Below are 144,179 nucleotides of genomic sequence, written 5' to 3'. Positions count from 1 at the left end.
TCCTTCTTTTTCTATTGATAGGAATAGTTTCAGAAGGAATGGTACCAGTTCCTCTTTGTACCTCTGGTAGAATTCAGCTGTGATTCTGTCTAGTCCTGGACTTTTTTTGGTTGGTAGGCTATTACTGATTGCCTCAATTTCAGGACCCGTTATTAGTCTATTCAGAGATTCAACTTCTTCCTGGTTTAGTCTTGGGAGGATGTATGTGTCCAGGAATTTATCCATTTCTTCTAGATTTTCTAATTTATTTGCCTAGAGGTGTTTATAGTATTCTCTGATGGTAGTTTGTATTTCTGTGGAATTGGTGGGGATATCCCCTTTATCATTTCTTATTGTGTCTATTTTATTCTCCTCTCTTTTCTTCTTTATTAGTCTTGCTAGCGATCTATCTATTTTGTTAATCTCTTCAAAAAAGTAGCTCCTGGATTCATTGATTTTTTGAAGAGTTTCTTTTGTCTCTATCTCCTTCAGTTCTGCTCTGATCTTAGTTATTTCTTGCCTTCTGCTAGCTTTTGAATGTGTTTGCTCTTGCTTCTCTAGTTCTTTTAATTGTGATGTTAGGGTGTTGACTTTAGATCTTTCCTGCTTTCTCTTGTGGGCATTTAGTGCTATAAATTTTCCTCTATACACTGCTAAATGTGTCCCAGAAATTCTGGTACGTTGTGTCTTTGTTCCATTGGTTTCAAAGAACATCTTTATTTCCGCCTTCATTTTATTATTTACCCAGTACTCATTCAGGAGCAGATTTTTCAGTTTTTATGTAGTTGTGTGGTTTTGAGTGAGTTTCTTAATCCTGAGTTTCAATTTGATTGCACTGTGGTCTGAGAGACAGTTTTTTGTAACTTCTGTTCTTTGAAACACTGAGGAGTGTTTTACTTCCAATTTTGTGGTCAATTTTAGAATAAGTGTGATGTGTTGCTGAGAAGAATGTATAATCTGTTGATTTGGGGTGGAGAGTTCTATAGATGTCTATTAAGTCTGCTTGGTGCAGAGCTGAGTTCAATTCCTGGATATCCCTGCCAACTTTCTGTCTGGTTGATCTGTCTAGTGTTGACAGTGGGGTGTTAAAGTCTCCCATTATTATTGTGTAGGAGTCTAAGTCTCTTTGTAGGTCTCTAAGGAATTGCTTTATGAATCTGGGTGCTCCTGTATTGGGTGCATATATATTTAGGATAGTTAGCTCTTCTTGTTGAATCCCCGTACCATTATGTAAGGCCTTCTTTGTCTCTTTTGATCTTTGTTGGCTTAAAGTCTGTTTTATCAGAGACTAGGATTGTAACCCCTGCTTTTTTTTGTTTTCCATTTGCTTGGTAGCTCTTCCTCCATCCCTTTATTTTGAGCCTATGTATGTCTCTGCACATGGGATGGGTCTCCTGAATACAGCACACTGATGGATCTTGACTCTATCCAATTTGCCAGTCTGTGTCTTTTAACTGGGGGCAATTAGCCATTTACATTAAGGTTAATATTGTTATGTGTGAATTTGATCCTGCACTTATGATGCTAGCTGGTTATTTAGACTGTTAATTGATGCAGTTTCTTCATAGCATCGATGGTCTTTACAATTTGGCATGTTTTTGCAGTGGCTGGTACCGGTTGTTCCTTTCCATGTTTAGTGCTTCCTTCGGGAGCTCTTGTAAAGCAGGCCTGGTGGTGACAAAATCTCTAAGCATTTGCTTGTCTGTAAAGGATTTTATTTCTCCTTCACTTAAAAAGCTTAGTTTGACTGGATATGAAATTCTGGATTGAAAATTCTTTTCTTTAAGGATGTTGAATATTGGCCCCCACTTTCTTCTGGCTTGTAGGGTTTCTGCTGAGAGATCTGCTGTTAGTCTGATTGGTTTCCCTTTATGGGTGACCCGACCTTTCTCTCTGGCTGCCATTAACATTTTTTCCTTCACTTCAACCTTGGTGAATCTGATAATTATGTGTCTTGGGATTGCTCTTCTCGAGGAATGTCTTTGTGGTGTTCTCTGTATTTTCTGAATTTGAATGTTGGCCTGTCTTGCCAGGTTGGGGAAATTCTCCTGGATAATATCCTGAAGAGTGTTTCCTAACTTGGTTCCATTCTTGCTGTCACTTTTGGGTACACCAGTCAAATGCAGATTTGGTCTTTTCACATAGTCCCATATTTGTTGGAGGCTTTGTTTGTTTCTTTTTACTGTTTTTTCTCTAATCTTGTCTTCTTGCTTTATTTTATTAATTTGATCTTTAATCACTGATATCCTTTTTTTCACATGATTGAATTGGCTATTGAAGCTTGTGCATGCATCATGAAGTTCTCGTGCTGTGGTTTTCAGCTCCATCAGGTCATTTAAGGTCTTCTTTACACTGTTTATTCTACTTAGCCATTTGTCTAATCTTTTTTCAAGGTTTTTAGCTTCCTTGCAATGGGTTAGAACATGCTCATTTAGCTTGGAGAAGTTTGTTATTACTGACCTTCTGACTTGTCAAACTCATTCTCCATCCAGTTTTGTTCTGTTGCTGGAGAGGAGCTGCAATCTTTGAGGGAGAAGAGGTGCTCTGGTTTTTGGAATTTTCAGCTTTTCTGCTCTGGTTTCTCCCCATCTTTGTGGTTTTATCTACCTTTGGTCTTTGATGTTGGTGACCTACAAGTGGGGTTTTGGTGTGGATGTCCTTTTTTGTTGTTGTTGATGTTGATGCTATTCCTTTCTGTTTGTTAGTTTTCCTTCTAACAATCAGGTCCCTCAGCTGCAGGTCTGTTGGAGTTTGCTAGAGGTCTATTCCAGACCCTGTTTGACTGGTTATCACCAGCAGAGGCTGCAGAACAGCAAATATTGCAGAACAGTAAACATTGCTGCCTGATCCTTCCTCTGGAAGGTTAGTCCGAGAAGGGCCTGTGTGAGGTGTCTGTCGGCCCCTACTGGGACATATCTCTTAGGCTACACAGGGGTCAGGGACCCACTTGAAGAGGCAGTCTGTCCATTCTCAGAGCTCGAATGCCATGCTGGGATAATCAATGCTCTCTTTAGACCTGTCAGACAGGGACCTTTAAGTCTGCAGAAGTTGTCTGCTGCCCTTTGTTCTGCTATGCCCTGCCCACAGAGGTGGAGTCTAGAGAGGCAGTGGGCCTTGCTGAGCTGCGGTGGGCTCCGCCCAGTTTGAGCTTCCTGAAAGCTTTGTTTACTACTGAAGTCTCAGCAATGGGGGATGCCTCTCCCCCTGCCAGGCTGCAACATTGCCTGTTGATCTCAGACTGCTGTGCTAGCAGTGAGCTAGGCTCTGTAGGTGTGGGACCCGCTGAGCCAGGCACAGGAGGGAAACCTCTGGTCTGCCGGTTGCTAAGACTGTGGGACAAGAGCAGTATTTTGGCAGGAGTGTACCATTCCTCCTGGTACAGTCTGTCATGGCTTCCCTTGGCTAGGAAAGGGAAATCCTCTGACCCCTTGTGCTTCCCTGGTGAGGCGTGATGCCCTGCTCCGCTTCAGCTTGCCCTCTGTGGGCTGCACCCACTGTCCAATGAGTCCCGATGAGATGAACCAGGTACCTCAGTTGGAAATGCAGAAATCACCCGTCTTCTGTGTCTATTTTGCTGGGAGCTGTGGACCAGAGCTGTTCTTATTTGGCCATCTTGGAGGCCTCTGACAATTTCCATCTTTGAACTGGAAATTTAATCCATTTATACTTATTGTAATTACTGATATATCTGTTTTTGTTGTTTTGGTCATTATTTCACTTTGTTCCAATTTTTGTGTTTTTTAAAACATGCTTTTTACTTAAGAAAATAGACATCTGTATCTTCCCCTAAACAAGGTAAGAATTCTACATACTCTTAGAATCATAAAACTCTCTTCCTGCTTTTCTCCATCTCAATTCTACCATGTCAATATTATCTAGAATTTTAAATATAAGTTATTTGGATAAAAGACATAGTGACACATTCTTAATGCTCAGGTTTTTGTTTTTGTTTTTAATCAGGATAGCAATAGTCAAAATAATTTTGTATTTTGTTTAATGCTCAGCTCATTTAACTTTTGTATCTAACAAACATTTGAAAACATATACAGTACTTTAAAGAATATTTTGTAACACACTTAAATCTACTAACGTATCAGCAACAGGGATTTAATTAGTTTTTGTTGTTGCTGTCATCCTGTTATTTCTTCCTTCTTGATTTTACATCTTCTGCAAACAAGCTTCTCTAACTCTACGTCTCCACCAAATGAGGTATTTCTGCATCTACTTCTGCTCAGAGAACTGCCTAGGTGGTCCACCAAGGTGAGAAGATTCCTACTATATCACCAGAGTATCTCTGGTTTTTGTGTTTAGACAATGGATAATTTAATTTGTTGATGTTATGGAGACATAGTGGATAAATGGGACAACATTTTAGAAGAGTTGGTCCAGAGCCTGAGCAGTTAAGCAGTGGCTCAACTGTCTATGCTTTAGAAGGGTTTATAAAGTTGAGAGGGAAAACGTTGCAGTAGATTACAAAGGATCTAACTGAAATGTAATATTTCCTTAAGTTATAAATATAGTGTATTAGCTGTTGCTGCACAAAAAATAATCACAAACATCTTAGTTGCATACAAAAAAGTCTTTCTTTCCTTCCTTCCTTCCTTCCTTCCTTCCTTCCTTCCTTTCTTCCTTCCTTCTTTGATGGAGCAATCTCAACTTACTGCAACCTCCGCCTTGCGAGTTCAAGCGATTCTCCTGCCTCAGCCTACTGGGTAGCTGATATTACAGGTGCCTCCACACCCATCCTTCTTTCTTATGCATCTATGTATAGGTCAGGTGGAATAGCTCTTCAGATCTCCAGTAGGCTTCCTCATGCATTGAAGAACTGTTTAACCTAGAGAGGGCTCAGCTGGTTGATTCTGTCTTTCACTGCAGTTTTGTAGGTTGGTTAGGCAGTTCTGTGTCAAGTATCTGTCATCCTCCTTAGACCAGTGGGCCAGTCTGGGCATGCTTTCCCTATGGTAAAGGAAAATACATTAAGAGCCGTGAAGAAACATGAGGCCTCTTAAGGCCTGGGCTCAGAACTGGCACGTGATCACTTTTGCCCGTATTTATTTGGCCAAATCAAGTCATATGGCTGAGTCCAAAGCCAGGGGTTGGAGGAATACATTCTACATTTGCAGGAGGAACTACCAAGTCACAAAGTAAAAAGTATGGATCCAAAGGCAAAACTGTGGAGACAGTAAACGAATCAATGGTTGCCGGTGGAGTGAAGGTGGTGGGGGGGAAAGATGAACAGGCAGAGCACAAGGGATTTTTAGGGCAGTAAAAATATACTCTCTATGATGCTATAATGGTGGATATATGTTGTTATACATTAGTTCAAACCCAGAGAACATACAACAGCAAGGGTGAACCCGAATGTAAACAATGAACTTGGGTGATTATGATGTGTCAATGTAGGTGCTTTGATTGTAACAAATGTACCTCTCTGGTGGGGGATGTTGATAATGTAAGAAGCTATTCATATGTGGGGCATAGATTATATGGAATATCTTCCTTTTGAGTTTGTGTGAACCCAAAACTGCTCTAAAAAAATAAAGCTTTCTGGCCCAACATGGTGGCTCACACCTATAATCCCAGCCTTTTGGGAGGCCAAGGAGGGTGAATCTCTTGAGCCTGGGAGTCCAAGACCAGTCTGGGAAACATGGCTAAACCCCGTCTCTCCAAAAAAAAAAAAAATTAGCTGAGCATGGTGGTACACACCTGTGGTCCTAGCTACTCAGGATGTTGAGGTGGGAGGATTGCCTGAGCACAGGAGGCTGAGGCTGCAGTGAACTGTCATCACACCACTATACTCTAGCCTGGGCAATAGTGAGACCCTGTCTCAAAAAATATAAATACATAAAATAAGATAAAGTCTTTTCAAAATCCAAAAAGTGTGAATCAAGAAGCAGTGAAAAACTGGGGATACTAATTGAGTTTGCCACAACAACAAACCATAGAAGTTCAGGCAGTATCAATGGCTTTGCCACCAATAGAAATCAAAGATATTGTGATATCACATTATAGTTGTTTCAGATGTCTCAAAATATTATTTTTGCTAATCACAACATTGATATTGGGATTGTTATTAATCCCAATGTGGTTAGACTGCCAAGGATCAAGGTTTGCCTGTCTGCAGATACTCAGTGATATAGTTGGTCAACAGTTGGGCATCTCTCTGCCTAGTGGTTATTTCAGCACCAAACACTGAGGTCAACCTAGACATCTATGTTGTTCTCTAGTATTATTTTTTTGGTATGTGAAGATTTGTTTATTACTATGTGGAAAGAGGTAAGATAAGGACCATCCCAAAGTTTAAAGTTCCTGTTCAAATGAAGACCAACATTTACAGTCTTCATTTACACTGCTGTCTTTAAAAATAAAAATTAACTTTAACTTGCCTATGCCTTTGTAATCTTTTATTTTACACATTTAAAAACATTATTCTGACAAGGCATTTCATAAGCTTCACGCTAGCGCCAAAGGGTCCCATGACACAAAGGGTTGAAAAAGCCTCTACTCTATATGCTTATTATCATCTAGCTCTTCTTAGAGACTCATTCTTTATACAAATCAACCTGCTACAGCTGTATTATGGGCTATTCAGCCAGAGTATTCAGTGGGCAGGAACATGGCCTGACTCCTTACTGGACACACAGTGTGAAACTAATTCCTAAGGGAAAATAAACCTGAAAAAAGAGTGAATAGTAGAGGCTGTGTGGTCTTCTGCCCCACCCTCACAGACAGATTCTCTTGCAGAGATAATCTTATAAGTTTCAGGCTTTTAAATTTTTTTCTTTTTTTTTTGTTTAAATATTTTCTTTTAACTGACTGGTGTCAGAAATGGGATCTGAGGTAGAACCTTAGTGACTCCCAGGAGGACTAAGTGACCAAATGAAGGTACCAACCATGCCCAACTGTGCCCATTGATCTCTTGTAGCAACTGAGATTGTGATTGAATTCTCTTTCAGATTTCAAGTTCCACAAATTTGTATTTTGAACTTTCTGAGTTTATTTGGACATTTTAAAATTTGGACTGGGCTTGGAAGTCATGACAGAAATAGGACTGGGTTCTGTAGGGAGACCTCAGGTGTCTGACTGGGTCAGACAGAAACTGAACTGGGTTCAGTAGGTAAGTGAGGTTACCAGAAGACAGAGAATCATAGGTTCCTCTGGATCCAAGGAGTCTAGAACTCCTGCATCTGGAACTCTAGCCAATTTAATGTTTAAGCACTCTGGACCCAGAACTGTACTTTTCCAAAAAAAAAAGATAAACCTTACCAAAGGTAACCTAGAATTACAGTGACCACAGTGGGAAAGTTTTAACCTGATGCGGGAAGTCAGGGACCCCTTACAGAGGGACCAGCTGGAGCCGTGGCAGAGGAACATATATTGTGAAGATTTCATGGACATTTATCACTTCCCTAATAATACTCTTATAATTTATTACGCCTGTCTTTACTTTAACCTCTTAATCCCATCATCTTCGTAAGCTGAGAATGTATGTCATCTCAGGACCACTATTGTACAAATTGATTGTAAAACATGTGTGTTTGAACAATATGAAATCAGTGCACCTTGAAAAAGAACAGAGTAACAGCAGTTTTCAGGGAAAAAGGGAAGATAACCATAAGGTCTGACTGCCTGTGGGGTTGGGCAGAATAGAGCCATATTTTTCTTCTTGCAGAGAGCCTATAAATGGACGTGCAAGTAAGAGAGAGATTGCTGAGTTCTATTCCCAGCAAGGAATACCCTGGTGAAGGAATGCATTCCTGAGGGGAGGTCTATAAATGGCTGCTCTGGGACTGTCTGTCTTAAGCGGTTGAGATAAGGACTGAAATACGTCCTGGTCTCCTGCAGTACCCTCAGGCTTACTAGGATTGGGAAATTCCAGCCTGGTAAATTTTGGTCAGACCAGTTCTCTGCTCTAGAACCCTGTTTTCTGTTAAGATGTTTATCAAGACAATATATGCACAGCAGGACATAGACCTTTATCAGTAATTCTAATTTTGCCTTTGCCTTGTGATCTTTATTCCCCTTTGAAGCATGTGATCTTTGTCACCTACTCCCTGTTTGTACACCCCCTCCCCTTTTAAAATCCCTAATAAAAACTTGCTGGTTTTGCGGCTCAGGGGGCATCATGGACCTACCAACATATGATGTCACCCCCGTCGACTCAGCTGTAAAATTCCTCTCTTTGTACTTTTTCTCTTTATTTCTCAGACCGGCCAACACTTAGGGAAAACAGAAAGAACCTACATTGAAATATTGGGGGTGGGTTCCCCCAATATTAACCTAGACAAAATTGTTCACTTGTGAGCTGCATTAGAAAAGAGGATCCAAAATGCTTCAGAAACAAAGGAATCCTTTTTCTTAAAACTGGTACTGAGAGCTTTCCAAAAGATTGAATGAATACAAAATTGTCACTCTAAAAGACTCTTTACAAAAGGTGAATAGGCACATGTCTTTATAGTAGTTACAACAGTTGTAGGGACCAAGAAGATCTCCTTGTATATATTTTAAACCAAAACCAAAGAATCCCAGATGAAAGAATCCTGTGCCCTAAGACATTTGCCTTTATTATAAACAGCCAGGCTGTTGGAAAAAAAAGTATCAATTTTTACACCAGGCATCTGACGGACCCATTCCTTTTGGCTTGGACTGATTCCCGACTAGAGGAAGCCTCCAAAGCCTTCACTCCTGGGACAGTAATCAACTAATCTTTCAGAAATTAAAAAAATATATATATTTCTTTGGTAGGGATTTAAAATCAAGTCTTAAAGATCCTCATGTCTAATTGACTATTTCCAGAAAAATACTTGTAAGAATTATTGGTCTCTATTTTTTTTCTATTTGATCTGATGGAAACCTCTCTCTCTGCTTGGAACTTCTCAGTTGATTAAAACCCCTATTCTCAAACCCCTGCAGACTGTATGATCTGCCAACTATGTCCGCCTTTTTCTTGTTGTCATGATCTTTGGTATGCCCCAAAACTCTTGGAAAAACAACAACAAGAACAACAACAAGACAACTGGTTTGTCATTCAATCTTGAAAACAAACAAACCAACAAGAAAAGAACAAACCAGTCTCTAACAATAAGGCAAGATTAGAAATATCCATGTTGAGTCCAGGTGTACAAAATGCTTGTCCTAGCCTTCCATAGGCTCCACCCACTCAATATGCTAGTGAAAAGACACAAACTTTGTTTTTGGGAAAGAATGGATAGGCCCTTGGAAGAATAGATGGTGGTTTGTGACAAAGTCAGTCTGTGGTGGACTTCTGGCCTCCTCTCCTGTGATTCTGGGATTTTCTACATGGACCCTGTGGATGTTTCCATCTGGAAACTTCTCCTTGCAGAGAGAGAGATATTAAACTAATTGGGCTTATTTTATGTATTAAATTATATGGGAAGCATTGTCAAATAAGTAATGCTAAACCTCCATTGAGTTATATTTGTATGATTATTTTATTAATATGTGCTTCAGAAATTCTATGAAATTCATAGAAATCTAATCATCCTGATATAACACTATCAGTTTTAATTCTAGTTATTATCTTAAAATGTTGTATGCAGCAATAACCAAATTTCCTTGTCAATTACATAATCATTGTAATTATCTCTCATTAGATCTTTAAAAATGGCCACTTAAATTATATGGTTTTGTCATTCGCAGAGGGATAATTGTTTACTCTGGTATCTTCCTAAGAAACTGTACACCTAAATTGTTTTGTCTTCAAGGAGATTCATAGAAAGGACTCTAACAAGTTTCTGATAACTTTAAGATCATACCATTAAACTAGGTAAGAATTCCCAGAACTCTAATGAAGAATCTGGTTCATAAAACTGCTAATCCAACATCAAGCAGAACAATAATTAATTAAATGCCAAGAAAATTCTTTGGCAGATTTTTATGCTAAATCAGCCAGTACTGAAATTGTTAAGATAGGCAATTTAAATGAACACCATAAGATTGATCCAAGTCAAATTATATCTATGATAATATTTACTTATTTGAGATGGAGTCTTGCTCTGTTGCCCAAGGCTAGAGTACAGTGGTGCCAATTTTTGCTCACTGCAACCTCTGCCTCGTGGGTTCAAGTGATCCTCCTGCCTCAGTCTCCTGAGTAGCTGGGATTATAGGCACATGCCACCACACCTGGCTAATTTTGTATTTTTAGTAGAGATGGTGTTTCACCATGTTGGCCAGGCTGGTCTTGAACTCCTGGCCTCAAGTGATCTGCCTGCCTCGGCCTCCCAAAGTGCTGGGATTACAGCCCTGAGTCACCACATCCAGCCTGATAATCTATTTAATAAACAGTGCTGTGTACCTGAATTGGTATTTAAGAGGATGTAAATCCGGTATTAAGCATAATCTATTGGAGAGCTTGGATGGCCATCTGGTCCTTCCTGAGTCCTTAAAGCTTTCATTATTAAAATGCTTGTCACTATTAGAAATGCTCTATAACTCATCATGGAGTAGAAAAAATGATCCAAATTATGGAAAACTATTGGTGTGGTGACTGTTCAAAAATTGCTAAAATGGTTTATAACCAATGTTTGGTCTGTCAAATCCATAATCCCAAGAAGACAATCAAAAATTCAGGTGGTAAATTTCTGCTACCTGATGGGCCATTTGAACATTTATAAAGGGATTTTGCCCAATTGTCACCTTCCATGGGATATGAATATGTTCTTGTAATGGTCTATGTTCTCTGGTCGCATAGAAGCTTTCCATACAGGAAGACCAATATTATAACAATAGCTAAAATATTATCAGAACTGTGTTTCCTTTATATTGCTGGAGAAATCTTCAGCAATAGAGGTACTCATTTTGCTAGAAAAGTTATAAAGCAAATAAGGTGTTATGAACACAATGGCATTATCATTGTCCCTATTACCCTTGGTCTTCTGGAAAGGTTGAAAGGAAAAATGGCATCTTAAAACTGAAATTGGGAACATTAACTAAATAGATTGGATTGCCTTAGCTACAGGTATTACTATTGGCCTTGATGGCAATCAGATCCACCCTCAGTGGAAAACATACATTGATCCCTTATGAAATAGTCAATGGAAGGTCTATGCCCCTAATAATAGGACCTCTCAGTCTCCTAAACTCTGATATGACTACATTCTTCAAGGTTTTAATTTTTAAAGCAAAGTATATTTTCGGCAGATAAAGGAAGATTTTCATGATTCACTGACTGAGGATAATCAAATCCTTCACAATCTAGAACCTAGACATTGGGTCTTTGGAAAGGACATCAGAGAAAGACTGCCATTAAGCTCCATTGGAAGAGACCATGTCAAGTTCTTTTCTGCAGCAAACGATCAGGGTCTCAAGTCTTGGACCTATGTCTCTCAACTCAAAAGAGCTCCTCCAGACTCCTGGAACTGTATACCTATTGGAGACTCTAAGGTAAAGCTGACCGGGGAAGATTTCCCCCAGAAGCAAATGGCAGCCTAGACATCGACAGCTTTCCTAAGATTGTGGATCAAGATTTCTCTGCCATCATGAAAGGCTTGTCTTTTCCCTTTCTTCCCAATTTCCTGCTGTCCCAGTCCCTTCCTTTTACTTACAGGAAAATCCATGGGACCATAATCTGTGGATGACTTTAGCTAAGTCTTATGCTCTAGTACAGAAACAGAGCAATTGTTGGGTTTATGAAGATAAGCTAGTTTCCACTGAGGAAAGATTCCAGTGGCATTCCTGGGGGTTCACTCTTGGTATTAGTGGGGTACTGGTAGTATGGAATTTGAAAGTAATCCATAAATTGAGAAAAAGCTTGGGTTTAACCAACCAGTCCCCCCAGGGGTTCAGGTAAGTAGAAGTCATCTTCTGAAAACACTTCATAAAACATCATGCAGTTTTAGATCCTGTTTATTTAAACACCGCCACCAAATACATAAAGGAAATTTCTCAGAGCAAAGAAACATATGACATGTTTATAGGAGCAGCAAACCACTGGTTTGCAGGCAAGCTTGGCTTTTCCAAGGTGTTCTAAACTTTATGCTCTTCTAATGGGTCTCCAGATTACTATGACTTGTGTTAACAAGATAATGACAACATTGGATACCTCTTTAAATCAGCTAACTGCAGTTCTTAATCATTATCACATCCTGAACAAAAACTATGACCAATTGTACTCAAATGCTTTCGAGCTGCCTATGTCTGAACTTTGATTTGGATCAAACTGATTTGGTTCAGAGGCTCCTGTTAGGGAGTACACCTCAGGCTTTTGGTATTTTTGGTATTGTCCTCATAATAGGTCCCCTGGTATACTGTCTCCTTTCAAGTCTTAAATATATGTATGCAGCCATCCACTGAGTATTGAATTGTCTCACTTTGACTAGATCATCAAGAACATAAAGAATTATTCAACTGATGTGATGTCATGACTTGTGAATTTCATGCTGAGACTAAATAAGTTTATTTATGATGGTGACAGAGAGTTTTCATCAATGCCCCAGGTTTTGAGAGGTGGCATCATTAAACTAAATTTGGGGAGATTGTTAAACTAAATTTGACCTGAGAATGCCTCCATACCTGAGTCCTTACTAATGAAATGCAATGTAACTTAGTACTTACACTAACTGAAAACCTAACTTAGGCATATACTTTTGTCACAAATCAGTCACAGCCAATCACAGCAGCTGAGCTTCAGTCAATCACAGGCAGCCAACTCATCAGACCGTGTTCACATAAGGCAATTGCTGAATAAGGCAAACACCAGCTGTAATCAATGGAGGTCTGTACTTCACTTCTGTTTTCTGTTCATAAATGCTATCTGACCACGTTGCAGGCTGAAGTTTCTCTGAAAACCTGTTCTATTTTGATGTCTGCCCGACTCGTGAATTGTTCTTTGTTCAATTAGACTCTGTTAAATTTAATTTGTCTGAAGTTTTCCTTTTAACAACTGAAGCATGCAGCAGGTCTGACATCATTAGGCAATTGAAATTCTCTTTCCTGCAGAGCTAAGACTCTGCCTCCTGCCTGATTCTCAACGCAGAGCTCCAGGGAGCAGCAACACTAATTGTATAGGGCTGGCATACTAGAGAAAACTGATTTGCTACCCCAGCTCTAGGGCTTTTTCTAACTTTCCTCCAAAAGGAAATATACTAGAGCCCTGCTCACTCCCTGAGATACTGTCGTCACTAAGGTATGATGCTTGTTCATGGATTAACGTGTTTTCCCTCCAGGTATATGTTTCTACTTAAAATGCAGAAGTGTTTTAATGTGGAGGAATGACCCTAATGATAGAAGTTTTAATAAGTCAAATGAGCGGAAAGGCAAGACAATATAACAAAAAGAGCACCAGTTTTGGCATAGTAGGCACTCAATAAATGTAAGTTCCACTTCTTTCCTTATGCTGAGTGTCTCCTGATTACCTAGCACTATGGTAAATGCCCAAGAAACTCTAAGATATAAATCTTTTGTTTGAGAAGGCTTTATTTGTACTGATGCGATGATATGGGAAAATACTTTCTTTTTCTCTAAATACTATTATCTTGTAGGCAGCAGACTGGCCAATACAAATAATTTAAACTTTAGAAAGAAAAGAAAAAGCCCATCATCTGCTGTGTAGTTTATGCAGTCTCAAAACAGCAGCTGAGGTTTTTGACGGAACTCTTCTGGGTATTGGAAGGCAGACTAAATACTTTACTTGCTGCCCAGCAACACGAAGATGGAAAACACATCTTCTGATTAATTAAAAGCAAAAGGTTAGACCTACTTACCTTTCCATTCTTTAATTAACAAAGCCCACAGGCCACATGAGGAAGTAATAACACTCATTATGTTGTGATGAAGGACTGTGATGATGAGTTAAGTCAGATGGGACTCCAGGCACGATTCCCTTCAAGGCTTCCCCAAGACGTGCCCCGAATGTAGACAGATCCTTACTTGTTGAAGAACTGTGTCTCACCAGTGCTGGCATATGCTTCTTCAGAGAGTGAATTCCCTTTTGCAAGGGAAAGAAAAGTCCTTAAAACAAAAGGTTGTATTTTAATTAAGCCAAGGCATCCTTTCTGCAATTTCCTTTATTGAAATGATACCTCTTTTGATTTGTATCTGTTGGTGTTAGTCTTTGGAACAAAAATGATTGATCCCTTCCAGGCAGAACTGTCCCATCTGAATGATCAAAAGCCTTGCTAGCTGACATACAAACCAACAAATTGTTTTCTTTTTGTCCTTTAAATCTCCCAGGAAGCACCTTTTAAAGATAGTCTTCATTCCCCAGGCTTTGCTCACCATCCTTCATGCCAGTGGGTGGTCTCAAGGAATTTGAGCAAATGGCAAACACTCATTCTACCTGCAGGTGGAAGACTGATCCCCCACCTCTCAAATTCCTCCAGACTCCTTGGAGGGTTTTTTCTTTCACCAAGGTACTGCTGAAATTTGTTAGTCAAATAGCTTTCTACCCATGAGGAAAGTGAGCTTTGATATGTATTTGCTTCTCATTCAACTATAGCAGCACCAGTTAAGATGCTGCCTTCACATGAATATAAATGAAAAATAAAACAGCAGGCTCAATTTTCATTCTAAAGTCCACTCCCTGATGGGAATAAGAAATAACTCAATAGCATTAGTATGGAACACTGGGTGTCAGGATTTTTGCCCTCATTTCCCTTTTTTTTTTTTTTGAAACTAAATTCAGTACCTCTATTATCTTTAAGAATCAGGGATACTGATGATATTTTCCCCCCAGTAAAGAAAATAAGGGCCTATAAAAATACTCTTTTTAATGCTCTCAAGGGGAAATCCTGAATTGAGAAGCAATTGGGTTTTCTAGAAGCCCAACAAATGTACAAAGTGGCTCTCTGATGGAATACCTAGAGAAAATCCTTGCTTCTTCATGTGAAGGTTTGCATTCACCAAGTCTGATTGTGTAACAGAGATTACCCTTTTTAAATTAAATGAATTCTAAACAAAATTTTACTTACATTTCCATTTTTGCTTTTTTTAAAAAAAATCGAGTGATTGAGTATTTTTGGGAAATTTGTACACTTTGTGACTAACTTTGCATGCCACATTGCAGCATGCTGTAAGTTTTATAGCTCTTGTTAGCAGTAGAAATTCTGACACTTCTATGATTACAGTGGTCCAACTACAATGCTATAATTTCTGTCACTGAAAAACCTCACGCTGCTAAAACCTTTAAGATGATCTGAATTGTAGATGGTTTTAAAACTGGTTGTAGGCAATCCCATTACTGGGCATATGCCCGAAGGAACATAAATCATTCTATTATAGAGATACATGTGCACATATGTTCATTGCGGCACTATTCACGATAGCAAAGACATGGAGTCAACCCAAATGCCCATCAGTGATAGACTGGATAAAGAAAATAGGGTACATGTACACCATGGAATACTATGCAGGCAAAAAAGGAATGAGACCATGCCGTTTACAGGAATGTGGATGGAGCTGGAAGCCATTATCCTCAGCAAACTCACAAAGGAACAGGAAACCAAATACTGTGTGTTGTCATTTATAAGTGGGAGCTGAACAATGAGAACATGTGGACACATGGGGGGAAACAACACGTACTGGGGCCTGCCAGGGGAGGGGTGTGTGGGGAGGGAAAGCATCGGGAAGAATGCTAATACATACTGGGCTTAATACCTGGGTGATGGTAAGGGAGGAGATCACCCCTCATATTGTCTTATGCCCAATTTCTGCCTCCAAAGAAAGAAGAAGTAAAAACTAAAAGGCAGAAATGGAATCCACAGGCAGATAGCCCAGCACTGTGCCCTGGGCCTGGTAGTCAAAAATCAGCCCCTGACCTAACTGCTTGTGTTACCTATAGATTCCAGACATTGTATGGAAAAGCATCATGAAAATCCCTGTCCTGTTCTGTTCCTTTCTGATTACCGGTTCACGCAGCCCCCAGTCACGTACTCCCTGCTTGCACAATCGATCACGACCCTCTCATGCAGACCCCCTTAGAGTTGTAAGCCCTTAAAAGGGACAGGAATTGCTCACTTGGGGAGCTCGGTTTTTGAGACGTGAGTCCACTGATGCTCCCAGCTGAATAAAGCCCTTCCTTCTTTAACTCGGTGTCTGAGGGGTTTTTTCTGTGGCTCGTCCTGCTACAATGGGATGACCTGTGCAGTGAACTGCTGTGGCACACATTTACTTATGTAACAAACCTGTACATCCTGCCCATGTACCCTGGAACTGAAAATAAAAGTTGATTAAAAAAAAAAAAAAAAAAAACTAGCTATAGGAAACCATCCCAAATTCAATGGTGTCAATGCCTACTTTCCCTAACTTGGTTTAGCTGCAGGTATGGAAAACTTCCAGATACACTTTCTGCTTCTTTTAGATCTTGAGACACTCTGGTAGGATGTGAGGAGCACTATCTCAGGCAAGAGGCAAATGGGATCTGAAACTTGAAATCCCTCATTAAATCCAGTATCTTTTGTGCATAATGTGAGACTGGGCTGACACACCCCAATACAAGTCACCACTAAGTCTTGCCTGGTTTATTGGTATTGCCTTCTATTAAATCTTCCCAAATTTACTCCAACACTCCTCCAATTCATTTTCACATAGCATGCAAAGTGATCTTTCCAAAATGGCGACCTGATTATGTCTTCTTGTGAGAAGCATATGCCAAGGCAGGATTAGATATGCAAGGAATTTGGTGGGGAGAGAGGAGAGGGAGCTGAAGGAGATGAGGAAAGACTTTACTCAGAGATGGTGGTCGGACCCCTGTGAGGGAGAGAGGGAAGGAAGGAAGATTGGATAGGAAGAGTCTCAAGCTGCAGTGTAGTTCTAAAAATGTTTCATGTTCCTAATTCTAGTTTCATCTCAAATCTCTCCATCAGCTTCTGAGATCCAGCTTTGTTGGTGATCTTTCAATTCTTGGAACTCTCCACACCCCATCTGACCTTAGGGTCTTTGCACATTTTTTTTTTTTTTTTCTGAGACAGAGTCTCGCTCTGTCACCTAGGCTGGAGTGCAGTGGCACAATCTCGGCTCACTGCAACCTCCACCTCCTGGGTTCGAGCAATTTTCCTGCCTCAGCCTCTGAGTAGCTGGGATTACAGGCATGTGCCACCACACCTGGCTAATTTTTGTATTTTTAGTAGAGATGGGGCTTCACCATGTTGGCCAGGCTGGTCTTGAACTCCTGACCTCAGGTGATCTGCCCTCAGCCTCCCAAAGTGCTGGGATTACAGGCGTGGGCTATCTTATTTTATTTGACTGGAATACTTTCCTCTTCAGCTCTCAAAGACAAATAATAACTAGTCCCTGCCTTCAGTGAGTTTTCAGTTTATACTGTGGGTTCTCAACCTTGGTTGCCTATTAGAATCACATGGGGAGCTTTAGAAAATTCTGATGTCTAGGCCACTGTCCAAATAAATTAAATCAGATACTCTGGGGGATAGCAGGCTTCAGTAGGTTTTAAAGCTCAACAGGAATGTTGCAAGAAGAAATATGATTAGGAGCCAAATGAATCATACCCCTATCATGTGGCTACAGGAATTTGGAGAACAGAGAGATTGGTTGATGCAGATTGTGATTGGAAAGCTTTTCCTGTGGTCTTGAAATCTGAGCTGAGGTAAAATAATTGACAGGTTTGGAAAAATCTGAGAAAACATGAAAAGTATATGTGGGAAGCATAAAGCGTGTTACCAGGCACTAGGTAAACTGGATAGGTGAGAGGGTCAGACTCTTAAGGTTCTTGGAAGGAATGGCTTGGGTTTGTGTAGGGGAGTATTTGGGAGAAAAGGATGGGAAATTGGATGGTAGCTCATGATGGGAAACCTTAAATTGAAAGTGTAGATTTGGGACTCCTGTAAGCTATGGAGAGACCTGGACAAGTTTTGAACTGATGAGGGTTTATTAGCCAAGATTTTTTGGTCATAAGTAACAGAAACCAATTCTTGTTAACCTAAAAAAAAAAAAAAAAAAAAGAAAAATCAAAAGTTTACAGGAGTGGTGAGCACTAGCTGTTGGAAAGTAGAAGAACCAGGTCTCAAAAGACTAATATGAGGGCCGTACTAGGGAGAGCTACAGGACAGAAGCCAGTGGACAGTCTTGTTAGGGAACCACCACTGAGAAGGTGACCTTTCAGATATTGCAGTAGAGCCAAGGCTCTTTGTAGACTAGGAGCTATAACAGAAAGCTATAATTGAAGAAGTAATCTATTAGCTGTGTGTCCTTGGTCAAGTTATTTAACCACTCTGTGCCTTAGCTTTCTCTTCTGCAAAATGGGAATAATGTGCCTGCCTCAGAAGAATGCTGTGAAGTTTGGAGGCATTAATATACATAGAGCATTTAGAAAACTATCTGGAAATCAGTGAGTGTTATAGAGTAATTAAATATTATCCCATGTGAAATATATCGTACCTTAATGTATTAAGCTTTTGCCAGCATTGTCCAATAGAAAACTATTGAACACTTAAAAAGTGGCCAGTGCAACACAGAAAATAAATATAAATTTTATTTCATTTAAATTTAAATAGCCAGACATGGCTAGTCACTGTAATATTGGACAGTATAGATCTAGATAAATCATTTTTATGGTACTGTTTTTTAAATTACCTTTAGTATATAGTATTTTGTTAGCAAATTCCTTGAAGATTCCATGTCTCTCTTGTTTGTTGCTGTATCCTTCATGTTTAGAGTTTGTGTTCAGTAAATACTTGTTTAATAAATGGTTGGATACTTCAATCTTACGTTGACTCTGAAATGTAGATCTGCAGTCTCCTTCTCTTTCACAGAAACCTGTCTTATTTCAAAGGAATACATAAGCATTTCTCTTCTGAGTAGCCAGCCTTACAGAGCGGTCGAAAGAAGTCTTATCAACAGGGACTTTGTTGTTTTGTTCACTGCTATATCTCTAGAAGTTAGACAAGGACCTATCTTATAGAAAGTTTCCAACAAATATTTATTGAATAAGAATGAATGAGCAGCCAATGTCCTATGTAGGAAAACCTCTCTCCTTGATTCCTGGTGAATTATTTCTTTAAAGGTGGTGATCAGTAGTTATAGCCAGCATATATTGATTGTTACTCTACCAGTTGGTTCCTCTGTGCTCTTTCCCAGTCTTCTCTCATTTAAACCTCACATCAACCCTTCAAGGTGAGGAAACTGAGGCACAAAGAGGCGAAGTAACTTGCTCAAGTCATCACAGCAGGTGAGAGCAGAGTCAAGGTTTGATTCAGGAAGCCTAACTTTCAAGCCCAGACCGAACTATCTCATGATGATGAATGACAATGCATTACATTGTCTGACCATGGTAAGCACTAAAAGTGCTTTCTTCCTTTTTTCTTCTTTTGCTCCTCCCTCTCATCTTTTCTCCTCTTTACCTTCCCAGAGTAGGGATCTACTCTGCACATTTCAGAATTGAGTGGTGTAGCCCATTTCCTGTACTTCTGCTGGTAAAGGCGTGTGATCTGATCCCCTTCCTCCTGTTCTCTCTGGCTGTATTATGAACACATGTTGCAAGGTCTCATGAAAAATGGTGCATTCCAGAGTCCCCACTTTAGATTAGACAGAGCAAACATTTACTAACCCCATTCTAAGTTGAAACGAAGCATATTGATCTTTCAATGATTCTTCTATCTCCTTTCATTTTCAAGCGTTTCCTGTGAATGTTAGAGGATGTCCTGCCACTCAGGAGCCATCATCTTTACCTTGCCAGATCTAAATTTGGAGGATGAGGAGTGAAATTGAGGGGTGGAAATAGCATAGAAAAAAAACTAAAAAGCTTAAATAGGTCACAAAATTTTGGCCCAGGAAATTTACAAATCTCAAACAAGTTACGTAAATCAAAAGAAAGGAAACATTGTGTCAGCACATAATGGACTGATTGAGAGAAAAGCCAAACAAATTGAGTGTCAAAGCATTTTATAAAACTTCTCTTCACTAAGGCCTCTTTAAAGGGAAAGCGTGTAGCTCCCTCACTCTCCAGGTAGTGAAGCTCTGCCAACAAGCAGTCGCTCTGTCCAAATCTCTGAGCCCAGTTCAGCTTCCTGCCACCTAACAACGACTGGATTTCACACTCTGTTGGAATGAAATCTAGAAAAGAGAGCCCATAAAATTCTGTATTCTCCAGTGAAATGGCAGTGTTTTGAGTCCACAGCAGTGAAATCATTGCTTTGGGTTATCTGTTAATTCCTTTGGCTAAACATTAAGCCTGGAAAGTCATCAATTACAGAAGAGAAGGGGTTTCAGTGAGACATAAAAATAAATAGTAACAGAGAAGTTGAACAGGCATGAGGCAAAGCTCTCCAGAGCCTAGGATGCTGCTTCTACGTAGTAGCCAACTCTGGCCTGTAAAATCCAGTAATCAATTGTATGAGATGTGGAGGAAATGTCAGGCCAAGGATTCATCAATGCCATATGTATAATGCCACGTAAGAGTCAACAGTTTGGGAAGTGGATGAAGCTGTTTTCTGGCTGGGCTGGTTTGTGGACAAAAACTTTTTGTTCAAGTTGGACTATTCAAGGAGGGAAAGATCACCTTTTAGACTTCCCCTCGTGATGATGGGCTCAGAGAGACTGTGAGTTGGTGGATTTGGCACATGAGAGGTTTATCCTTCATGCCTTCCCACTAGCTACCTCAAGATTAAAGCACTCCACAATTTGAGCAATAGAACCAAGGAGACACAAACACTTCCTGTCAGGAACTTCTAGGCTTTTTCAAGCTCTCCAGAGATCATGGGAGGAAGGGAACATGAGAGGGTCATACAAGAATGTGTTAAAGGGGCCTCAAAGTTCAGCATGAAAAAAATGTTAAGGGTGACAAATTAAGAGGAAAATGAATTCCAGAATCCATGAACTACTCATTGAATTAAAACTGGTTTGCCCTCTTGGAGCTAATGACTAGAGGATGATCTAGGAAGTCAGAACATATTATGATTCTAAATCTACTGCTGATAGAAATTATTACATAGAATTTGAGTTCAAATTCTCTTATATCATATTGCTTTCTATACAGTTAACTGATGCAGCTGTGATAGGGAACAATGAGGTAAGGATAAAAACGCAGCTTCTCTAGAAGCTGTTTTGCTTATTGAAGCCACAGAACATGTGCACTGGAAGGGTCATTAGAGATATTCTAGCATTCTGTTCTCATAACTGAGAGCCAAAGAGAACAAATGATTTTCCTGAAGTTACACATTAAAGAGTAATAAAACAGGACTTCTGGATTCTGCTTAGGGAGTAGGAAGCTGGAAAGAGAATCATTCTCACTCTAACAACAACAAAAAATGCCAACTTAAAATTCATAACTTTTCTTGAACCTGTCAGAGGACAGAGGTCACAGACAATCAACTTACCTTAAATCTGAACAAACACCCGGTGCCTCCTAGGAGAAATGAGTCTCAGGCACTGGCTACATGGGCAAATCCTATTGATAAGTAGAAGTTGGCTAAAATTTTGAACTAAAGGCTGAATATGGGCTAGCTAGAGTGTATAGAATGCCAGGGGGCCACAGGCACAATGGAAATTCATGGCCACTTAGACTCTTCTCCACAGACCCCATCAAGTGCTCACAAAAAGATTGGAGGCAGGATGAGAGTTCTGAGAAACGCTTCCTCACGGTACAGATCTGGGGAAGAGGAACAGCTGCCACTGTAGAAAAGGCACAAGTCCTTTTCCCTCTGTCTCTCATGTGGAGTAAGTTCTTAAGTAAGGTAAGTCACTACACTATTGCTTTTAGGGCACTGGAGAAACCCATTGCAACTGTGAAAAAGGAACTGCAAAAAACCTCTCCTTCTGGGGGAGGGGCAAAATGTAATCTGAGAGTTGGGTAGGATTATGTACCAGAAATCCAGGAATATAGTGCCTACATAAGACTAAGAATTAAGCAGAACAACTGAGAGTCCCTCCTTTCCCATTCCACTCCCACCCATCAAACCAGGCTAACAAATACCAATTAACCAATAATAGCACTGAGATGCAGTGAAAAGGGAAGACCTAAAGCTGAGTGTGAAACAGACATTCAGAAAACATTCAGCAAACCAGCAGCCACCCTAAACACCAGAGAATACTAGAGAAATTTAAAGCTCGTGCCACACTGAGGGTAACTGTAGCAACAAGTCACAAACTCAGCTCAAATTCCGACAGGATTGATTTAGCCCTCTCTCTCTCTCTTTTTTTTTTTTTTCCTGAGACGGAGTCTCGCTCTGTCACCCAGGCTGGAGTGCAGTGGCGCGATCTCGGCTCACTGCAAGCTCTGCCCCGCTGGGGTTCACGCCATTCTCCTGCCTCAGCCTCCTGAGTAGCTGGGACTACAGGCGCCCACCACCACGCCTGCCTAATTTTTTGTATTTTCAGTAGAGACGGGGTTTCACTGTGTTAACCAGGATGGTCTCAATCTCCTGACCTCATGATCCTCCGGCCTCGGCCTCCCAAAGTGCTGGGATTACAGGTGTGAGCCACCGCGCCCAGCGATTTAGCCCTCTCTTGCAGAAGAAAATGCATGCCCCTACACAGGCATAAAACCTGCAGAAGGAAAAGAAGGCACAAAAACAATAGGGACTAGTAGACTGGTAGCCTTTGTCTCTACCATCCTGTATAAGATGTCTAGCTTTCAGCAAAAAATTACAAGGCAAACAAAGAGAAAAAAAAAAATCCAACACTGTTAAGAGAAACAAAGTAATCAACAGCACCAGGCTCAGATATGACACAAATGTTGGAACTATTAGACAGAGATTTTTAAAAGGTGGACAATATGCATGAAAAGATGGCTAAATTCAGCATGGAGATAGACACAATAAGACAAAATCAGTGGAAATACATGAAAAGAAATGAAAAACAGCAAGAGAAGTGAAGTTTTTTGATGAGCTCATCCATAAACTTGAAACAGCTGAGGAAAGAATTAGTGAATTAGGTCAATATAAATGACTCAGATTGAAACACAGAGAGAAATAAGGGAATAAATAGAGTATTTAGGAGCTGTGGGGCAATATCAAATGGTCTTACCTAGGTAACAATGACCTGAACGTGGACTTTTGGCAGTATTTGACACAATTGGTTGCTCCTTTTTCTTGACAAACTTTCTTCACTTGGTTTTGAGCACCCAGCATTCTCTCCATTTTCTTTGTTCTTCACTGATTGCTTCATTTCAGTGTACTTTACAGATGCCTCCTTTTCTTGTAACCTCAAAAATTGGAGTGATCCAGAACTCAAACCTTGGTTTCTTCTCCCTTTTACAGCCACTCCTTCGCTGATCTCATCTAGTCCGATGGCTTTAAATGCCTCTTGTGTTCTGATGATTCTCATATTTATATCTCCAGCCCAGATCTCCTTCCTGAACTCCACACCCATATCCAGCAGCTTATTGGCATATCCTCTTGAATGTCTAGTAGGCATCTCAAAATTGATAAGCCTCAAATTAACTCTTATGTCTTAACCACAAAGCTTTTCCTCCTATAGCCTTCCCAAAGTCCATTTAGTGGATCCATTCTTCCAGTTGCTCAGGGTAAAATCTTTGGCATTATCCTTGATGCCATTCATCCTCTCATATCCCACATCCTAACTCTCAGGAAATCCCACTGACCTTGCTTTCTAAATATATCCTGAATTTGACTCTTACTATCACCTCAGCTGCTCCCATTCTGGACCTAGTCACCATCACTTTCTACCTGGATTATTGAAACATCCTCCTAACAATTTTCCCTGCTTTCACTCTCATCCTCATCCCACTTCAGTCTAAGCTCCACATAGCAGACACAGTGATCATTTAAAACATAAGTCAAAGTCTGCACTTCTCTGTTCAAAACTATCCAGTGGTTCCTCATATTCAAAGTAAAAGCCTGATATGGGCTGAATTATGCCCTCTCACCTCACATTCATATGTTGAAGTTCTAACCCCCAGAGCTTCAGAATCTGTCTGTATTTTAAAGAGGTAATTAAGATGAAATGAGTCCAGATGCGTGGACTGTAATCTAATGTAACTGGTGTTCTTACAAGAAGAGGAGATTAGGATGTAGTTAATATATGGACCTAGCAATGATCATGTGAACACACAGCGAGAAGGCAGACATCTGCAAGTCAAGGAGAGAGGTCTCGGTAGAAACCAAGTCTACTAACACCTTGATCTTGGATTGCTAGTCTCCAGGACTGTGAGAATATAACTTTCTGTGGTTTAAGCCATCCAGTCTGTGATACTTTGTTATAGCACCCCTAGAAAATGAATGCAAGGCCCAGATCCTTTCATTACAAAGCCTACTTGATTTGGCCCCCGGTTTCACCTCTCATCTCATTTTCTCTCCTCTTCCTCTCTTTCATGTGGCTCCAGCCATGCTATTTGATGGGCATGCCAGGCAGGCACACTCTTGCCTTAGGGCTTTTACCTAGGCTGTTTCTGCTGCCTGAACTGCTGTTCCCCCAAATATACAAGTCACTCTCTTCTTTGAAGTCTTTGCTCAAATGTGACTTTCTTAATAAAACCTATCATGAAAACCCATTTAAAACTTCCGTTTCGGGCTGGGCATGGTGGCTCACGCATGTAATCCCAGCATTTTGGGAGGCTGAGGTGGGCGGATCATGAGGTCAAGATGGTGAAGTCCTGTCTCTACTAAAAACACAAAAATTAGCTGGGCATGGTGGCTCACACTTGTAATCCCAGCTACTCATGAGGCTGAGGCAGGAGAATCTCTTGAACCCGGGAGGCGGAGGTTGCAGTGAGCAGAGATCATGCCACTGCATGCTGGCATGGTGACAGAGTAAGACTCCATCTCAAAAAAACAAAACACAAAAAAACCCAACAACTTCAATCTCCCCCCATTTCCTTCCCCAGTACTGACAATCCCACTTTCTCTCTTCTGTTACCTTGTAACTTATATATCATTTACTTATTATGTTTATTGTTGTGCTCAAAATTTCTTTCACTTCTTTAGATTCACTCTTCACCCCTATCCACTCTGCCCTGTGCCCTGGGAAGCTGGCATCTGTGGTGTATATCTTTGAAACAAGACAAGGATGCTGTTTATAAAGGAATAATCAGAGAACAAGAAAAAGCTTTTGGAAATAAAATATCTCACCTAGAAATAAAAAAATGTAACAGAGGAATTGAAAGGTAGAGATGAGAAAACCTTCCCAAAAAGTAGAACAAAAAGACAAAGAGATGAGATCATGGAAAAAAGTCAAGGGGCTAAAAATAGCATTCTATAACATCAAAATCTATTGAATTCACATTTTTATGGCTTAATATTAAAACTATTTCTGATCGTTTCAATTATCAACATTTCTTTCCGTGAACATCCTTGAAACTAAATTTTGGTCCATGCCATGGTTATTTCCTTGGGACAAAATTCCAGAATAGAATTACTAGATTAAATATATATACACATTGTAAAGCCTTTTGATATATATTGCCAACCAGAAAGATTGTCTCAGTTTGTAATGCCAGCATCTGGGAATAATTGTTTGTGAATTTTTCTTAAATTCAATCTTCCTTGTCTCAATCTATCTGGTAATGGGTTCCCATCATATCCATAATAGGAAATTGGCGGTTGTAATTTACCTTTATTTCCCAACAAGATTAAGCAAATTATCATTGTATGACACCTTGAATTGTTTGGGGACATTCCTCTGTGTTCTATAGATTAAAAGCCCTGAGCTGAGTGAGAATTCAGAGAAATCTGTATTACTTGGATTAAAAAAAACTCTGTGACATCCAGCTTGCTACTGTCATTGCTGGTTTGGTATTTATTGACTTTTATATTCCTCCAGACAGAACACATTGTGGACTTCTCTTCTTATCAGGTTCCTGTCACAAGTATCTCATTACCCATAAACTGAGTTCTTACTAGCCTAGGTTAGAAAAAATGAGTCTAGATTAGGCAAAAGCAAAAGGTGATGCAGTGAAGAGAAGCAAACTCCCAGGTATTTGGTTTCCTTGGTAACTTTCATGGGAAAAAAAAACAACAAAACAACAACTGAATGGATGTTGGTACAACTTACCAACAGAATCTGGTCTCAGTGACATCAAAGCAATCAGAAACTTTTAACCCAATAAATTTAACATAAGGTAAACCTAGAAGAACCAATATTAATGGCCTCGTCCAAGTAAGAAAACTGAGGCCCTCAGATAAAGTGACTTTGTTTGTGGTTTTGTAGAATCAGAGAAGAGTTTCTATATAAATTCTATATTAGTTACCATGTTTGAGCTCAAAAACAAATCTCTATGATATTAGATTAGTAGGTGATATTTTCCAGGACAGAGAAATAGGACACAGATTATATAAAAGGCTCAGTTGTTCACGGGACAAATCTGAAGATAACTTTTCATCACTATTAGACCAAATGGTGACTTTAGGGCACCCTAAACAAAACAAAGCACAAAATCCCTCAAACCCATACACATAAATAACAAAAAAGAAACAAAGGTCTTACCAACACAAAGCTTCAACATTGTTAAACGATCCTCCTTGATCTTGAAAATACCACTCGCTTGAAATGTCGTATTTGTAGGCACATACTGTTCCTCATTGCCATTCTTCTTTCAGCTTGCATCTTTCCAGCTTCCATTCTCACCATCTGCCAAAACTGCTCTCATCAAGATCATCACCAACTTCTATGTTGCCAGATCCTACATATTTCTTTCTCAACTTATTTTTGAACACTTAGGCTTATTTTTGTTAATTCTATTCTAATCTACAGCCCTTTAAAGATAGTATAGGTTAACTGTGCATACTAATGAATCTCTTAATTCAAGTTTGTGGGATTTAGTGTTGGTTGTTTATAAGTGATGAAATTTTACCCTCTTAGATGCAATAAATGATATAAAACTTTCCTTTTCTTCCTTCCTTCCCTTCCTGACTTCCTGCCTACCTTCTTCTTCATCCTCCCTCCCCTCTTCATTGCTTTCTTCCTTTTCTTCTTTCTCTAAATTTTCATAGAGCAGAAGATTTTATTAAATAGACTCCCACTATCACCTTTGTTATCCTTAGCACTGTTAAGGTATAGTCATAGTTGGGCTGGACCAAATGTAGGCTTTAAAATTGGAACAACTCCATCCTCATTAGATATGATCTCTTTTTGGTTGAGATTGTAACACATGTATGGAGCTGTAATGGAAAAGAACATTTTCATTTACTGCTGCAGTAAGCACCTTATATTCATATCTGGTTCACTCAGGTTAAGGCAAAACTGCTAAGTCAATTTAAAAAAATTAAAACTGATCTAAGACAGTTACATAATTAAAATTTTTTCCACTGTAGTATTGCAGAAAGTATATTGGATTTGAAATCAAGCCATCTGATTTGAGAAATAGTTCCATCCCATAATGGACATGTAATCTTCAGCAAGTTACTTGACTTCTTTAAAACTTGAATTTCTCTTCTTTAAATTGGGGCCATGTGACTTCAGAAATATGAATAGAACTGAAGCATTTGAGAGCTGGTACATAATTCTCCAGTCTCCTGCCATGTGACTGTTGATGTTCCAGGTGGCAGAGTCTCCATCAGCCTGTGTCCCTGAGTGATGGTACTACAATGGACATGTAAGACAATCCTGTGCACCATTAGGAAGAAGCTAGCTTTTTAATGTTAGATCACTGAATTTTGGGGGTTATGTGTTACTGTGACATAACCTATACGAGCTAATATAAAGAGAAGAAAAGAAATAAGGCACAAATTGGAAGAAAATGTAAGTCTTAAAGAGGATAATTTTTGGATGGAAGAAAGTTGAACCTACTTACAGGCTAAAAAGATGGAGCTAATGGAGAAGGACCCATTGAATCTATGGGAGAGAGGATGGGAGATCACTGAAGGATCAAGATCAAGAGGCAGGCTGGCTTTTAACAGGAGGTGAGAGACTTCACCTCTGAGGCTGGATGAAAAGAAGTAAGGATGAGTGGATGAAGATGCTTGTAGATTGTGGGGTGAGATGTTGAGGATACTCACCCTGATCACTCACTTTTTTGGTTAAGCATTAAGTAAGCTTATCTGCTAAGAGGTGGAAAGATGTGAGTCATAAAAAGAACTAGAGGAAGTTGGGCTGGTAAAGATTTGAAATGTTTGCTAATGAGAATGAGAAAGGTAGCTGACCAAGGACAAATAAAGATCCTATCCATCTCTTGCACTCAGTTGTGAGTTCCTAGGGCATAGGCTGTGTCTTTATCCCTCTGTATTCTCAATATCAAACACAGTATCTGACATACTGGGAATACTCAAGAAATTCTTGCCAAAATGTGACTGCCGGTCATTGTTATTTGATTCATAGTTTTGGCATTGAATGGCTGGGTTTTTTCCCTTTCTCTTAAAATATCAGCTTGCCCTAGGCCTACCCTTACTTGTTCCCTATAAAAGTTGTTATTAAAAGAAACAAAAACAAAATCCAGTTCCCACTTGGAACACTAAATTCCAAACACCCAGGAAGCAAATGCACAGACAGAGTAAGCCTCTGATTAGTTATGTTCCTGCCGCTGTATTTGAAACTCTTTCATTGGTGATGCCAACTTTTCAAAAGAAAATTTAACAGAGAAGCTTTCATCGTGTTAAGTTCTCATCCAAGGCAGTTAGCACTGGAATGCATTTGCCATGTGAATTACAGTTAACATTCTAAAGAGACGTGAATTTTTAGGATGCCTCATGTTGGCAATTAAACTTTGGAGGAGTTAACATCATGGCCCCATTTTTAATAAAGTGTGTGCGTTTAAAAAATCTTTAAAAAATTACCAAAATGATGTGTGCCTATTGTAACCATAAAACAATGTAAACACATATAAAGAATAAGTTACAAATGTTCACCTTCTTCATGCCTCTCCACTGGAGATGATGAGGACAGCTTGATGTGTATTCTTTTTATGCTTTTCTCTATGCTCATACAAATAGGTGGAGCTGTAAGCAGAACTTTGTGTTATTGTTTTATGTTTTACTAAAACTACATACATTGCTCTACAACTTCCATATATAATTGTAAAATATATCATGGATACTTCCCCCAGATTAATTACTATAGGTCTAATTGTATACCCTAATGTATTAAATTATGCCCCTATTCATGAAGACTCAGATTTACTAGTTTTCGGTTGCTTTAAATAAAGCTTCAATAAATGTCCTTGGATGTACCTCTTCAGGCTTATTTATTTCTTTTTCTATAGTATCCCCAGAAATGCACTTTTGAAGGCTTTAATGAGGAAGACCATTCAGGAGAAAAATCTTTCCAACAAAAGAGAAAGTGTGGAATAATGCATCAAGTGAGAAACAGAGCGATAGGAGATCTGATGTGGATTCAGTATCTTGTTCTGGATTTGCTGTATGTTGGGAAAACCTTTCTGATTTTATTCCTTTCCTTTAAATGGATTTTTTTTTCTCGGTCATCAAAATAGATTCTTATTATTTCTGGATAATGAGAAAGTTCACTGGATAAAGTGCTGCTTATTTATTATATATGCATGCACATGTATTACATGTATAATACAAACGACTTCTGGCTCAACAGGTCCCACTCTCATCTCCCTACAGTTACTTTGTGGAATTTTCAAAGGGATGCTTCCCTTCTGCTCAGAAAATCATTTGGAGAAGCATTATGCCCTCTCATTAATAGTCTTGCCAACAGGCTGACTCAAAATGCTCCATGCTTCCCATCCTCTTGGTCCCCAAGTGGTCCCAAGTTCTGCCGCCTACCACTGGGGACCCCAAATGACTCAGATTATTTACAGCCATGCGAGGTTCTTCTTGAACTGCCCCATCACTTTCTGGTCCTCTTCACTCTCTAACCACAGGGCTGCATGAGACTGGGTGGGAAGGAGACAATAAACCACCCGTTCCATCATCCACTTCTTCTTTTGGGGGCTGTAATTATTTGGGCAGACTTCTGATTACCTCATCCCAAACTCCTGTTCCAAGGCAAGTTTCAGAACAAAAGTTCACATGCATATGAAAGGAAGCAAATGGATATAGTTAGGAGATGTGACAGCCAATCCCAAATGCCCTGTTTCATCAGCACCTATGAGGTACAGCTATGTTCAATATTCTGAAACACAAGTATTCTGTTAATTACACGTGAGGGCTTTATGCGTGAAGGATAACGAAGGAAAGAGAATGAAAAGAAAAAAACTCAAAAGAAAAGTTATTATGTTACTTCCACTGCACTCACAAAGTGAAGGGGTTGTTCTCATCTTTGTTGGCATTTCATGTACAAACACACACATAGGAAAATGTAAAGGAAAAAGGACTGGCAAGGGGGAATTTTTTAAAAAAGAAAGTAATTTAAAAGATGAATCAGACTGTAGCAATTATTAATTGAAGGGAAAGGAACCTTATTTTCCAGGTTTGGTCTTAGGCCAAGTGTAAAGCACTTACATAATTAAAATAATTTTTCATGCCCATTTGAGCCCTGGGAAGAAGGGAAAATACACTTCTATGCAGAGAATGACTTTTCAAAAAGTTTAGCACAATTTTCAGTTGAACTCCTAAAACTTAGATATGTGGGGACCTGATTGTAAGATTCAAGCTTAAGTTTGAAAAACAAATACATGTGAAAGAAGCTGTCAACATTGCTCTTTGGGGACAGACCTATTTGGGAAGCACTCAACTTGCCAATAGGACAGTTCACCCTAGAAGCCCATCCCGTAGGCATCAGACCCGTGAACACCAACCCTGGGTGTCTGGAGGGGGCACTCCTAATACTCTGGATAGATGAGCTCTTCTCAGACTTCTCCCAGAATTATGTTGTGCTGGCTCAGAAGGAGGTTAAATGAAATCCAGTGTTCCCTTGACTCAACTTCCAACAGACATTTGGAATTGTTCATCAAGAAGGTCCTTGGAGGAACTTTGGGGTCACTGTGCTTATAGAATTGTAATTTTGTTAAATAATAATGCATGATGTCAATTCTTCTTTATAATGGGCAAGCAACAAGGGCATGGCTTTATTTATATCAAATCAAATTTTAGAAACAATACATCCCCCCTCCTCTAAATATGTTCGGTCAGAAGGAAATGTATGCTTAGACAGGTGGGCCCCTTCTCCAGGGTTGTACAAGAAACTTGTGTGGTGTTCAGAAAATGGAAAACATACCCCCAGTAGCCTGTCATTGCTACTAATAGTCTCACCATTACATTTTCACAGTCCCTTGAAGATGGGTAGTTTAGAGTAGGCTAGAGAAAACTATGATGACAATAAAATAGAAATTAGTGTCTCAATAAATGATCCAGCCACAAGAGGATGAAGACATGGTCTTGATGATTCCACTGTGCATACTGTTTCTGGCAGAGCAAGGCTTTGACTTCAGGCAGTTTGACTCTAGAGCCCATATGGAATGAATTTATTGATTCATTCATTAAGTCAACCACCTATCCCATCAATCAGTGGTATTTATCACCCACCACATTGCAGGCACTGTGTACAGCTATGAACTCCTAGCACAGGGGGCCTTTCTTAATGTGGTTCAAAGCCTAGCTGTAGAGGCAGACATAACCAGATGCAGCAGAGGAGGAGAGTTCACACCTTACTACTCAGATGTGCTAAAAATTAAGTTTCCTTTATTTCTTATGATAGGTCTCATTCCTGCTGATGGTAAGAAAAACCCTTAAAATTATCAATCAATAAAACTAATTTAATTCTTTTATTCTTTAAAATAACTACTTTTGGTCTACCTCAATCTCTTTTTGGGTACTTGCATTTAGTATTTCTCACCCCTTCTCTTTCTCCTTCTTTGGGCATGAGGAAGCCTGAGAAGCGTGTGGGTAGGGAGGGTTCTTTGCTTGTGCTGTACCCTGAGAATTGTGCTGGGATTTCCCTGCTAGAACTTCCTGGGGTTTCTACAGCCCCTGGTCCTCTTCTCTTAGGGAGTTTCAGCCCTGAGGGAGAACAGGGCCCTTCAGCCTGACCTCTTTGCTTTGCTCACTTTCATTCCTCTGCAGGAAAGAGGCACCTACCTCTTATGGATGAGAGCTTCTAAGAGATATTCTTCACTCTTCCATGATTGTCTTCGATGTGGCCTTCTGCTTCCTTGGGGAATTTGATTATGTATTCAACAAACATTTATGGAGCCCCTACCAGGTACTAGGGATATATCAGTGATCATAACAAAGGTTCCTGCCTTTGTGAAGTTTACATCCTAGTCGGGGGAAAATCAAAGAACCAATACCCGTAGTGAAGAAGTAAATTACTTAGTGTGTTAGATCATAAATGTTACCAAAAAAGAGAAAGAAGGGCAGGGTAAGTGCGAAGGAGACTGTGGGGCTAGAGGGTAGTTGCCCTTTCAAACAGAGTAGTCAGGGTGGGCCTCATTCCGAAGGTGAGCTCCAGGAAAGATCTGTAGGAGGTGGCCAACTGGACATCTGGGGAAAGAGCGTTCTGGGCAAAGTGAACAGCAATAGCTAAGGTGGGGTGTGACAGGCACACAGCAGGGAGACCGGCACCTCTGGAGTGGAGTGAGTCAGGGATCAGCAGGACTACAGGAAGAACGTTCATGAAAGTGGAGCAGGAGTGTGTAACAGTGTGAAACTTTTATATAGCTCATTTTTCCATCAAAGTTTTAGCTCCTTTAGCCAAGATGTATGCAATACTTCTTTTTGCTGGCATTGGAGGCACTTAATAATTACTAATTTTTTTAAATAAAAGATTTTGAGGGATTACTTGAATATGGTTCTACCTAGTGGCACAGTGATGAGCTATACTCTCTTTTGCTGTTTTAAATTCCTGATGATGATTGCACTTAGTCCGGAGTTATGGTGAAACATTTCTCATTTACATTCAGATCTATGCTTATTCTGTTGGCAGAGCCTCAATCAGTCAGATTGGAGTAGGAAGATACTCCTTTGGGATTGTGCCCTGATTCAGTAAGACATGGGGAGCACCACAGCACTTAGCTTGGAAGCACAGGAGCTCATGGGTCACAGATGTTTTTGCCTAGAGGAATGGCATTTTTATTTAATATTTAGTTAAAGGGGGCAGCTGTACATGGTCATCCTGGAAATTCATCTGATATGCCCTGCACAGATATTTGTCTGATATGCCCTGCACAGATATTTCAATTCAGTGACATATATTTTATATCTTTGAAATTGAAGTTTTTATAGCAAATCTATCAAGGAGAAACTGAACAGGTGTCATTCTTGCCCAATCAATTAATTTGATCTCTGGCCCTGAATCCCATCTTGTATTCAAGGAGAGTCACTTGCTTTCTGAAGGGGACCTGGATAAGAAACTAGGAGCTGAGCATCTGATAAGTTACTTTTCTGTGTTTTAACAACTAAAGAAATGTGAGGAGCATGTTGGAAAAAGAGAGATGGCTTTTAAGCTTCTGTAAAGAATTAGCTGCCTGTCTTTGTACAGTACAAAACTATATTCTGTAAAATATCACATTCATAGAAGGTGGATTAATGAAATTCTGAAACCATCTAAATATGATACACCTCTTGGGCAATCTCACATATGTTAAAATTGTTGCAGATATTTTCCCATCACCACAATTACATATTTTTTTATGTGTGGATAGAAAAAGGAAAAGAATTCATGAAATTAAAGTAAGTCTTTCTCGTCATATGGGAAATCCATCGGATACATGATAAATATTTTTCAGAGCTGAACTCAATAGGGCAAGAGTGTTTATTCTCTTCCAACTCAGCCTGGGCTCTAGTAACTCATTAGTTGAGCGTATAACTGAACTTTGCATCCGAACAAAGTTCCGGAGGCCCCCAGTGTGCAGTTTGTTTCTTGCTGAGCACATTTTAAGGTTGTATTTTGAGTTGTTTGCCTTTCGCCTCCTTGAATGCCATGAAGCAGTTTACTAGAGCAGAATTGCTTTTATGTGTCCTTTCTCCTTTCATGTCCCTTTCTGGCTGGCTCTTCAATAGTGTGGCCATTGGCATGAGCTGTAATGCTCCGGTAACTGGACAAGCAATTAGGAGAGCCAGACAAATCTTCCTTCTTGCAGCTGGGCTTTCCTGGCTTCTCTAAACACAGTCGGCCAAACAATGAAGATCCTGGGAAGAAACCAAACAGTAAAGCACTTCTTTCTTTAAAAGGAACACACTCAAAACTTTGCTAATAGTTGTCATGTTGTAGCTGAGGACAGGATGCTTCAGGAACCAATGCCATATGGATAGCGTTGGAGGGGGTGGCCGGAGCCATCCTAATCCGGCGTTTCCTGTGATTACCCTTTTGTGTCTCTCTACCTCTCTGGCAGCACATCACTTTAGAAGCAAACACTCAGATGCCAGATCAATGCATGGCTAATAGATGAAGCTTCTGGAAATCCCCACTGACATTCTGAGAGGCCAGCTTGAAGGATAAGAATGGAGTGAGACACCTCTTCAAACATCTTGGAAACAAATGACAGATTAGTTCTGGAACTGTAATTAGGACCTGAGATGGGATTTCTTCCATTGTAGAAACTAAACAAACTAGAAGAAAGAGAAAATAAAAAACAAACAAACAAACAAACAAAAACACAACCAAATGTAGTTTATAGACAGGAAAAGGAACAATTAAGTTAGTAAGACTAGGCAAGAACTCAAAAGTAAATATAAGCATGAATTTTGTAGGCATGGGATCAGATAAAATACATTTTTAAGCCTTTCAAATCTCTGAATCCCACTGCTATTGAAATGCAGCTGAAGAAATGGAAAAAAACATGGCTAGAAGATTTACCAAAGCCTGGGGAGTAGAAATTCTTGGTACTAGTCAGCCAAACTCATCCCAGGGACAGGGAATGAGGAGTCAAAGGAGTCATGCTCCCACATCATCCTTGTTAAGGACACAAGAACTGTAGCCTCACCCTTCCTCTTTGTAGACACCATATGGGATCAATCTTGGTGATGATGATAAGTCCTTGGTGACTGTGATAGTTCCCTTTAAGATCCTTCAGATTTGACATGGAACTGGGACTGGGTGGAGGGGTGGAGTCAGAGGGAGAGAAAGGAATCATAGGGGATGAAAGAGGGTAATGAATATCAAACAAACCACAAGAAGACAAAAAGATGGGACTCCTTCAAGAAGTTTCAACACTTCCCAAATGAGTGAGTTAGGCAAACCTCACTAAATGTACCGCCCCTAATTTAAGGTAGTAAAGAAGAGGTTCTTTTGTATTGTGTTTTCTGAAAACTAGATTAAGTTCTGATGGATGCTTTTGCAAATAAAACAGTAATTCTTAATTTCTCAACTTGCTGGAGCTTGCCACTTGAGCAGGACACCTAGGATGAAGCTGCTGTGTGTTTTTCCAATTTACAAGGGCAATCATGAGGGAAAGAGTGCTGTGTTGGGAGCCTAAAGATGTGACTTCCTGCCACCAACCGCTTATGCAAACTTTGGCAATCTGGTGGGATCTCTGGACCTGCTTTCTCATCTGTAAAATGATGCTGGGTCTGATGACCCATTAGAATGCTCTGAGTTCTAGAAACACCCTCAAATTTGATAATCTATAGTTTTAAGTTTATTTCATGTCTTCCCAGTTGACATAACTCTCAGTCATCGCTTCTGGAAACTTCCTCAAAATTCACTTTAAAAGGAAAACTTTATGTAAAATGTTTTCTGTAGACAAATATGTGTCTCTAGTTTTTATTTGCTAAAGACATGTGTCATGCATGCCATCTGTAGGAACCCTGTAGGAACCCTCTTCTTTTCCCTGCCTCTTTCTGGGGGTTAAGCTTCCTTTCTTACTGTTCTCCACATGATTGCCAAGGATGAGACCAAAGTAGAACCCTTAACAACAGTAATAGCATGAGAGGAAAAAGAAATAAGGGAAGAGAGAAGGCAAGTCCAGGGAAGACCAGGCCAAAATGAGGAGAATGTGAGGAAGAAACTATTACACAGCCGCCCTAAGGAATGAACTTTGCCCCAGGCAGTCCTCAGGATGAGAGGGATTCAATAGCCCTCCGATGGCTCAAAATTTCTAAAAGAACAAAGAATGCTTTAGCTGGCCTAGCTGAGAATGTACACCTACTTTTCTTGTGTTCTGTGGAACTTTATGTTACACAAATAAAAGGGTACTGTAGCCTGACAGACAGTCTCTAAGGCAGAAGTGGGATCTGCCAACCTAAACGAGCAGCCCCAGTGGAGCAGCAGCACCTTGGGAAATTGGGGAGGCGTCCCTGAAGGCCTCCTGTTAAAAAAAAGCAGGGGCTGGGCTCCTTTTGGAACACCTGAGAAACATGCAAGCCCATGAGTTGCCACTGGATCCATGGGTAAAGCCCACTGAGACACTCCACTCATTTTTTTTTCAACGCAAACAGTCCTCATCGTCAGGACTGCCCTCAGCTCCTGTGTGAGATGGACACACGGTGTCCCACCATGTTGCATGCATCCGGCCTGGGAAAAGGGGTGAGGTTGGATTTCAGTAGGGATTCCCCACGGGCAACTGTACTTAGCAGCCCTGCTCGAACTCACACAGGACTTATCATCCAGATCTATGACAGGCAAAGCACAAATTCCCACCCACTGATCAACAACTCAGCCCTCCAGAGAAGCAGAATCAGGTTACTGTACAGGGGAATCACGTTGACTCTGTGGGATCCTGGCCCCCAAGAGGAGAAACTTTGTCCCAGAAGAACCAGTACTTAGTTATTCTACTTTACATCTCCTTTAAAAGTGAACTGCTTTCAGCAAAACTAAGCTTTGTAAAAGTCAGAAGGGTGGCTAAACTTGGTTGGAGTCTGGGAGGGTGGCAGTGATTGGGAAGAGTGAGAAGTTTCCTGGGCGCTGGCAGCATTCTGTTTCTTGATTTGAGGGCTGGTTACACAGGTGTGTTCTGCTTATGAAAATTCACCGTGCAATACAATCATTGTGCATGTTTCTGTGTATATGTTATACTTCAATTTAAAGAAACGTTTTCTTTAAAAACTGCCCTGGGCTCTGCTCCCCTTCTGGACAGGGGATGTGTTTTTATTCACTGCTCTATTCCCTGCTTTGAGCACAACGTCTGGCTCATAATAAGTGTCTTAGTTCAAGTGGTGGCAGATTTCACATCTGGTGAGGGCTGGCTGGCTTCCTAATTCCTACATGGCTGTCTTCTCACTGCATCTTGGTTGGTGGAAAGGGTTAAGAAAACTCTCTGGGTTTTTTCTTTTCTTTCTTTCTTTCTTTTTTTTTTTTTTTGAGATGGAGTTTCGCTCTTGTTGCCCAGACTTGAGTGCAATGGCATGATCTTGGCTCACTGCAACCTCCACTTCCTGGATTCAAGCAATTCTCCTGCTTCAGCCTCCCAAGTAGCTGAGATTACAGGCACCTGCCACCATACCCGGCTAATTTTTTGTATTTTTAGTAGAGATAAGGTTTCACCATGTTGGTCAGGCTGATCTGAAACTCCTGACCTCAGGTGATCCACCTGCCTTGGCCTCCCAAAGTGCTGGGATTACAGGCGTGAGCCACCACACCCGGCCTAGGGTCTCTTTTATAAGGGCACTAATCCCATTCATGAAAGCTCCACCTTCATGATCTAATCACCTCCCAGAGCCTGCACCTCCTAAAACCATCGCATTGGGGGTTTGGATTTGGTTGTATGAATTTCCAGGAAACACAAACACTGAGACCATCACAATAATACTTAATAAACACTCACTGAGTGAAGAAAAGAGAAGGAACTGCTTTCTGCTGGTGTCCTGGCACCAACCATCTGTCATTGTCCTTCAGAAGCGTTGGCTTCTGAACAATGAGCCACCAAATAGACGCAGTTTACAGATGTCAGCAGCTGGCAACATCTCAGCGCCACCCTTTCAAGAAAGCTCAATGAATAGGTGCCTGGCCTGTTGTGTTTTCAGTTCTCTTAAGCACAGGATGAATATTCAAGTCTGGAAAAACCATGCTAATAACAAATGTAAATAATCTGGGACGAAATTCCATGGTGGTGAGAAAGTTCAAGCTGAAACTTCAAGTGGAAAGGTCCAGCTGCTCTTGGAAGGACCAAAGGACCTGCTCCCAGGAGGTTCTTTCTTAACCCACAGCGGATTGAGCTTCCAGATACCCTGACAATTCCAGGAGAGCCCTGCTGTCAGGTATTCTGTTGTTATCATAGGATATATTTGTTCTGGTTTAAAAAATATACCTAAAATATTTTTCAATCACAAACTTACGGAAAAGTTGCAACTATGGCATAAGAATCTTTTTTTTTTTTCCTGAATCTTTTTCCTTACATTTGAGAATAAGTTGTTGACCTGATGGCCATGATTCGTTGAATACGTTAGCATGTATTGCCTGAAATAAGGACATTCTGCTACACAGCCACAGTACAACCATCAGATTCAGGAAGTTAACAGGGATACATCACTACCATCGAAACTTCAGGCCTCATTACAGTTTTTCCAACTGTCCCAGTAATGCCTTTTATTGCAAAACGGTCCTACTCAGGATCATGCCTTGCATTTAGTTTTCACGCCTCTTCTGCTTCCTTTAGTCTTTCGTTGACTTTCATGACCATAATACTTTAGAAGATTGTAGGCCAGTTATTTAGCAGAATAGTCTCAGTCTGGGTTTCTCTGTTGTTTTCTCATGATCAGATTTTGGTTATTCATTTCCGATAGGGAGTCAGAGGAGTGAGGCATGTTCCTTTCCTTCCATGCTCTCAGATGGCACAGGAATTTGATTTGTCCTCTGACTGGTAATGCTCATTTGTATCACTTAAGAAAGGGGTGTGCCTGGTTTCTCTGCTCTGTCATTACTTGTAATGGTAAGTATTTTGGGGGAAAGGCACTTTGAGACTATGTAAATATCTCATTCATCATCAAATTATTATCTTATTAATTTAATCTGTATGGACTCACGGTTTCCTTGCTATTTATTTAGTGGGTTATAATGTACTACCATCATTCTTTTTAAAAATGTTTAATTTTCCCCCGTTTGGTCATCGTATCCTTTTCAGTTGGCTTCTCTGTCCTTTTGACACATTCTCATCATTCTTTGCATACTTTGTTTTTCTGACATAAGATATTTCAGGCTTATCTTATTTTTTTCCCATGCCAACCCAGGAATCAGCCATTTCTCCAAGGAGCCACACACATGCATGCACATGCACACACACATGCAAACAGACACACACACTCCATCTTTATTTTTGTATCTTGCTTTGCATATGGAAGCATCAAGTTCACATCCATACCTCTGCATCTAGTCTAACACCAATGCCTGTGCCCTTCACTTGGACTCCAGCACTGTGTGCTGATCTGCCCCCACCTATGGAGGCCTGCTTGGGCTCTGACATCCTACTCAATGTCACCTTCATCCGAACAACCTCCTCACCCTGCTTGGGCTCTAACGCCCCTCACTGCTGTCCCCATATGTGGATCTCTTCTTGTCACACTTGGGCTGGAGCTCCCTCCTCCTCCCACTGCCAGTGTGGGAGCCCACCTGGGTCTGCACCACCTAATGGCTTTAGGACCAAATTCTTCAGAAATGGAAGGGAAGAACTGAGAAGTGAAATGAGAATATGGGGAAGGATAACCTTTTCCTTAATTTTGACCCCAGAATACTTTGTTCAGTATAATTATTTCAAGAGCGTATTATGTTCTTTTGAGATGATTCATCCGTGTCTTTTGGTTTATAACTGAGAGATATCCTTTTAGACCAATAAGAAGAAATGCCTGATACTTCTTTATTGTAGTTTCCAGAAAAGTGTTTACCATGTAAGTCATATTACTATTTCAAGCAACCTTGGACAACCCTTCTTGGTTGAGGACAGTTGAAGGGGTGTGTAACAATTCTAGTGATAGTAGCAGAAGACTGTTCTTTGATTTATAGCTCTCAATCAAGACAGCCACTGAGAATCTGAATTGCCACCCTTTTACTACCAAATGAATCCAGATCATGCTCAAGAACCTGTGCACATTGCTGCTGTGGTGAGTGGTGGAGTGAGGAAGGGGGTGGAATTCTATGTCCATTACCCCCAGAGCTGGATGGAAAGACATTTCAGTGGCAGTGTCTCCCCAACACACCCATATTATCACTCCCTGTGTTTCCCAGTGTTCTTGACCTTTTTCTATCTCAGAAAAGCTCTATTTGCCTGAAGGCATTTCCCAAGGAATATGGGACTAGCTTTTGGGCCCCTCTTTCTATTTGAGATGCTTAATCCAGGGCCCTAATACAAAACATTGGTTTCATGCCATATCAACATTTCTTCCAGAGGGCGTTCATGCCCACAGTTCTCCTGGAGGCTTGTCCTGATAAGCCAGAGGACCCAACTGTTTTCTGTAATCCCCTCTACATTTAAAATAATTGATGATATAAATCCTGGTTTTAACAGATTCAGAAATGATGTAATAAGAAATCTAGTAATGAGTAAATGCAGTCATTTGAAAACACAGGGAGAGTAAGTTAGTGGTTAACCTCTTCCATGCTTATTGGTTTCTTTCCCTATAAGCCTAGACTTAATAATGGGATTCCAAACCACTTTTCTGGACTTCACCCACCCCAACCCCTGCCCAACCCCAACAAGATTACACTGGGTCCATCACCCTGGACGATTGTTGTACAGAGCTTACTTTGTTTTAGTTATTTAGTTATTCAATTGCTTTTTAAAATGTTTGTATTTCCTACTATACTTTAGATTCCATGTGGGCATACACTTTATAGGCTTATTCATCAGTTGTGACTTTAGTGCTTAGTTAGCATAGTGCCTTGTGCATAATCAGAGCTTTAAAAACATTTGTTGAATGAATGAATAAATCAATATTTTCTGAGCACCTATTATGATGTTATCAACCTCACATTATTTAATCCTAATAGCAGCTGATAGGCTCTGAAAAATTAAAAACTTTGTGCAAATGTGCATAAGTTTTAAAGGGGAGAACCTGAATCCAAACTCATTTAGAGAAAGAATAACCTGTAGTGATTAAGAGCACAGGTTGTGAAGTCAGACTGCCTAGATTTGGCAGTTTTAGAGGCTGTCATGAGGAATGAATGAGTTAATGCAGAAAAAGCACTTGGAACAGAGCCTGGCACAGAGCAGAACTTGGTAGACATTAGGGATTAGTATCATTTATGTCTCTCAACCTGTGTCTTTTCCACTCTACCGTGTTGCTTCCTCTCATTAATCAACAAACTTTCTCATGTTCTTAACTGCCCTCCCATTAGCTAAAAAACTAATCAAAATTAATATACTGCTTGCATACTGTGATTTTAGAAATATCAAAATCTAGAGGCAGAGCCAGAAGATGGAAGGAGCCTGGGTCCCTGAATCACTATATGGAGGAAAGCCATTCACCAGGAGTATCTGCTTTAGACCGCAATATAAATGAGAAATGAACTTATATTGGATTACATCTCTAAATTTGTGGGTGTGTGTTAGTTACAGCAGCTAGTGATACCTGGACTAATCTTTTTGCAGCAAACATGTGGGTGGGTAAACTAGACAACCGTTACTTTGTGGAATTTACAACCACTGCCTCTGTTTTTCTTTCCCCTTCCCTGTCTCCCTCTCTGTCTTTGTCTCAGTTCCTTTCTTCTGGAAATCACACTCAAACAATATTTAAATATTGGAGGGAACAGGGAAAGAAAGCAGGAATTCCTACTTAAGCTTCCAAGTCCGAACAAGCCCTTTACTGGAGTGTTAGCGATTTACATAGATGTCAGTAAAGTGGGATTTTGGTTCCAATTTATCTGTTGTTTCTTATGAGTATGGTTTTCCCAGAAATTTCATGATGAGGATGTGGTGGTCAGGAAAGGATGTTACATTCCTGCATCTCTATTAGTGCTATGATCATAAGAGCACGAAAACTCACTTCTCGTCTTTGCCAGAAGAGACTCTACTGTCTTTTCATCAAAAGAGTGAATTTCCCATATAAAAATTTGTTGCATTCTGTTTCAATTAACTGCACCTATAAGAATCCTGGCTGTTTGAAAAAATTGTGAGATAATCCTACTTGCAGGGTAAAAACCCTGATTAAAACCTTTGGAGTATAATACTTATTACCTCCAAGCAGTGAAACACAAACATTTTATTATTACCCTGCATTGCATTTATCATTAGAGGAAAAAACTGTTTTCATAAAAACAAAACAAAAACAATAATAACAATAAAAGCCAGCTTATTTTTGGAATGTTTTTGTTGGACACTATAAAAACCACCTTCAATGCCTTTTTCTCCACCTGTCTAATTTGTTTAGGAATTAACTTGAAGCATTTCCTGTAGAGAAGGCAGGCTTGACCACCCTGCCCACCCTGGCTGAGGTCAGAATCAGATGCTTTTTCATTGTGCTTCCGCAGTACCTTCTGCACACATGTATCCCACAGAATGCTAGTGAATTACCTGCTTTCCCTCCTATTCACCTGTTAATGCAGAGTCTTACTCATCTTTAAACTTGGAACATGGTAGAAACTCAATAAATATCTGTTACATGAGTAAATGATCAATAATTTACATCTGTAACCACCTTTGCTAGGTAGGACACTTTGAATTTGGAGGTACTATTGTACAAGGACATCCCTCAGCTCCTTGGGAAGTAGTGTACACAGAACCTTCCCTTTAGAGAGGGAAAGCACGTTTCTGGGAACTTTTCAAATGTTTTATTGAAATCCACTTTTGTTTCCCTTACAAACTCTTTTTTTTTTTTTCATTACTCCATATGCCTCAGTGGACATTTTTCTGGTGGCTCAACATGTTCTTGGCTACAGAAGGCTGAAATACTGCTACAAATCGAGCCTTGTAGGAACTTAAAGGGAGATGTGTCTCATAGGAAACCTGTCCTTCAGCATGCTTTAAGTGAGCCTCAGGCATTTGAAGACATCAGACCTAGACACTAAAATGAAAATAACAAGAGGGAGCTCCTGAGATGGGGATAGGGTGCCTCCGATTTGAATGAGTAGTCAATTGAGTCCAATGAGGGTGCTGACGAGCTGTTTTACGTGGTTCTGGCAAATGTACTCTGCACCCACAATTTTCTCTCAAGGTATCATTAAAATCAAATGATTCCCTTATTTTGGGTATCCATTTACACTGTAATTATTTTGGTCTTTTGTAGTGACTTTTGTGGTTAAATTAAGCAATTCTACTCCAGCCTGTGTAGATAATGTAATGACTTTTTAATCATTTGTTTTCTACTAGCCAAATTGTTTCCATGATCCCATTAGAAATTCTTCTGTAGTGATTCCAATGGATTTATTGAACTACTGGTGACAGCCACACTGATGAACTGCAGGCTGCCTGCTGCTAGATTCAGCAAATAAGTATCAAATACCTTCCATTTTCCCCTGGAACTAAGAAAGAAACTAATAATTCTGATCGATGGACATAGTTCCTGAGTTTTGCCATAGAAGTCGTATGGTAGTTTAAAAACTGCAGTTATTGTTTTGTTCTGATTATAAAGGTAATGCATTTTCTTTTTTTTTTTTTTTTTTTTGAGACGGAGTCTCGCTCTGTCGCCCAGGCTGGAGTGCAGTGGCGGGATCTCAGCTCACTGCAAGCTCCGCCTCCCAGGTTTACACCATTCTCCTGCCTCAGCCTCCCGAGTAGCTGGGACTACAGGCCCCCGCCACCTCGCTCGGCTAGTTTTTTGTATTTTTTAGTAGAGATGGGGCTTCACCGTGTTAGCCAGGATGCTCTCGGTCTGCTGACCTCGTGATCCGCCGGTCTTGGCCTCCCAAAGTGCTGGGATTACAGGCTTGAGCCACCGCGCCCGGCTGGTAATGCATTATTATAGAAAATTCAGAAATACACAAAAATACAAATAAAAGCTATGAAAATTCCCTATAATTTCACAACATAAAACCATTTCATATTTGATGGCATTTCCTTATAGTTTTTATCTAGTTATCTTTCTATTGTCTCTATCTATCTATCTATCTATCTACCTACCTACCTACCTAGCTACCTTCGTGTCTGTCTGTCTATCTATCATCTCTACTTACCTACCTCTCTATTCAAAATTTGGGCTGTAATTTACATGTGATTTTTTTCCCTTTAATATGTATGATGAGTATTTTTCCATGTCACTGAATATTCTTTGAGGTTATGACTCTTAATGGTTGTACAGCAATCCGTTATATTCATTTGTTCTTTAAATATTTTCCAAACTCCTACTGTGAACAAGCACAGGATTTGCTGTGATTTATTTAGCAATATTCCTGTTGTTTTAACATTGGGGAGCCTTATAGGCTTCTGAGAAGTAGAGAGACATGAAATGACTTATATTTTTTAAGGATCTCAACAACAGGGAAATTGCTACATAAATCACAGCGAATCCTGTGCTTGGCAACTTGGGGAGCCCTTATAGGCTTTGAAGCAGTGGGGAGACATGATGTGACTTTTATTTTTGAAGGATCTCATTTTGCCAAGCATAAAAAAGCTTTAGTCCTGGTGATGGCCTTTGAGGTTTCCTCCCAAACTTTACCTCTCCTGCTTCATCTCCTGCTCCTCCCCTGGTCAAGCCACTCCAACCACATGGGACTCCCCACTTTTCCTTTGGAAAAGGCCCCTGGGCCTTTTCACCAGCTGTTCTCTATGCCAGAATGCCCAAGAACTCACTGCTCAGTTAGCTCAGTGCCTTCAAACCTTTGCTTGTATCACCTTCTTAATGAAGCAAACTGTTCCTCTCCATCTTACCTCTTGCAATTTCTGATCTCTCTCTCTGTCTCTTATTCTATTTTATTATTATTTTTTTAAATGTTTTTAGAGATAGGGTCTCACTGTATGATCCAGGCTGGAGTGTAATGCTGAGTCATGGCTCACTGCAGCCTCAAACTCTTGGGCTCAAGGGATCCTCCACCTCAGTCTTCCAAATAGCTGGTACTACAGGCATGCACCACCACACCCAGCTAATTTTTATTTTTATTTTGTAGAGATGGGATCTAACTGTGCTGCCTGGGCTGGTCTTGAACTCCTGGCCTCAAGTGATCCTCCTGCCTGGGCCTCCCAGAGTACTGGGATTACATGCAATGGCCACCGTGCCTAGCTGTCTCTCTTAACCTCATATGCTTATTATTATTATTTTTTTTATGGCGAGAACATTTAAAATTTATTCTTTTAGTGATTTTCAAGGACAACACATTAGCTGTAGTCACCATGTTGTACAATAGGTCACTTGAACTTACTCTTCTTGTGTAAATGAAATTTTCTTGCTCTGTATTTTTCACATCGTCTATTACTTTCTCATGTACTATTTACTTTCTTTTTTCAACTTTTATTTTAGATTTAGGGGGCACATGTGTAGGTTTGTTACATGGTACATTGCATGATGCTGAGGTTTACAGTATGATCACACCATCATCCCAGGTACTGAGCATAGTAGTTTTTCAACTTTGAATATTCTTCAGTGTCTAGTGTTCCCATCTTTACCTCTGTGTGTACCCAGTGTTTAGTTCCCACTTCTAAGTGAGAACACATGGTATTTGGTTTTCTGTTCTGCATTAGTTCACTTAGGATGATGGCCTCCAGCTGTATCTGTGTTGCTGCAAAGAACATGATTTCCTATTTTTTATGGCTGCGTAGTACCTCATGGTGTATATGTATCACATTTTCTTTATCCAATCCACCATTGTGGGCACCTAGGTTGATTTCATGTCTTTGCTATTGTAAATAATGCTGCAATGAACATACGGGTACCTGTGTCTTTTTGGTAGAACAATTTCTTTTTCTTTGGGTATATACCCAGTAATGGAATTGCTGGGTCAAATGGTGGTTATATTTTCAGTTCTTTGAGAAATCTCCAAACTGCTTTCCACAGTGGCTGAACTAATTTACATTCCACAGTGTAACAGCCTTCTCCTCTTTTCTGTGGAGTCCCACCGACATCTGTTATTTTTTGACTTTTTAATAAAAGCCATTCTGTCTGGTGTGAGATGGTATCTCATTGTAGTTTTGATTTGCATTTCTTTGATTATTAGTGATGCTGAGCAACAAGCATTTTTCATATGTTTGTTGGCTACTTGTATGTCTTTTTTAAAGAAGCGTTTGTTCAAAAGTCCTTTGCCCATTTTTTAATGGGGTTATTTGTTTTTTGTTTGTTGATTTAAGTTTCTTGTAGATCCTGGATATTAGACCTAAGTTTTCTTCTAGGATTTTTATAGTTTGAGGTCTTACATTTAAGTCTTTCTTCCATTTTGATTGTGTATTGTGATAGGGAAGGATTCAGTTTCATTTTTCTGCATATGGATAGAGAGTTATCCCAACATCATTAATTGAATAGGGAGTCCTGTCCCTATTGCTTATTTTTGTTGACTTTGTTGAAGATTAGATGGTTGTAGATGTGTGGCTTCATTTCTAGGTTCTCTATTCTGTTCCATTGGTCTATGTGCTGTTTTTATCCCAGTATCATGCTGTTTTGGTTACTGTAGCCTTATAGTATAGTTTGAGGTTGGGTGGTGTGATGCCTTCAGCTTTGTTCCTTTTGCTTAGGATTGCTTTGGCTATTCAGGCTCTTTTCTGAGTCCATATAAATTTTAGAATAGTTTTATCTAATTCTGTGAAAAATGCCGATAGTTTGAATAGTATTGAAATCTGTAGATTGCTTTGGGCAGTCTGGCCATTTTAACAATATTGATTCTTCCAATTCATCAACATGGAATGTTCTCCCATTTGCTTGCATCATCTCTGATTTCTTTTAGCAGTGTTTGGTAGTTCTCCTTGTGGAGATCATTCACCTCCTTGTATTGTTAGATGTATTCCTAAGTATTTGTGTTTTTGTGTTTGTGTGTGTGTGTGTGTGTGGTGTGTGTGTGTGTGGCTATTGTAAATGGGATTGCATTCTTAATTTGGCTCTCAGCTTGAACATCATTGGTATATAGAAATGTTTCAGATTTTTGTACACTGATTTTGTATCCTGAAACTACTGAAGTTGTTTATAAGTTCTCAGATTATTATGGCAGATTCTTTATTATTTTCTAGGTATAGAAAATCATATTGTCAGTGAAGACAGATAGTTTGTCTTCTTTTACTATTTGGATGCCTTTTGTTTCTTTCTCTTGCCTGATTGCTCTGGTTAGCACTTGTAGTACTATGTTGAATAGGAGTAGTGAGAGCGGGCATCCTTCGTCTTGTCCCAGTTCTCAAGGTGAATGCTTCCAGCTTTTGACCATTCAGTATGATGTTGGCTATGAATTCATCATAGATGGCTCTTATCATTTGGAGATGTATTCTTTTGATGCCTAGTGTATTGAGGGTTTTTATCATGAAGGGATGTTGGATTTTATTAAAAGCTTTCTCTGCATCTATTGAGATGATCATATGGTTTTTTGTTTTTAATTCTGTTTATGTGGTGAATCACATTTATTGATTTGTGTATGTTGAGCTAAGCTTATATCCCAGGAAAAACACCTATTTGATTGTGGTGAATTAAGTTTTTGATGTGCTGCTGGATTCAGTTTGCTAGTATTTTGTGGAGGATTTGTTCATCTATATTCATCAGTGATATTGGCCTGTAGTTTTCTTTTTTTGTTGTGTTTGCCAGATTTTGATATCAAGATGATGCTGGCTTCATAGAATGAATTAGGGAGGAGTCCCTCCTCTTCAATTCTTGGGAATAGTTTCAGTGGGATAGGTACCAGTTCTTTGTACATTTGGTTGAATTTGGCTGAGTCCATCCATCCAGGGATTCTTTTTTTTTTTTTTTGGTTGGTAGATTTTTTTATTACTGATTCAATTTTGAAACTCCTTATTGATCTGTTTAGGGTTTCAATTTCTGCCTAGTTAAATCTTGGGAGGTTGTGAATTTCTAGGATTTTATCCATTTCCTCTAGATTTCCTAGTTTGTGTGCATAGAGGTGTCATAAGGATGTTTTATATTTCTGTGGAATTGGTTGCAATGTCACCTTTGTCATTTCTGATTATGCTTATTTGGAATTTTTCTTTTTTTCCTTGTTAACATAGCTAGCAGTCTATCAATCTCGTTTATCTTTTCAAAGAACAAATTATTGGGTTTATTGATCCTTTGTATGCATTTCTGTGTCTCAATTTCATTCAGTTCTGCTCTTCTTTTCTTCTGCTAGCTTTGGGGTCAGTTTGTTCTTGTATTTCTAGTTCTTCTAGGTGCAATATTAGATTGTTAATTTGAGATCATTCTAACTTTTTGATGTAGGCATTTAGTGCTGTAAACTTTCCTTTTAACACTGCTTTTGCTGCATCCCAGAGATTTTGGTATTTGTGTTTGTTTTCATTAACTTCAGATAATTTTTTGATTTTTACCTTTATTTTGTTGTTTACCCAAAAGTCATTCAGGAGCAAGCTGCTTAATTTCCTTGTAATTGGGTGGTTTTGAGTATTGATTTGTTATTGATTTCTGTTTTCATTCCGCTGTGGTCTGAGAGTATGTTTGGTATGATGTTGATTTTTAAAAAATTGATTAAGACTTGCTTTGTGGCTGAGCATGTAGTCAATCTTAGAATATGTTCCATGTGCGGATGAGAATAATGTATATTCTCTGGTTGTTGGGTGGAGTATTCTGTAGATATCTTTTAGGTCCAACTGGTCAAGTGTTAAATATAAGTCCAGAATTTCTTTGTTAGTTTTCTGCCTTGATGATCTGTCTAACACTGTCAGTGGGGTGTTGCAATTCTCCACTATTATTGTGTGACTGTGTAAGTCTTTTCATAGGTCTAGAAGTATTAGCTTTATGAATCTGGGTGATACATGCTGGGTGCATATATATTTAGGATAGATCAATATTCTTGTTGAATTGAACCCCTTATCATTATGTAATGCCCTTCTTCGTCTTTTAAAACTTTTGTTAGTGTCAAGTCTGTTTTATAAGAATAGTAACCCCTGTTCTTTTCTTTTTATTTTCTGTTTGCATGATAGATCTTTCTCCATCCCTTTATTTTGAGCCTGTGCATATAGTTACATGTGAGGTGGGTCTCTTGAAGACAGAAGATGGTTGGCTCTCATTTTTTAAATGCAATTTGCCACTCTCTGTCTTTTAAGTGGAGTGTTTGGACCATTTACATCAAGGTTAATACTGATATGTGAGGTTTTGATCCTGTCATCATGTTATTAGCTGGTCGTTTCGTAGACTCAATTGTGTAGTTGCTTTATAAAGTCTGCGGGTTATGAACTTAAGTGTGTTTTTATGGTGCCAGGTATTGTTCTTTTCTTTCCGTGTTTAGAACTCCTTTAAGGATCTCTTCTAAGGCTGGTCTAGTGGCCATGAATTCCCTTTGCATTTGCTCATCTGGAAAGATTTTATTTCTCCTTCATTTATGAAGCTTTGTTTGGCAGAATATGAAATTATTGGTTGGAATTTCTTCTCTTAAATTTAAAGATGCTGAAAATAGGTCCCTAATCTTATCTGGCTTGTAAGTTTTCTGCTGAAAAGTCTGCTTTTAGCCTGATGGAGTCCCTTTGTAAGTGACCTGATCTCTTTCTCTAGCAGCCTTTAAGATTTTTTTCTTTCACAATGACCTTGGAAAGTCTGATGACTGGGTCTTGGGGATGGTCCTCTTGCACAGTATCTCACAGGGATTCTCTGAATTTCTTGAATTTGTATGTCAATCTCTTTAGTGAGGTTGGAGACATCTGGGGGGACTAGGTCCACAAATACATTTTTCAAAGTTGCTTGCTCTTTTTCCTTCTCTCTTAGGAATGCCAATGGGTCATAGGTTTTATCTTTTTACATAATCTGATATTTTTCAGAGGTTTTGTTCATTTTTTAAAAATTCTTTTTTCCTTATTTTTTTTTTCTGACTGGGTTGATTTAAAAGACTGGTCTTTGAGCTCTGAGATTTTTTTCTCATCTTGCTGTAGTCTATTGTTAATGCTTCCAACTGTATTTTGAAATTCTTGTAGTGAATTTTTCAATTTCAGAAGTTCTGTTTCATTCTTTCTTAAAATAGGTATATCATCTTTCAACTCTTGTATCATTTACTAGTTTCCTTGGATTGGGTTTCACCTTTTTCCTGAAGTTTGTTGAACTTCCTTGCCGTCTAGATTGTGAATTCTATTTCTGTCATTCTAGCCACTTCAATCTTGTTAGGATCCATTGCTGGGGAACTAGTGCAATCATTTGGAGACAAACACTTTGAATTTTTGAATTCCTAGAGTTCTTGTGCTGTTCTTTCTCATCTGAGAGGGCTGGTGTTTCTTTAGCTTTTGAAATTGCTATTGTTTTGATGGAGTTTTTTGTTTTTATACATATTTTTTCCCTTGAGAATTTGTGCTGTATGTTTTATGTAGCCAACTGGCTTCATTTTTGGGTGATTTTAGAGGTCCACGGCTTGTATAGGTTCTTTTTCTGTTCTATTCTTTTTTTTTTTCTTTTTTCTTTTTTTTTAATGGAGTATCGCTCTGTCACCTAGGCTGGAGTGTAGTGGCACAATCTCAGCTCACTGCAGCCTCCACCTCCCAGGTTCAAGCAATTCTCCTGCCTTAGCCTCCCGAGTAGCTGGGATTACAGGCTCATGCCACCACGCCTGACTAATTTCTGTATTTTTAGTAGAGATGCGGTTTCACCATGTTGGCCAGGATGGTCTCGAACTCTTGACCTCTGGTGATCTACCCACCTCGGCCTCCCAAAATGTTGGGATTACAGGCGTGAGCCACCGTGCTCAGCCTAACATGGATTCTTTAGTTGTAGCTAGATTCCTGCATTGGGTTTCACATATGAAGTGTGCTGAAGAAATTTTTGTTTGGTGGTCTAATTCAGACTGAGATTCAGTAAATGGCACTTAAGAGTAAGGGCCAGCAGGTAGGCTCTTCCTCATCTTAGCACCTCTTTTGTATTCTCAGCAATGTTCTGGGGAGCACATTTGGGGAGATGGGAGGCCAAGAGATGACCTTCTTGTCAAGTTCATTCCAACAAGGCCTTGGAAGAGCCCCCTTGAATGACTGGTGCCACACCCACATTTTCTTAGCCCCAAGGATGTGGGGCTCTGGTAGGCTGTGTTCCCTCCTCCGTTAGGGGCAACCCAAGCCAAATGTTAGGTCACTAGCAGACCTGCAGTTCCCCAGGGAGCTGGTCCTCTGTGATTGGCATAGTCAGGGTAGGTAGCAGGGTATGTATGGGGGTGGTCTGTTGATGCAGTGGGTCAAGGGCAGAGGATCCCTAGACAAGGCAGTGTTGTCAGGGATATGCAGCTGGTGTGACACCAAAGGCCCTGGGTTTTGTGCTCAGCAGACAGCTATGGGGACAGTACAGCCTGTGCTTCCCCAACCAAGTTTCTTCCTGGTGTCTGCCTCCGTAGCAGGCCTGACCAGTTAGTTTTGTCCTAAGCCTTCTGTGCCCAGATTGCTGGTATTGTGGGATGTGGGACTTCACTGGGCAGATGCTGCAGCTAGCAAACAGGGTACATCCTTCCTGGACTGCACTTGTGGAAGGAGGCATGCCCAGCTCCCATGCCAGCATATGAACCCATACTTTATTCTTTTCAGTGTTGTGAGAGTGGGGGCTCCTCACTCACTTGACCTCAGATCTCAGCTCAATACCCTTGAGCTGTGTGCTGAAACTCTGGGGGGTTGGGTCTGGGCCCATGACTTTGTCCTCTGGCCCCACGGGGTGGTGTACTGACTCCCGGGCTGCAGGCAAAGCACTCGGGCAAGGCAACGAAAGCTGTGCTGTGTGCACGCTCTTGAAGGGGCAGCCAGGCAGGGGCCTTGGGAAGGGCTAGTGGACAGACACACCCCCGTCTTGTGGGAAAGACAGCCCTTCTCCATCCCAGCCCCAAAGTCAACAGAAGCTAGAGTCACTCAGAGCAAGATAGAGAGCTCTGGGGGATGGGCACCTATGGTTGCCTTTTGCTACAGCTGCTTTTTGAAAACAGAATCATATTCTCTGGAGTCTTCTGCACTTCAGTACTGTGTTTCTGGAATTCACCCATGTGTGATTTCTACAGCTGTGGTTCATTGGTTTTTGCTGTATGTTACTTATCCAGTAACATAACAGTAAGTCCTGTTGATTGGGTTGTACTTATCTCTCTTATTATAAATAACACTCCTACAAACATTTTGCTCATGATTCCTAGGGCATTATATGCAAAATCTCTGTAGGGTATATACCTAGGAGTGGAATTGCTGGTTCATAGAGGATGTGTATATTCAGCTTTTCAAGATAATATGTAACTCCTCTTTAAATTGGTTATATCAGTTTATATTCCTGCAGCAGTGGATGAGTATTCCCATTGTTTCACATTTTTCTTTTTTTTTTTTTTGAGACAGAGTCTCACTCTGTTGTCCAGGATGGAGTGCAGTGGTGTGATCTCAGCTCACTGCAACCTCCATCTCTCAGGTTCAAGCCATTCTTGTGCCTCAGCCTCCCAAATAGCTGGGATTACAGGCGAGTGCCACCGTGCCTGGCTAATTTCTTTTTGTATTTCTAGTGGAGATGGGGTTTTGCCGTGTTGGCCAGGCTGGTCTTGAACTCCTGGCCTCAAGTGATCCTCTGGCCTCAGCATCCCAAAGTGCTGGGATTACAGGCATGAGCCATGGTGCCCCGCCCACATTTTTCTAATATTTGGTACTATGGTAAGGTGGCTGGCAAGTGGTATTTCATAATGGTTTGAATTTGCATTTACCTTATTACTAACTTAGGAGGTTGAATATCCTTTCAAATGATTGTTGCTATTTATCTTTCCACTTTCTTTTTTTGGCGGGGACAGAGTCTCGCTATGTCAGCCAGGCTATAGTGCAATGGTGTGATCTCAGCTCATTGCTACCTCTGCCTCCTGGGTTCAAGCGATTCTCCTGCCTCAGCCTCCCAAGTAGCTGGGATTATAGGCACCTGCCACCACACCCGGCTAAGTTTTGTATTTTTAGTAGAGACAAGGTTTTGCCATGTTGGCCAGGCTGGTCTCGAACGCCTGACCTCGAGGGGGGTGATCCACCCCTCCTCAGCCTCCCGAAGTGCTGGGATTATAGGTGTGAGCCATCGTGCCCGGCCTTCTCTTTCTTTATAAGGAGTAATAACCAGCATTAACACAATCATTTATTGGGTACTACTTTCTGTGTGCCAGTTTCTGCATGTCACATGTTATTCCCTTATCAATCTTATGAAATAGTTATCATGATATTTTGGGGCCCCAGAAAAATTATTATTAGAGTATATATTACAAACTGTATTTCTCCAAATCATGGCCTTCACATCTTTATGACATGTGACTTGAGAACCCAAGCCTAGCCTGTAATCCTGCAATTTGACTGTAGGTATCTAATTTCTAAAGTCTATCCTAAGGCTTTTCAGGGATCCAAAAAAATCCCTAGTGGTTATGTGAAAGAAACATTTCTAGACTTCATCTCCAAAGCCTTTTCTTTGTTACCTTAGCACAAAGGCTAAGACCACTGGCATTTTTGCTTGTTTCTAGAGTGATATAAGAAATCACTTACATGTGAAAACATCAACCTAGAACAAGGTATAAGCTTCTTTTCAGAAGGACTGTCTCTTAGAAGAACTATACATTTCTTTTTTCTCAATGAATGATTTTTTTTTTTTTTCTGTTTGACTTCCAAAAAGGAGTTGGCTGGTGATTATATGAGTCTGGAATTTTAGAAAAGAGGAATGTATTTATTGGTTCTTTTGAATGAATCAATCCAATAAGTATTTATTTTGAGTCTGCTTTCTACAACACCCTGAGATACAGAGAGAGATGACAGAACAAGGGGATGTCATGCCCATCTCCACTATGTTTCCTATTTAGTTGAAAAGTTTCAAACTCTCAAAGATGGGGGGATTCATTCCTTTTTACTTGTTACAAGTAATTTTTTTTCTCATTTATGTGTACCCCTGGCATATGGGGATTACACAAAGTTTAGGATAGGGTTCCTGGTTGATTCCCAAATACATAGAAAGTTATCATTTTTAAGAAACATTTTTGACAATGTTGATAGTATATCAGAGCAAAACAAACATCCCAGAGCTTCCTTTCAGCCTTCCTGAGAGAATACCCATAGGGAATATTGTGGGATGGCTCCAAAGAGATATGGAAAGGCGATATGATTCTGCTATGGGCAGCTGGAGCCTCCCTCACCCAATGGAGGAGACCCAGCAAGCCTGGCTGAGAGCTGCGTCTCGGGGAGTGGAGAGGTGTAATGTGTTCTGATGCCACTGTTCTGTGTGATGTGTTGTGTTGGGCCAAGTTAGGCTCAGCGAGTCCACTGGGCCACAGGGCCCCTAGGTGTCCAGGCTGCAGGTCAAGGGAGGATGAGCAGAAAGTTAATGAAAGGGATGCACAAAAGGATGACTTGTGAGCCACCGAGGTTGGAGCTAAAACTTACCTTTCTTTGTATACCCCTGGGCAGGTCCTCTCCTCAACTGTGCTTGTCTTCCAGCCCAAAACCATGCTATGTCTGATGATTTGCTTTATTAGTAGAATTGAAAATATAACAAAATTTTAGATTTGACTAAAACACATACATACACACTGCACACTCGTACCCTCTCTTCAACGTTTGCATCACTCACTTACCCTTAGCATATATGGTCTTAGGCTATCATTCACTTAAAAAAAAACTTTATTGAGATATAATTTGCATACCATGAAAACCTCCCATGTTAGGTATAGATTTCAATGATTTGTAGTAAGTCTGCTGAATGATGAAATCATCACCAAAATCTAATTCTGAAACATTTCCATTATCCCCAGATAGATCCCTGATGCTCATTTGCAGTCATTCCCTGCTCCCTCTGCCCCTCCAGCCCCGGGCAACCACCAATCTACTTTCTGTCTCTGTAGATTTGTCCTTTCTGGGCATTTTATAAAAATGGAATCATACAAAGTGTAGTCTTTGTGTCTGACTTCTTTCACTTAGCATGAAATTTATCCATGTTGTAGCATATATCAGCATCTCATTCCTTTTTATTGCTGAACAGTGTTCCATTCCTTGGATATACCATACTGTGTTCATCCAGTCACCAGCTGATGGATATTTGGGTTGTTTCTACCTTTTGGCTATTATGAATAATGCTGCTATGAACATTCATATGCAAGTCTTTGTGTGTACATATACCTTGATTTCTCTTGAGTATAAACCTAGGAATGGAATTGCTGGTTCTTATGGTAAATCTATCTTCTCAAGATCTTATTCACAAACATCCAGTTTCTTAACTTTTTAAGAAGCTGACAAGCTGTTTTCCAAAGTGGCTGCATCATTTTGTATTCCCTGTGATTGACTTAATGGTGTGAGTTCTGTCTCCCTCTGTATGTTGTAGGTTTCTTGAGGACAGCAATCCTACTCAAGTCCTAAATCACCGCATAGGTTTTGATGATGACTGTAGTGGGCTGAATGTGGCTCCAAAGATACATTTGTCCTAATTACTAGGATGTGAGAATATTACATAGCAAAGGATGTAAGTGATTAAAGATCTTGAGAAGAGAGGCTCATCCCAGAATATCCAGGTGGGCCCTAAATGCCTATTGTGTATTTCTTGGACACCATGATATAATGTTTCCTTTATATAAACACAATAGATGTAAATAACCTCACGTAACAGTAAAATAATTAGGAAGAAGTTCATTTTCAGTATTTTTATTCTTTTTAAAATAAGTAATATAATTTAATTTGTATTCATTTATTCACATAATTTAATTTTTATTCATTTGTAATTTATTGATTTTATAATTTGTATTCATATAATTTAATTTTTAATAATTGCTGAGTTTAACAACTGGCTTATTAGTTTTTTAAAAATTTAACAAGATTCTCTCTCACGAGCTGATATAAACTAATTCCAGCTCATTTAGATTTATGCATATAAAGAGCATTCAACAAAACCTTGCACACACAAATGGCATGTATTAGCTAATTACTACTGCTACTACTATTAATTATTTTCACTGGTGAGCTCTACAAAGGCTGAAAGTAGACCTATTCCCTTATTATTCTAGCACTAACACTGAGCTAGGGCCATCCTGTTTTGTGCCCAGGGAAGATTAATTACTGTTTGAAGAGACTCAAATTTAAGGGCATGGTCACCCAAGAACAGCACAGATTTGGTAGCAAAATGAAGGCAATGTTAGCTACTCCATTTCTATCAGAGTGCTTGATGTGTTCAGATCATGTTAAGAGCCAATTGTTAGGAATAAAGAGAGGGCCCAGAGAGGGGGCAGGTAAGGCAAATCTTGTTTAAGGTGCATCATTTTGGGGATCTAGAGTAAGAACCATCAGCTTGTGAGAGGAAGTGTTGAAGGTTTGTCTCTTTGTTCCCATCTGCTGTTCTTGCTGGTATCTGTGCTCCCTGTTGTCTTTAGTTGGTGACCTTTTGTTCTCTGATCACCACGTCCATCCCTGATTTAAAAGTTGAGTAATATTTAAGAGGCAACCGGAGATCAGGAATTGACAAAATCACCATAAAAGTATACCAAAGGCAACTGACTTTTAAAAAGTACTTGCCAGGTAATTCACACATGGGCTCCTTAGATGTTGGATGTTACTTAAATGTCTCAAAAATAAAATCATTATAAGGATCCATTTATCCTTTTGTTTAATTCCATAAATTATAAATCTATACCTAAGTTTGCAGAAATTGTGGTGTTTTCTGATACTCCTATATGTAAGTAAAGCTAGAATGAAATAGGTCAATTCATTTAGGGGAAAGATAAGCAAATTATGTAAAAAACAGCTGATTTACTTTATACCAGAAATTCTTTGTGTTATAAGTGACAAGTTTCACTCATCCTTGAATTAGCTTCAAAGAGATAGTGTAAATTCTGGAGAGAAAAAAAGAGTGCATTAAAGACCCAACTTGAGGGACTTCGAACTACTTATCTAGGAGTGTGCTTCCCAAAGCATGCCGTATGGAATTTTATTTCTGGGAAATGCTTCAGGAATAAAATTTCCTAAATTATTCTTTTTAAAATAATTTATTTATTTGTATTCATATAATTTAATTTTTAATAATTGCCGAGTTTAACAACTGGCTCATTAGTTTCCTGAAAATTTAACAAGATTCTCTCTCATGAGCTGATATAAATGAACTCCAGCTCATTTAAATTCATGCATATAAAGAGCATTCAAATAAATTCAGGGTGAACAGTCTCTTTGATGAAGTAAGTTTGAGGGTGCTGCAGACCAGTCCCCTCTGACAGATGATGGCACACAGTCACACAGTAAAGGCTCTAAGAAGTGCTGCTGTAAAGACATCCCTCAACTTAGTGTAATTCCTCATTTTTTAGACATATTTGATCCCAGAATCCTGTTTTCACCTAACTCCTATTAATATTCTGAGCAACTAGTGTTTCCAGGACACAATTTTGGAATCTTCATACGAGGGTTGTTACTGCTTCTAAGTGGTTTTGTGATCTTCAGCAAACCCACGCCCTCAGTTTCTCTGTAGATTTACTGAATCCTTTCACAGAGATGCTGTGAATCGAAATTTCCACAGAGAGTTTCTCTAAAAAGTTTCAAAAACTACTTTTGTGCTGGGCTAACATTCCTTAGCAGAAAGCCAGCTTATGAGTTCTCCTATTACTCCATTCTGCTCAGACTCTCAATAAGGCACATCTGTGGAATGTTGACCTCAGATTGACACACACTTAAAAGTGTTGGTGGACACTTGGCAAAGCCAAGGAAGCTACAACTTGCTTCAGTTTTCACCCTGATGGTCTGTTGCAAAGGTCATTTTCTTCTCTTCCTCATCCTCTTCTTCTTCTTCTCCTTTTTTTTTTTTTTGAGATGTAGTCTCTCTGTCACCCAGGCTGGAGTGCAATGGTGTGATCTCAGCTCACTGCAACCTCTGCTTCCTGGGTTCAAGCAATTCCCCTGCCTCAGCCTCCTGAGTAGCTGGGGTTACAGGCACACGCCACCACACCCAGCTAATTTTTGTAGTTGTAGTAGAGACAGGGTTTCATCATGTTGGTCAGGTTGGTCTCTAACTCCTGACCTTGTAATCTGCCTGCCTTGGCCTCCCAAAGTGCTGGGATTACAGACATGAGCCACTGCACCCATCCCTTCTTTTTCTTCTAAAGGCACAATTGCTGCAGTAATTTTCTGTAGTACATCCTTAGTTGCATCGATGTAGGTTGTTGTGGCATAATCTATGTTCACGTCCTCATTTCAAGGTTGGCTTAAATGTGGAGCCAGATGACTGCAACCTTAAGGCTCACCTCGGCTCATTAGCCTGAAGCACCTCCTCGGCCTGGTTTTGGATTAGAAACAAGGTAGTACAGAATCCAAATAAACAAGCCTGGGCGGAATATCCAACTGACAGAAAAGCAAAAATCTGTTCTTTACAATTCCAGTAGAATACTTAGGTTTAGCTCGTGTGACACAGCCAAGGATTCATTTTTCGACAAGGTGCCCAGTAGACTTGGTGCCATGGGTGGCTTTGCTTCTGCAGAGGATGTCTTTGTTCTTTCCTCAAAGCATGTTATGTTTTAGGCTCAAATGCAAACTTTGAGCAAATGATCATCTTCACAGAGTAAAAAAAATAATCACAGATTTTCTTTTTGATTTTGGGTGTTTTCTTGAAATGAGGCAAGACTAATTTAGGTCTTTGGGACATTTGTTTTGGGGGTTTTTGGAAAACGTCATATGCTTCTCATTGAATTAAGCTTCCATGTTTGAGGATGAGTTTATTTATTTATTTATTTATTTATTTATTTATTTATTTGAGGCAGAGTCTCACTCTGTTGCCTGGGCTGGAGTGCAGTGGCCGGATCTCAGTTCACTGCAAGCTCCGCCTCCCGGGTTCAAGCCATTCTCCTGCCTCAGCCTCCCGAGTAGCTGGGACTGCAGGCGCCCGCCACTTCGCCCGGCTAGTTTTTGTATTTTTAGTAGAGACGGGGTTTCACCGTGTTAGCCAGGATGGTCTCGATCTCCTGACCTCGTGATCCGCCCGTCTCGGCCTCCCAAAGTGCTGGGATTACAGGCTTCAGCCACCGCGCCCGGCCGAATTTATTTTTTGTCATAAGGCTTAGCATCCCAACTCAGCCAGGTTTCTATGTGTTTCTTCTAATAAAGAACAGCAACTATGACTTGGAATATCCCCAAATTATCTTTTGGATTAAAATAGCTTGTTCACAGAATTCTGAAAAATATCTTTCCCTTGTGAGCTATAAACTTAAAGCTACAAACTCCTTTCCTAAGCAGAAACTAATGTTCAAATAATTTGGACTAAAACAGAAAGCAAATAAATACTTGCCCCTCAATTTGCTGTCTACTCTCTTCCCTAATTTTGTGTTTGCAATATTAATTCAGAAGAAATTCAGTAAATGGTCATTGACATAATCGATTCATTGGCTAATAATTATTTCTTTCTTAAGGCTTGAGTTCTTACAGTCAGCCATGGGGCTGAAGCCAAGAGAAAGGCAAGGGAGAAGGCCAGTGTCTAAGGAGGGGAGGATGTTTTCTATTTTACCCAAACTTCCTCATGCATGGACCTAAGAACTTGCTCCCTGACAGGGCCAGCTTCATGGTGTGGTAACTGTGCAGCTGCACAGATCCCTGCTTTGAGAAGGACCTCATGCTTGTTGCATGCTCTGTTGTCACCATCTTGAAAATTTTAACACTTTTTGAACAAGGAGCTCTACATTTTCATTTTTACTCTGGGCCCCTCAAATTATGTAGCCTGTTCTTCTCCTGAGTTATAGACGGCTTGGGCTGTCTGCTTTCTTCTCACTCTTCTCTCCCAGTCATGCCCCTGATCCAGGCTCAGGACCTGGACTCTCCATTGCCATGTCCTCTGGAGCAGGAAGCTCAACTTTCAGTGATCCTTCTGTGGATTTTGTGGATTATTTGTCATCTCATTAGCTTTTTTTTTTTTTCCATCCCATGGACCTCTAGTTGGTTTGGACTTTCAAGAAAAGTCAGGTAATTTCAAGTCATGCAAGCTGAACATGAGGAGAGAGGCAAATATGTTTCCCAGGAAAAATCCTGCAATGCCAAAGCTTGATGAAAATTACATTTCATTTGTAATTTTTATACTCATCAATGATAAACCAGTAAACAGGTACAAAATCAGTTTACATTTGGAGTTTACATTAGAATTCTAAAAAATCTTACTGAACACCTGAACACTTTGGTTTATGATGTCTGTTTCCTGTATACAGTTTCTATTTTTTATGTTGAACCATATGGAGGCTCATTTATTCAGTGTGCTTATTAAATTTTTATATTTGCACCACTTGTATAAGCTGCCTAAGAATTTTTGCCACAAAACTCCTTTCTTTAGTCATGTATGTCTTTTTAAAAATGTTATTTCTTTATTTTTTATTGCCTTAGGAAATTCTTTTGAAATGGCAATATTTCTTCTTTACCCGATTTAAACATTGCTCACCTTACTATATTCCCTTCTCTTCTGCTACCTTGGTAGAAATGCTTTTATGAAACTATACTTTATAGTGAAGATTTGTGCCTTCTTGAAGAATATGAAAAGAAACAGTCCTCTCTGTTATTACTCTGTCCATAATACTGAGAGCATTGTGTATTACAGGACACTCTGACTTCTTTACAAGAACCATAGAAGACACTTCTCTGCTCTCAGTGAGATCTGGCTTTTAAGGCCTATGTTATCTGGGGCCATAACAAGCATATAAATCTAAAATTGTGCCAAAGAGAATAAAATGGCAGATGCCAGAGACTGGGAAACATGGGTGAGGGGAGAGGGGGAGTGAAGAGAGGTTGGTTATGGGTACAAACATACAGTTAGATAGAAGAAATAAATTCCAATGCTTGACAGCAGACTAGGGTGACTATACTTAGCAACAATATTGTGTATATTTCAAAACAACTAGAAGAGAAGACTTGAAATGGTACCAACACATAAAAATAAATAATAATCCAATTATCCTGACTTGATCATTACACATTCTTTGCATGTAACAAACACTCACATGTGGCCCATAAATATGTAAATTTTGTGTCTATCTATCAATCTGTCTAGCTATATCTCAATATGGCAATAAGAACAGAAAGAATTTTAGGCCTGGAGACATATAGTCTGGAATAGTGGATGAGAAGCTGAACTCTGTCAGCATTTTCTTCTTCACCTCTTTTTCATGCAGTTCCTCTATAAATAAATTTGAAAGAAATATTTTAAAGATTATCAGCCTGAAGAGATGCCAAAAAAGTAGCATTCCCACAGACCTACACCTCTTGATCTAGCCCGAATAGAAGTACCTCATGCAGTCTAACTTCTCCTGACAACTAGTTTGTTTTCATGTTTATGGTCTTTGGGCCTCCTAACCAACCATGGTTTCCTCTTTGAGGAATGAGGTTAGGACAAAAGGTGCATATGAGCTTCTGCACAGTTGTGAGAGATAAGTATATGGTCCATCGCTCACAAGTGTGCAGGAACTCATGTATGCCTTTTGTCCAATCCTCCTTCCTCCACCAATTTTATTGTCTACACTATTTCCTTTTGCCTCATTTTTCCTAAATACTTTATCTTGCCAATGGTATACGTCTGACTTAACTCCTTATGATCTTAACTTTTAAATTCTTGTTTAGAGGCATTTTATGCAGATACTATCCTCCTTTTCATTCTTTGTCTTCTTCTTCCTTCCCTTCCATGTTCTGTTGTATGGTAACTTCACAACAGAAATGACAATGATTTCATATACCATAAAGTCACAATTATTGGCCTTTCTATTTATATTTTTTCTATTCCCTTTAACATTTCTGGCTTTATAATGCATATATTAGTACAGTTATCCATGTTAATAAATAGTGGTCATATATAAGACAGTGTGCTCAAAAATGTCTAATGAAATGTGCAGTTCAAAAGGTTCAGAGATGACCAACCAAGATTACTGCAGTTGACCCTTTGTTTCAGACTAACTTCCCTACCATTCTATTATTCATCTGTTAGTTAATATAACTACAGTGCTTAGAACAAAGTAAGTACTATATACCTTAGCTATGATTATTATCCTATCGCCAAACTTGACTTTCTGACACCATCTTAATCTTCATTATCACAGATTTGGATTTTTACTTACTTAATAGCTTTAGACAAATGAGTTGTTCCCATAGTGGAATCCCAGTGTTGGTTCCCTGGTTCCTAGCCTGCTTTGCCAAGTCTATGTGATCACAGGCTGACAGGCCAGGCTCTCCCAGTTAGAGGAGAGGTTGCTGTGGTCCTGCACTGCATCAAAAGATGCATTCCCTTGGCCAAAGCCTTTCCCTTGATCCCTTCTGGTCATCAAGTCACCTCTCTACATCACACAACTGATAATGCCACACCCTAGTGGAAGAGAATCTGTAGACATTAAACTGTCTATAAAGTTAAGTCCACATTCCCTTGGGAGAATCAGAATAACATAGGCTGGAAAGCTGTTCTCTAGGATTTGTGGAGCTTTGTGTTCTATTGTGTCTGCTGAGATAAAGGAAGGAGGGAGAGCAGCATAGTGTTACACTTTGGAGTCAGATGACACAGCTTCAAACCCCGTCCTTGTCACGTGAGATCTTACTGTCTCCAAGCCTCAGTTTCTGATCTGTAAAAGGGCATGATGATAATTTGCCTCATAGAATTGTAAGATAACCCATGTAGTATACTTGGGAACTAATAGGGCTGTTTGTTTTTTTGCTAGGCTCCCTCAAATCATGGTACCAATAGGTTTTTTAATACATGGGAGCACTTTTCATTTATAACATTCTGACACTTGAGAAAGTCTTCCACTCAAGGGATATTTAACACATTCTACTTAGTGAGAATGTGAAATATTCTTGAAAGAAATAATAAGCTGAGACCTGACATAAATAGTGTTGCAGGTGGTGACAATAGAGAGCAGTATGGCGTGGCTGGAGTACAGTTAGAGAGCTGGGAGGGAGGGCTGACACTGAAGAGCTAAGGCAAGGTAGACAAAGGAATAGCTTTGTTTTTTTATGATACTGGAAATATTAACTACCACTAAATTGCAACCAACTTTATTTTCATAAGATAGCATGTGCAAAGATCACCTCCGTGCAACACTCAGAAAACTAAAGCAGCACCTTTATTTTATACATACAAACAGTATAAAATGTTTATTATGTAAGAGCTGTGTTTTGTTTACAATATATTATATTGCTTCAAGCCAATGCAAAAAGTTCATACATTATATTCCCTATTTCATTGTGTTTAGAATATATTATATTGTTTAAATGCCACTACCACAGTGTAATTTTTTTTTTTTTTAATACTGAATCTCTGGAATAATGGTAAGGTCAAAATATACTGTATTGAGAGTTTAAAAGTTAAGAGCAATTTTTAAAAAATGTGACAAACATCTAAATATCTGACAATAAAATCTGAAATGCTGTAACTTCAACAATATTAATGGCTCCATCCAAATTCTTGTGACTTACACATTTTTGCCCAATTTAACCTTTCGAATGTTCCCCTGCCCCTAGACACCATAAATGCATTGTGATTTTGAAAATATCTGCCAACTACACACTGAAAATTTTAACCTGATCAAATGACATAATATAAAATCTGTCCCAAAGCACTGAAACAAGAAAATCTATACCATCATGCTACAGACGTACTTAGAAAACTTAAAAGGAAGAGTAAATATCAGCTCAGTGATTTATAATGAAGCTAATAAAATTCAGGCCAGTATTCTTAAGTGTAATGAACATTATTTGAACATTCAACACATGAAAGGTTAACAAAGGCTATGAACTTGGTGTAACTTAAAACGTTTCAGATGTCGGAGTTCACCAGATGTAATTGGATTCAGGTGGATCCTGCCGCTCCTCGGCCTTTTTAAGTGAAGGCGTGTGCTGCCTGAGTTGGGCGCCTGCTGGCCTCAGGGCATGTATGAGGCTGGCTCCATACCCTGCAAAATTATTCACAGCTTAAAAGGAAAGAAACTACAAAACCAGGCTCTTCAGATTCATTACTTACCATTCAAATGAAATCCATTTTTGCCTTTTCAACCCAGAGTGAAAAACCACAATGACCACAAAAAGCTACCTGACTGAAGAGATCTCTGTTAAGAGCAACCCATTTTACTAACTCCATGAAACCAGGTTTCTGTTGGATTTCTCGTTCTCTATATATTCTCGCCATGCAGAAACTCTTGATGCAAAATCTGGGTGAATGTGACAGGAAGGACAGTCTCCATCCAAGGGCTGGTAAGGATCTAGCACTGAAATTTTGAATGCAGCTACAGATTTGGTCATTGATCCTTTTCACTGCACTGCAAACCTAACCTAGCTGATATTGATCCAGTTCAATATGACGACCCTACTCTTCATAAAGATCACATGATTGGGTATGGCTATTGCACTTATAAGACAGGAATTTTGTAAAAATTAAGGACTTCCATTATATGTGTTAGGGAAAAGGTTAAGATTTGAACTGACTCTTCCTTATCAATGGAGATTTATGTTTTGGTCAAGGTAGTCATCTATCTGTTTCCACCTGGGTTGTAAATGGAATGTACTGAGTTATACAACTTCAGACCTCCCTTCTTCCTACTTGGAGTGATGCTCAGGGGTAGTGACTCATTTCTCATTTCCTAAAACTGATCCAAGGCAGCAAATTACATTGTAAAAATCTGCCTCCATCTTCTTGTGCATCAAAGTTAAATTCAGCATTTATTTGTTCCTTGTGTTTTTAAATGCAAACATGCCATTACGCAGCTACCGAGAACAGAATACTTTTTTCCTGAATGTGTTTCTTTGAATTGTCAATATGTAGTCTAGTAGCTCTTGGAGTGGTCAAAACCTGAGCCACCAATGAACTGGAGTAAATCCCTACCATGCTGCTTGGTCTGTGACCCATGAAGCCCAAACCTCCCTGTTGGTGAGGGTGAGCCTATGCAGGGACGTCTGTCTCCAGTATCCTCCTCCTCACCATGATGCCTGGGTCCCTGGACCTCCCAATGTGTCATCCCACTGGGAGTATGTTCTTAGCAGAACTCTATGTCTCAGAGCTTCCTTGTCACCTCCCTCTAATCAAAATAAACCGCCTTCTTTCAGTTCAATTATTTTAGCTAATGTACAAAATGGCTGGGTGACCTCTCCTGGAAAACACATTTGCATTTGAATCAAGCACCAGGTCATCTTCTTGGCATGCAATGCTTGGATTTGAAGGAGGCACACTGATGGCAGAAGCTTTCAACAGCATAATCTCCAAGTGGGGGTGCTATTTGGAGGCTGGCAGACCTGTCAGGAGGGCTCATCTACTACACGAGGGCCCCTAACTTGCCTTCCCTTTAGAAGAATGACTGGGTACATCAGAAGTAACGGTGCCCTTGTTCTCCCCTCTTCATCACTTGTGGGGATCACTGGGACCTGGAAGTGAGTCTTAGAAGACTTTTGTAACTAAGTCCTGGGATGTGTGGTCTGATCTAGGTGTGAGGATTTTTGAAAGTTATTTTGATTCTGAGACAAGCCTCAGGGTTTGTCTCCAGTTGAGGGTGGCATAAGGGCTTCGGTTTACTCTTTTCCAAAATGGTGCTAGAAATATTGAGTCTCCTACAAGTCTTTTAGTCCAAAGAAGATCTCCTTATCAGTATGTCTTAGCAGGGATACCATTCAACCATTCCCACTGTGTGAGAAGCGATTTTCCTGAGGAGCTGCACTGCTTATTAAACTGTGTCCACCTGAAGCCAATTTAATCAATCATCCAGTTAATTCAGTGGTGAAAAAGCATCAAATCAGTGGCTTAGTGTAGTGATATGGTTCAGCTGTGCCCCCACCCAACTCTCATCTTGAATTGTAATCCCCGTAATCCCTGTGTGTCAAGGGAGACACCAGGTGGAGGCAATTGAATCATGGGGCTAGTTCCCCTATGCTGTTCTCCTGATAGTGAGTGAGTTTTCACGAGATCTGATAGTTTTATAAGTGTTTGGCAAGTTCCTTCTATGGTCATTCTCTCTCCTTCCACCTTATGAAGAAGGTACCTGTCTTCCTTTGCCTTCAGCCATGATTGTAAGTTTCCTGAGGCCTCCCTAGCCATATGGAAGTGTGAGTCAAACCTCTTTCCTTTATAGGTTACTCAGTGTCTGGAAGTTCTTTATAGCAGTGTAAGAACAGACTAATACATGTAACCTAGACCAGACACCAACCTACCTTAAAGTAAACAGATGTACAACTACATCTGTTATAGATACATTATCTATACATTATATTATAGCTACATTAAACTAATACAATATGAACATTGTAAAATATAAGCAAAACTTAGAAATTAGAAAGATGACCATAAGTATATTAAATGTATATTTATATATATATCAAATTTAAGATATAAAAAATATTTAAAAACTAGTATATTCTTTTAGCACCCCAATGGATAATTTCAACACCCACTGGGTTGCATGCACCAACCTTTGGAGACTACTGATCTAGGAAAACATCTGATATGTGAGTGATTTGTTCAACTTGTATCCATTACTTTGGAGACATAATATGGTAGACACAACCTGCAATTTTGTGAATTTGCTTTTTAAAATTAATTAATTAATTAATTTAATTTTAGAGACAGGGTCTTGCTATGTTGCCCAGGCTGATCTCAAGCTCCTGGATTCAAGAAATCCTTTTGCCTCAGTCTCCCAAGTAGCTGGGACTACAGGCATGCGCCACCACTCCCAGCTAGGAATCATGTTTTTGAAGAGTATGGTGTATGACTGATGTCTTTCTTTTTTCAAACTAAAGTGGACAGTGGGCCCAAGCTTAGGAGACTGAGTTCTAGCTGCCAGAAATGCTGAAACTGTGTTGTTTTGGTAATTTGCTAATTGACTGTCCCTCTACTCCACAAGGCAGGGCCTTTTTCTGTCTGTGTACTGGTGTGTCCCCAGTGCTTGGATTCATGCTTAGCACAGGAAAGACCACAATCAATACTGAACAAATTTAGCAAGTTTCATTGTGTGTCTAAAATAGGCCAGCTGTTTATCTACATAGCTAGCTCATTTTTGGTAGTAAATTTTGAAAAAAATGTAACTCCATTATAACATCTCTCCCACAGACAACTTTATAAACCTTTTCTTTCCCTCAAAAGAACTCATTTACTTACTATTACCAATACGATTTAAATATTTTCAGAAGCAAAATGCTTCATGTTTTATAATGATACTTGACAAATCATGAATTATAAAATCAGAGGCAAGGAGGTACTGATTCTACATTTGATTTAAAAATCTTAATTTCATGTGTCATTTTTTTCATAGTTGACATACTGTATTACCCCAAATCAATCTGTATTACTAATTTAGCCTAGAAAATATTTAAGATTTTTATAGATGTGATGTTTTACAAAGATGCATTACTCTTTACACACCAAAGCTTAGACTCTAAAGTTTAAAGAGGTGGAGAAGTGTGGGGGAGAAGAGGCAGAGAAGCTGCTTTTAATGAAATGGAAAGCAGGGCTGAGTTATAGGTTGACTGTTAGCCTTTGAAGTCAAGAAACAGAAGTGAAAAGGCTGGCTCTTCTTCTGGTCTCCCACTCACTTTTATTTTTATTTTTTTCCTTGTTTACAACTTTTTATTTCTCCCACTCACTTTTATTGCAGTGTCTTCCATGCCAACCTTCTTGACACTGGCATTTGTTGGGTTCATGGCAGGTTCCATGTGCACCACAGCCAGGCTCGCAGACAGCTAGAATCAAAGGAAATAAAAAGAGTATTTCCTGAGCTTTCCTTTTTCAACAGAATTACATAATTGCTTTCCCTGCAATTCTTTAGAATGTGTTAGTTTTGGCTTCATCCTCTAATTTTTTTTTTCCTAAGTCAGTCTCCAGCCATAAGTTGGTTTTGGACTTTTTGTAAAGTCCTGAGAAGGATCTTTAAGCATGACATTTTTCATTTGCAAAAGACGTTCAGTAGGATTTTGAAACTGCTGGACCATGGAAGTTTATTTTCCTTAAGAAAACACCTGGCTGGGTGCTGTGGCTCACGCCTGTAATCCTAACACTTCGGGAGGCCGAGGCAGGTGGATCACGAGGTCAGGAGTTCAGGACTAGCCTGGCCAAGATGGTAAAACCCCCATCTCTACTGAAAAAATACAAAGATTGGCCGGATGCGGTGGCAGGCACCTGTAGTCCCGGCTACTCAGGAGGCTGAGGCAGGAGAATCAATTAAATCTGGGAGGCGGAGGTTGCAGTGGTCCTAGATCGCGCCACTGCACTCCAGCCTGGGTGACAGAGTGAGACTCTGTCTCAAAAAACAAAACAAAACAAAACAAACCACCTTATAGTTAAAACATTCAGTTGCATGTGTGAGTATCCATTTTTTACATGCACAGATTTCATACAATGCCTCTGGTCTACATAAGGAAGCATATATGTCAGTGAAGAAAGGTTAACTGTGATGCCCAGGCAACATGCAGTAGGCACAGAAGTATGTAGTGAGAGACTCCTGCTAGTTTAACGACCCGGTAGCCCAGATTGGCAATGTGTATGGGGTACTTACGCTTTGAACAGAGGTCTCCCTGGTAACCTTTGGAACACTTACATTTGCTTTTACCAATGCATTTACCTCCATTTCGACAGGGTTGTGGGCATTTGCCTGAAAAAGAGAAGAATGCAACTAAACAAGGAACCTGGTGCTTCATTCAGAGGTAATTACATTTTTCAGAGGAATTACAAGGCTTTGAGAGGATAAATGCTTTTAAGTGGCAATTTTCATTTATTTCAGATCTACTCTGGCTTTTATTTTGTTTGAGTTTTGTTTTTGGAACAGATAGGATAATAGTTTTAACTTATGCTTTTGGATTATAAATGTGTTGCCAAAACGCTGCATTTATATTCTCTTTTTTTTTTTTTTTTTAAGTAAAGACAGGGTTTCATCCTGTTGGTCAGGTTAGTCTCCATCTCCTGATCTCAAGTGATCTGCCCGCCTTGGCCTCCCAAAGTGCTGGGATTACAAGCACAAGCCACCATGCCCAATCCAATTACTTTTTAATAAACAGAATAATCTTTTCACTGACTCATAAATACTTGCTAAGATATACTTTACTAAAAGTTATGACATAAAGGGCCCTTTAAATAATCTTTTCTCTGGGTATTGATTTTTGTTTTTTGGTTCTTTTTGATATGGAATCTTGCTATTTTGCCCAGGCTGGAGTACAGTGGTGGGACCTTGGCTCACTGCATCCTCTGCCTCCTAGGTTCAAGTGATTCTCCTGCCTCATCCTCCAGGGTTGCTGGGAACACAGACATGTGCCACCATGCCCGGCTAATTTTTGTATTTTTAATAGAGACGGGGTTTCACCTTGTTGGCCAAGCTGGTCTCGGACTCCTGACCTCAAGTGATCCTCCTACCTCAATCTCCCAAAATGATGGGATTACAGGCATGAGCCACCATGCATGGCCGAGTTTTGATTTTTGAACGTCACTTTTTTTGAAAGTGACTCTATACCTGTACCTGATGACAGTCTTTGCCTAGGATTCCCCAGAAAGCAGGACCTGCATGCAGCTAGTTTATTTGGGGAAGTGATTGTAGGAAACAGGAATGGGGGAATGGGAGGAGTGAAACGGAAGGAGGGAAAGGCAACACAAAAGTGTGTTTGTGGGTGGAAAGCAGGAGTATGGGGCCGCTAAGTCGAGGTGCAGTGGCAATGGCTGGCATGCAAGGCTGGCCAAGAGGCTGTGAGATGTGACACAAAAGGTGCCCAATATCACAGCAGTGTATTTTCCTGGAACATCCTAGGTCCATAATGATACTTCGTAATTTCTTTTTTCTCTTTGCCCAATGAGTATTACAAATGCTTTTCACAGATCTTTGAATCACAGAATTTTAGAGCTGGAGTAAGGCCCTAGGTGTAAAAATCATGTAATAAATTTCTCACTTCTTTCTCCAGAGGCTATTTATTCTCCCTCTGCAATCTATTATTTGCTATCCTAAGTCCTAGCTTCTGAAGAAGTGGAAGATAAGGTACTTTTTACCTAGAGCTGAAACCACATCCTATGCCTGGCATAAGATGTTTTGAAGACAGCAAGTAGCCCATAGATTTTGGTAGTGGAGGAGTTTGGATTGCTTTTGCTGTTCTTTTTCTTTTATTTTTATTCACTTCAGCAGAACACTCATTACAAAGGCTTCTGGGTACATAAGGAGAACTAATGAAAATTTATACTAAACCAACCTGCCTTTCACTCTCCAAGCCCTTCTTTTTATTGCCAAAGAAAGCTGTGAAGGAAGTCAACCCCTATATATTTTACTGACAAGTACTATTTGTGACAAGCAAGAAGTAAATTCTTTATGAAAATCATTCTACTAAAAACATTTTATCTTTTTATTTACCTAAAAGGACTTTCTTCATGTATGAGTAGACCAAAGCAGTATTTAGTCATTGTAGAGACAATATAGACATAACAATATTGGGATGTTAGGGTCTCTCACAAACCTGGAATGCTGTTAGACATTGAGGTTTTCCTGCATAGAGGTGTTCCAGAAACAGGTATTAAAACAAACTTAATAACAGAATATCACCTCTTCATTGACCAAAAGAGGATCCTCTTTTTTTTTTTTTTTTTGGCCAGGTTTGAATACAAGAATACCATTTACTGTTTAGTTAAGATCTCAACTCTTACCCAGAAGAAGGAATATCTAACTCCAAATTTCCACTTGCATCAAAGAAATACCTGACTCCAACATATACACAAAACTGGGTCATCTCACAGTACTCTGCAATGCACCAGGTTTTTTCAAGTGAGCAAGGTATGGGATGATAATTATATGGCAGAAAACACAGAGTATTCATATGTGAACTACTTGGTGGGCCCGAATTTTCTCCTCCTCTATGAGGGGTGAAGTTGGTAACTGGGATAACACAGAAAATGATTGGTGGAGAGAATCCTTTCATTGACTTCAAGAGATTTTTTGTTTTCATGGCAACAGGGAAGTGAGGACCCTTAGATTCACCGCAGTCAGGAAGGAGGACATTCTCTCCTGGCTATCACACAACAGAAACGTGACTGCAGGAGATGTTAGACATTTGAAAGCCATTACTAGTTCAAAGACTATAAGAGCCAAAATTCATGAAGATCTGATTGTTTTAAAATTCAGAATACTGGAAATATCTTTAATATTAACTTCTTTTTCCTGAAAATATTTTGCAACCAAATTCTACCCATTAAATAGTGGCAAATTGATTCAGCCTGAGAGATGGCACATTTTTACTTAAGAGACTAAGCCCTGGCTGGGCATGGTGGCTCACGCCTGTAATCCCAGCATTTTGGAAGGCTGAGGTGAGCAGATCACTGGAGGCCAGGAGTTCAAGACCAGCCTGGCCAATATGGTGAAATCCTGTCTCTGCTAAAAATATAAAAAAATTAGTCAGGCGTGGTGGCAGGCACCTGTAATCCCAGCTACTCAGGAGGCCGTGGCAGGAGAATCGCTTGAACCTGGAAGGCGGAGGTTGCAGAGATCCAAGATGGTGCCATTGCACTCCAGCCTGGATGAAGAGCTAGACTCCATCTCAAAAGAGAAAGAGAAAGAGAGAGAGAGAGAGAGAGAGAGAGAGAGAGAGAGAGAGAGAGAGAGAGACAGAGAGACAGAGACAGAGAGAGAGAGAGAGAGAGAGAGAGAGAGAGAGAGAGAGACAGACTAAGCCCTGCCTGAAGACAAACAGATTTGACTGTTTAGGCTGCTGGCATTTTTACTGTAACCAATGGATGAGTCCTTGTAAGAACAATGAAATAAGGTATTGACAAAATAAAGACATTAGATTTCTTCCACCTATGCAATTGTAGGATAACTTAAATTCATGACAGTTTAATGAAGAAAAAAGATAAAAGGGTTTTTAAGTGCCAACAATTGTCAACTCTAGGTTTTAGGATGGTAGGTGATTTTTAACTGTTTTCTCCAATATTCTAAAAATTTTTAACAGAGAACATTTTATATTGAGAACTTTTATAAGAAGAACCCACTCAGTTATTTTTAAAATCCTTTTCTAATTCTTTTCTAATAATCTTTGCATTAGAAAAGGATAATAAATAATTTGGGTAGTCTTTTTAACTGAAGTTTCATTAAAGATTTTTGGGAAATCCATGAGTCTTAGATAACAAGATGAATGTACATATCATCCATCCAGATACTTCTAACCATAGTTTTGTTAACCTACAAGCACATCTCACAATCAACTCGGAATGAAGTTTGAGATGGTATCATGCTTCTTCTTCTTCTTTTTTTTTTTTGAGGTGGAGTTTTGCTCTTGTCTCCTAGGCTAGAGTGCAGTGGCTCAGCCTTGGTTCACTGCAACCTCTGCCTCCACGGTTCAAGCAATTCTTTTGCCTCAGCCTCCTGAGTAGCTAGGACTACAGGCGCCTGTCACCACACCTGGCTGATTGCTGTGTTTTTAGTAGAGATGGGTTTTTGCCATGTTGGCCAGACTGGTCTCTAACTCCTGACCTCAGGTGATCTGCCTGCCTCAGCCTCTCAAAGTGCTGGGATTATAGGCATGAGCCACTGCACCCAGGTGAGATGGCATCATTTTTGATAGAGGTCAGGAGAAATGAAAATAAAGATGACATCAGAATATACATTCCATTAAAAAACAAAACAAACAAACAAACAAAAAAATATAGCCAGCAATGAATGAGTGCTGGTGAGGATGTGGAGAAACTGGAACCCTCATACACTGCTGGTGGGAATGTAAAATGATGCAACATTTTGGAAATGTTTGGAAAATAGTCTGGTCGTTCATCAAAAAAGTTACCATGTGACTCAGCAATTCCACCCCCAGGTAAATATTCCGAAGAAATGGAAACGTCCACACAAACATCTCACACACAGATTTTCATAGCAATATTATTCATAATAGCCCCAAAGTTGAAACAACCCAAATGTCCAACAACTGATAAATAAACAAAATGTAGCAAATCCATAAAATGAAATATTATTTGGCAATAAAAAGGAATAATGCACTGATATATGCTACACCATGAGTGAGCATTGAAAACATTAGAATGAACCCAGGTGAAAGAAGCCATACAAGAAATGCCACATCTTGTATGATTCCATTTATGTGAAATATTAAGAATAAGCAAGTCTAGAGACAGAAAGTAGCTTATTGGTTGCCAGGGTCTGGTGGGAGAGGGGAAGAGGGAGTCACTGCTAATAGGTACAGACTTTCTTTTGGGGATGATAACATGTTCTGGAATTTGATAGAGGTGATGGCTATACAATCTTGTGAATAACCTGAATGGTACATTTTAAAATGTTGAATTTTATATGATTGTGACTTATATCTTAATTAAAAATAAGAATACAGGGGCTGGGCGCGGTGGCTCAAGCCTGTAATCCCAGCACTTTGGGAGGCCGAGACGGGCAGATCACGAGGTCAGGAGATGGAGACCATCCTGGCTAACACGGTGAAACCCTGTCTCTACTAAAAAATACAAAAAGCTAGCTGGGCAAGGTGGCAGGCGCCTGTAGTCCCAGCTACTCAGGAGGCTGAGGCAGGAGAATGGTGTAAACCTGGGAGGCGGAGCTTGCAGTGAGCTGAGATCTGGCCACTGCACTCCAGCCTGGGCGACAGAGCGAGACTCCGTCTCAAAAAAAAAAAAAAAAAAAAAACATAATTCAACTATACTTTTTTGTTTCTATACCTTTAGAGGCACTTTTCAACTCAAGACCCATTTCCATATTTTCCTGGTAATGTGGTTGCCATGATAGAAACAGGAAACTTCCGCAGAGGTTTTGGATAAAACTTGCAGTAGGGTGAATCAGGAGCTTTCAAAGACCCACATATTTTGATGCAGTTAGAAAAAAACGAAACAAAAAACCAAGAATATAGAACAATTGTCTCTGCCAACAGAAGATTCATAAACCTAAGGACATGAAAGGGCATATTTACATGAAGGAAAATGAGTTTATGAACAAAGATTCATAACCATGAACCAAGTAAGTGTGCAGAGTCTGAAGTAAGTACAGGGGAAAATTGAGGGGAGTTAGTTCAGAGATATCTTTATCTGGGAAGGGTAATTAATAAGAATAGAAACCACACCCAGACAATTAATTGCATGCTCTATGGAAACTTTAGAGGCATTTCATCTGAACCCTATAAAAAATGGTTACTTCATCCACTACTCATTAAAGTACAAAAGCCCACAAATAAATTAGAGGTTGAAAGTTCAAACAGCAACTTAGTCTTATTCAACTTTCAATCTGCAATACACTACTATATACACTACTGTACATACTGTTTGGCTATACCAAACAGTGATGTTTTACAGATACAGCTGGAAATGAAACACAGACCAAGTTTCCCTCAACCAACACATCAAGAAAGGCAGGGACACAGGACCCTTAGTGGACAGACTGACCTTCCTTTTGCTCTTTCTTGAGCATGTGCTTTGGTGCTATCTGTTCTTCTGGATTATAAGGCAATCTAGGAGGCAGTTATCTCATTTCTGGGTTAAAGAGAAGGCTATATGACTTGCTGAGAGCTACATGGCTGGTCAGTGGCAGAGCCTGGACAAACAATTGGAATACTGGAATATTGATTCCGAAAACAATGATAAGCTACCACATTTCAACCCTTATGTTTTTAACTTTTGTGTATTGAAGTATGACAAATATACAGTAAAGGCATAATGTGCACCAATCTTAAGTTTACAGTTCAGATATTTTTATTTACATAAACAGATGTGTGACACTTCACCAATCAACATACTTAGCATTCCATAAAGTTTCTTTTGCTCCTGCTGTGATTCTTGTTTCCACCGTCATCCATTAGTTTCACCTATTAGCTTGAACTTCAAAAAGATGGGATCATGCAGGAGGTAATTTTTTGTGTCTGGTTACTTTCACTTAGTATCTGTGTGGTTCATTCATGTTGCTGTGTGTGCTATTATTTCATTCTTTTTTTATTGCTATGTACCTTTTTTTCCTCCTTTTTCTTGAGTCTACCTTTTTCTCTTAGATGGGTTGTTAGGCTCAGTCTAGGACATCTGGCAGTGAGCGGCAGGGGAAACAGGTAGGTAGGTAAACAGATCCCAGCTGTCCCAGAGCTCTGATCTACATTTCCAGTCTGAACTTATGGGTTCCACATAATGAGGAGGAGACAAAATGACTAGCAGAGAACAATGCAACATGCTGAATAATCCAAACCCAGACATAACCGAGTCAGAGATCATTTCTTCTGAGTCCTGTGAGGTGAGCTGTGTCACTCTGCCCCACCTTCAGCCAAAATGCATGGCAGCTGAATCTAGCAAAAAGAAACCACTGGCCTAAGACCATAGACAAGCTATTCATTCTCTCTGGGCTTCCGACTCCTTCTTGATAAAATGAAGGGGTTATAAGGTCTCCCTAAGTCAAAAGAAGGCAGAAAGTTAATACTCACTTATTTCACATTGCTCTCCCTCTAGTCCTGGAGGGCAAATACATTTTCCAGGGTAGAAACAGGTCCCTCCGTTAAAGCAGGTGGTTGAGCAATTTGCTGTTAGAATGAGCAACAGGGGTGTTGCATTAGACAGTAGGTTAAGTCTAACACAAATTTCACTTAAAGTGAGGTACTATTTTTAGGCATCTGCTGCCTGTCCATTTCCTGACATAAAGAAATAAGCTGCTTTACAAATATAAAAATTGTAACCAATTGCTTGCCTATGTGCAGACTCCAGAACGTAACAGGAGACCACACACATCATATACTACCCACCCGTAGGAGTTTCCATCTCAGTGAAGAAAGGCACAGTAAAAAATTAGCTTTTTAAATTTTCTTATACATATCTATGCCCTTAAAAGGAGAAGAATGGTATAAACCTAAGGATTTTTTGTTGTTGTTGTTGTTGTAAACATCAGATTGGAGGATAAAGGAAGGGTAAAAAGGAGAAGACTTACTGTGGAATAGATAAAAGAGAAGTCATAAATATCAGGACCTGACAAAGAAAAAAAGCTCCTTTGTTTCAGGACAAGATGAACAAAGGTTTATCTTAATGGGATTGTTTAAAAAAAATACACTTTTATGACTTTTGGGGAAAAGAGTAACCATATTCAGAAAAAGAATGTGGGCCCGGGTGAGATGCCATAGGTAGGAGTGTGGCCACAGCATGGACCAGACGATGATGAAGTTGGCTGTATCATAGTGGGAGCCCAATAACCAGATTATCCAGGTAGTAATCACACTTTGTGATTCATCCTAAACCTTCTCTCACAGTGTCAATTTCTGGAATTTCACTGCTCACTAGCACCTAAAATAGAGGGAGGATGGAGAAATGGGGAGAGGAGGAGAGGAAATATCTAAAAATAGGTAAGTTGGCTCATTCTATAAAGGAAATTAAAATGAGAGCTTGGATTTTTAGCAATTCCAGTTATATGACCTATTTGTTCTTGTCCCTATAAAACTGGCTAAAATTCGCTATAGATGAACAAAAGCTAAAGTAAGCTTCCAGTAGGAAAATCAGAAAAGAAATCCAAAAGTTCTAAGTGTATGTTTTCTTTGTGGAAAAAAGTCCACTAAGTAAAATGTTCTATGAATATCATGCCTCTTAGATGATAAATTGTGTTTAAAATCACAAAGATCTCCCAGTTGAAGGCAGTGCTGTATTCACTTGGGAAAATCAAAGCTCTTTTTTTTTTTTTTGGTTTGTTTGTTTTTTAAAAGAGACAGGGTCTTGCTCTGTCTCCCAGGCTGGAGTACAGTGGCACAATCATAGCTCACTGCAGCCTTAAACCTCTGGGCTTAAGGGGTCTTCCTGCCTCAGCCTCCCAGATGACTGGGAGTAAAGGTGTACACTACCATGCCTACTTAAGTTTTGAAATTTTTTTGTACAGATGGAGTCTCGCTACATTGCCCACACAGGTCACAAAAAAATCAAGCCTCTTAACGTGGAAGGGAGCTGTAGCATTTTGGTATGGGATTTAGGATTTAGGAGAACCAGCTCTTGGGGCCTCCTCTTTGCTGCAGTATTGCTAAGGCTGGACAGTTGTTTTTGCAAGTGTGCCCTGTCTCCTCACTTCTGTTTCTCTTGGAGATAAAAGGGAATGATGAGATCAGTGCCCTGAAAAACTTTGGGACCAGTGCCCACTTGGCCTGTGTCCCATGGGCACTGCCCAATTACTGATGTGTAGAATGCAATGGTAGAATTTGGCAAAGTTGGTTATATAACTTGGCCACACTCTTAGTACTTGTATGCTATTGTATTGTCATGAGCAAGTTTCTCTACATTTCTGTGTTCAATGATTCTTGATTAGAAAAACAAGCAGCTAGAGACATGAAGTATGTTTCTCTGGGGCTGAGGCCCCACTGGCCAATGCTAAACTCCTTAAGTCCTAAAGGTTGTGATGTCCCAAGGGCCAATGAAAGTTATTCTTTAATATTTGTTCAAATAGATAGTGCTGAGGTCTAGCTCCATAGTAGTAATTAAATCATTTTTCCAGAGCCTCCACACATTACTTCCTGGAGAATAAAAGCATCTTTTGTTGAGGTAGAAGAAAATTTTTTTAGTATTCCCAGATCTCCAGTGAGACTAAGTGGAATTTCAACAGACTTTATAAAAGAATAAAGAAGTTACTGGAGTCTGATGAGTAGGAAAATCTTTCATTTGAAAGATAAAATACTATAAAATATAATATGTACTGGAATATAGATAGATATATTACTTTAACAGTGACCATGTGGTGTTTGTGACACCACAGCACTAGAAAAACACTGCAATTGACACGCCATTATGCAAACCACACCAACAATGGCCACGCCTACATAAGAAGGTCTCTTGTGAATACATGAGTTTTTCAACTAAATCTCTGGAGGATTTGTCTTATTTATTAATAGTTTTGAGGCCATAAGAGTTTAATTCTGCTCTAGAATGCCCAGTTTTAAAATAGCAGAGATACTGAATGCTAAATTTAGACAAAAAGATACACAGTAATGAATTTTACTCACTGGCTGTTAATTCTTATTAGAGTAAATAGTGCTTAATCTTTATGAAAACACATTAAAAAATGTTTTTTAATCCAATACTATAGTTTTAAAAGACCACTTTAAAAAAGGCAGAAATGCTTTCACATATTATCTCAATATAGTTATTATATATAGCTCAGGGGTGAGGGACAGGAGGGTCAGTGGCTTAATTCCAAGTCTAGAGATAGAAAAAGCATGGTCCACAGAGAGATCAAGTTGCCTGCCCAGGTTCAGAGTCACTTGCGGAAGAATCGAGGGCTGAATTAGGTAGCCTGGGTGGCAACATGGTACAGCGCAGGATATGAATTTGGGTCAACCGACTCAAGTTCCATAAACCCCACTTTGCTTATCTAGGATGAGATGGATAATACTTTACATATCTCAAAAGATGTTCAGAGTAAAATCACATAACTGTATTATCATAAAAGAGTAAACAACCATAAGTTATTCTGACTCATACTGAAGGCTCTTTCCTTTAAAACAACAACAACAACAACAACAAACTGCTCATGGCAATCTTATTTGGTACTAACTGAGTGATCACTAAAGAGACACTTTTCAAGAATAAAATTTATTATTCCATCTTAACTTATATGTTTATTGACAAAAAACAATGCTCTATTCATACAATTAGCATTTTTAACACAAAGATAACTTCATTAAATATACAAATTTCACAGCATAGTCTTTATTTTTTTCCACTTAAAAGATGTGAACTGGGCAAAATAAACAAGTATCTTATAAAGAGTATGAATCATTCAGCAATTTTAGGGCCAAGTTTGAATACACTTACTAAGAGTGAAATCTGGCTGTGTTGCTACAATGTTGAGAAGGAAGAACCCGATCTCTCTGGGATGTGATTTGTGAGCGGAGTATTGAATCAGGAGTCAGTAAACTTCTAGGTTAGGCAATGTATAGCAGGTTGTTTAATTTTAGCCTTAGAAGGTCACCCACAAAACCAATTTAGGACATACCAAAATTCCATGTGGCATAGACCAGCTAATTGTTCACAAAAATTTGCACTCCTCTCACATAATATGAGATGTCAGTGGGAGACAGCTGTCCAGCCAGGGGCAACATTTCTTCTGCCTGAATCCAGGTAGGGCCATGAGGCTAATTCCTACCTATGGAATAGGTGTGGAAGTTTTGTGAGTAACTTCTGGGCCAGGGCTTTAAATTTTTTAATTAATTAATTTATTTTTAGCAGTGCTTACTTCAATCCTTCTCTGCCTATTGGCTGGATCTAGAGAGTTCCAAAGCTCTAGGCAGGACCACAGATAGATGGTGCCTGGGCTCCTGAGTCACTGCATGAAGAAGAGCTGCCCTGCCCACTGACCAGGCAAAATGCACTGGAGCATTCTGTGAATGAAAATAAACTTTTGCTATTACACTACACTAAAATTGGGATTTCAGTTACTATAGCAGCCATCTTTACCCTCAGCCATACACTCTATTTACAGAGCTGTTATGAAGAGTGAGGACATATAAAGTAACTCATTCTAATCAAACATTTTTAAAGTAAAAATAACTTTGTTCTTACAAAGAAACTGTTACCTTTGTCACAGTTCACTCCATAGAATCCAGGTGGGCATATGCAGAAACCAGGAGTCACACAAAGTCCACCATTCATACACCGTGGGGTGCAAAGGGCTTATAGGGAGAGAGAACCCTGATTAAGGTCAAATGGTATTTTGGAGACAGGGCCATTTTGAAATGTCAATAATACAACAGATCTACATTTTCAAGCTTTGTGGTTGACTCTAAAATGATTACTCTTCAGAGATACAAGTTTGCTATATTAATATTATTTTTGTGGTATAAATTAGGCTATTTTTCAATTTCTCAGCCACTTTCTTAGAGCTGACTTTTGGATTGGTTCCATTTGAATACTTGAATAAATTTTCCCCAGAATCATTTTGACTAAGATGTAGTCTTCTTAAAACTGTTAAATATTTTCAGTCTGCCCCATTTCCTTAATCTTCTAATTCCAAGATAAATGCAAAGAAGAAAAATAAGAAAATATTCTTCTTTCTTACTTATTTTAAAATTATTTTTAAACTATCTCTCACAGGATATTCTTATTTCTTGAAAATGAAAAATATTTTGCTTACTCTAGTCAGATAAGCTCTTAGTATTTAAACATCTTATGATTAATATTCATTTCCGTGCTTATCTTTTTCATATATTTTTAAAAATTAATTTCCCTGAAATTGATGTACTTACTACACAAATTCTTTTCATCCACTTTTTTGCCTTATAACAACATAACTCAGATATATTCTTCGTTGTGAATCAAGCTACTTTTAATTGGAATAATTTCAGATCAGTGGTGATACTAGCTTTTTAAATCCAACTTAAGTGGAGAAAAAAACCCTCAAAATTATCATAAGATTATGCCAAAGTACGGTGGCTGTATTTGTGAAGCGGGACGAGTTGGGGGAGATGGCCAGGAATGGCCACAAAAAGTGGAGGCATTGCGCCAAAGTTTTCTGCCCCTGTGACCAGAAAAATAATTTCAGGTGTTAAAAATCCACATGGGGCTCCTGCATGACATCCATATTCATTAGGAAGGGAGCAAGGGAAGTCAGCTCTGTGTCTTACCTTTCTCACAGTGAGGTCCGTGGAACCCATCAGGACACTCGCAGATGCGTCTTTCATTACAAAAGCCTCCATTTCGGCACCCGCCTGGGCACTCAGCTTCACCAGAGAGAAACAAAGCTTATATGGACACCCTTGAAATCATGTTGGGTGAATCACAGCCAGCATGAGACAGTAGTGTTCATTTCTGTTCTAGCCCACCAATTAATCATAACTGATCAAATACCAGTACTTCCAACTCATTCCCTCGATATCACTTGGATTTCACTAAAGCTGCTGCAGAGTAAGATTTTGCCTCTCTTACTTCCAATAGTAGAGGGCTCATGGAAGAAGGTAAGGCAAATTTTATTCTGCCTTCATCTCCTTCTACGGATCTACTGTACCTTGTTAAATTCACACTGTAATTGAATGAATGGTATTGCCTTTCCCCTTTCAGAGGGTAAGATGACTTATAGGCGCATCTTTAGAGCACTGAAAGGCTCCAGGGCTTACATTCTGAGCTAGAAAGGCTTGTATGGGGATGCCAGAGGAGCCTGGGCCTTTATATTTAAATGGGCTTCTGGGGTGTGGTGGGGCGGTACTGAGTGAGGCCTTGACCTGGTAGGGATTACTGGCATGAGATGGCACCCTGTCCTCCATGGATGTGAGCAGCATCAGGCTTTCCTCAGGGGTTATATTACTGTTGCCTTTGACAAGTGGGAAGTGATGGTATTGACAGGCCACCTTGCCGTGAGCAAACAGAGCAAGAAAGGGGGGGGGGGAATTCATCATGACAGGTGAGATATACTGAGACTCCCAACAACTGTGTTGGAGGAGTGGAAAGGGAGGAAGAAAAGGTGTTTTGAAAAGGTTCCTATTCCTAATATTAAAAGTGGGGTCAAAGTTAGAGAAAGTCTACCTTAGTATTGTTGCTAAATCCTGTGCTTATCAACTCCTCCTTCCGTTGCTGTATACAGCCATCATCCAAAAAACCATGTGTGGTGTGTGTGTGTGTGTGTGTTTATAGATATAAATATTTGGCCCAAGTCACACCTAAAGCCCTTACAACATGTCTTCTCTTGAATCACCATCAGTGCTTACCTTGCTGACATGTTTTAAAGAAGATAGCATTTTGAGGTGTCTGGAGAATGGTGTTGCCTTCAGAATTCATAACAATCACATTCACTTCAAATGCTGCCACCCCATCCTGTTTTCCAAGACATGGGAAACCAACTTGAACAACTAAAAGAAAAAATGAGAAAGTATGGGGAAACAGTTAATCTAGTTGATTCTAGTTTTACAGAAATCTTGGGAAGAGAGTCAAAGGACAAAGCAAAAATGTTCACATGTTGTGGATTTCCTTGTGTCTCCCCTGGAGTAGGAACTGTATTTTGAGCATCTGGGCTCCACAGAAGTTGGGCATCATGTGAGGTGAAGAAAGAGTGAATGACTCTCATTAATTTTTACCTCATTAATATGGAATTGGGGATATTCTGTTCATAGTCTGAACTTGTACTATCTTAAATATTTTCCCTGGAAATTAAAGATGGAAAGAATCATAAAGCGGCTAATTATACATCAGTGTAGCATGGGAAGAACAAAAAGACAAACAAAAATAAATAAAAAGTGGTTGATTGGGGGAAGAAACTTTGTGGCATCTTTGTCAACCTCCATATAATCCAAAAAGGGCTAGAAATAAGCATTTCATAATCTCTTAAATAAAGCCCGATGAGCAATACCCCACTGGTTTATGTTTACTATGTGTATGTGAAAGTGACAAAATATCTTCTCTGAAAATATTTTATGACTCAGACTAGAGGCCAATCATTGGACTGAGTTAATGAAGTTAATATTTTATCAGGCTGTTTGTTAATAAGAAGTGTCCATATCTCAGGCATCTAGAAGAGAGTTTGATGTGATTAAATAATCTCATGAATAGGGTTATATCTAATGGTTTATGTTCCTAAAGAGAAGTTTCTCTTCCTTGTGAGTCTATACTCGGCTTGTGCAAGTGTTGACAATGAAGTCACAAAGCAGGGATTGGGAACTGAAGACATTGCTGTACAAAGAGGGAAGGAGGACACCCATTGTGGGATACCCACAAGTCACTGGGCAAAAATGGGGCAAATCAGACACAATCATTTGCTGAGAAGCTGATTATGTATATTTCCAACATCCACTAGGTTATGATAACATATCCACTGGGTAAGACTGATCTAGCAGATCCACCAGACTTGTTCTTCCTTGTGAATATAAAGAAATATTGCTAATGGGTATACATGTGATTTTTTGCTTCATTTTATTTCTGCATGGCAGGTTATGGTTTCTGCCAAGCTTGTGCAGAAACCATATCAAGCTAAGACAAATCCTTTCCTTTTAGAGTGTCAATAAACTTCCTCCCTAGGTTTATAGGAATAAATGGGCTGGAAACTGGTCTGCCCTTTTCTGTAAAGCATTGCACACAAGCTGGTCATACAGTTCCTTAGTGTGCTTTTGGCAACCCAAAACTCCTCTTACAGCTCTGGCATTGTCAGTGTTCATTGCTATGCCGTACTCAAAATTACATGGACTTCCATTTCCAGCTCCCCTGAAACTTGAGATTTTAATATTGCAAATCATTATGATGAAAAAGGAACACGGATATTTTAACAGAAATAAAAAGAAAAAACAAAAAATTTGTGTCTAAAGTTCTAAAGTAAAATTGTCCCTATTGAAAACCTTGGCTTAATGAAATCCCATATATAAAAATGCCAGTTTACAAAATATTTATGAATGGAGATTCCTACTTCAGAAAGAAGCAAAGGAATTGACAAGTAAGTTCCTTAAATTGTTTGTACTTATACTTTGTTCAATTATAAACTTTACTCTTCTTATGACTCTTTTACATGGACAGGTAGGCCAATAATTGCTTTGAGGCATAAAAAGAGAAAAATCTGAACGGATACTTAAAGACAGAACTTTTAGAATCTTCCTCACTGCACGCCATCATCCAAACTTTATTCTTTTCCAGGTGTATCTTTTATCTGAACCACATTCAGCCTCTCTTTGCAGTCCACCTGATTCTTTTAAAAAGGCCCTTCAGTTGTATTTTGGCTTCCAGAATCTTGGTATGGAAGAGAAGAGGCTTATCAGTAAACTCATTTTCATTTCTGCTTGCCAGCATTATCAAATTTCAAAACATACCTTGGATGTTAAATATCAAAAACTGTCTTATTAAGTTTGTAGGAAATTTAGTTAAGAACAATTATTAGTTCTTCCACATCTTCAGATGTGCTAAAAGACCATTTACAAATCCAGTTAAATTATGACTGCATGTTCACAAGCTCCCATTGTCAGTTGTCGGGGATGCTTCTAGAGGGTTTGGAGTGCTCATATAAAAGTGTGTGGTTTTCGGCCAGGTGCAGTGGCTCACCCCTGTAATCCCAGCACTTTGGGAGGCCAAGGTGGGGTGCATCACTTGAGATCAGGAGTTGGAGACCAGCCTGGCCAACATGGTGAAACTTGTGTTTACTAAAAATTAAAAAATCGCCAGTACGTTGGCATATATCCATAATCCCAGCTATTGGGAGGCTGAGGCATGAGAATCACTTGAACCCAGGAGACAGAGGTTGCAGTGAGCCAAGATAGAGCCACTGCACTCCAGCCTGGGCAACAGAGCAAGACTCCATCAAAAAAAAAAAAAAAAAAAAAAAGGAAAGAAAGAAAAGTGTGTGGTTTGCTAACATAACCTTTAAGTCAATTAAAGTAAGGACATGTTCACAGAGTTCCCAGGCCTGTGGTGATGCTAGAAGATACGGCTTTCCACTACAACAGGGAACAAAAACGAGGTTGCAAAAGCTAATGAAAGTTTTAAAATAGAAAAACTGCAAGCAATTTTGGCAGATAACTAAAGATGTAGTATCTTCATTTTCTTAGTAAACTAAAACAAATGATATCCCTAAAAATTATTTTACTAAAGTTATATTCAATTACTGTTATAACTGATATGAAATATTTTCTTCTTATATTTTTTAAAGACCTAGTATACTCTAGGCTTACAATTTTTGCTAATTTTATTTGTGCATAATAATTCCAGCCCTCAAATTCAGCTTCAAGTTAAAAATGAACACATTAAAAATCCCATCAGCCCAGGTAGATAAGTTTTACCTGCACATTTCTACCTCTTTGGAAATAGAAGGCGTGTAAGCACAGTTATGATCTGAACCCTACAGCAGAATGATTTGTAAAGAACTAGGAAATAAAGTTTAGAAATTAGGAGGTACCTAGCTTATAATTTCAATGAATTACTATTTTTTCACTGAGGATATCTTGTGCCAGATCAACAATTAATTTTTAATGTAAAAGAAGAAATTACAGAAAGATGTGATAAACCATACTATTACACTTGCCCACTCTTCAATTTTAAAATACAAAGTAAAAATTTTATTTCTTCTTGTGCAAACCCATTTGTCTTCCTTTCTGTTTATATAAACTTTACCTATAAGACCATTTAGGTAATAATATTTATAATTAAACACCTTTTTAAAGTTTTCAAAGAATTTTGCTTTAAAAAACCAAAATCTGACTGTAGTTAGCTACATCTCCAGTAATTGCCTTTTGTCAACCCTGTGCTCTGCCCAAACTATTTCTCTCAGTTCCCCAAATGTGTGGTGCACGTCCACAATTTCCAGACTGCACACCCAGGTGCTTGGAATGTTCTTGTGTTTTCTGTCCTACTATCCTCCCACTCAACTTTCAAGGCCCAAATTAAATAGTACTTGCTTTCTTTAGCCTTTCCTAACACCCCTTGCCTGTATAATTACATTTATATATTTTACAAACACCTATATATATTATTTCATTGTGGTGTAATGATTTAATTACGGTTTGCATTCTTTGCTAAGGATGAGAATTCTCAGAAGCAAGAACTGTATCTTATTATTGTAATCTCAGCATCTAGCATATTGTCTGTCACAAACTAGGTACCAAAGGATGTGATATATGTTATGGTAGACACAACCACATATCTCGTGTGCACAGGCACACACTTGCACTTCCACACATGCACATACCTGCACAAATACACAGAAACAGAAATTCACCATATACGGTGGGAGATGTGGAGAATAAAATACTAGCAACAGCACTCAGAAAAACAGAGAAAAAGAGAAAAAGAGACATCAAAGGCAGAAAAAGCAGAGACTCTTTGCTTCCAAGGAATAACAGGAATGTGAAAGTCATGTACTTTTGCAACAATAGGCATATGAGTAAAGAGCCACTGTTCCCAAACGCTAGATGAAGTTAGGCTGGTTGTGAATTCCAGTGCAGAATAGGTTGTATAATCTAAACGAGGTGAATTAAAACAACTCAGAAAAACTAAAGCAGATTGAATATAACTCACAGCATTGAAGTACAGACTGATATGCCATTGATTACACATCAACTAACTCTTCCACAGAAGAAAGCAGCAAATTTGTTCTGATTGCATATTGCTCCCACATACAGATGGGCATGGTGCTCAGATAGCCTCAGCCTCCAGTCAGTTGAGTCCCTGTCCTTACAACAAGGCAAGAGATGAGAAAGGCAGGCAAGAGCCCATCCTCCACACCATATGATCACGAACCACTACATCACTAGAAATATACAACGTAAATATTCATCAGTCCTTCAAGCTGCCCTGCCAGCCATTCATTCTCTTACCAAATACTTAGCACAAACTCTGGGCTTCACATTCTGCTAAGAACTGGGGTCACCTATAAGAAGATGGTCTCTCCAGCATGGGCACCTATTTAACACAATGTAGACATTGGATTCCTAAAAGTCCTAGTTGAGAAACACCACTGCTCTGTTGGTTTCATGGTCAGACAAACAGAGTGTTCAAAGAGGCAAAGTCTTGGCTTCGTGAAACTGTTTTTTGTTATACAACTCAGTAATTTTACTGAACCACCCTGCAGTTTGTATTTCCTGTTTTTGTTCTCTTCTGATGCCAGAAGGCAGGCACTTCATAACTGTTAAAGATCAAGAGTTTTCTTTTTTCATGCAATGTTTAGGCATATAGGAGTCTGTGGGATAAAAGAACAGTTTAGCAGCTTGGGGGTATAAAATCGCCTTATAGAATAATGAATGCTACCTGGATGCTTAAGAGCAAAGACACACTGATTTGGTTACTTTTTAATAATGCAAGGTACCTTCACTTCCCCTACTGGAGGGACTGAGCTAATGAGGCTAATGAGTAACTGCCCTGCAATGGTCTAAGGTTCCCATAAACTTCTTGCACCTGCATTTCTACAAACAAATCCTACATCTGCTTCTAAAAGACTGTGTGTAGGCGGGTGGTGGGGTGAGGGAGTTGTATATGCAAAGGATGCATATCCTTTTTTTTTTTTTGCTCTGTTGCCCAGGCTGGAGTGCAGTGGTACGATCATAGCTCATTCCCCAGCTCAAACAACCCTCCTGCCTCAGCCTCTTGAGTGTCTGGGACTATGGGCATGTGCCATCATACCTGGCTAATTTTTTAAATTTTTTGTAGAGACAGAGTCTCATTATGTTGCCCAGGCTGGTCTTGAACTCCTGGGCACAAGAAGCCTCCTCCCTCAGCCCCCAAATGTGTTGGGATTATAGGTGTGAGTCACCACACCTGGCCTGACTTTTTACTTTATTAGCCACTGAAGTAGTTAATGTGATCAATAACCTATGTTGATGAGATTATAGTAAGCCAAGCATTCTCCCTATTGCTTAACCAGGGTAAAAACGGGTATGATAACCTTTATGGAAAGTAATTTGGCATTTTGGCAATTTGTTTTAAGGATCTTTAAAAAGCTCATAGTTCCTATCCTTTGACACAATAATTCAACTTTTAGGAATCAATTTTAACAAAGTAATGAGATAAGCACCAGGATTTTGGTATGCACATTAATCCAACAATTACTTTCTGAATACCTGCTCTGTGCTGGGCCCTGGGGTGGAGCCACAGTGAACAAAAATTAGGGCTCCTATGTGCATGGAAGTTACCATCCTCCATTACATGTTTTAGTCATTCTTTAATACTCCTAATTCTAAGTTCTAAAGTGAGTCTTTTGATCAGAATTTGGAGAGTTGTAATGGAGTCCCAAATATTTAAAAAACTATTTTAAAATAGTTTAAAAAAATTGTGATATTTCTATATTCAAACTCTAAAAACAATGTCATTAACAAGTAATAAGGGAATGGGTATACAAATTATGGTATATCCATAAAATAGAATATTGTAAGATCATTAAAAACAACTTTAGAAAAAATCCATAATGACATAGGAAAAGGTTATGTTAAAAGGTTAAAAGCAAAAAAAAAAAAAAAAAATCATGATGCAAAACCAAATATGTATCCACAAGTATGTAAAAATTCAGAGAAAAAAGATTAGAAGGAAATACATTAGGATGTTAACACAAAGTGACTTGTGATCTCTATATATTTCTAAAAGTCAGAAATCCTGGGGTCTAGTCTCAACTCTACCGCTTATTACTATCCTAATATTTGACTTTGTGCAAGTCAGTCAAATCTCCTAAGTCTTAATTTTTTAATTTAGAAAATGGAGCTGCAATTCTGGATTTGACTCACTGCTAGTATTCAAATTAGATAACGCAAGAGTGGGTCTGTTGTAAGCTGAAAAGTTTGAAACAAATATCACATATTATTATTTTCTTAGCAAAGAAGGATCATTAGACTAGAAACGTTGAACCCCTTTCTCCCACTTTTCCATGTCTCCTCTCTCCTTCAAATTCTAATTGAATACAATGCTAACTTTTGGGGAATTTTCTTGACTTACCCCATCTGTCCCCCAATCACTTACTTTGTATCTTTGCCACATTTTTTTGTATCATATTAATCCATACATTGGCCAAATATATCTCACTAGATGTGTTTATTTCTTCTTTTTTTTTCTTTAAAAATGTCTTGAATCATTTATGAACTTAGTGTGGGCTGGGCTGGGGCTATTCTGAATTTTTAGAAAATTATATAACGATAATCTCTTCACTCTCATCTTAATCCTTTGCCCACAGAATAACAACTGAACTGTCCTAAAATCAACAGATCTCTTTAGGAAAACATCTCATAACCTCTCTGATGTAGGACATTTGCATCTTAAATATTCTCATCATCATTACATTTTAAGTATAAACCTTGCTTCAGGCAAAGACCACCCACCTGATGCCTTGTGAGGCACTGTTCCCAGCAGAGGGACATTGACGGTTGGATCTGCCATGATGCCTTTATCCAGGGAGCGCAAGGACAGGAATTCATAGAAGTATTCTGCCTACAGAAAAAGGCACTGACAGTTAGTAACATGGAAACCACAGAGAGGGAGAAGGCACCACTGAATTCACTGTCCATCTGATGGGGCAGAGATAATTTTCATTACAGGAACTCTGGAGCACATGGCATCCAAGATACTGGGTAGGCACAACTCACCCTTCTGTGTTAGACTCTGGAGAGAAGTGATCCCTAAAAACATTAAAAATAGTCACAATAGTCAGTCTGTTTTTGGGGGTTTTTGTTTGTTTGTTTGTTTTTTGAGACAGAGTCTTGCTCTGTTGCCCAGGCTGGAGTGCAGTGGTGCAGTCTCAGCTCACTGCAACCTCTGCTTCCCAGGTTCAAGCGAGTCTCCTGCCTCAGCCTCCTGAGTAGCTGGGATTACAGGCATACGCCACCACACCCGGCTAATTTTTGTATTTTTAGTAGAGACCGGGTTTCACCATGTTGCCAGGGTCTGTCTTGAACTCCTGACCTCAAGTGATCTGCCTGCCTTGGCCTTCCAAAGTGCTGGGATTACAGGTGTTAGCCACTATGCCCGCCCAGTAAACTTTTAACTTAAATGATATTAATTGCTGTCTTTATAAAAGAATGAGAAAACAAATTCTCTTAGGGAAATAAGTGATGTCAAACCAGTTATTGACTAAAATCCATCTCAGCTGTTTTAGTCATTCTTTAATACTCCTAATTCTAAGTTCTAAAGTGAGTCTTTTGATCAGAATTTGGAGAGTTGTAATGGAGTCCCAAATTTCATAATCTTGCTGTTAACATTTATTTTTTACTCTCATTCCCTTTGAAAGGTTTATATTTAATGTCTCAATTTATTATGGAGAGAAAAGTCAAAAAATGCAAAAACCACCATCACAATAAGACAACAAGCCATAAACTTTTACATTGTAAACATGTTCATTTGCCCACTAAGTCTAGTTGAGAAAATGATTCTTGCTACTCAAATGGCCGTGAATATTGGAAGTAATGATGCATAATCTCACTATAGAGCTTTAATGCTTAATAGATTCCCAACTGGATTATTAAAAGGGTTTGTGAAGGCCAGGCGTGGTGGCTCACGCCTATAATCTCAGCACTTTGGGAGGCTGAGACAGGCGGATCACTTGAGGTCAGGAGTTCGAGATCAGCCTGGCCAACATGGTGAAACCCCATCTCTACTAAAAATACAAAAATTAGCTGGGTGTGATGGTGGGTACCTATAGTCCCAGCTACTTGGGAGGCTGAGGCAGGAGAATTGCTTGAACCCAGGAGGTGGAGGCTGCCGTGGGCCAAGATAGCACCACTGCACTCTAGCCTGGGCAACAGAGCAAGACTCTGTCTCCAGGAAAAAAAAAAAAAAAAGTGAAAGAGAGGCATCACTAGAGATGCTATAGACATTTAAGCAAGAAAACATATTGCTGTCAATGTTACACCAATAAATTCAATGACTTTGATAAAATGAACTCCTTGAGAAACACAAATGAACACATCTGACATGAAATAGAAAGTTTGAATAGCCTTGTGTCTGTTAAGGAAATTATATTCAAAATTATAAAACCCTCCAACAAAAAAAATTCCAGGGTCAAATGGCTTCCCTGGTAAATTCTCACAAACATTAAGGAAGAAATAATGCCAACATTACACAAATTTATAAGCATTAGAAATTGTTATTATTATCATCAATATTGTTTTCATAAGTCTCCTCCCTCAGTTATCAGCTTCCAGCTTGAACCTGGGAGGCGGAGGTTGTCATGAGCTGAGAACATGCCACTGCACTCCAGCCTGGGTGACAGAGTGAGACTCTGTCTCAAAAAAAAAGAGGGGGGTGGGTTGTGATGGTAACAATATGTTCTTGCTTAGAAATAAAGAACAATCAATAAACAGCACCAATGCTAACATGAGAGTTAGGTAAGTTGAGTGGTTCTGCAGTTACTTGTAGAGACATCCAGAATTACATTAATTGAATGTAATGAATTTAATTAATTAATTAATTTTTTGCATTCTATCCATTCAGTTCCACACCCAGGACTACATTAATGTAATTAATTAAATATATTAATTAATTTTTGCATTCTATCCATTAATTAAAGAAATTACATTAACATGGACCCAAAGGAGGTTAAAAAAGAATATGACCCTACAAGCAATATAAAATTTATTTTACAACATGAAAGATATTAAGAGATACATGGTAGACATTCAAACAATTTGCTGCTTTAAATCACAGTATCACATGCAGCAGGCATTAAGGAGGATAATAATGCCAAGGGGTAGTCTCAGATACTGTAGGACCTTGTCTATACTTGAAGTGAATTGAGAAATACTTCCTGGTTTCACTAGGCCAAAAGGAGCACCTTCATGGACCAAATTCCCACTGCATCCCCTCCTGCGAGTTGTGGTCAAGGTTCCAGAAGACCACTGTGAACAATTCCCTAGGTGGGTAACAACATTGTGTAAATTAATTTACAAAATTGATTCACTAGGATGGCCCTCAGAATAAAGGGTCACAAGACAGGAAATCTTTCCCCTGTTTAAGGGAAGGCAGAGGTTTATAAGAAGTCTGATGAAAGGAGTGTTGTCATGAAAGGTGATTCAATTTGGAATGAATTCCTTTGAAAGAGAGAACAGTATGCCTCTCCCTGCAGGAAAAACCAATGACTATTAAAAGTGGATTAACTTTCATGAATCCAGGTGTTTTAAATGACTTCTACCACCTGCACTTCCCTCTACACTTTACTAGATAATATGTATCATTTAACACATTGTTCTAAAATGTATTTTATTTGGCACTATGAAAGGATTAGTGATAGACGCCCTTATAATGAATAACATTTGAATTATTTATATTACTAAGTACAGTAACAACAATCACACAATAAACATGGGTGTAACACACACCATGTGCCAAAACATTCCAAACACTTTATTAACAGTACATATAATGTTGGAAAAGAACTGAATGGATAGAATGCAAAAACTTTGAAATGAAAAGGTCAAATACCATATAAGTTATCATTTACTACCCCATAATTATATCTTTGAGCTTTGTCACATTATAAATTAAATATACCTTCCTATGTGTGATATATTTTAAAATTACATTTGTAAAACTATAATACTTTTATTTTTATATTTAATAAATATAATTTAACTAAAAATAAACTTTTAATAGAAACTAGACACCCAGATTAAAACAATGATTGTGTAGAATTGATGGTGATTTTTTTCCTTTTCTCTCTTTTTCAGATTTTCTATATGTGAATTTATATCTTTTAGTGAAATAAGTGCATTTATTTTAAAAAACAGCATTAATCATGTACCCTCCTTTCAGCTTTGTGGCTGATGATTCTTTTTCCATAATTCTCTGATCATAGATAAAATATTCTTCTTGAACATCTATTTAACATGGCTGTGTTTATACAACAATTTTATTTAAATCTCTCGCACGTCTCCTTGAAAGTGTGCTTCAAGGAAACAGCAATTCGCATAAAATAGCTTCTGAATGTCTCCTTCTTTCAAAAAACTTTGATGATGTTCAAAGAATATGGAACTGAAAAAATTTCATTCGGAGGCCAGAAACAACTTTACAGAACCTTCAGGTATGGCCACAGAAGGTAGGCTGAGAAGCATGGAATCTGTTACATGTAGCATCAGAGAGTTGATAATGAGCAGTGGCACAACTGCTCCACATGATGCAGCTAGGCTTAATAGATTTCCCTGGACACCCAATACTCTGATCTAACCAATAACAAACTTTACACAAACATGTCCCTTTTATTTCTTTGAGAGTCAGTAAACGTTTGTCTTATTCTAATAAGACTATCATAAGGCAGGAACTGGTTTCTTTCTTGGATCTTATCAGCAAAAGGCCGTTACTAGAGTAAATCGTTTTCTTTCTTGCTGAAGATGATAACTAACGGTGCATGAATCTGTGAAACATGTAATTTCCTGGATACTTGGTACATTTCTTAAAAAAAGATTTTGTCTGTGGTTTTCATTGCCTCTTTAAAAATTCTAACTTTACACTGGAAAGTTTTAAGATCAAAAAAAGAAAAGAAAAAAGAAAAATTTTAACTTGAAAACCATTTAGAAATTAACCTTTTGTCTCTGATATTGACACTAACTTCTTTCAAAGTTTTACTTTGCCATTGTAAAGAAATCTAAAACCATCAATACTGTAAAAATATTTTTACAACTATAGTATTATGAACTACAGAGTAAATATATCCTTCATTTAATCTAAGAGCTTAAATTAAAAGCCACAATAAATGGCTGATGAACAATATATTTATGCCATACTCTAACTTCTAGACAGGACTTTCTGTTTCTACTTTATTTATAATATAAATATTCTTAGACCCAAATCTCTGCATTGGAAAAACTTGAGAGCAAATAAAATCTAAATTCTATGTCAAAGAGAACAGAGAACTAGCTTTAAAGTTTGGGAACAATTTCCACAAATTGTAGATATATTATTTAGATAAAAGGAACTCAGAGCATGAACAGTAATAGAGAATTGGTATATCGGAGAGTCTAAAACCTCTATTAGGAAAAAATACATTTTGTTCTATTAAATGACACTAGAGTAAACTCAGGTAAAGGCAAACAGAGTGATTATCTGGGAAACACATGAAAAGGTTGCTTTGTATTCAAACAAAGAATGGGTCTATTCAGGAGAATAATTCACTGGCCTGGTTTGCCATGCAGTAAATTTTCTTTTCATGGAGAAGCATAAAAGACACCCAAATATTATCAAGAGAGGAGTGCTGGAGGTCATTTAACTTGCTTCCAATTGACTTGGCTGAATATTAGGATTGTTCCTTCCAGATGAGATGAAGACATCATTTAAACAGCAAAATGGGACAACTCATAAGGCCTTTGCTCTGGCACTCCTTTTGGGGTAGACATAGAGAAAGGAAGCAGAGAATTGCATTAACCATTGCGAGGAACGAAGAGAATCCAATATTTCTCTTCTACCTTTGAAGTTCTATGTTTATGGCATGTACTTAATCTAATAAGCACAATAATTGTAGGAGCCTCTGAGTTAAGAATCAAAGATCTTTTATAAAACCAAGGTCTTCAAACCTCTTTTAACCCATATATCATGATGCTGGCCTAAGTGTTCATGGAAGAACATTAAAACAATAAAGTTATCATCTTTGTTCTAAAGAAGGCTTCAGGCATTTATAGACACAAAACACACAGAAGCCGTAAGGTTTGAAAATTTTCAAATAATTTTTGTTGAATGTTTATTATACTGCAGTTACTTTATTTAATTATCACAACAGCCTATTATTATTGTAGCATACAAGTGAATTCAGATTAGCAGATTCACTGGGTATGAGAGGTACTAAAGAGATATGAAATAGATCCTACACTGTATGTGAAGGGCCAGAAAAAATCTAAAATCAGCAAGGAAGGAAAACAGTTCAATGTTAAAGACCCAAACAAAACAAATAAGCATGCCCAATGATTAAAATAATCTGAACATCTAGGGCAAAAATTGCCAGATCTCACATTCTTCCTCAGAATTATTCTTGTTACCTCTGCAAAATTTCATCCTTCAAACTCAAAGTTCACTATCCTTGGACTCTGTGACACTCTTCTGATTCTCAAACCACTTCTTGATTTTCCTGCGTTTCCTCATTGACTCTCCTTTCAGTTCATAAGCATATAAAATAACTAAGACTCTTTTTATATTGTTATGAAACTCAGGTATTTTCACAGATTGAACCATTTCCCTATAGACAGTGATGCTCAACATGAACCATTCACATCCTTCTTCCAAAGCACAGACTCTTCTTGCCATCTGCCTAGTGCCCATGCTCACGTTCTTGGAGCCTGGCTCATTATCTTCCAAAATCAGCTTCCCCACTTGATTTCTCCTTTCTTTTCCCTTTTCCCTTTTTCCTTTCCCCTTTTGCCTCTCCTCTCCTCTCCTTTTCTTTTCTTTTTTTTTTTTTGCATCTCACTCACTCTGTTGCCCAGGCTGGGATGCAGTAGCACGATCATGGCTCACTGTAGCCTCAACCTCCTGGGCTCGAGCCATCCTCCTACCTCACCCTTCCAAGTAGCTGGGATTACAGGCATGAGTCAATGTGCCCAGCCCCACTTGATTTCTTTTTAGCTGCCAACAGTCTTGTTATTGTTTCAATGAACAGATATTGAATCTCAGGGTTATTGCTGTTTCTTACCTCTATCTCACGTCCCCACAGAAATACACCAAAATCTTATCCTTTCTTCTTTTATATCTTAAGATTCTGTACCTTCCTTTCATCCCTACCACTTTCACCTGAATCCAGCATTTATTTCCTCATATTGGCATTATTATACCATTCTTTGAAATATTCCTTTTGCCTTTCTTTTTAAAAGTGGCCAATACATCAAATTAAACCACCACTTTTGCCATGTTACAATCCTTTCCTGTCCCTGCTTATGGCTGGGATAAGGCCTTCAGCCTGTTACGTGTCTCCACAGCCTGGTTCCTTTGTCTTTTTATCTCTCACTACTCCCCAACAGGGATCATCTTCTGGAGCTCACTGGCCTGACGTGATACCATAGCCATGCCTATATTCCAGTGATTTAACCTCTACTGACCTTCAACAGGACTTAAATCAGCTTGGCCCTTAAACATCTACCACTATGCATTATTATTAAACTTTTCATATGTTTATATCTTGTATTCTCATCTAAATGTTGGGTTCCTTGTGGCTAAGAATGGGACTACATATTTTTTCCAATGGTCTACTGGAGACTCACTCAACATTGTGCACAGCAAGGCATTTGAAAAATATTGGCCGGGCGCGGTGGCTCAAGCCTGTAATCCCAGCACTTTGGGAGGCCGAGACGGGCGGATCACGAGGTCAGGAGATCGAGACCATCCTGGCTAACACGGTGAAACCCCGTCTCTACTAAAAAAATACAAAAAATTAGCCGGGCGAGATGGCGGGCGCCTGTAGTCCCAGCTACTTGGGAGGCTGAGGCGAGAGAATGGCCTAAACCCGGAGGCGGAGCTTGCAGTGAGCTGAGATCCGGCCACTGCACTCCAGCCTGGGCGACAGAGCGAGACTCCGTCTCAACAAAAAAAAAAAAAAAAAAAAAAAAAAAAGGAAAAATATTTGCTGAATAAGTGAATGAGTGGCCTACTGAGAAGAAGCATCCAGAAGTGTAAACCCGGTGCGTTCCAGAACACATTGTTGTGGTAAAATGGCATTAGCCTCTGATTCTAGCGACAGGCAGCAGCTTTTCTGTTTTGGCAATTGCTTAGTTACTTTTATGGGCCAAAATCTTCTCTCTTACTTTTCTGTGTGGTCAGTCATTGCAGCCCACAATTGAGAATACAGAACACTTTTGAAAAAAGAATAATCAAACACTGACATTTGTTATCTACCTGATCTGTGTATAGTTTATAACTGTTTTATGCTGGTTCTGGCACAAAGCTTTGGCAATGAGGCTCCCAGAAAGAATGTAAGGAGACAATGTAGATGAGGTCCTGTTCTGACATAAGACTTTGCCCAAGGCTCTTCTGGTTTATATTTCCCTCTTGGGTTTCCAGTCACTTTGCCTTCTATAAATTACAGGATGTAATTGCGCTATCACTGGGAAACTGTGAAATACAGATTGAATATCCCTTATCCAAAATGCTTGGGACCGGAAGTGTTTGGGATTTTAGATTTTTTTTTCAAATTTTGGAATATTTGAATATATATAATAAGATATCTTGGGGATGGAACCCAAGTCTAAACACAGAATTTATCCACATTTCATATACACCTTATAGGCTGAAGGTAGTTGTATATAATACTTTAAATAATTTTGCGATTAGTCACACTAAGTCAGGTGTGGAATTTTCCACTTGTGGTGTCATGTTGGCCATCAAAAAGTTCCAGATTTTGGAGAATTTCAGATTTTGGATTAGGAATGCTCAACCTGTATCAACAATGACTATTTTTCCCTGTCAACTTTTGAAACTAGTGCTTAGAAGAACTTGTTTCAAAAAGGAAAAGGGAAAGCGCCTTCTCATGCAGAGTCGCTATTTATTTTACTGACAGTGGCTTAAACAGGCAATGGAAGAAACATTGCTTAAAGAGAAAATCTCGGTTAGCCAACTTTTTCTGTTCTAGTCATTGTTTTTATATACACTAGACTAGACCCCAGCCAGTGGGCTGGACTAAGGGACTGAAGTTATTGGAATATAATGGTGATATTAAAACTTGAAGTTTAAATAAACATATCCAGGACTATGAGAGTTTTGTAAACTAAAACTGACAGGAGATCACAGTTTGGCTTCACATGAATCTGAAATTTCTAAGACATTTTCCATTTTTTCCTCCTAGGGTTTGGAATCACCACTGCTCATGCAAACCAGAAACAGACCTGGCTATCTGACAAATCGTTGGCTAGTCACTCTCTTTCAAGATGTCTAAAGATAGAGAAGCAACAGAGGGCTATACTGCTATTTTGTATTAAATAAAACCAACAGTTAAGGTTTTTTATTTATATTTTTTGAGGAAGGGATGACAGAAAAGTAGAAAAGCAAAGCATTGGGAAATGGAAAACACTTTTTTCAGCTCATCTAAAAATTGAAAAAAAAAAAAGGTATTGGTATAAATATGAAGTAGAATTTAAACCAAATTTTGCCCTGTTCAGCACACTGCTTTCACTGGTTTGCCAAAATTTATAATGGAAAGGGTTGTGTAGGCAGCAGTGGGGCTTCTGAAAACTTCTATTCCCCTCAAACTTCCAGGACAAGTGCCTCCTCCTCACAGTAAGCCTGCTCCAACTCAAGCAGTAGCAAAATCCTGGGTCGATGCCAACCTAAAAATTGGGCATGGGGAGGAAGGAAGCATTAGGCAACTAAGGTGGGGCAAGATAAGGGACTGAGGAAAGAAAATGTCATTACAAGTGGTGTGGTTGACACTGTGGGGACCAGAGACAGTCTAAACAGGAGGTGTGGAAAAAGAAACAGCGTGGAGAAACTTGAGAACACAACGACACATTTCTGTTAGATGCTAAGGCAAGATGATGATTCCAGAGCATGGAGGTGCCCAGAAAGCAGCAGTGTGTGTGCAGGTACTTGGAAGAAGAAGGGAGAGGGAGACAGTTCTGGAAAGGGAAAAGGAATCTCTTTCCTAGTGGTTTTTTTTTTTTTTTTCCATCTCATCTCAAGGCTTACATTTGAATCTTTTCTTAAAGCTTCAGAAGCAGTCATTGAGTATTCGTCTGTATGAAGGGAAAAGAGAACTGTGCTAAGAGCTATTTCTTTACTAATAATTTTTAAAAATCTGAGCAATTGTCTGGGCGTGGTGGCTTACACCTGTAATCCCAGCACTTTAGGAGGCCGAGGTGGTGGATCAGGATGAGCTCAAGAGTTCAAGACTAGCCTGCCCAACATAATGAAACCTCATCTCTACTAAAAATAATAATTAAAAAAAAATTAGCTGGGCATGGTGGTGCACACCTGTGATCGCAGCTACTCTGGAGGCTGAGGCAGGAGAATTGCTTAAACCTGGGAGGCAGAGGTTTCTGTGAGCCAAAATTGTGCCACTGCACTCCAGAGTGGGTGACAGAGCAAGACTCCATCTTGGGGGGATAAAACAAAACAAAACAAAACAAAAAACCCTGAGCAATTACCTTCACACCTCATGCAGTACATTTGTTCTTCATCAATATCTCATTCCCTTGTTCTCTCCTTCATGCATTTCACATGGTGATATATTTCAGCAAGTCAAAATTTTTAGGACAGAATGATATTTACAAAGTGTACATAAAAACTTGAGTAGCACATATAAGTAGCTCAAAGAGACAAAATTAATGTTCCATTTCTTTCGCAGTTCTTTAAAATGCATAGTTACCTCAAGGGGTATATATTTACTTCATTCTATTGATAAAAAGTAAATGTCAAAATTTTAAACCTAAAATATCAGGAGATATATTCAGTGGTGACTTCCAAAATATTTAAAATTAGGTCATATTTTTCTTAGTTTACCTTTAGGTAGTTTTCTTAAATTCTTTAGTATTTTTTCATTGAATCCACATGGACAGTATTAACTTATTTGATTTTAAAAAAAGGACAAAAAAACCCACAGACTTTCCCCCTTAGCTTAATGTTTTGAAAAAATGCATCAGGCAGAAAAGGCTTTTGACAAAATTCAACAGCCCTTTATGCTAAAAACGCTCAATAAATTCGGTATTGATGGAACGTACCTCAAAATAATAAGAGCTATTTATGACAAACCCACAGCTAATATCATACTGAATGGGCAAAAAGTGGAAAAATTCCCTTTGAAAACTGGCACAAGACAGGGATGCCTCTCTCACCACTCCTATTCAACATCGTGTTGGAAGTTCTGGCTAGGGCAATCAGGCAAGAGAAAGAAATCAAGGGTATCCAGTTAGGAAAAGAAGAAGTCAAATTGTCCCTGTTTGCAGATGACATGATTGTATATTTAGAAAACCCCATTGTCTCAGCCCAAAATCTCCTTAAGCTGATAAGCAACTTCAGCAAAGTCTCAGGATACAAAATTAATGTGCAAAAATCACAAGCATTCTTATACACCAGTAACAGACAAGCAGAGAGCCAAATCAGGAATGAACTTCCATTCACAATTGCTTCAAAGAGAATAAAATACCTAGGAATCCAGCTTACAAGAGATGTAAAGGACCTCTTCAAGGAGAACTACAAACCACTGCTCAGTGAAATCAAAGAGGACACAAACAAATGGAAGAACATACCATGCTCATGGATAGGAAGAATCAATATCGTGAAAATGGCCATACTGCCCAAGGTGATTTATAGATTCAATGCCATCCCCATCAAGCTACCAATGACTTTCTTCACAGAATTGGAAAAAACGGCTTTAAAGTTCATATGGAACCAAAAAAGAGCCCGCATTGCCAAGACAATCCTAAGTCAAAAGGACAAAGCTGGAGGCATCACGCTACCTGACTTCAAACTATACTACAAGGCTACAGTAACCAAAACAGCATGGTGCTGGTACCACAACAGAGATATAGACCAATGGAACAGAACAGAGTCCTCAGAAATAATACCACACATCTACAGCCATCTGATCTTTGACAAACCTGAGAGAAACAAGAAATGGGGAAAGGATTCCCTATTTAATAAATGGTGCTGGGAAAATTGGCTAGCCATAAGTAGAAAGCTGAAACTGGATCCTTTCCTTACCCCTTATACGAAGATTAATTCAAGATGGATCAGAGACTTAAATGTTAGACCTAATACCATAAAAACCCTAGAAGAAAATCTAGGTAGTACCATTCAGGACATAGGCATGGGCAAGGACTTCATGTCTAAAACACCAAAAGCAACGGCAGCAAAAGCAAAAATTGACACATGGGATCTAATTAAACTAAAGAGCTTTTGCACAGCAAAAGAAACTACCATCAGAGTGAACAGGCAACCTACAGAATGGGAGAAAATTTTTGCAACCTACTCATCTGACAAAGGGCTAATATCCAGAATCTACAAAGAACTCAAACAAATATACAAGAAAAAAACAAACAACCCCATCAAAAAGTGGGGAAAGGATATGAACAGACATTTCTCAAAAGAAGACATCCATACAGCCAACAGACACATGAAAAAATGCTCATCATCACTGGCCATCAGAGAAATGCAAATCAAAACCACAATGAGATACCATCTCACACCAGTTAGAATGGCAATCATTAAGAAGTCAGGAAACAACAGGTGTTGGAGAGGATGTGGAGAAATAGGAACACTTTTACACTGTTGGTGGGATTGTAAACTAGTTCAACCATTATGGAAAACAGTATGGCGATTCCTCAAGGATCTAGAACTAGATGTACCATATGACCCAGCCATCCCACTACTGGGTATATACCCAAAGGATTATAAATTACTCTACTACAAAGACACATGCACACGTATGTTTATTGCGGCACTATTCACAATAGCAAAGACTTGGAATCAACCCAAATGTCCATCTGTGACAGACTGGATTAAGAAAATGTGGCACATATACACCATGGAATACTATGCAGCCATAAAAAAGGATGAGTTTGCGTCCTTTGTAGGGACATGGATGCAGCTGGAATCCATCATTCTTAGCAAACTATCACAAGAAGAGAAAACCAAACACCGCATGTTCTCACTCATAGGTGGGAACTGAACAATGAGATCACTTGGACTCGGGAAGGGGAACACCACACACTGGGGCCTATCATGGGGAGGGGGGAGGAGGGAGGGATTGCATTGGGGAGTTATACATGATATAAACGTCATGCACATGTACCCTAGAACTTAAAGTATAATAAAAAAAAAAAGAAAAAATGCATCAGATATTTTCATAAAGGTTATGAGAAGTGCCTTAATTTGACATTTTTGTTCAAGTAATTGCAATTGCATATTTCAGAATACTATGTTACAAGGTATCTTCTAATGAGCAGTTTGTTCTGTTCTTACCTAAGAGTCAAACAGATAAAAAAAAGTCTGTAACCTTTTGGTTACTGATTTTCAAGGTCCAAAACTAGTCTTACCAAAGAAGATTTTAAGGACAGTCTTGTATTCGATAAATTTTATTTTACACTTTAGAAAAAGTCATTGCCTAGAAGGTAGAACATACTTGGCTCTTTTAATCTTCTAAGCTCTTCTAGTCATTTGCTATTTAAGAGTTGTTACTCATACATGCATTATTCATTCTGTTTAAGAAAAAGAGAAACTAAGGCAGAATTGAAAATTTCCTGAGGAGTACTGATGATGACAAGCCATAATCCGAGGACTAACTAAATCTATGTGGCCAACTTCAATTGTCCTCCCAATCCCCAAGAAATTCTTGTAAACATCACTAGTCTTTCCCTTCTCGTACACACGACAGTTTCATAGTTTCCCCCCAGGTATGCTGTCCCATTCCTGCTATCTTCTCTCAACTGATGTCAATATCCACAAAGAAAACAGAGATTACTATATACGAATCCTCTCAACATTCCCCCCATCTATCTACAAATAGTCTATCCATATCCAATCCTGGTTCCTTTCCACATCCTCTGGCCCCATTATTTATGCCATATGTGCTCATGTAGGTATGCTAATGTGATGAAAAGATTAAAAACCCTGTCTCCACCATCATTATCATGCTTTTAAGAGTCAATAACCACGGCCTCAGTTTTCTTGCCCATCAGTCTTTACTACAGTATGGTTTTTGCCCCAGTCACTATTAAAATTTCTCATAAAAGGTTACTGATGACCTCCAAGCTGTTAGTCCAATGAGCCCTTTCCCATCTTTCTCTCTCCTGTCTTCTATGAAAATTTTTAATGAAAATTAACTTCTCCTTCTCTTCTTTTTTAATGTATACATAAAGACTCTCTCTGAGTTTTCCTTCTCCTTCTCCAATCACTTTCTCTAGTCACCTTCACACGCTCTTCTGTCTATAATTGCACCTCAAAAAAAAAAAAAGTTCTGAATGTGGGTCTATGCATCCTTAGAGAACCCATAGCTTTGATGTTCATATGTATATGAATATTTTTCTGGGGGGAGCCGACTGTAGCTTTCATCACATTCTCACAAGAATCTATGACTCAAAAAAGGTAAGAACCATTGTCTTAAATGTTGAGGCTCCCAGGAAACAACTACTTGTCTGCTCTTCTGGCTTATGCTCTCTTCTTGGGGGCATCTTATCTACTTCCATGACTTCAAATTACACCTACATTTCATTAGCCTCCAAGTTTTTTGTCTCCAGTTTTCACCCTTCTCCTAATCTCTAGACTCATATTGACAACTGTCTACCAGACATCTCCCTTCGGACTTAACACTGGAAAGATAATGGACTAACTCATTATCTTCCCAATGAGGCTGTTCATTAGTATTCCTTAAGAAAGCATAATATACCTATTACCCAAGACATAAACTTGGCGGTTTTTCTAGACTCCAAACTTCTTTCTTACCAACTACCTCCACAAATTTTCATTGATTTCTCAGCTTTATTCCTGTCTTTTCCTTTCCAACGTTACGACCAAAATTCAGACATTTCTTTCTCATGGTCCTGTGCCCTAACCTACCTCCCTGGTAACTCATGCTCTCCAGATTTATTCCCTCAGTCCCCTCAATCGGCACCATTATCCAATTTTTCTTCTTAAATGCCAACTGGAATATATCACTGCTCCTACTTAACACCCTTAATGGTTTCTTATTACAATGAAGACTTTGGCTACAACTTTCTCTCCAGCTCTGCCCACCAGCCTCTTCTCCCACATCCTGCCTCACAGGTCTTTGATCTGGCCATAGCAAACTTCAAGTTAACTGAGCCACCAGCCTCTGTCATGAATCTTATTTCATACTCTATGCCTGGAGTGTCCACTCCCTGCACTTGTCCACAAAACAAATTTTGACTTACCTCTCCAAGCTGGGATGAAATGTCATCTCTTTGGTAAAACCTCCCTTGCTACAGATGCTTCTTTCCTGTTCCCTTTTCCTCATCTTTACTATTGTACTTACAGTAAAAATCTATTTTCTTGTCTCTTCCCCTTGGCCCCTACCCCAATTAAACTCTCCTCATTGGAAGGGATTTTTTCTCTTCTTATTTGAATCCACAGTGACTAATCTATTTTTTGTGGCTCAAAAACTGTTTCTAAAAAATGAATGCAAACATTGGGTTAAGTTAGTATAGTCTAAAAAATAGGTAAGTCACTTTTTACCATGTCCATTCAAGTCATGAAATTTCTGACTTTCAATGAAAGAGAAGCTCAAGTATACTTGCAGAGCCTTGGCTGAGAGAGGTAGACATTGGGTCCCAGTCAGCAATCAGCGGGAAATGGGAAAAGATGTCAACAAGGGAGACTAAGTTGGTCCAGAGCTGACTCTTGAAGGGAGAAAGTCAACAGTCCAAATAACAATGGCCACGAGGCTGCGGAGAATGTGGGTGAAATCTGGGCTAGAGTGAGGCCAGCTTGGCTTGAATTCGAACACTACTATTTACTAGCTGGCCTTGGATACAGGCTAAGCCTCACATTCATTCAACACATATGTATGGTGTGTGCCAGGCGTAAGGCATTGTGTGTGCCTGAGATGCCAAGCTGAGTCAAAACAGACCTAGTATTTGTCCTTATGGAGCTTGCAGGCTGTAAGGGAGTTGATCATTAATCAAGTAAGTAAAAAATTAAGACTGTGATAAAGGGCTTCAGAGAAGTACATGGGATTCTTTGAGAATGTGTACTTTGGCTTAACTTGGGGGTCAGGAACAGCTTGCTTGAGAAAGGATGGCAGAACTGAGATCTGCTCAGTGGGCAGATTTTAAATAGGTGAAGGAGGGGCCGCTTTTTAAGCAGAGGGAAGATCAGTTGCATAAGCTCTGGGAGGACTCTGGCAAACTTGAGGAACCCAAGGAAGCCAGTGGCTACTTTGCAGTGCTGTTGTGAGGATCAAATAATGCATGTAAAGTAGGTGCAAATGTTGGCACATTGTAAGCAGTCAACAAATGCTAGTTACTATACACAGGATCAATATAAAGTCCCTTATTGGTGTGGTGTGGTAGCAGGAGTCCCTAGACAGTGGCAATATCCATAGAAAAAAGCAGCTTGGAGATTCCTGGGTGATGGGAGCTGGAGGGGTGTGATCAAGGGAGGGTCTCTGTAATGCATTGTGGGTATAGGGAGTAAGGTTCAGAATGAAAGAAGGGACTGTAAAAATAGTCCCAAACAACCTTCCTTTTCTAGTTCAAGTTAGCACATACAGGCAAAGTTGGAATTATCTTATTTCTTTAACTTTAAAATAAATTAGAAATGTCTTATCAAACTAATAATTTGCAGGAAATTTAAAGGGTAGGGGAACAAGTTAAACTACACCACAAAGATGTAATCAGTAAAATCCAGACTATGGAAAACTTTATAGGGCAAAAACCTAGTTGCTTTAATACAAATTTGAAGGAATGAAAAAAAGAAATACATGGAGAAGAAATCTCCATGTATTTTCCAGAATTATGCAAGACAAGTATTTTATATATTGTGTATATATTCCATATATAATATATATATACATTACATATATTATTCCCAGTATTATACAAGGAAATCTCCATGTATTTCCCAGTATTATACAAGGCGAAACTATAGAAGAAGTCTTATTCCCTACCTTTGAGAATCTCTGATAATAATGCTATTTGCCTGAACTTAGCTAATAAGAGTATCTGCTCCTGTTTAAATTAAATTCAATATTGTAACCAATTTCCTGTATTACAGTTTGAATAAAGAGAAATCACAGACTAGGTAAAATGGTATTGTGATTAAATTCTACTGTGTTTATATTTCCAAAAGCAAGTTTGATTTTCATAAGTCTTGCCTTTTACCCTAGGAATCCATTTCAACCAATAGCTCTGATCAAAGGTTTAAAAGTAAATGAATTCCAATCAATTAAGAACAAAATCTTTTCCAAATTGAGATACACACAGAAGAGCAAATCGTTATATCTGGCTGATCTTTCTGTGTTCATGCCTTCTTTCATTCATTCACCCAGTAAATATTTACTGAGTACACACCATGTGCCAGGTTCTGCTCTAGGCACTGGGGATGCAGCAGTCAACAAAAGAAGTAAAAACCCATGGCCCTCATGGAGCCTACTTCTGATGTGATAAAGAAGAGGAGACACATAATTTTTAAATAAATATTTAAATGAACATATAATATATCAAGTAATGACAGGCACTGTGTGGAAGACTTCAGTAGAGAAAGATGATAGAGAATAAAATGTGGCACATATACACTATGGAATACTATGCAGCTATAAAAAAGAATGAGTTCATGTCCTTTGCAGGAACATGGATGAAGCTGGAAACCATCATTCTCAGCAAACTAACACAGGAACAGGAAACCAAACACCACATGTTCTCACTTATAAGTGGGAGTTGAACAATGAGAACACAGGGAGAGGAACATCACACACTGGGGCTTGTTGTGGGGTGGGGGGCTAGAGGAGGGATAGCATTAGGAGAAACCTAATGTAGATGACGGGTTGATGGGTGCAGCAAACCACCATGGCACGTGTACACCTATGTAACCTGCAAGTTCTGCACATGTATCCCAGAACATATATATATATATATGTTTATATGCATGGTAGGGGATTGCTGTTTCAGAGAGAACAGACTTAGAAGACTGCTGGACTGGGATGTTTTACTAGAGACTGGAATCAAGTGAGAGGGCAAGCTATGCAGATATGTGGGAGAAGAGCAGAGGGAATGCTTAGTGCCAAGTCCTTCAGGTAGCAGCGTACCTGGCACATTCATGAAAATAGCGAAGAGGCCAGTGTGACTGTACCAGAGCAGATGGGTACCATGGTTATGAGCATGCAGCTCAAGAGGAAGCAATGCCTTAACCCACTCAAAGCTGTCTGGAAATCCCAGAGGAGGAACCCGGGAAAGTGCCCATAATAACAAGATCAGTTTTAAACATCCTCTGGGGCCAGAGGAAACTCTGTAGGTGACGTCAACTCCTGTCTGCCTCTTACCTCTGATCTCTCTTGTCCATGACCCCTCTCCTGGAGGAACTAGACCCTACTGAGAAGAGTCTACCATGTTGCAAACAACCAAGCTGCAGCTAAGGGAGAGGAGAATCTTAACTTTAAATAAAGGTCAGAATTTTAACTACCACACAGGAGATTTTAATTACTGGCATGAGAATAATCTTAGCACTAAAGTAATCAGAGGACATTTTATTATCTCAGGCTGACTAGAGAAATCCCAGGATCTGCCTGAGCATCCAGCCAAAGACCCAGAGAGAAAGTAGCCTAGTGGTAGGTTTGCAGGAGCCGCTGTGAGAAAGAGTAAAGATCGCTCTGTCTGATTATACATGATGGCATTTTGCTGCTTTGGTATAACAATTTATGTAAGGATGTTAAGAGCAAAAGAGGGGCAGCAGATTTGCCATTTGTAACGTTAGCCAAACTCAGAGTCTGTTTTTTGTTTGTTTGTTTTTTGCCTGCTTAACACATGCCAGAATATTAGGACACACCTGAACCCTCCTTTATTGCTTTTTACCTATATTAAGTCACACCTTAGCTTTTCAACTTCTAAGAGTTGTTTTCTGCAAATTTTGAGTACTTGCAATTCCTGTTCCTAGACCTATTTAATGGTAATCACTCTCTTCTGAAAGCACAGCATATGACAGTATTTTACAGTCAAAATAAATGATTATATGACAAATAAGAGCAGACACTATAGTTAGTCAAGTTGATTCATTAAAAATATACATACACACACACAGACACATTAAAGTTGAATCAACTGTCATCTTTTAGTGATGACCATTGATCTGATGTGATGAGAGTTCCCGCACGTGGATAGGTGGATTCGGCTCCTGGATGGTCTGGAACATCGTTAACTCATACAGACTGATTCTGGCCCCGGTTCAAACTTCTAAGCCTTTGTTCTTGAGGCTCAGAGGATGGCTTTGAAGTTCAGGATAAAGCTCTTCTAACACACCATTACCAAAGAATAACCTTTTGATTATGATCTCATGAAAGTATAATCAATAACTTACATAAGTTAAAACCATGGCAAACAGTGATGGTTCTGTAATTGGACCTTTATGAATCCCATATGTTACAATCTCTGCATTAGCTAACAGTTCTGCATAATATACATATCTCTTTCCCAAACAGAGTCGCTGAACTTTCTTAAAAGACTATGAAACTTTTCACAGCTACTGTCAGCCTTGAACTCTTCAAACCCCTAAGCGTGGGTGTAGTACCTAAAGGGCAGGATTTTTGGAAAGTCTAAAAGGACAAATATTTCTCCCAGATCCAATAAACAGTCATTTGCGGAAAGCAATTTAATCAAAGACAGTAACTTTTTAACCTAATCGCATGGCCTGTGTGCTTTGAAAAATATATCAGGGGAAAAAAAAGACTTTTCTGACAAATCATTGTTAAAATATAAGTGAAAATATATTCATTTAGCACAGACATGCTCTCGTGTGAAGATCCCAAATGCCTGGGAAGCCATTATGTCATTAACCACATTATCTAGGGTTTATATTTGCTTTCTCTTTCTCATTAAGTGAAATTGCATTATTAGCAAATTAGAAATGTGGGTGTTTAGCATAGCTTGATTGCCTTCACTTTGGGAGGAAGGGCAGTAAGCATGAAAAAACAAAACCAACAGAATTTTCTGATCTATCTAAGGGGGCAACAAAGAAGTCTGAATTGAAGGAGCACTAATGACAGAATAAAAGATATACAAGGAAAGATTAGTCCCATCTTTTTGTACTAAACATGAGATCTTTAAAGAGAGATGAGTATGTAAAGCCAAATGCAATAAATAAAGAGGGCACACATCAAAGGAGTTATTTTTGTGTCTTGGCTTCTTCTTTCCCAGTAACTATTACTAACTTCCCTCCCATTCCCCACTCCATCGTCACCTTAGTCAATTTTGTTACCTGTTATGGATTCTCCTCCTCCTCCTCCTCCTCCTCCTCCTTCTTCTTCTTCTTCTTTTTTTTTTAACAAGGTCTTTCTCTGTCAGCCGGGCTAAAATGCAGTGGTGCAATTTTGACTCACTGCAGCCTCCATCTCCTGGGCTCAAGCCATCCTCCCACCTCAACCTCTGCAGTAGCTGGGACTACAGGTGCATGCCACCACATCAGGCTAATTTTTGTTTTTGTTTTTTTTTTTTTTGGTAGAGGCAGGGTCTTACTATGTTGCCTAGGCTGGTCTTGCACTCCTAGGCTAAAGCAATCCTCCTGCCTCAGGTCTCCCAAACTACTAGGATTACAGATGTGAACCATAGTGCCCAGCTTGAATTTTTCTTTATTTTGGAACATATTTGAAAGTTGCCGAAGCCATGTCTGAGCAAATTTGTAGGTCTCTAGATTCTCTAGTTCAAAATAGCATGTTCAAGCAATCCTTGTGGCTCTACTGCCACTATAGAGAACTTTTCCTCTTGTAAATATGTTAGTAGCTTTCAAATTAGAAATACTGACTCACAATGCATTCATTGTACTCATTTGTATTAAAAACATGATATTTGGCCCCATATCTCCTCTATTTGATTATAATTCCTAGAGGCAGAGATGACAATGATTTGTCAGTCTATTTTCAATAGTCCAGTTTATTTTGTAAAGGTAATTTCAAATGTCTTGCACACAAAAAAAGGATGATCAAAGACCAGTAACAGCAAAGGGGAGAGAGATCAGTTTTTTAATATCTTCAGTATGACTAAAGAAAATATCAGTGAACTTATTAGGGCCCCAGTTGTAATAGAAGGAAATAGGCTACATAAAGAAGAAAAGAAAAGAAACAGATCATGCTCACTTCGGCAACACATATACTAAAATTGAAACGATACACAGAAGGTTAGCATGGCCCCTGCGCAAGGATGACACACAAGTTTGTGAAGCATTCCATATTTTTCAAAACTTAATCCAAGATGGATTAAATACTTAAATGTAAAACCCAAAATCATAAAAACCCTGGAAGAAAACCTAAGCATACCATTCAGGACATAGGCATGGGCAAAGACTTCATGACTAAAACACCAAAAGCTATTTCAACAAAAGCCAAAATTGACAAATGGGATCTAAATAAACTAAAGAGCTTCTGCACAGCAAAAGAATCTATCATCAGAATGAACAAGCAACCTACAGAATGGGAGAAAATGTTTGCAATCTACTCATCTGACAAAGGTCTAATATCCAGAATCTACAAGGAACTTAAACAAATTTACAAGAAACAAACAACCCCATCAAAAAGTGGGCAAAGGATATGAACAGACACTTCTCAAAAGAAGACATAAGTGCAGCCAACAAATACATAAAAATAAGCTGATTATCACTGATCATTAGAGAAATGCAAATCAAAACCACAATGAGATACTATCTCATGCCAGTTAGAATGGTAATCATTACAAAGTCTAGAAACAACAGATGCTGGTGAGGATGTGGAGAAATAGGAATGCTTTTACACTGTTGGTAGGAGTGTAAATTAGTTCAACCATTGTGGAAGACAGTGCGGCAATTTCTCAAGGATCTAGAACCAGAAATACCATTTGACCCAGCAATCCCATTACTGGGTATATATCCAAAGTATAATAAATCATTCTATTATAAAGACACACACACACACGTGTGTTTATTGCAGCACTGTTTACAATAGCAAAGACTTGTAGCCAACTCAAATGCCCATCAATGATAGACTGGATAAAGAAAATGTGGCACGTATACACCATAGAATGCTATGCAGCCGTAAAAAAGAATGAGATCATGTCCTTTGCAGGAACATGGATGAAGCTGGAATCCATCATTCTTAGCAAACTAACACAGGAACAGAAACCCAAACAACGCATGTTCTCATTCATAAATGGCAGTTGAACAATGAGAACACATGGACACAGGGAGGGGAACAACAGACACTGGGGCCTGTCGGGGGTGGACGGCAAGGGGAGGGAGAACATTAGGAGAAACACCTAATGCATGTGGGACTTAAAACCTAGATGACAGGTTGATAGGTGCAGCAAACCACCATGGCACACATATACCTATGTAACAAACCTGCACATTCTGCACATGTATCCCATCACTTTAAAAAAAAAAAAAAAAAGAAAGAAAGAAACAGATCAATAGAAAAAAACTCGAGGTATCCAAATCAGCAAGGCTGATGTAATCTGATTCATGATTTGTGTGGATGTATGGACACTAAGAGCTCTGAAAACTGGGCCTCTTTTATTCACCTTAAAAAAAAAAAAAAAAAAAAGAACAGCTCTGAGAATTATACACCAGTCAGTATCAATATTTGTTTTCATGGCTTTATTAATAGCTAGATGAACAACCCAGATATCAACATAGAGTCACAAGATGCAAGCCGTGCCATATTAAATTGATGTCTTTGCTCAAAAGGGAGGACAGAAAACAACAGAGATATTTACCTCCATTTCAAAATTGATATTGATTCCTTCCTACCTGGCATAGTTACAAAATGGGAAATCTAGCCTCTACCATTCTAGGGGATGGCTAAACCATAGACTTAAGAGCCACACCCAAAGCAAAAACCTATATCAGCCTGATGGACACATTGCGTGGTATTTTATTCAGGTTAGTCTCAGAAACCAATCTATTAGATACTCTTTTTAGTGACTTTGACAAAAGATATGATAGAGACATATCTTTGCCTTTATCAATTCCTGATGTTTTCAAAATGTATAGAAATGTATACAAAATGTATACAAATATGAAGGTGCTCACGTTGCCTACTTCTTTTTCCTACTTTTCCCACTCCCCAGTCTTATCATTTATTCATACTAGTCTATGTTACTTTTCCTGATCCCTCCAAAATCACTTTGTTTCAAAAAATCAAGTCCTTCCTCAACATTTATTTCTAAAGTATCTCCTACCCAGAGAGTAAATCTTCCCACAGAACTCTTTCTGTTGCCATTTTTATAATTACCTTAGCATTATCTTTTATGTATTTCTGTCTTTGGTGTTTTCCCTTAATTTTCTTTGATTGTATCATATCACTTTGTGTGATATGATTAGAGGAAATTAAAATTCAAAATGTTATAGTATCATAGAGGAAAAACATGTTTACTAAATGGAAGAAGTGAGAAAGAGAGGAGTTGTAATTCTAGGATTGGCAGATTCTGGTGAAAAGAACTCATCTCCAAGAATGAGCCAAAGTTATAAAACAAATTAAGAGAAGGACAACAGCACATCAGGGTTAGTACATGTTGTGCTAGCATAATGTCTTTCCTCCTCCATAGGCAGGGGATAAAGTAAGTCAATTTATGGACACAGACTTTTAGAAATAGGTTAACATAGGGTCAGGCCAATTTTTCAAAGTCATGTAAAAATAGTACTATTTTTAAACATATATATTATCTGACTGTTAAACACTTTTCAACTCTGTTTGAAAAATCTGTATCTGTAGTTCCTTTTGATGCTGTAGGAATGTCCATAATAAGGAATCTCAGAGAGCTTTGTAAACAGGCCAGTCTTCACAAAGCCCTTCTAAGGGAAAATAGCAGATCACAAAACTTATACCACTTTAGAGCTGGAAAAATTCTAAGAGATCATATGGGGAAGTGGAGGACCAGGTAGGTTAAGTTACATTTCCAAAGCCCAACCAGTCAGGACTGGCTCAGCATGCTTTCTATGATACCATATGGCCCCCAAACCAACTACTTCCATTTTGCTATTGTTCAGTACCTACCATGTCCTGGGCACTGTGCTGGGCAAAATGGATCATGGCCAGAACTGAGTCACCAAGTAAGCCTGCAACTAGCCCACTCAGCTACTGCCTCAGAATTGAACATTAAAGTCTGTGTGTGTGTGTGTGTGTGTGTGTGTGTGTGTATGTACTGGACAACACAAAAACAGATCAATGGCCTTCCCCATACTCCATTCTAGAGAAAAACTGTAGGCAACTTTTTCTCTCCAAATTTTATGGGAGTGTGATATGGTGATGTTGTATCCTAAAACTGAAGTACAGTGAAAAACTTTGCCCTGGTTGTCAAAAAAACATGTGCCCTTTAGCTAGCTCTGTTGCTAACTCCTTCTGAGAAGTCGGTCATCATTTCTAGTCCTTGATTTCCTCATCTGAAAAATGAGGTGGTTGAACTAATCTTTAGGATTCCCTCCCTTGTAAAAGTTCAGAATTCTAAGGAAGCCCTTAGCAATTTCTTCTAAGCTTATATTAATATAGAGTCCTGAGCATTTGGGAAGAGAATATAGCTCATTCTGCATACATACCTAGGTAGAGAATTGATGAGCTCAAAATAGACTTACGTCTTAAAGTCCCAGCATAATTGTTCTGTGCTCTCAGTGACCTAAGATCTAATAGGCAATCTTCTCAGAAACACATGCAAACCTAGAAATTTGGTGCACACATCTCTTTGGAGACATATCTTTGCCATTATCAGTTCCTGATGTTTTTAAAATGTATAGAAATCTCTGGATAGCCAATTTATGAGATTACTTAGAGTGAGCCAATGGGAATGGTTCAGAATGATTTCCCTCCATCAGATCTGCCCATTTCCCTCCTGTTTGCCGCATGTTCACCGCAGCAGATTTTGCTCAAATAAGCCACGTGATGCTCCTGCCTTTGAAGTGGCTACAGAAGATGCTCTGCAGCAGAGAGGCCAGCAGTCTATAAACAATAATTTGTGTATGCCTACCAGGCTCCGCTTCTCCCCTACCCACCACCTTGAACTGTTTTATTCCATAGAGAGCAAATTTAGCAGAAGTTAACAGACACTTCAAAGCCTGAAACAGAGTATTTACTCAGATATCAAGACTGCTGGTTCAAGTGAAGCCAGCTCTTTGGCTGCCTGGGTACTTTCTCCAAAGACTCTCCTGTATCTACTCTTTCCTCTTCTTCCACTTTGATATACAGCTCTGGGAGCACTGATTAGCAAGTTAATTTGCCTTTTCTTTTACAAGCACCCATAAGAATGTATTTGTTAGCTCAGTTTCCTCATTTTTATACAATGTAGTATACACATTCTTTCTCTTAAAAAGTCCTATTTTCCAGCCAGTAATGACAATAACTCTTTGTTTTGATGTTGATACGCTTGTTAATCCCACTCTATTTTGTCCTTAAGAAAATTGAGGAAATAACACCTCTGAGCATTGGGAGAATAAATTGCTTAATATTAAAACAATTTTAAAGCATTTCTACAAAAATAAATGTTCCAAACTCTGTCATTTAAAAATATTTATGAATAAATGCATGTGCACATGTATATGAAGCATACAAAGAAACTCATAAAAATATTTTACTCCTTCATTTAAAACTAGTAGAAAATATGCTTCCTTATTATGTTCAAAAGGAATTACTTGGTTTATTTTTTAGGAATTACCTACTAGTTTTGTATTTGTAGGCTAGAAGTATAATTTATAATGTAGTATCCATCTGGTGGGTCCCATGTTCACAATTATAGTCATCCCCATGCAAAGCCTCTAAACTTCAGGGATCTTAACAGCCCTGATGAAAAGGGAGGAGGATCACTCACCTACCACTTACTGATCCCCCACTGCCCCCTACAGTATAAAATTCCCACTGAGAAAAACTCATCCTAACTGAACAAAAATGTAGGCACAAATCAACAATTATCAATACTACTTGGAAAGCTTCATTTGGAGGATTTTTAAAAAGCAACAAAAGCATACTGCAAAAGAGATTCTTGAATAATTCTGCTGGAAGTATGGAGTAGTCATTACGAGCCATTCAGCAATAATGTATGTGCCAAGAGCCCGTAGAATAATTGGCAATTTGACTCAGAAATTCCACTTCTGGAACTCAGTCTTATGGCAGACATCCTAAAACAGAAAAAGTTTTATGCATCAAGTTTTTCTTCACAGTGTTACTTGTAATAGTAAAAAAAAATATATATATATGTAAAATTTAAATAGAATGTTTAAATAAACCACAGAATAGGGCCAGGCGTGGTGGCTCACACCTGTAATCTCAGCGCTTTGGGAGGCTGAGGTGGAAGGATCACTTGAGCCCAGGAGTTCAAGACTAGCTTGGGCAACATAGTGAGATCCCATCTCTACAAAAACGAAATAATAAAATACCGCAAAATATTGTGTAGCCACTTAAAAAAACCGTGTATGTAATAACATGGGAAACTACCCTACTGCCCTTAAGCAAAAAACAAACAAAAAGGACACAAATCTTCTTAGGCGAATTAACGATATATGAATGCTCTTTTCCCATTCTTCTTTCTCCTTTTTGGTATTTTCCAAATATTTTAAAGGGTGTGCTAATTTATGATGGAAAAATATAATGAACTTAAATCCTCAGTCAGGATTCATATAAAGAAATGGTTATATCCAGGAAATTAAGTACTACAAACTTTAATGAAGTCCAGTTTATGTTCTTGATGAGTAAAATGTTTTGCAAGTTATAATTACTATGAAGACAACTAGCAATATAAAAACCTCAATTTGTAACAGAGAGACTAAATCTCAGAGTCAATTTCTCAGTTGTTTGTAAAGAGCCAAGCCAGGAATAAATGTCATGAATATCTAGAAAGAAGCTACCATTTGAGGAAGTCTTACAGTATAAGTACTAGTAATACAGTAATAGTAATTAGTAATTAATTCTGTCTACCAGCCTCAGAGTATAACTCCTAAAGTCTGTTTATTAGTCAAATTGAAGACACTGAAATCAAGCTAATAGACAAACCAGACAAAAACTGCCTAAAATGAATTTAAGAAATTTTATTAACATTAATCTGGCAAACAGTATTTTGAAAAGTTAATTCTCTCAAAATTTGCTCTATTTTTGTTGCAAGTAATTGTATTGTCCATGCTATTTATCTTACTGTGATTTAAATTCAAATGCAGAACTAAGAACAATGCAGAAATGATAGTGACCAATCATAAATCACAGACATTTTAGAACTGAAAAAAAAAAAAACCGTATAATTTACCAATGAGGACAAAAGTGAAATACTTGTCTGAGGACTCAGATAGCTGGTGTGGGAGCTGGTCTCCTGAGGTCAGCTCAATGTGACACTCTGAGTCCAGAGAGTGGGACACCATTCACTTATAGGGGCATTTGGGCATCTTGCCAGCGTATCCCCCAGCTTGGGATCAGGCGGACCAGCTTTCTTTGACCGAATGGCTTTCACCTAGCACTAACAGCTCATTAATACAAAGGGAAGAAAAGACCCTACTTTTTCATTGTCTACTATATGTCAAGAATTTTGTACATATTATGCAACTGCATTTTGCTGCCATTGTGAAAAGTAATTAAATTATTTCCTTTAGTACTTGAAGAAACTGAGGCCCTTAAGAGTTTAGTTGATCAAGATTTAACCTGTGCTGCCTTTTGCTTCTCTTTGATAGTAACTTCTCTCACTGGTGGGCAGTTAAGACAGAATACATGGTATACTGGTCAAAGTTCTCCAGAGAAACAGAACCAATAGGAGTTATATACAGAGATTTCTTATAAGGAAATAGGCTCACATAATTATGGAGGCTGACAAGTCTCATGATCTTCATTTGGCAAGCTGGAGTCCCAGGAAAGCCCATGGTGTAGTTCTAGTCTGATGGTCCTTAAAAGCCAGTGTTTCAGCTGGAAGGCAGTTGAGCAGGAGGAGTTCTCTCTCCCCACAGGAGCCGCAGCCTTTTAGCTCTACTCAGGCCTTCAACTGATTGTTGGAGGCCCACCCACATTAGGGAGGGCAATCTACTTTATTCAGTCTACGGATTCAAATGTTAACCTCATCCAGAAACAGAAACTCCCTCAAAGACACACACAGAATACTGTATGTAACCAAATTGTCTGGGCACCCCAAGATCCAGTCAAGTTGACACATAAAATTAACATCACAGGTGATGTTTTGCCAGTATGTTCAGTTCAGGGCCTTGGACTAGGCAGGCAAGGTCCCCAGGGTGTGAATTTATGGAGGCACTCATTCCTAGGCTCATACAAGCACCCTGAGTGCCTTGCTTGCTGTGCCTTAGTCCTGGCCCTCTGTCCTATCCAAAAGGGTAGTTTCAATCACATCTCTTAGCTTGCAGTGTTTTATATTGGGTGGACAACTATCTATAACCAAGTAAATACCATTCTAGAAAAGCCTTGAATATATAGAGTTTCTGAAAGAATGGATAGCAAAAAATATCTAAAATATTGAGTACAAAAATAGATGATGGGTAAGTATGTCTATGCTTACTATATAATGAAATGGAAATCCACTTATATTTTCCACTCAAAATGTTTCCTTATAATTCGAATAGTATTTATTGACTGGGCCCTTATATATTTTTATTGAAAGGCAAAAGCCTTTCTCTAAATCACAAACACACAAATCTTTTAGGCATTATAGAAAAGTGCACAAATATTAAAGCTCAGGTTTCAATTATTTTTGCTTTTGGCTAAAGGCCACTTACTGTAAATTATCAGTTATTCCTCATATTTAGTTATTTAAAGTTTCACTAATGCATGATTTTTCCTCAGTTTTTAGGAGGACTGAATGAACTTAACGAGATAAAATAAATGAAAGCTTTTTTTTTTTGAGATGGAGTCTCGCTCAGTTGCCCAGGCTGGAGTGCAGTGGTGCCATCTCTGCTCACTGCAAGCCCTGCCTCCTGGGTTCACACCATTCTCCTGCCTCGGCCTCCTGAGTAGCTGGGACTACAGGTGCCTGCCATCATGCCTGGCTAATTTTTTGCATTTTTAGTAGAGACAGGGTTTCACCGTGTTAGCCAGGATGGTCTTGATCTCCTGACCTCGTGATCCGCCTGCCTTGGCCTCCCAAAGTGCTGGGATTACAGGCATGAGCCACCGTGTGTGGCCAAAAGCATGTTTTAAATGATTAAGTACATGAAAGGTATCATTACTGTTAGCAGAATAATAGAACAACGTCTTACTTCAATTCAGGAGAGCTGTACCAATTTACACTTCATCTCTCAGTTTATGAGTGAATGCTTCCTCAAATTCTAGACAATATTGGACGTGCAATAAACTCTAAACTCAAGCCTGCAGATAACTGAGAAACCAGATAAATGTTCAAACTTTGGGAATCAAAAATATTCAGCCAGTCTGGATTTTGCTCTATTTGGCTTCTGAACTAGATCTTGGATATGATGATTTGATATATATAGGACTCTACAAATGAAACTATGTTTTTAAAAATTGATTTGAGTGGACAGGTAGGCCTACCCTTGTGTAATACAGAGGTAAAATAATATACACGTATGTACATGTATCTTGGCATTTGAGTGCTAGAGCTCAAACCCAGGCTCTGCAGGTGACTAAGGCGTGACCTTGGGAAAGTTGCTTAATTTCCTTGTGGCTCTAACTTCTCACGTGTTTAATGGAAATAAAAATAGTAGCTTCAAGCCCAGGTGACTTGGTGACACCCTGTCTCTACACAAAAATTTTTAAAAACTGGGCACGGTGGTGTATACCTATAGTTCCAGCTACCTGGGAGGCTGAGGTGGAAGGATCGCTTGAGCCCAGGAGGTTGAGGCTGCAGTAAGCCATGTTCATGCCACTGTAATCCAGCCTGGGTGACACAGCAAGACTCCACCCCACCACCAAAAAAATGAGTGCCTTTAGCTCATAGAATTGGTCCCAGTGATAAATGAGATAATCCATGTAAATTACCTTAGAAGAGTAGCTGGCAGACAGTAAATGTCCAATATATGCCGGTTCTTATTATTAGGTTAAATCACATAAAATTCAAGAATTTTTACCTATTAAAAAAGACAATTTCAAGCAAGTGCAACCAATATTTATTAAAGTCACTCTATTTTAACTTCCTCTAAAAGTATAAACTCTTCTTGGTCAGGGTCTTTTTTTAAACTCACACTCCACAGCACACAGCAGGATACCCTTCATATGTATGCAACAAAATGTCTAAATAATACAGATGAAGATTCAGAAATATCCTGATTTCAAAGAGCTCAAATTGCAATTCATCATGGATTCTGCAGTCAGACTACCTGAGTGTACACCTTGGCTCTACTGCCTACTAGCTGTGTGACCTCAGGCAAGTTATTTAACCTTTTTGTGATCAAGTTGCCATTTTCGTAAAATGAGAATATCAGTAGTGCTTATCTCATAGGGCTGTGAGAATTAAATTAGATAATGATAAAAAGTAATAAGCACCATGACTGGCACATGAGCAATACTTAATAAGCATTAACCATTTTCCTCTATTTTCTTCTGCTACTCCTCCTCCTTCCACCCCACCACCCCTTCTTCTTGTTTGGGTCATAATACAAGGTTTACAGACCAAAATATGATTTTAACATTCTGTAAGTAAGTAAATTTCTAATTCTAGCGATCAACTCTTTTCTCATTAGAGCATAAAGAGTAAAAGACCAGTAAAGTCCATCTGTGACAATTTTATACTTTTGATAAGTATTTAGGAGTCAGGGCTTAAGAAACGCAAAGCTGAATATATGAAGTAGCTGAAGAAATTGGGGGTGTTTATTATAAAGAAAAGATGATTTAAAGGGGATGGGAGCTGGTCTCAAATGCCTATGGTCTGATTTCAAATAAGAAAGGGGTTAAAACATACTCCAGTGACTCCAGAGGACAAGGAGAGGACCAAGACCAGGAATTACTGATGTGACCAGGATAATAGAAGTAGAGCTCTAATTGGGATTTTGGGTTCAGCTGTGTCTCTGGTAGTCTGTGGCACCCACTGGCATGCATGAGATGCCAGGGACCCACTAATGGGGAGTTTGTTTATGCAGTTGCCTAGGAAATAAGGGGGAAGGAAGTTAGAGGTACACATTTGTACTAAAAGATTCTAAGGCCTGGCCCTAAGGACCAGGCCTGATTTCTACGGGGACATGGGCTGAAGGAAATTAACATTGGTATATTTCACTGGGATCAGGGTATTAAGCCATGTGCCTGTATTAGTCTGTTTTGTGTTGCTATAACAGAATAGGCTGGGTAATTTTAAAAGAGTTTATTTGGCTCTTGATTCTGGTAGCTGGAAAGTCCAAGAGCATGGCACTAGCATCTGCTTGACTTCTGGTGAAGGCCTTGTGTTGTGTCACAACACGGCGGAGAAGCAGAAAGCAAGCGGGTGCGTGCTGACTAAGGGAAATGAGGGATTTTGTGGGGGCTTGGACTAGTGCATCAGGGTGTAGCTGAGAACGCTTGACCCACTTTCTAAGAACCCACTTTCATGGAAACTAATCCAGTCTCACAAGAGCAAGCACTCACCCACTACTGTGAGGGTGGTACCAATAGATTCATGAGGGATCTGCTCCCATGACCCAAACACCTCCCACTGGGCCCCACCTCCCAATACCACCACACTGGCAATTAAACTTCAAGAGGAGTTTTTGCAGGGACAAACTACACCTAAACCATTGCACTGCTTTAGGTAACAAGTGACAAAGTTCAATGCCAAATGAAGGAAAGGGGTAGACTCTTCTCCATTTCTGCACAGGACACCAAGCTGTTCTGAGGCCATAAGTCCTGTAGAGAATACAGGCCAGCTCGACCCTTGCATGTTTTCAGCTTAAGAAGCATGGACAGATTGCACTCAGATCTGAGAAGCAGAGTTCTCACCAGTGGCACCATGGGTCAGGATATCTCCATTCAGGATGGCGTGTGTGGAACTCTTCCAAGGACTCACAGTATTAGCTGCTCTTTGCAAGGGAAAAAGTATGAGTAAATGAAAGAGAGCCCCTACATGAGCAATAAGGACAGGTCAGCACTTCAGAGTACAAATGCAAGGTAGGAATCTCCAACAGTAAGCCCACAGACTGGTAGAGTCCAGGGATATTCAAGTTATACTGGGAAGACAGATTTGGACTCATTATAAAAACAACTTTCTATGATTAACAGAATCATATATATACACATATATATGATTATATAACTCATGATTAGTTAACTCATGTGATTTAACATATATATATTTAACTCGTGATTTAACACACACACACACACACACATATATATATATATATTTGAGATGGAGTTTCACTCTTGTTACCCAGGCTGGAATGCAGTGATGTGCCTTGACTCATTGCAACCTCTGCCCCCCAGTTTCACATGATTATCCTGCCTCAGTCTCCCAAGTAGCTGGGATTACAGGTGCTCGCTACCACGCCTGGCTAATTTTTGTATTTTTAGTAGAGATGGGGTTTCACCATGTTGTCCACGCTGGTCTTGAACTCTTGACCTCAGGTGATCCACCTGCCTCGGCCTCCCAAAGTGTTGGGATTATAGGCATGAGCCATTGCCCCCATCCCAAAAATATTTTTTAAAGCCCACCTTAATGAGCTCCCTGCCACTGGGCATGTTCAACCAGAGGCTGAGAGACCACAATTCATTGATACTTTGGAGAAAGATTGAGCTCACTGAGTTGGACGAGCTCTGGAATCTCTTCCAACTCTGCTCTTCTATGTCTTCTAAAGATACAGCCAGAGAAGGCAAAGAAGAAATTGGATGAACATGGAGAGATAACTCAAAACTTGATTTCTGCCTAAATTTGAGCAATTACTTAAAAGAAAAAGAATATGTAATTGGTATGTAAGGAATCATTCACATTTTTAATGAGGGTAAGTTCTAACTTTTGATGAGTTTTAAGTGTATCAGTGGCAATAAATTTGGGAAACTTTATTTTCCAACCTACTGAATATAGTAATGGTCTATTGAAATGAGTGAGATAAAGATCACAAATGGGCTTCTGTTACACAGAGAGCATCTGCAGGCTTAAAAAAAAAAATGTTGAGATGAAAAATTCCATAAAGAAGTAACTTTTACATTGCCATCTGCTGGTTACTGCTGTAAGTGACAGCAATATAAATACAACCTCAAATCCTAATTGAGTTCTAACTGCGAATAAAAATATTGATTGCTTCAACGTGCTTCAAACATGCAGGAATCAAAGTAATTCTACATGTCTATTGGGATCCATCTGGTTATTGTCTAAAGTAGGAGATGTCCTGGCCTGGCACAGTGGCTCATGCCTGTAATCCCAGCACTTTGGGAGGCCAAGGTGGACTAATTACTGAGGTCAGGAGTTCAAGACCAGCCTGGTCAACATGCTGAAACCCTGTCTCTACTAAAAATACAAAAATTAGCCGGGCATGGTGGCTCCTGTAAACCCAGCTACTCAGGAGGCTGAGGTGAGAGAATCGCATGAACCCAGTAGACAGAGGTTGCAATGAACTGAGACAGTGCCATTGCATCCCAGCTTGGGCAACAGAGCGAGACTCCGTCTAAAAAATAAAAAATAAAAAAATAAAGTAGGAGATTTCCTACCTGGACTTGACTTCAGATGTGAATTCTCCCAGTGTTGCATCCATTATTGATACTGAAATAGCCTTTGGAAACAAGGCATCCTAAAAAGCCCTAAAATATATGTTTATTTGGGCCTGTCTTCAGCTCCCACAAACAAGTTTCCTCAAGGGTTGTTCTAGATGTTTCATGTGGAAGAGCTGACTTGCTCTGTCATGTGGTGGTATAGTGACATTTGTCATATTCATCTCCAAAGAATTAATGGCAAGTGGAAGACAGACTATATTAGGCCCAATTATCTCAAGTACATAAAAGCCATGAAGTTAAGCAGAGCAAAAGTTGTTCCACTTGTTAGTATCTTAGTTTGACAGTCTCAGGGTATGCTCTGAAGCACACCAGGAAGCCTATGCAGATAATGCACTCCTCCCACAGCTGAGTTAACACTCCTTTCTCAGTACTTTCATTGCACCTTGTTCATACTGCAATTATAATACGTTTAATATTGTATTGTTAGATGGGTTATATCTGTTTCCACATTAGATTGTGATCCCTTTGAGGGCAAGCATCATATCCAATTTACATCAGTCTTGTTCGTGTTCAGCCTGAGCTTTGGTATTAAATATTTGGTGAATAAATATTTACTGAGTGGAGGTCAAAAGAAGGAAGGGTGATAGGGAGGATGAGAAGGAGGAGGAGGATTCACTCTTCAAAATCAGTGTTTCTATTCTCCACTTCATGTCTTAGCTTCAGAGTCAATTTTTTTTCAATTGCCTACTACACTTTGCAATCTGAATGTTCAGTAGGAAATATGTATCCAGGAATTTCCAAATGGATTCCCATGTGTTTGCAGCCCAAACTGTTCTGCCCTTGCTGCAGTAATTGATTTCTTAGTTACGACATCATTATCCATGCAACAGTCTCAGAGTCATCCTCTATTCCCTCATTTCCATTAACACCCATGCTCAATAAGTCCTGTTGATTATACTTTCCCTCCCTCTCCACTGCCTGCCTTGGTTCAGGTGCTCCTCACCTTTCGTGGTATCTCAGATAATTTCCTAATTGGCTCCTTGTCCTTAGTCAAGCATCCCATCATCTACCTCCATCTGTCCCCAAAGTTACCACTCATAGACAGAACTGTTGAATATCCCTGGACTTTACCAGTCAATAGGCTTACATTTAGAGAGTCCTACCTTACATTTATACTCTGAAGTGCTAACTTGTCTCTTCTATTGCTCCTGTAGTAACTCTGTTTCATTTACTCTTACTTTTTCCCTTGCAAAGACCAGCTAATTCTGTGAATTCAGATACAACATAATTATCTACTTTTAAGCATTCAATGACTCTGATTATCTATAAGACAAAGTCAACTGTGGCATAACTGTCATAATCTTTCCCAAACTTATTTCTTAGACCCATATTCCTCAGTTCTATTCCATAAAACCTACCGTTCTAAATAATTGTCATTTTCCAATTATACCAATGATTCTCAGTTATATGTACTTCCCTATGGGTTATTCATTATACTTAAAGTGCTCACCTCAACCCCACCTGCCTTCGCCACTCTGCCTACTAAACATCTTTCACGACTCAGGTCTGCTGTTACCTCCTTGGTGATGTCTTCTCCAGCAGGTAAGTAATTGCAAATTTACCTGATCAGGAGCAAAATCCTCAGTTTTATACTCCCATAGCATCTTTCTTAGGGCATTATGACCTATATGAAGTCTCTCTACAAATTAGGTGGAAGTTCCCCCTCTGGACAGAGGCAGCTCTGTATCCAAACTTGAGAAGTGAGGTGTGGGCTGGATTTCAGCTCCCACTTGCCCCTTTGGTTGGGTTCCCATATACATACATAATATCACAGTTACTATGATTGCCTTAATGACGGCACAGTCTTCTCCCCAGCTGGTGACTTTCTGAAGCCAGTTAGATCAGTTAAAACTTGTATTCTTAGGACCAAGGACATAGTAAGCACTGAAAAATGTTCTTTGAATTGTTGTTTTTTGGAATGAGAAGATATTCCAAAAGTTGTCAGAGCAGATCTGAGGAAAGTCTCTGAAGTATATAAATATGTAGTGTATATAAATAGGTAAGTGTTCTTACCTATGTGGTCTTGGGCAAGTAACTTAATTTCCTTCTTCTCTTGTTTCCTGGTCTACAAATTGGGGATAATAAGAAATGCCTGTCTCAGGTTACTATGAAGATTCACTGAGAGGTGGTCTGTAAAGCACTCAGAAGAGTGCCTGGCCCAGAGTATATACCATGTAACTAATGACAGTAATAGGATACACAAAGGGTATTCGGAGGTGAATCTTTTAAAATTTGGCAACAAACAATACAATTTTGGAGAAGAGAATCTTTATGCTTTGATTTCTGAAAATCTGGAGACAGATCGTGCATTTGTAGAAATATATTACTATTAATGTTAAATGACTGCAGATGTTTTAGTTCAGAGATAGAATCATAACATTTTAGAATTTGAAAGTTTAGAGATAATCCAAATTGCTTTTCTTATACATAAAAGTGTTGGGGCCCAAATGGGTTAAGTGAGCTTTCCACAGTGTTTCTCCATCTGGCCCTCATCACACGTCCAGCCTCATGTCATCATCTCTCCCCTGCCCCCAGTCCCCAATGTTCTCCCTTCCACACACCAAGTTCCAGCCTCATTAACATTTCCCAGAATGCACTTTCACAACTCTGTTGCCCCTGCTTGTGATAGTCTTTCTCCCTATGCCTTCCTCCCATCTCAGCTCATTAAACAACTTCACGAACATCCTTTGAGCTCCAGTTCCACTGTTACATGTCTCCTTGGTGAAGCCTTCCTCTAGTCCCCCAGCTCAAACTAGGTGCATCCCCCTCTGTGCTCCTAGAGCTCTGTGTTCATACATCTATTTCGCACTTGTCAGAGCAAGGGCTCTGGATCCTGGCTGCCCAGGTTTAAATCCCAGCTCTGACACTTACTAGTTGTGTGACCCTGGTCCTCTGTGCCTCAGTTGCCTTATCTGTCCAATAGGAATCATAATGAGACCTACCTTGCTTATTCATTCAGTCAACAAATAATTATCAGCTGCCTACTATGTGCCAGGAGCTGTTCCAGGACCTGGAGATATATGATGAACAGGGCCAAGCCCTTGTCCTTACATTGAATGAATGAGTTAATAAATTAAAACCTATAATAATCAAGTATTACCATTATTCTAAGAGCCATGAAGAAATATACAGCAGAATAGGAGACTCAGAGTGATGGAAGGAATGGTGGCTGTTTTATTAGAGAGGGGAGTCGGGGAAGCCTCTCAGAGGAGTGACATTTAATCAGAGACATGGGGGAAGCCAGGGAGCAAGCCCTGCAGAAATCTGAAGGGAGTGCATTCTAGGCAGAGGAAACTTCACGTGCAAAGGCCCTGAGGCAGGAAAGATGAGCTTGGGGTTGGGAGACAGGATAGCTAACAGGGCTATTGCCAAGTCAATGAAGCAGAGCAGAGGAAATGAGGCACTCCTTATTCCTGGCACCAAGATTTTCAGATTTTTATCTTCTAAATATTTCTCCAACCTGTTTTTTCCTCCTCTTCGACCCTGATCTCCTCTCAATCCCAGATTTCTCTCCTTACAGTTGAGCTACCCTCAAAACTACCCTCTACTCTGTGATGGGATAATCTAAACATGTATCTCCAACCCCATTTTCCGCTGCTTTCTAATTTTTCATTATCTGACCTGCCACTGCTTATAGACTAAAGTCCCAGATGCCTTCACATGATGGACAAACCCCTCTAGAAGATAGCCCTGGTTACCTCTCCACTTCTTACCTTGTACTGCACACTCCAACCACACCAAAGTACCAGTTCCCCCAGAAAACTCTATTTCTGGTTTCTATGCCTTGCCTCAAGCTGTTTCCTTTCCCTAAAAACCATCCCCTCTTCCACATTTTTGCTTGGCTAACTCCATAGTGAGACTCAGCTCTGGAGTTACTTCTCCTCTATGCCCACATCATCACCTGGGAGTACTTCAGTACTTCCACAACATCACTTTGCAGGAATTGTTAAGAGGATATGCTTATATATCTGTCTCTCCAGTTGGCTTCTAATTTTCTCAAGAGCAGAGAACTGGTTCTTAATCATGTTTTACCCCCAGGGCATGATTTGCGTTCTGGCCCAGGGCAGCTAAGCAAACTACATTCACCTCCTTTCTCATGCTGTCAGCTTAGGAACTTACCCTCCTGCCACTGTCCCTTTGTCCCAGACCTACAACACACAGCTGCCCTGTGAATGGGTTTCAAAAGATGCCTAACAATTTCCAAGATTCTTTCATCACATTCATCTAAAAAATCCAAAAAGAAGATAAAATGTACAGTTCAGAAGGACAGACATCCATATGTCTAGCTGAGAAAAACAGGGAAGGACAGTAATTGTCCTGTGACTTTAGAGTTTGTGCTAATAGTAAGTTTTAAAAGGAAATCAAATATTTGAAGATGCAGGCTTATTTTAAATAAATCCATTTCCAGTGTTCAGCTTCTCATTTTGTAAACTTAAGGATCACTTGCCAACTTTAATTTCTATACTTGTACTTTTCCTGGTACTTAAAAAGGTAGTGTAGAAGTTGAGAATAGATGCTAAGTCAATTCTTTTTCCAATTAACATATTATTTTCCTTATTTAAGCTCCCTTTTATGTTATGTTCAAAGTTCTAGACTCCATTAAAAAACGAAATTATTTTTAGTTCTATGTATACACAAAAAGAATTTTTTTATAGTTCCAGGCTCTAATCACACACACACACACACACACACACACACACACACCACACACACACACACACACACCCCATCCTGGAGCTGAGAGCTGAGACTAATCATTGCAACTCTTTTGAAAGTTTATTGAGAAAGAAGAGCTAAATGAGGGTTGTGGAAAAACTGTTGCCGACCCAAGACATACTCAACAATTTACTCAATACAAATTTGCAAGATGTTGAGTCTACTCTATCCATAGCCAAGAAGAGAGAAACTTCCCTGATTTGTTTCTATCTTCTACTTCTCTTCCCCGAGATTCTCTCTCCATTATTTCGCCCTGACCTCCCTTCACCGGGCTTCCATTACTTTTCAGATGCGATACAAAGCCCCTTACGATCACCTAGAATATGTTTTCACCTCTAAGACCTCTAAGCATTAGGACATCCTGAGCTCTCCCTGGGAAGGCATTTTCCTCCCTTGTTGATGGAACTCATCCTTTGGGATTAATTCAAACATCACCTGCTCAGTGAGCTCAGCGAAGTGGCCCTGGCTCCCTTCCTTTCCCAGGCAGGAAGAAGAGTGGCTTCCTTTGGCCACCCAGCCAATCCTGTACTTCCTAACCTCATTTGGATGAGTGAGATTAATATTTGTTTTCTAGAGTACAAGCTCCTAGAGGGCAGGTACTGGGTTTATTTCTCTTTGTATGCTCTGCACCTAGCTCTGTATTTGTTGATTGAGTGCTTGAGTCGGAGAGAAAGGCTGCACGGGAGAACAACTTGCCATCCACCAAGGTTCTATAGGAATGTAAGCAAGTCACTCACACGTAACTTTACTGAATTGGCTAAATTACTGCAGTAAAAGAAGCTCTGAACTGACAAGGCCTCCTCCAGAGGTCTGGCAACAGGATAAGGGATATTTTCGCGGAACTCAGTCCTCAAAGTTTTTCCCTAACCACACCCATCTTATTCATCAGGGACAATTAAGTTAAATCAGTTCGATCCAAAACAAAATGCTTTGTTGGATATCATACCTTTCTGCGTCACCACAACAATTTCAAAGATTTTATTTGTGCAAGCCATTTAGAATCAGGAATAAATAGGGAGGGTGCCAGCGGAGGGTTTGTTTACATGCTTTTACACCACCGTGAAAGGAAGACATACCAGAGTTTACATATATGCCATGTAAATTGCCATAGAACCAGATGTGGCTTACAAGGTACCTTGTAACTCATCTCCTCTAAGCAATAAAGGCCTTCTTTCCTTCTGGCAAAAGTTTGAGAAACTTACTGCTGTTTTCTATCAGCAGATACAACAGATGGCTGGCACATGCCTGCTTTGCTAAATGAAATGGGCTCTCTGCAGAATTACTCTTTGATCCCTAGTGGCATGTCTACAACACCACAATGCAAAATACCACAGCATAGCAGAATCTAAACATTAAAGGTTTAAAGTTGTGCTTTTGATATGAGTACCTCCTGAAAAAAATTCATGCCTACAGTATGTAAACATATTCACATTCCCACTTTGAAACCATGGAACAGGGGTCAGAAAATGAGGCATTTCCTCCATTTGGTGACATAAAACCACTACTAAGGTATGACGGCAAACCCCAGGAGTGCAAAGGTATGAAACCACTTGGGTCGTAACTACCAAAACAATCATAACTCTATTAGGAAAAAATGTAGACAGTACACATTAAGGGAGTTCCGTAATAATAAGTGTTACCATAACTGCAGGGTTGGAAAGAAGTGTTTAAGGGTGTTTGACAGTTCCTTTGAAGTTGGAGGGGGAATTCTTGAATTAAAATTTACCCTATTTTTAATTTTTTTGGTTTATGTCAAGGGGAGAAAGAAAGGAGAAAAAAATACTTTTAATATAAGTCTCTAACTCCAGTCCAATGGGAAACTTGAGACTGCAAACTGTAGCCAATTTAATGGGACCAGTGTTACATCATATCAAACACTATATTACAGAAACAGATCAGTAGGATGATTCTGTTTTTTATAAAATTAGCAATTGTGTGAGTCCATTGTCAGATAAATGGCCTGTTTCTGTTTTCCCTTTTTTTCAGTGGTGCTTTTCTCACTTTAAAGCTGAATTTGGATGATACTGACTGGAATCATTCACAAAGACACCAGTATCCAGACAAAGTTCTTAAGCCTTTGTTATATTTGATTTTTAAATTATTGTTGCTGTTACTTCTGACAGTCTTCAATAATTCAAGACTTTTTTAAAATTGATAGGGAGCTAGGCTAGTGTCACTAACTCATTTGTAATAAACCTTACATGTAGGAAAATGTTTCACTTGATACGCTCTCTCTTCAGCATATCTAATATTTTCTATTTTCAGTGGTTATACATAAAAACAAACACATTCCTGCAGTTTAACTCCATAAAGTCAGTTATTATACAATATATACATGACCTCCCACATCCCAGGGCAGGAGACAAAATTCTCCTGTTCTTTTCCTGTATCCACAGCAACACTTCAGTTTTGTTTTTAAACATCTGTAGATTCAGAAAAACGAAGCTACCCCCACTGACTTTTAGTGGTTATAAGAATTCTGCACACTATACACTATAAAAAGCTCACTTTAAGATCTGGACCTGTTGGTACAGATGTCTAGCGCTTGCCTAGCAATCTAGGTGGTAGGTTTGAAATTAATATTGATTGATTATCATCACCCAGAGAATTTCTATTCCATCGACACCCATTTCACTCCAACCCTTGCCATCCATCTTAGAAATCCAGGCCCTTGGTCACAAGGAGGTTGGAAAGCTAATACAGATGGCTCCAGCATAAATCCACTGTCACTGCTAAAACAAAACAAAACAAAACAAAACAAACAAAAAAAGCAACATCAAAAGGGATGCCCTGTTGTTAACTAAGTACTAGATTCATAGTACCTTAGCATATTTATGCAGGTGATAGAACATATTATAGTTATCAAGATCAAGTCTATGAGACCCTTGTAAGTAAAGATCTATTTATATAACCTACCTAAATAAAAACATTTTGGTCTTACACCAAATTGGTTCATATGGAAATCAGCAGTGGCCTAATGTATGATTCTGATTTGTCTAACAAAACTTCTCATTAAATTTTTACTTGAAAGTCATTGGGCTTAGAAAGGGTTATTTTCCAAATAAAATGTTTAATTAGTGCCTTATTTAGAAAAACTAAAATTATTGCTCATGGCCCCTGCCTGTCTCAAATTTAGAGAAAAAGAATAAAGCATGCCTCATTGAAAAATATCATCTATTGAAAAGCTTTACCCAGGAATAAAGAGTATTTTCCCTTAATTACTAAAAATCCATTAAGGCTAAGCTTTTGCAGTAGAAATTATTCTCTCATCTAAAAGCCTTGAGAAGAGGCATGTCAGAAAATGAGTATCAGGTTAAATGGAGACAAAGTTGTCCATGAAAAATGGGAATTGCAGGGAGAGGGAGAATTCAGGAAAAATGATTTCAGGCAAGAAAGATTTGGGCAGACCTCAAAAGAAATTGATGAGAATCTGATGAGCATTAATAAATTCTTTGGTCTCCGTAGTTACGATGACCCATGACAGTAATTGGTGTTATCATTTTGTTGAGTGATAAGCAGTGTAAAGATGATACCAGATAATAAATTATTTACAATACAAAATATCATACAATTTTAAACTCACACACTTTTTATACACATGTGATGTAAAATATTTTTTAAAATTATAAATGAATTCATTGTAGAAAAACCAAAACATAATAAATGAAGATGTAACTGGTATTTACATCTTGGAAGATCAGATGTTGGTGGGATGATTTTTTTCTATGTCTGCCAACATATTTTGTAATGGAATCAAACAGAATATACTATATTATAGACCAAGGGTCCCCAACCCTTGGGCCACATATCAGTGCTGGTCCATGGCCTGTTAGGAAACAGGCCGCAAAGCAGGAGGTGAGCAGTGGGTGACTGTTCCCCATCGCTTGCATTACCTCCTGAGCTCTGTCTCCTGTTAGATCAGCAGTGGCATTAGGTTCCCATAGAACTGTGAACCCTGTTGTGAACTGCACATGTAAGGGATCTAGGTTATGCACCTTTTATGAGAACCTAATGCCTGATCATCTGTCACTGTTTCTCATCACCCTCAGATGGAATCATCTAGTTGCAGGAAAACAAGCTCAGGGCTCCCACTGATCCCACATTATGGTGAGTTGTATAATTATTTCACTATATATTACAAGGTAATAATAACAGAAATAAAGTGCACTATCAATGTGATGCACTTGAATCATCCTGAAACCATCCCCCTTCCCTGGTTCATAGAAAAATTGTCTTCTGCCAGGCATGGTGGCTCACGCCTGTAATTCCAGCACTTTGGGAAGCTGAGGTGGGCGGATCACAAGGTCAGGAGTTTGAGACCAGCCTGGCCAACATGGTGAAACCCCGTTTCTACTAAAAATACAAAAATCAGCTGGGCGTGGTGGCACGTGCCTGTAATCCCAGCTACTCAGGAGGCTGAGGCAGGAGAATTGCTCGAACCTGGGAGGCAGAGGTTGTAGCGAGCCAAGATCACCCCACTGCACTCCAGCCTGGGTGACAGAGCGAGACTCTGTATCAAAAAAAAAAAAAAAAAATTGTCTTCCATGAAACCAGACTTTGGTGCCAAAATGGTTGGGGACCACTTTTATAAACTACTTAATTTGCATGAGAATCTTCCCATGGCCCCAAATGGATATCTAGAATATCCTTACAACTGCTTCATTTCATTCTTCTGCCACTATTGCTGGATCCTAAGTTGTATCTATTTTTTAATTTTTATAAACAGCATGATGAGGAACACTCTTGGACCTAAATTTTTATTTATGTCTGTGCTTATTTCCTTGGCATGGATCTCTGGATGTAAAATTGTCCAGTCAAAAAGTCTATATCCTGCCTTTTGCCATCACAGTCTAACAGCCCTGCAAAAAGGTTTACATGCACATCAGCAGCATGTGATAATGCACTGTTCTCCACATACTAAAACCAATTCTAAAAGATCTGACCAAGTTGATGTGGGGAAATGAATTTCACTGTAATTGTGTTATTTGCATTTGTTGAGTGGAACATGAGATGCATTTTAAGTGGCCCAAGAACACTTTGGGTTACTGTAGTGGTCCCCCATCTTTTGGGCACCAGGGACTGGTTTTGCGGAAGACATTTTTTCCATGGACCAGGCGGTGGAGGAATAATTTCCCGGATGCTTCAAGCACATCGTATTTATCATGCACTTTATTTCTTTTATTATTACATTGTAATATGTGATAAAATAAGCATACAACTCACCATCATGTATAATCAGTGGGAGCCCTAAGCTTGTTTTCCTGCAACTAGACAGTCCCATCTGGAGGTGACAGGAGACAGTGACAGATCATCAGGCATGAGATTCTTATAAGGAGTGTGCAGCCTAGATCTGTCGCATGTGCAGTTCACAATGGGGTTCACAATCCTTTGAGAATCTTATGCTGCTGCCGATCTGACAGGAGGCGGAGCTTAGTCAGTAAGGCGAGCGATGGGGATCATCTGTCAATACAGACAAAGCTTCAGTCACTCGCCTGCCACTCACCTCCTGCTGTGCAGCCCAGTTCCCAACAGGCCATGGACCAGCACTGGTCTGTGGCCCAGAGGTTGGGGACCCTTCATTACTGGACCAATAATTTATTGGAAGTAAGTAACACTTTACTGCTTCTATAAGGTCTTCAATCCTGAGGTTATTTTAATGTTGTCCACATGTTGCTAAAGCACTTAAATATAAAATTTAAAACTTCATTAATCAGCTATGTGTTTTGTTTATGAATTGCTGAAATGCCTAAACATTTGATATCATTTGGATGAAATAATCAGATAATGAAATGAAATCTTCATTTTCGATGTAAATGTTTTGATATGGTTTGGCTTTAGCCATAGATATCTTTCAAAATACTTAATTGGTATTGAAGTCATTTTTCCCATCTTCAGAATTTCTGTGCATTTCAAAAATGATAGTGCTGGGATCACATAACTTAAGTGAGCAAAATTAGCCATACTTAAATGATATTAAAAATAAAACAATAATATTTTAAAGCATCTTGCTGCTTGGTATTGTGTAGATTATTCCCCCTCCGCACTTTTCCCCAGAAAGCAGATTTTATATAGTAAGTTGTGGCAACCTATTCAAAGCCTAATAAGTAGAGAGAGAAAGGTAGCTTAATTGAGGTGCTAACATTGTCCTGCATCATTAGATCATTCACATAGGTGAGCAACACTCAAGCAGGAGAAAAAAATATTACAAACTTCATCTTCATGCCAGTTCCACTCTCCTCCCTAATCCCTTACAGGACATATTCCCAAGATTGTATGACATGTCAGTCCATTTTGTACTCACCAATATGCCAATATTTGCAAACAAGCATTATACTATTAAGCAATAGGGGAGGCAACATGGAATTTAAGCCTTTGCTTCAAATTCTATTCTTCAGCAGACAAACATAAGTAAGAAAGAGATAGACAGAGGAGGGAGGGAGGGAGAGAGGGACAGGGGGAGAGAGAGAGAGAGGGAGCGAGAGAGAGCTATTGGCACTTTCTGCTTCTCCTACAGTTAACCAGTTACCAAACCCTTTCAGCTGGAGGGGTGTAGTTCAAGCTACCTTTTAGTAGTTCTTATGAACCCATAAAGGTATAGGTTAAAAAATGTCTTTTCAGAAATATAGAATTAATTGGCCATTTAGTTAACGATCATCTGATGAGTGGTCGACCACAACTAAACAGATTCAGCTGAAAAGGAGATAATGAAAGGCCATTCATTGGTTTATTACTGATTTCACAATATTCCCTACTTAATTGTTTATAAAGTATCTATGAAGAGGGACTTGTAGGGAGAAAAGGAATAATCTCCCTATAGAGCAATAGAAACCTCAATGAGCCTATCTGCAAAATGGGAGTATTAACAACAGATGACTTTCCTGTTATAAACCTCAATGAATCCAAAACCTCAATTTTTTTTTTTAACCACATAGCAATGGAAGTGTTGAAGGGTCTAGATTTGATCATTTCAGAAGAAGAAGAAAAAGAGAACAGACTTGAGGGGAAAAAGACAGCTAAAATGGTCATGTCTATACCATAACAGGTAATTAGAGGGAAACAAAGTGGTTTCTCAATTCAAAATAGTTTTTTTTTATAAAGTGTTTTCTGTATCACATTCTTCTTGAAAAAATCATTTAAGGAACTTTAGAATAAAAATACCTCAAAATGTGGTTTTAATTATAATTATAATGATTTTCATAGTAGACACATTTTACCAACTAATAAGCTAAAGAATTTATTACTTACCGTTTGTCCTCTAGAGTAAATTCTCCAATCGTACAAAAGAAATTAAATTCACACAAGCATTTTATTCTTTCTTTCTAAAATTAGAAGCCATAAAATGTACAAAAGGTAACATATAAAAGATGCTAATGTGCTAAGGAATAAAAGGAATGCTTCTTCATAAAAAATAGATTGCAGTTTTCTTTTCCATATGAAAGCATTTAAAATGGTAACTTGAAAACCTAGGCTGCAATATTTTACAACTTTCTTACATGACACCTTATGGGTCTAACTTCTACCAGAAATATGCAACATTCATATTCCAGTGAATAACATTCAACATACTGGCTTTTTAAAAGTGCACAATGTCAGAAATACTTATAGACTTTAAAATTTGTTGTAAAGTACAAAGAATGTCACAAGTGATTAGAAACTACTATGGGAAAAGAGTATTTTAACTATGTTAAATTTTAATGTCAATGATTACAGAAACACAGTGATGTTGGTGTTGCAAATCTTTATATTTCCAGCAGCCTCAGGACACTGAGTCTTATCAGAATAGTGGGCTTAGGCACATGGCTTACTCTTTTCTTTTGAAAATCATTAATTTATATGGCAACTTGAAATAAATGGAAATTAATACTTTATTTGCTTTGGCAATCAGATGAGAAATTTCTCTTAATAACGGTAAAATGTGCCAGGCTACACACTGTGCAGTACTATTTCCACCTGCCATAAGGCAGTGGAAATATTAAAGGGTAATTTTCTCAGAACTTACCTGCCCTGCAGCTTGCCAGGTAAAATTCATGGAATGGATATTGACAGGAATAGCTGGCATTCTCTGTTGCGCTTTTCTGAAATCATGTGTAAAAGGTGCCATTTTCCCCTCTGAAACAATCAGGATATCTTCTTCAAATCCTGGTTTTTAAAATAATACAACGATCAAACCAGGCAGACTTGAAATCATCTAAATCAGAAGTTTCAAGCAAAAAGAAAACTAAATAATTAGTATGGGTCATTTCTGTTCACAAGGCATCTGCCTTCGATACCATCAACGCTACTAAGATTAACTGTCCTCCGTGGATGATGAGAATGATGTCAACAGACCCATGCTTTCACGGAAAAGGGATGGACATGGAGTTAACCGATGCAAACAAATGCTGGGTGCATCTAAAAACGCAGGGCTATAAAAATTAACAACAGCACGATCAGAACACTAGATCAGCTTTGGCTTCTTAAAAGAGAAGTTTATAAGCTTTCAGATGGAAAATCTCTAATTAAAAGGTGGGAACACTCTTTTATGGAAATTAAGTTTTAAAACACACGAAATGCAAGTATCCCTCCTTCTTGAAGAGTGGAGAGAGGAGGACATAGGCAGGGGAAGGCGCTGGACGCGGGGGCCTTACCTATGAGTACTCTCGCCTGGTGAGCATCGATCCACAGGTACAGGCTCTCCTCCCGCGGCTGCCCGGCCTCAGCCCGTAGTGCCAACAGGCACAGGAGGATGCTCCAGAGCCAGAGAGCGGCGGCAGCGAAGGCGCTCCTCCGGGCCATGCTGCTCAGGACCTCCTCGCTGCGGGGGAAACTCCTCGTGCCGCACGTACGCAACCTGGGGCCGTCAGATCCTCGGCCGCGCTGCAGCTCCCTCAGCCAGAGCTGTTCCCGCTTAGACGGCTGGGACCGTCGCTTCCCAGCCTGGGTGCCAAGGAGCCTGCGAGAGCAGGAGGAGGAGGGGGCAGGCAGGACGGGGGAGGCGGGGGTGGGGGGACCAGCGGGCGTGAGCCGTGCAAGAAGATGGGGCGCGGGCGGGAGTGGGGGTGGCAGAGACGTAAGACTGGCAAAGCTGGCGAGGCCGGCAGTCAGCGGGGCAAATAGAGCGAGAACAGAAGAGCGGGAAGGGCTGGCGCAAGCGAGGTGCGAGCGAGGAGTGGGGTCTGCAAGGCCCGGGCGGCCGCCACTTGGGGGCGCTGTGGGGTCCCCCGGGGGCGGGGCCGCGCTGGACCCCCGAGTCAGCGTTCACAGCGCGGTGAGCCCAGTGCAGCGCACGCGAAGTGGGCGTGTAGGGCTGGCGAACCCGGAGAAGGGCACTCAGAGACCCCTGGGACGTCACTCGCCTCGGGCCAAGGGAGGCTTCGCGGGAGGGAAATGAGGAGAGCAGACAATGCTGGGCTTTACTGAGCGCTGATGATGGTGATGGTGAAGAGGGTGATGACTCCTGTTCCTCCTCCGGCGCTCACTGAAGGCGCAAATTGCCCATTGTCTCCCTTTCAGCCGGCAGGATTCCTCTCCGCCAACCCTATGCGCTCTGTTCTGCGATTGGCTGACACTTTGCGCGTTCCCAAGCAGCTAAAACTCCAGGCTCCACTGTCCGGTGGTTTGATCGCAGGCACTGGCCTTGGCTCGAGAGGAAGGGCGTTTAGCTGCTACTTGCCGGACACCCAGCAGTTGGGGAGGCCAGTCTGTCTCTCTGATAACGCGGCAGTGCCCGGAAGAGTGCCCTGGGACGTGGTTGATAGCTGTACCCGACCTTCCGGCGTAGGGCTCCACTAACGTCGTGGATAGCTTCACGTTTGCTGATATTTTTTAGAAGTTGCTGAATTCGGCCGGGCTCACGCCTGTAATCCCAGCACTTTGGGAGGCCAAGGCGGGCGGATCACCTGAGGTCAGGAGTTCGAGACCAGCCTGGCCAAAGTGGTGAAACCCCGTCTCTACTAAAAATGCAAAAATTAGGTGGGCGTGGTGGCGGTGACCTGTAATGCCAGCTACTCGGGAGGCTGAGGCAGGAGAATCGCTTGAACCAGGATGTGGAGGTTGCGGTGAGCCAAGATCTTGTCACTGCACTCCAGCCTGGGCGACAGAGCTAGACTCCGTCTCAAAAAAATATAAATAAATAAATAAAATAATACATTTTTTTTAAGTTGCCGAATTCACAGGTGCGTGGGGGCAAAACCAAGGCTCTGGCCTCGTCTGTGAGAAGCATGCTTGGCCGGCAGTGGGATGCAGCATAACCTATCCACCTGGCCCAGCAGAAAGAACTTATTTTTGCCTCCTGCCTAATTCCTTGGATGCGCAAAGAAAACAGAAGCAAAAGGATTTTTTTGTTTGTTTGTTTGTTTTGTTTTTAATAAAAAAAAACTTAGAAAGTCTTTGGACTCAGAAAAGGTTCATTTACTTGTCTTTGTTCTTTAGTACCCGATGCTGTGACAAATGCCTCAAAGATCAAATGTCTGGGGCTGGGCGTGGTGTTTCAGTCAGTCCTTTGTAGAGTAGCAGATGCCGCAAGAGGGAAAAACAAACAGAAACAACAGAAGAGAAGCTGGACATGCGTGGGCATCAAGTTAAATCAGTGTTAGGTTCTAAGAATATAGATATCCAACAAGGAAATATTTGCAGCTATACAACCAACCAATAGAAAAAAAAGGAAAAAGGGAATTAGATAAGAAGTCTATGACTGATTTGAACTTGCAGTGTATTAATTTTTAAAGTACTTTTATTTTAAGTGCTTACTTACTCCTCACAACTCTTAAGTAGGTACTACTATTATTCTCATTTTACGGACGAGGAAAGAGGGCTCAAGAAGTCCAGTAAGTTGACTGTGGATATCCAGCTGGTAAACGAGAGTAAGGGTTCAAATCCCAGACACTCTGACTTCAAAGCCCATTCTCTTAGTAAATTATACCTCATAATGATAAATAAATCATAATTAAGTCTGTCTGCATCCAAAGCTTTGCAGTCATTTTTCCTTTAAAATAAAAATATTTACCTGTTTTCCAACATTTCATTATTTTTTATTTCTGTGAATATTCATGTATATAATGTATGAACATTAGGCTACTTTTAAAACACTTCAACGTTGTAATGCCAGTGTCACCCAGGTAAAGATAATAATTTCACAGCACAATAGGCATTTTCTTTGACTTGGAGTGTGTGGATTTAATTTAACATTTTTTTCCTAGTTCTGCGCAAACCTCTATGGCTCTTGGTGCAAGGACGCCCTCTACAGGTTTTCCTAATCAAATACTAATTAAGAAGTACTCATACAATTTATTTTTTGGTGCAAGAAAAAGAGGAACTCAATTCTCTCCTAATTCAGTTTCCTCTAAGTGAAATTCTTCTGCAGCAGTTGAATTTGGTGTTGATAACTATGGTAATCTATATTGCTATAAGCACATTGTTTTCCTTCCAGAATGGTTATTTTCTGTTTACTTCCCTCCAGCAGAGGATTCTTAGAAAAATAATATTCTATTAGAGATAGATAAAGAAAAATGCTATTTAAAAATTTTTTGAAATAAGCTCATTTGGTTATTAAAGGGGAGGAAGGAACATATGTTGTGTTATGCAAGAGAAATTTTTAAGAGTAGCAGCATGGATCTTTTTGTCGGGAGGTCCATCTCTAAGAGATGAATCAGGCTTGACCCTCCTTTCTGTTGTTAAGGAGCAGTTAATATAGCTATTTCATTAAGAATTAAGTTTTTAAATTTCTTTAAACAAACACGTGACAATATTTACTAGCATATGATAAAAATTTGGAAATAATGTGCTTGGCAAGTCAACTTCGTTTCATTTGGAAATTATGCCATTTATTTTCCAGTTCATTGTGCTTCCTTTCCTTGTGCGATTCCCTCTCACCAATTATGTGTGCAGGCAGCTTCATTTATTTGTTCATTAACTCATTTGCTTATTCAACAAAGATTTATTAAACACCTATTATGTGTAAGACACTGACCTGGAAATTATAGTACAAATAAAACATGATCATAGCCTTCAAAGTACAATAGAGCTACTAAAATAAGTAAGACAAGCACCTAAACAGACGTAATGCAAGGCAGAATGTGGTGATTGTTGATAAGGCAGAAAGACTGGAAATTCATAGAAGAAATCTTGTATCTAGAATTCGGTACATTTGTTCATTCATTCATTCATTCAAAATATATTTACCCAGTGTCTGATGTATGCCCTATATAAGCACAGGGGATAGAAAGGTAAGTGAGAAGACAGTCCTGCTCTCAAAGAACTCTCAATCTAACAAGAGAGTGTGTTGAGAATAAACAATAGGGAGGAATGAATGTCATGGTGGGAAAATGCACAGGGTATTTTGGGACTGAGGAAAATCCCTCGAGGCAGACTGGGTTCTGGGAACACTTTCTAGAGTAGAGTGTACTTGAGCAGTCTTGAAGGTCAAAGGGTCAAAGGGGAGTTGATCATGCAAGGGGAAAGATAAGGAACACCCATGCATAGACAATGGCAATAGTGAGAGCAAGAGACATGAGAAAGAATGGCACCATGCAGGATCTGCAGGTGCTGACCCTGTAGTATGATGAGCCTGGAATGGGAGGGGGAGGGAGCACCTGTGGATAAAGCCCAAAATGTAGGTAGGACCTGGTTATGGAAGATTGTGCTGAGGACAATTCCAGATAATTTGTTTAGGGTCGCTGTCCTCAAAGAGGCGAGGTGTAACTCCTCACTCCTGAAGTGTGTGATGTGCAGAGTGACTTCCTTTTATAGCGTGCAGTGTGGAAAGTGGGGAAAGTAACAAACCTGATAAACACTACTTCAACTAGGTGATCAAGAGCATCAGCAGTGATGAGTCATGTGGATAGTATGTGCCCTTGATACGATGTGATGAGAATGGTACTTTACCTCTGTGATCTTGCTCCTGAAAACCCATAACCCCAGTCTAGTCACAACAAAAATATCAGAAAAACCCAACTGAGGGACATTCTACAAAATTCTGATCAGTATGCCTCAAAACTGTCAGTGAATAAAAAAGGGAAGTCTGAGAAACTCGTAGCTAAGAGGAACCTAAAGACACATGACTACCAAATGTAATGTGCTATCCTGGACAGGATCCAGGAATAGAAAAAAGACATTAGGTAAAGCTAAGGAAATGTCAGTCAATTACTACTAACACTGTATCAATATTGGCTCATTAATTGTGACAAATGTACCATTCTAATGTAGGATGTTAGTAACAGGGAAAGTTGGGTGTGGGGTATATGGAAACTTTCTGTACTATCTTTGCCATTTTTGCTGTAAATCTAAAACTGTTCTAAAATATAAAGCTTATTTTAAAAATTAAAAATCAAGACGAATATGTTTAAAAAATCTTAGCTGCTGACATTTGAAAAGCAGATTTTTTTAAATTAAAAATTTGATTTCTGGCTTCTCTTGAAAATGTAGAGATCTGACAATATTCCCTTCTGACAAAGAATCAGATGGTGTGAGTAGTGGCTGCCCTTCAAACAGGGCTAGCGCGCCTATTCCTTACAGTTGCACTATTCCACCTAGCATGCTTTGCTCTTTTACTTGACCATCTAGGCTTCTATAGGCTCCTGAGTTTGCCATGCATGTCCTGGAGACCTGGAGGGACAGGGAAGACGACGGTATCTGAGGGGGCTGAAGCCAGTGCTCATCTTGGAAGTGCAGTTGTGTGGGAACCAGGGCAAACACTGCTCTAGAGGTAGGTCTTGTCAGTGTCCAGCCATTCACTCACCCAGGTAAGTTGCCAGAACTATCTTGGTGACTGCAGGCATTGGGACTGAGACTGGGGCATATCAGCTGCACCCTGAGCTGTGTCTTGGAGAAGGAAGAAGCAGATACGCCTCTACTACACTGCTGTGGAGAGGGAGACGCAAGATAGTAAATGAAAAGGGCAAGTTGGCGAGGATTATGCTTAAAAAATAAACTCTCTTCTTATACAACTATATATAATAGCTATACATAACTATGGATAGACTATAACTGTCTGTCTATTCTATAATGTCTGAAAGTTTATGTAACAAAATATTTCCAGTGGTTACCTATAGGAAGTAGGAACACGGATAGGGAATGATTTTCCATTTATGCACAAATATTTTTCTGATTCATAATAAAATGAGCCAATGCTTTTGTAATTAAAAACCATTTTTAAGAAGAGAAAAAGGTTGTTTTATGCCTGTTTCAGTCGGTTTCTCCTGAAGTAGGCAGCTGTCAACACCTAGGTTAGCACCTCTTGCTATGCGGCTTGCACACTTTACTACTTAAGAACTGCACATCACAACACATGACAGCTCATTACTGAAGCACAGCATGACTGGAGCATTCCTCATCATCCTATGTGACATTCTTGCCCTTCTTTCTTCACATGATGGCATTGCCAAGCAACCTAGCATATCTTGTCTTCCAAAAACCGTATCTGTTCTTTTTTGTTCATCCATGCTGTTTTATCCTTATGACATTTAATGAAGGTTTTTTTTTATATATGATAGGGAAGAAAGGGAATACAATTTCATTGCCCAATAGTGGAGGAATGAGAAAGTAAATTAGAGTATCTTCATAGGAAGAAGTATTCTTGAACTATTAAAATTGATGTTCTGACAGATATTCAACCATGAATCTATCACCACAATAAAGATAATAGATACTACCTATCACTCCCAAAAGTTTAACAAAATATACACTTTAAATATGTGCAGTTTATTGGATGTCCACTATATTTAATTAAACCCGTTTTAAAGAAATTTTTTAAAATAGTGTTTCATCAGGAAGAAAAAATAGTAAATTGAACTGTATTAAAATTAAGAACCTGTTATCAAAAGACAGTATTGAGAGTGAAAAGACAAGCTATAGAATGGGAGAAGATATGTGGATGTATGAGACACTTATCCAGATCATATAAAGAATTTCCACAAATCTACAAGAGAAAAGAGAGTCCAGTAGAAAAATGGTCAAAGGCTTGAATAGGCACTTCGTTAAAGAACATACCTAAATACCAATTAGCACATTGAAAATGGCAACTTCATTAGCCATCAGAGAAATGTTAATTAAAACTACAGTGAGAAACCACTTCAGACCCATCAGAATGGTTAAAATGAAATAGAAAGAATATATGAGGTTAGTGAGGATATGAAGCAAACAAAACTTATATACTGCTGGTAGTAATGTAAATTGGTACAACCATTTTGGAAAACTGAAAAGAAGTACTAAAGCTGAACCCAGCAATTATACTCTCAGGTATAAGCCCAACAAAAAAGGATGTCTCTCTCTCTCTTTCTCTCTCTCTCTCTATATATATATATAGTCATCCAAAGTCATACATAAATATATATGTGTGTGTGTGTGTGTATATATATAGTCATCCAAACACATGTTTATAAAATCCCTGTTTATAATGGCACCAAAATGGAAACAATCCAAATATCTATTGACAGTGGAATGGATAAAGAAATTATTACATATTTATAAATGGAATATTACATAGCAATAAGAATAACAAATTGTATTAGTTTTTGTGATTAAAAGCAGTGGTAAAAAGTCGCAATTACTTTTGCCCCATCCTAATAATTACAACATTAATGACTCTTGAAAACATCATGTTGAGTTAAAAAAGCCAAAATGTACATACTTTGGTTTTAAATATGATTCCATATTTAAAAAATTCAAAAATATGAGAAACTAACCTATGATATTAGAAATCAAGATAATGATAACCTTTGAAGAGTGGTAATGATTGGAAAGGACATAAAAGAGGCTTCAGTGGTACTAGTAATGTTTTGTTTCTTGATTTGAATCTTGGCTACATCAGAATGTTTCTTTTGTGAAAATTCAGTAAGTTGTCCACTTACAATTGATGTACTTTTCTATATGCATGTTATAGTTTAATAAAACATTTATTAAAATTAGAAAAAATCATGAATGGGCTAGAAGAAAACATGGGCAAATGTACCTGTAAGTTTAGAATGGGGAAGGGCATTCTAAGGAAGACAATAACTATTTTTTAAAGATATATAAATTTGGCCAGGCGCAGGGGCTCATGCCTGTAATCCCAGCACTTCAGGAGGCTGAAGTGGGAGTATTGCTTGAGCTCAGGAGTTTGGGACCAGCCTGGGCAACATAGTGAGACCCCCATCTCCACAAAAAGTTTTAAAAATAGCCAGGTGTGGTGGCATGGGCCTGTAGTTCTAGCTCTTGGGAGGCTGAGGTGGGAGGATCTCTTGAGCCCAGAAATTTAAGGCTGCAGTGAGCTATGATCACTTGCTACACTCCAGCCTGGGCAACAGAGCAAGATTATGTCTCAAAAAAAAAAAAAAAAAAAAAGATGTATAAATTTGACCTGAAAAAAGTTTTAAACAGCTATGTAGCAAAACCCACCATAAACAAAATACTAGGGAAAATATCTGCAAAAACATGACAAAGGGAAAATTTCCTAAATTTCTAAAATGTATGTATTAACCAGTAAGTATGCCATCCAGTAGAAAAATGGACAAAGATATAGATGATTAACAGAAACAGAAAGACAAAAAGATACTTCATTAATAATGAAAGAGAAATGTTGTTTTGTTTTACTGATTGCCCAAATATAAAATACTGATAAATATAAAATTAAACAAATTAAAAAGTAAATACACATAAATATTATCAAGAATATAGGAATCAGAAAATCTAATATATTATTGGTGAGAGTGTAAATTGATTCATCTTTTTTGGAGAACAATGCTCTATTTCCCAATATCCGTAAAAATTCGACATCCATATATCCTTTGACTCAATAATTCCACTGCTAGGAATATGAATATACTTGAAATATACTGACTTCTTTCTAATCTAAGTTCTAGCCTTCTACCCATTCCTACATTCAGAAAGTTATCCTAGACACAGACATCTTAGAACACAGACACTTGAAGCACAAAAAATTCCATGGGTAACAGAAGTCCTATATAAAGGAGTTTAATTCAGAATAAGCGTCAAATAATGAAATGAGACAATTCTGACATATTGCTTTGATGAGGACATTTTGCCTGGAGTGGGAGTGGGCACACCATATTCACTCATCCTTTTGACAGAGTTGTTTTGGTGTCAATAGGAACGTGACTGCCACTGCCACAAAGGAACCCTCATTTCTTCTTTCCCTGAGATTTTCTGTGTCTGATGAGGCTGAGGAATGGCAAAAAGCTGAGGGGTGTGGTGAAAACATCTAGTTCATATATTATGTGAGAAAAAAATATTGAAAATGTGGTCTATAAACATTCTAGAAACAAATTTAGGTAAGCATTTGGCAATCTTTCTAAACAAAAATATTAAAGCCAGAAGCCACATAAAAGATAGTCTGTCATCTATCTTTGCCTTTTACATGGTTTCTGTATATGTGCATATCTATATATCTATATCTATTTACCTGGATATAGTACATATCTATATAGATACCTCTATTTATATAGATACAGATATACAAATATAGTTATTGGTGTAGGTATAGATATACTCAGTGATTCCAGCAGGAAAACGTTAAAGGATTAATTAAACAACATTAAAGTATTAAAGAAACAACATTAATGGATACATGATGTCCTCAGGGGAAAATGTTGGGTTAAAATCCCTAATATAAGGCAATTCTTGCCAAATTTTTAAAAAAGAGATAATTTTTAAAGAAAATGATTATCTTAAAAAATCTTCAATATATAGGCACTTGCTTTATTTTAAAATTAAGCTTCAAAAGTAATTAACAGTAAATTATTAGTAGATGAAAAATGGTTTAAACTTTATTGTATAATTTAGATAAGGTCTCATCAGATGAGTCTTTTGGTTACAGCTCTCTTGGTCCTGTGGGAACCTCAATGAGAAATGTTATCTGACACTGGAAATAGGAGACTTGAGAATATTTTTTAACAAATTTTGACAAAAGAATTTTTTTTAAAAAGCTTTATTTATGAGACATTATTATCATCAAGAAAGGAGAAATTGTCTTCTAATTGCCAGGAATTAAGATTTAAACCATCAAAGACTATACCAAATCTACCTTGATTTAGCTCATAATAGAACAAACAACAAATAAACAAATTGCCTACCAAAGTACTCTTATACCCTGAGCAGCATTGGAAAATTAGCCCGATAAGGAAGGAAGGAAGATAAGTAGGATTCTTATCAAGATCTGGGCAGATCTTTCACGAATAAAAGCTAACTGCAAGGCCAAGCTGGATATTTCTTGATTCACTTTAGGAAAGTAGATATAATATCTACTTATATGTAATATCTATAATAAAGTAGATATTAATATCTACTATATTAATATTTTGTAGTTAGCTGATGAATGTTTTGACCAACATGAGTTACTAAGTTAGACTTCCCTCCCTAATTTTTCTTCCAAATTATCCAGATCCAAGTAC

At 39.1% G+C, this 144,179-nt stretch overlaps 1 protein-coding gene and 1 non-coding gene across 2 annotated transcripts; one reads left to right on the top strand and one right to left on the bottom strand.

Moving 5' to 3' along the window:
- Positions 1 to 62,633: 62,633 nt before the first annotated feature.
- Positions 62,634 to 135,281, bottom strand: WIF1 (WNT inhibitory factor 1). Its single transcript, XM_033221384.1, has 10 exons — positions 134,445 to 135,281; positions 133,817 to 133,956; positions 88,235 to 88,343; positions 81,173 to 81,313; positions 80,096 to 80,191; positions 79,049 to 79,144; positions 74,936 to 75,031; positions 68,062 to 68,157; positions 67,154 to 67,249; positions 62,634 to 63,483 (listed from the first exon to the last, which is right to left on the bottom strand). The coding sequence occupies exons 1-10, from the start codon at positions 134,590 to 134,592 to the stop codon at positions 63,362 to 63,364; spliced, it is 1,140 nt and encodes a 379-aa protein (XP_033077275.1). The 5' UTR covers positions 134,593 to 135,281; the 3' UTR covers positions 62,634 to 63,361.
- LOC117091133 lies at positions 108,602 to 108,708 on the top strand. The gene has a single exon (XR_004440254.1). It is a non-coding gene; the product is annotated as a U6 spliceosomal RNA (small nuclear RNA).
- Positions 135,282 to 144,179: the final 8,898 nt, after the last annotated feature.

This window comes from Trachypithecus francoisi, unplaced genomic scaffold, assembly GCF_009764315.1.
Source record: "Trachypithecus francoisi isolate TF-2019V2 unplaced genomic scaffold, Tfra_2.0 Lachesis_group11, whole genome shotgun sequence".
NCBI classification, from domain to species: domain Eukaryota; kingdom Metazoa; phylum Chordata; class Mammalia; order Primates; family Cercopithecidae; genus Trachypithecus; species Trachypithecus francoisi.
The sequence above is the reverse complement of the archived record's forward strand: the minus strand, read 5'-3'. Positions and strand labels throughout refer to the sequence as shown.

Bases quoted from the DNA above. Each gene is read 5' to 3' on its own strand.
- WIF1 (XM_033221384.1), bottom strand. From the start codon at position 134,592: ATGGCCCGGAGGAGCGCCTTCGCTGCCGCCGCTCTCTGGCTCTGGAGC. The intron at 80,192-81,172 runs GTAAGCACTGAT...TCTCTGGTGAAG, and splicing joins CTTTAAAACATGTCAGCAAG to CTGAGTGCCCAGGCGGGTGC. The intron at 63,484-67,153 runs GTGAGTGGGAGA...ATAATTTTGCAG, and splicing joins TGGAAGACACTGCAATAAAA to GGTATGGAGCCAGCCTCATA.